Source organism: Tiliqua scincoides, chromosome 10 (genome assembly GCF_035046505.1).
Source record: "Tiliqua scincoides isolate rTilSci1 chromosome 10, rTilSci1.hap2, whole genome shotgun sequence".
In the NCBI taxonomy this organism is placed as follows: Eukaryota; Metazoa; Chordata; class Lepidosauria; order Squamata; family Scincidae; genus Tiliqua; species Tiliqua scincoides.
Window position 1 is genome coordinate 10110805 of NC_089830.1, and position 118034 is coordinate 10228838.

The 118034-nt window shown below is 46.6% G+C and overlaps 1 protein-coding gene across 2 annotated transcripts; it reads right to left on the minus strand.

The window, feature by feature from the left end:
* Window positions 1-17314: 17314 nt before the first annotated feature.
* On the minus strand, window positions 17315-101043 carry FGR (FGR proto-oncogene, Src family tyrosine kinase). Of its 2 annotated transcripts, none has more exons than XM_066639076.1 (13): window positions 100866-101043; window positions 52293-52353; window positions 43340-43605; window positions 42367-42469; window positions 39699-39797; window positions 38940-39043; window positions 37912-38061; window positions 32323-32478; window positions 31557-31736; window positions 30546-30622; window positions 25947-26100; window positions 24282-24413; window positions 17315-23980 (listed from the first exon to the last, which is right to left on the minus strand). In XM_066639076.1, exons 3-13 carry the CDS (start codon window positions 43590-43592, stop codon window positions 23772-23774), a joined length of 1617 nt encoding a protein of 538 aa, XP_066495173.1. In that variant the 5' UTR covers window positions 43593-43605; window positions 52293-52353; window positions 100866-101043; the 3' UTR covers window positions 17315-23771. The 2 variants fall into 2 exon arrangements, with proteins under 2 accessions (XP_066495173.1, XP_066495172.1); XM_066639075.1 differs by lacking the exon at window positions 32323-32478 and adding an exon at window positions 34656-34820.
* Between the last annotated feature and the right edge of the window lie 16991 nt (window positions 101044-118034).

The following is a 118034-nucleotide window of genomic DNA, read 5'->3' on the forward strand; positions in this document are numbered from 1 at the left end:
CACTGGTTAAAAATCTCTGGTCCAGAGGAAAATCTGGGGTAGTGAGTGAGCCTGGGAGGCTCACACCAGCAGCATTTACACCAGAACTGTTGTCCACAGTCCACAAACACTGTTCTGTTCTCTTATGTTCTGTTCTGTTCACTTGCCTCCCCCCCCCCCCCCACAAAAGGCCAACCCCAACTGGAGTTGACATCACTTGCCTAGGTAGAAGCATGGTCTGACTCACAAGGCAGATTCATACATTCAAATGTTGATCCAGGCCATCGATGCAACAGTCTTGGAAGGTAGACCAGTGTTATTTTCTAAATGAGTAGGAGGGAAACGGCAAGACCAGAACAGATAAGGTCATTGCAGCCATGGCATTTCAATCCAACTCAGACAGCAATGCTACACTGACTCTCTGGGTAGTTTTTCCCTATAAGCCCTTACAGCCGTGAGATCTGACTCATCTTAGCAGAGCAGCCAAACGCCGCCTGATGTGTTGTAGGAGGGCAAGCTGCTACCACTCTGACGCCAGCTCTCTGCATCCGTGCTGGTGGGGACAACAAAGCAAAACCAAGGTGGCTTGCGGGAAGAAGAATAAAATCTAGCCTAAGCCTCCAGCCACCTGCCGCTGCAAGCGCACAGATGCTCAATGCACACTGGGGGTGCAAGTGTAGGTGTGCTCTTGGTCCTTTGCATGCCACCTTCTCATTGCCTGGCTGGAGCTGAGGAGTCTCTGTGCAAGGCAAAATGTGCCTGGGAAGGGATACATCAGTACCAGGCAGATCTGGAGATGGGGAGTATTAATTAGAAGGCGGTCAGGAGGAGAGCGATTTCGAGGTAATGGTGGGAGGCAAGGGAAAGATGAGTTCCCAGTGTGATGCCTCCACTGCAAAGGGAGCACGAGGCATTCTAATTGGGGATGTGTCGAGCAAGCTGCTTGCAAACTGGAGCCTGCCTGTTCCAGAGCCTTTTTCTCTCTGCGTTGCCCAGGGCACGCCTGGGATTCTGTGCACAGCTTTGGCACGGAGCTTTTAAAGGAGGCAGAGAGAAAAGTTCAAAGGAGGGCAGACAGAGAGAGTCAAAGTGGGAGAACGTGACAGGAGAACATACCATGGGGTGGATTTACAGGGGGCAGGGAGGGAAGTTTGGATGTGCCTGGAAAAGGAAAAAAACAAAGGAGGACAGGATGTTGCAATGGGAAGGATGCTGTGCGGCCACATCACTCTCTCTCTCTCTCTCTCTCTCTCTCTCTCTCTCACACACACACACACACACACACACACACACAGTCACTCTCTCCCCGCCTCCTCTCCTGACTGCCCTAACCAGTTGTCCACAGCTTTAGAAGAAGACTGCAAATCACCCACACATCTTCTATTCCCTGTCTGCATGCTTGCTTCCAAGGAAATGTCGGGTGCCTTCTTCAAGGCCGCTCCCTCCCTCTTCCTTTTCCAGTTTCCTGTTCACTCTGTTCACACTTGCAGGCAGGATCTTATTCATAGGTGGGGCTTTTATTCCCAAGCAGACTGTACTACCATAACAAGAATACACTACTATGACTATGTTGTGCTGTCTTTGCAACATGGAGTTGTGGAGAGGACACAATCCGGAATGAGAACACAGTGCGTGCGCACACCTGAAATGTGTGTCATACCCACAGGGCACAGGGGGAAGTCCAGTTTTGTCTCAACCAGGAGTAAGTGGGCAAACAGAGGTGGAAGGCAGCTGTCTGAAAGGTGGGGTACCCGGGCCAGCCTGTGTACCCCCGCGAATCCTCTTCAACATGAAGTGGAGGGGTGGAGCCCCCTAACCATAAAGAAATCCCCCCTTTAGCAGCAAGCAAACTGAGGTTGCAACAACTGAGCCTTAGACAGAGTTTCGGGCACAAAATCAGCAGGGGACGTTTCAGGTGAGGACCAGACATATTCATGAGAATTAGAGCACAACATCTTTCCTGCCTTCCTCCTCTGCCCCTAGAGATCCCTCCCGAAGCATAAGCAGGGAGGCATACACACTTCTGAAAAAGGGCAGGGGCCGCCCCTGGGGATCAGAGGATGCTGGGATAGAAACAAAACAGCAGCCATATTCCCTGCAGTGTCCTTCTGGAAAGCAGATAAGTGCCTTTTGATTTCACAGTCACACCACCCCAGTCACCGGGCTGGTGATTAACATAAAATCAATCCCCCACCCTTCCGAAAGAGCCAGGCAGCCTCTTACTGGGGGGATGGGAAGCAGTGAGTCGGTGCCACGCGATTAAAGAAAGCATCCCCTTTAATCAGCTCCTGCCACCGTCAGGGCTTTTGAGTGGGCTAAAAGCAGGTCGGATGCCAGGAGGTGTCAGCAGCAGGTCAGAGAGTTAACGCTTCAGCTGTCAGGCAAGGAGGAGTGCAAAAGGCCTATCAAGAGGAGAAACAGGGATGGAAGAAGCAGGGCACAGCAGCCGAGCGTGAAGTGGCCCCACTACGGCAGGTGCACTTTTGCTCTGAACACAGGGACAGACAGATGAGTGGAGGACATGTGCACATGCATGTGTGCGTGCACAGACTGCATATCTCATCATGTATGACCTTTTTGGGGTGCAGCTAAGCTCCCCAGCGCTCTTGTAGCATCACACACCAGCATCTGTCCTATGCACTGTGACCTGGGAATAAGCACTGCCAGAGAGGATGGGAATGACTTTTGAATCAACATGCACAGGACAGTCAGCCTTGTTGGGGGCAGCCCTGTCCTCACACTCCCCAGCAGGGATGGACAACTCCACTCATAAGATTCGGATCTGAGTCACCAAACATGCATTTCCCCAGACTCCTGCGGTCTCGAGTCATATGTGTTTTGAAACCAGATGTGACTTGGGAGTTTTTCTTCAAGAACAAGTGGAGACTCAGAAACTCAACTGCCACTTCTGTCTGCTCGCTCAAGCTGCCCGTCCCCTCCCACCTTGCCAAGCTGGGACGCCTCCTCCCGCCCTGCAGCACTCCTTCTGAGGGTGGAATCGGGAGTTGTGATGTGGGCGGGTTCATTGATGGGGTTCGTAATTGATTGGCATTTGCTGTGCCTGACTGATTTATCAAAAAGACTCTTGACTTGAGTCAGAGTTCCGAAAAGGCTCTGGCCAAGTTGCAAAGTACGCCGATTAAGACTTGTGCCTATTAAGACTTGTGCACGAGTTGTATCAAAGGGGGTGGAGACTTGGAACTTGACTCGAGTCTCACCATGGTGGATTGGCACACCCCTGCTCCCTAGTGTCTGCTCTGATTGAACTGTGAATCAGGACTTCCTGGGTTTGAATCTCACTTCTGCTCCCGAATTCATTGGGTGGCTTTTCTTGAGCCTCTACAGCAGTGATTTTCAACCTTTTTCAACTCATGGCACTCTGACAAGGTACTAAAACTATTAAGGTACACCATCATTCTTTTGACAAGGCACACTGTATTGCCAGCAAAGTGCTCACATTCTCCAATGGCCCTGCTAATAAATGACCCTCCTCCCGTGGCACACCTGCAGACCATTCGCAGCACACCAGTATGCCATGGCACTGTGGTTGAAAATGGCTGCTCTACAGTCTCAGCAGTAAAACGGGAAAAATGGTACTTTTTTTATCTTACAGTCCCGTCATAGGGACTACATCAAACAATGCACACAAGGTGCTTTGCACACCCAGAGAATGATATAGAAATATAAAGAACTGTTGTGTGGGAAGGGCAGGCTTATAAGTGTGGTGCATGTGTGTAGCAAACAAATCTGCTGATGGGCAAAATCATTATATACTCATCTGAGAGCTGTGACGGGCTGCAGCTCTCTGTTGATTATCTACTCTGTGGTACATTTGGTTTCGCCTCTCCGCAACATGAAATGAAATGAGATCTACAGGGATATCAGTGAAGGTCTTTGGGAAGGAGGGCGTCATTCTGAGGAAGAGAGAAATGATCTTTTAGGAAGGACCCAGTCCATGAACCCATGTCCCCTAGTGCCAAAGGTAGTCCTCTTTGTAGTCAGGTGGTCCTAGATTTAGGTTGCTTGAAAACCAGGACCCCATTTTCAGAAATGCTGTTTCACACACAGGACCAGCAAGGCAGGTGGAGCTGAGGGGTGCTTTGGGGGTTTGGATTTGTTAGATGCTGAGAAACTGGGGGTGGGGGGGGGCAAATCAATCCTGTGCCAAAAGGATGGGCTCTGCTTGAACCAAAACTGCTTGATATTTCAAAAAGGTTGCAGAGAAGGTTAAATTGACCCCTTTCTTTTATGACTCCTTACTCTGTATCTAGAAAGTTTTTATATACTGTACAGTAAATGACTCTAAAACCGTTGGTCTTGGAACTGAGCAAACAGGAGGCGATTTTAGACCTAGCTTTACTTGCTACTGAGAAACTAGTGCCAGGTGTAAATACTGTTGAACCAAATGGGAACAGTGACCATAGTGCAGGGTCGCCAACCTGTGCACTAATGGCACATGGACACTTCCTAAGCGCCTGTCACAGCCCCAACAATCAGCACAGGCTCCACCTACTTTCACTGCTGCGGAGAGCCCTGCTGCAGATTGTGACGGGCTTCCCGCACCTCCGGGAGACTGCAAGGGCTTGGGTACGTGTACCCAAGCGCCTGCAGCCCCCCTGAGTGGCACGATCCTGGGGATCGAGCCACTGCCTCCTCCCTGCCTCCAGGCTGCCCCCGCCCCTTAAGGGGGGACGGGCCAGGGCCCACAGGCTGGGGCGTCATGATGCCCCAGTTTGAAAATCCCTGGCTTAATGGTTTACATTTCACTATGTAATGTTAAAGATAATGTTTCACCACCTTGTTTGATGTTTTTACCTGTTGTGATGCTTTGTACTTGATTATAAAGCTTTGTGATTGTAAATGTTGGGCGTTTGCTTGGGCATGGGAAAGGCGGGATATAAATTTCTTAAATAAAAATAAAATAAATAAATATGCAACTGGAAAGTTTCTAAGGAAGTCCAGCACAGATATGTTTGCTTTGAAAAGAGGGGGCATCTCAAAAATGAGGGGACTATTAAAAAGGAACCTGAAAGGGGAAACCTAGTGAGTCAAAGTTCTCCAGAGTGCATGGAGGTTCTTTAAAACCACAATAACAGGTGCTCTAATAGAATGTATACCACTATGTAGCAAAGGCACTGCCAGATCCAGTCTGAGTATGCCAGCATGCCCCATGAATAGAGTCGAGGACGCTTCCCTCTTTGCCTTATGTCATGTTTGTGACACTCCTGGGTTGGCATAAGGGACTTGCGCTGGCCCAACAAGTGCTCAGGTTTGCACTCTGAGTTCTCGGCATTGTAAGGCTTACAGTTGAACTGACCTTCTCATGAAGGGTGTCTGCAGAACCAAGCACAACAGAACTGACAAGTGAGGAAGATCTACAGCAGTGTTTCTCAATCTGTGGATCAGGACCCACTTGGTGGGTCGGGACCTGATTTCCAGTGGGGCTTGCAGAGCCTCCAGTGAAACGAGGGATCAAATAACTAATTGCCTCAAGCCCTGAAGTTATTCCAAAATCAGATAGTGGCCAGCTGCCCTGCTGAGCTCCTGCAGTGTGCAGGCTTGTGTAAAAATAGGGAGATGATTGTTTGAGCATCTTTTTTCTGATGAGCTCCCCCCACATCTGTCAATGACAGGTACTGCCAGCAGGTGAAGGCTGGATCACATGACTAAGGGCGCAGTCCTAACCAACTTTTCAGCACTGGCATAACTGTACCAATGGGATGTGTGCTGCATCCTGCAGTTGGGGGGCAGTCGTGGATGTCTCCTCAAGGTTAGGCAATGTTTATTCCAGTGCTGGAAAGTTGGTTAGGATTGTGGCCTAAGCCACACAAGCCTTGAGGCTATTAATTAGGGCTGCCTCATTATGAGAAATGGATTGAGGGGTTTTTTTCATTTGTTTGTTTTAGCAAATACAGTACATAAAAATACTACTTGTAAATAGATAAATAATAATATTATTTCTTTCTAGCTCACCTTTATTAAAGTCTCGTAAATTTAGGTGAGTCCTTACAGAGTGTCATTTTAAAAAAATGGGCCCCATGCTAAAATGTTTGAGAACAACTGGTTTGCATATAGACAATTAAAAAAATAATAATAACAAACCACTGAGTATAGAGGGCATCCACCCAAGAGTTCTTGAGCACCTCACAGGTACCTGTGCTGATCTTCTCCCCAAAACATGTAATGCGTCCTTCAGCTCAGTATCATTGATGAAAGGACAGGAAGATACAGATAGATTGGTCATAAGTTGAAGGCACTATTTCAGTCCCTCCAGCTCATTAAAGAGTACTGGTAGGACATTGTGGGACACTGTTCTAGAAAATTACACCATCCAGTGGTGTAGCTCATGAACGTGTAGGCTGGTGCAAAGCTCAAAATGATGCTCCGGAAATGATGTCACAACCAGAAGTGACATCATGCCTGGGTTCTTTAAAAAGTGCAAACTAGGGGGAAACCTGCCTCCTCCCCCCAGCAGCTCACAACCCACTTGATCTGCCATCTCCCCCCAGCCAGTGGCATAGCCAAGGCATCTATCTGCTACCTGAAATCAAAGAAGATTTTGTAGCCTCCTCTCCATGACAAAATCAAATTTAATTAATAAAAAGTGTGCACGTTATTGGTTAGAGACACTGTGCTTGTGTGAAGAGGGACTGTTATTCTCTCCCTGCTAAATATAAGAGGAGCACCACTTGAAAAAGTGCCTCTTTACAGGAGTAGCTGTATTATGATACATAGAAATGAGAGCTGAGTCATACTAACATCTTATTGGTTCTTTTCTGTATCATAACAACATCTCATTGGCTTTCAGTACAATCAGTCTCATAGATCAGTTTTGAGTTAAATAAACCCACTTTTTGATCCATAAGGCAGTTGTGTTTTCATTTTCTGGTTAATTGGCCATAATTTTTGATAGAAAACAGATATTCTAATGTGGCTTGTTTCATTGCATTCTGCATTAAATCATCTTTCCAATGATATATAATATGATGGTATTAATCGTATATACCAAGATTTTCACAATTTTGGCCACTAGTGTCAAGCTTAGCTTGTTGCCCTCCTGAAGCTTGTTGCCCGGTGTGACTGTTACCCCCTGCACCCCCTTAGCTATGCCACTATCCATCTTCACAATGGCCTCCCCACTGCCTTTAAAGCTCTGGCAAAGATATGTCGAGGAGATGCTGCTTTTGTTGACATGGAGAGAAGTGTGGGAGAAATTCAATAGGTGGCTTTTCCCCAGTCGGGTTGGACAAGACCACAGACAATGAAACCAACCCTGTGCTAGGCTGATCCACAGGTGCATAACAACCTACAACCTAACACTCAGTAGGGGGTGGAGTTAACACTCAGTGAAGTAGCAGGGAACCTTGGAGGGCTCTGGGGGGGAACTGCTAAATAGGTGTGCTTTCCAAGGATCTCAACAATGAGGTACTCTTCATTACCAAGAAGAAGGAATGAAGGCTGAGAGCTTGAACGGGGCAGTCTCTTGAGACGGCGGTTTCAGAGATATTTTCCCCGATTGCTCTGTGCTGAATCACATCGTATCCCGGACACCATCTTCGGAGATGATTCGGACAGCTAAGGACTCCCCCCCCCCACAGCCTAGATAAAACATGAAAGCTAACAAAGCCTTTAACTGTGAGTAACCAGTTCATTAAAAGGCTATGAAAAGAATTGCAATCAAGAGGTTGGAAGGAGGGAAAGAAATTAACAATTAATCTTTAAAGGATGGAACAACTTTCAATTTCGTTTTTGCTGCAAAAGTCTTGACTCAGACCTGAACAATTAAAGGTATACTAACTTAATTTGACAGTGTTATTAACTTGAATTGGATTACTGACCCACCCCTTTTGGATATGAAAAATTAAAGATTATCTTTGACAAGAAGGGATGCAAGACAATAAGAATTGGATGACTCTTTAACTGTGGGAATGTTTGGACACTGATATTAACTTGAAGTGGATTATTGACTTATTCCTTTTAGATAAAAAATTTGGGAATTAGCCTTACAAGAAGGTGAAGCAAGATAATGAGACTTGGTTGAGTCTTTAATTGTTGGACCATTTTGTTTTTCTTGTTTACAGCCAGAATTATATTGGCTTGATTTGATACTGATAAGAATGACATCAAAAAATTTAAAGGATGTTAGCGAAAGCCAGACCTCATTAATGGATATGTTGCGAGAATTCAGAAATGAACTGAAGCAAGAGGTTGGAAAACTATCTGAAGAAATGAGGCAAATAAACTCCTCCCTGACAAACAGACAAACAAAGAAAAGTATGGAGGGGATGGAAAAAAGAATGGACCAAATGTCAGATGAAACTAAAGAATTGGAGATTTTTGTAATGATGGAAAAAGCAGCATTTCTTATTAGAAGAATTTTCAGGAAGAAAAAAGAGGGATTCTCAGAGAAAGAGAGCGCATCCTTTCAAGAAGAAGAAGAAGAATCTTTGGATTAAATTCAAAAAGAATAAAATGGAGAAAACGGAAGAAAAAAGAGAGGGATCAAGAAATATAAGAGAGTTAAGAGGAAGAAGAAGGAGTGGAAGGAGCAGTGGGAGAAGCAAGAAGGAAAATATCAACAAGACAGAGACAAAGAAAATACTAAGACAGGAAGTGAAAATGGCTGAATAACAAGTGGAAATTTTTTTTGTAGATATTAATGGATTGAATTCTCCTCAGAAGTGAGGAGTATTCCATTAGTTATGTCAAATCAAAGCAGATGTAAATAAAAACAAAGTTGGAACACAAATATTAAGATAATTAAAGTGCTATCTTCTAAAGAGAATTTATATAAATTATTTTATGAATTATATTTAATTCCAGAGGAAGTAGCAAAAATGTACCCTGGGTCATCAAATAATTGTTAGATATGCAAGAGAATGAGGGAATTTTTTTTTATATGTGGTGGATATGTGGAAAGTAAAGAAATATTGGAAAATGATAAATATTGTTACAAGAGATATTGTGTAGTACCATTCAAAATGTACCACTCCTCTTAAATGTGATATCAGAAATTGAAGACCAATATAAGAAACATTTTAATGTACATATCAGTATAGCAGCAAGAATATTGTATGTGCAAAATTTGAAGCCTTTTTATGACTGGATAAATAATTTTAGTTAAACAATAGTGATTGTTTAGTTAAATCATTAATTAGTATAATGACAAATATGATAATTTTTGTATCAATTACTATATTTTCCCCCAGTCGTTGTTGATTTCTTTTTTGAATTAAGACATGTTGTAATCTATGGCCAATGTCCTCATGTGGAACTTATGTAGTCCCAGCCCTAAGTTGAACCCATTTTCCGTACCTGTATCTGTAATAAATAAACTACACAACAACCTACAAGCTAGTGAACAACTTGCTTGGGGAAAGGGGGAACCCCTTGCAAAGGAGACTCAGAATCCATCATTTGAATAATGTGGTTACCCATCTTTTGCTCTCTCCGGAATCTGCAAGGCCAGAACACCCCCACACTCAAGAGCTCCTTTCTCCTCTCTCCCAGCCACAGGGTCTGCATCGCCTGCATCTCCTTCGGGTTTGCCTCCTGGCTTTTGTGGTGGCCCTGCTCAGCTACTTGGTAGTAATGCTGACTTCTCTGGAAAGCAAACTTCACAGCAGTGGTGGAGAGCAGGACAGCTGTTGTGAGAACTCCCCTCCTGCACTCCCCCCTGCTCAAATCCTTGGCATGGCCAGCCCCCTCCCCCCCAGCCTGTTTCCTGCATTCATTCCTCTGCAGCACCAAAAACCACCAGCTGCAATTAAGCATGTGAGAGACTTCAAACAGCCATCCTGAGCTGCAGCTGGAGCTGTGCTTCTCCCACAAGGCTCCAGATAACAAAGCTGTTCAGGGCCTCTTTGTTTCTCCAGGGGCTGCTGCCTCCAGAAGAGGACAACAGCTGGGCAGCTGGGTTTGGGGTGTGACTGATAGAGGCAGAGGGGGCTGAGTTACAGGTGGAGCCTGCTGCCTGGAAACAAGGGGTTCTTCTTTGGGAAGTGCATCACAGAGCAACTGGGGAATGGCATGGGGGTTCAACTTTATCATAAGAAGATCAAATGGCCAACTTGGGGGAGTGGGGGAGGTGGAGAGGAGGTGTTCCAGGGCAGGGGGAGGCAAGCAGAGGGAGGGAGGAAGTGTTCTGGGGAGGAGCAGGACTGGTGGAGCTCAGCTGCACCAGATCCTGAGTTCTGTGTCAGGCTGTGCAGCCCGACATGGAAGCTCTTGATTCTCCAGCAGCTCAAGGGCTGCCAAAGCTGAATGCTTTCCACATCCTCCGACGCATCCTCGGTATCACCTGGCAGGACAAAGTTCCAAACAACACAGTCCTGGAACGTGCTGGAATCCCTAGCATGTATGCACTGCTGAAACAGAGATGCCTGCATTGGCTCGGTCATGTCGTGAGAATGGATGATGGCCGGATCCCAAAGGATCTCCTCTATGGAGAACTTGTGCAAGGAAAGCACCCTACAGGTAGACCACAGCTGCGATACAAGGACATCTGCAAGAGGGATCTGAAGGCCTTAGGAGTGGACCTCAACAGGTGGGAAACCCTGGCCTCTGAGCGGCCCGCTTGGAGGCAGGCTGTGCAGCATGGCCTCTTCCAGTTTGAAGAGACATTTGGCCAACAGTCTGAGGCAAAGAGGCAAAGAAGGAAGGCCCATAGCCCGGGAGACAGACCAGGGACACACTACACTTGCTCCCAGTGTGGAAGGGATTGTCACTCCTGAATCGGCCTTTTCAGCCACACTAGACGCTGTTCCAGAACCACCACTCAGAGCGCGATACCAGAGTCTTCCGAGACTGAAGGTTGCCAACAAGGGCTGCCACAGAATTGAGTAGTCCCATTGTGGGGCTACCTCCCTTGCCCAGGGGGATGAAAGTCCCCTTCCCCCAAGCAGCCACCAGCAGTTGCCCTGTTGTGCATAGGATGCCATGGCAGCCATTTCAGTGCCACAGCAGTCCCAGCAGAACAGACAGCTCAGGATTGGTCTGCCTGTTCTTCCATTCAGGCTGCCTGTCCAACTCTTTCTCTGTATATTGAATAAAGAATTGGAAACTGGGAACCAATCCAAGCATCGAACTGCAGATACTGTGACCAGATGCAGAGGGTTGCTGTACTAGTGGTTGCTGGGTTGCTGGAAGAATTGCTGGAAATGTCATTTGCCACATGGGGTGAGCAAACATAAGAAGAGCTATGCTGGGTCCGATTTGCACCTGCTGAAATTCCATCTTCTCCGCAGCAAAATCCAGCCCTTCCTTGCATCTGGCCTGTCCAGAAGAAGCTGCCATCTGAACCAACTCATCAAGAAAGCAAGAAATCCCTGTTTATCTCTCCAAAGCACTTGAGGGTACCGGTATTTTCAGGAGCTGCAAGGGCAGACAGAATCATGGCTCTTCTAGATCCTGCAGGGCAATCTGGTGCTGAACCACTGCCAAGTGTTGAGAAAAAGGGGTCTAAAGCAAGCGCAAGACCCCTTTTCCCACTACACCTCACCAACCAGAGGCATAGCAAGCAGGGGACAGAGGGGTGGGCCGCCCCAGGTGCCAGGTCATAGGGGGTGTCGCAAGAGGCTCCCACGAGGTAGTGGCACCACCTGAACCTGCAGCTGCGTGAGGGCTGCAGAGCTCCTTGTGGGTGCGATCTTGCTGCTCCCCCAAGCCTGGCTCCCCCATTAGAGGAGCCAGAGAATGCTCCTGAAGACACAGTTTTTATGTTTTTGCATTCTTACATTCTTGGACACACTCAGTGAGGAGCTGCTGTAGTTGAAGCTACTCACATGTCCAAATGTCCTGAGAATGTGCCCTGGGAGCTGACCCAGGTTCTGCCCTGGTTGACCCAGCTTATTACCTAAACTGGGTGCGTTATATCTGCAGCTTGACTTAGGAGTCAAGCAAGCCTCCTCCTGGACTCCTTTTCTGCAGCTTGCATTCTCACACCCTCTCTAGAATAGAACACCTGCTCCAGGTGCAAGGTGAAGGTTTCTTTAAAAAAAAAAAGTGTTAAAGTCAAAATGTAATATTTTATTTAAATGAGAATTGGAATCATTTTTTAAATATGAGATCCTGTCCAGTCCCTAATGACGCTAACCTCTATTGAGTCTGCTTAATTCCTGCTTTACTCCAGTTTACGACTGTCACAACCTGCAGTGTTGCAGGATCTTACACGCCGCCTTTTTTTGCTTTGTTAACATCCAGCCTGATAAAGTGTTTTGGAGAACTCAAGAACTCACTTAAAATTTTTGCATTTATTTGCTTTGTCCATCGTGTCTTTGTGATTTAAATGCATGAATGAAATACAAAGATATCAAAATCTGCACTCATAATCCCTTAAAAGAGAATCCAAGATTCTTTCATGAAGCTCGTTGACTTGAAACTTGCTTTGCTATGTAAAGGAATTGACAAGGAGTGAAAATGTCTGGACTTCAGAGGTCGAACATGAATACAATAAATGGATGATCATGAACTGTATTTGTTGTTGTTGTGCAAATGTTGGATGTGTAAACTATCAAGTAAACAGTAAATTGACATTTACTTTCCATATCCTTGAGGAACACGCACCTGACCATCAAGCACCAATCTTTCTCCCGTCTATCTTTTACCAGTCTACTTGTGTCTTTGATTATTTCTGTTCTTAGGCAAAAGGAACCAAAGATGCAGGTACAGAATGGGAGATACCTGACTTAGCAGCACATGTGAGAGCTGCATTCCCCTCTTTCCTCACCCAGCTGGTTTCTTCAACAGCTGGGCAGGCAAGGGAGAGGCAATAACTGCAGCAGCAGCACTGATAGTGGCATGCATGGATAGCAACAGCTGATCAGTCACAAAAAAGAGCATCTACCAGTGTTCAATTCACCCAATATGCTTGCAGCCATATATACAGTACCTATACATTTCACAGAGCGGTGAATGGGCTTTGTGTTTCATCTGGTTGCACTTTAAAATTATCCATCCTGAGAGAAGCTCAGTTCTCTGGTGTACCATTGGCATGAGTCACTAATTTTAGCCTGCTATTGTTAGGAAGGAGGTCACTTAGAGCAGGGACTCATTCGGAGACAGAATGGGCTCCCTCCTTCAGGGAAATCATGGTTTGTGCCCCAGAAATGACTGGATCACTCAGACCCCAAGCCCATGCATGTCTACTCAGAAGTAAGTCCCATTCTAGTCAATAGGGCTTACTCCTAGGTAAGTGTGGATAGGAATACAACTTCAGTCACACCAGACAGAAGCATTTGCCCCGTGATTGGAAGGAGGTGGACAGACTAGCGATTCGGGCAGCAGTGCATTTCTCTCCCCCCCCCCCAGCTGGTGCTTTTGGCTCACAAGAACTCCCAATTGCTTCATTTGTTTCCAGTGCTACTCTTTGCCTTTCTCTCGCAGCATGTAACAGGGCTGCAGCTCAGAGTTGGGAATTATTGGATTAGGGGAAACATCAATGCAACGGGGCTTTTGTGCTCACAAGACATGTCAGTTGGGAGAATTTGCCAGAGACTCTCCCTGCAAAGCTCCCTGCTCGGTGTGCCTGCCATAGCATCAGCCAAGTTCATCTGCCACACTGCATTGCACCAGTCTGACTGAAGGCTGATCTCCCCCCTCCGCCCCCGCCCCGAACCTGGTGTGCTTTTGCTCAGCTTTGGCCTGCCACTTCCCTTCCTCCCCTGCTGAAGCGCCCACCTCACTCCCCTGACCCTGTGACCCTCCTGTGCTTTCCGCACAGCCAGCTGGCTCAGCAGGAAGACAACAACTCCCCAGCAAGCTTGGCGGCGAGAGGAGGCTGCGCCACATGGCCTCTGCAGATGGCTTGACTGTCAGCGCACTGATAATGGCGGCGGCGGCAGCAGGGAAGGCCGGCTGTGTTTTGTAGCCTGGTCCTGCAAATCAGTGGCAGTGTGAACTTAGGTGTTGCCAGCTCTGGATCACAATGTGGGAGAGGAGGAGGCTTTGCCAGGAGCACCAGCTGGCCAGAGAAGGGACACGGGCTGGCGAGTTGGCCTTTTGCTTAGCTGCACTGTCCTCACAGCCATGCATGTTGACATCCTGGGTGCCAAGCCATTTTAACTGCACTGCCGTCCACAAGCAAGGGGACTATGCCCGGCTGTTAAGGAGCTGGGGGCTGGGTGAGAAGGGTGTAGAGAAGGGCAGCCCCGCATGGGTTGACATTTGGCAAGAATCCACCAGGCTGATGGGAAGGACTAGCTAATCTGGCGCCAGCTAGGCCCCACTGGATGGCATTTTCTGTTCTGCACAACTCTGACAAGGATGTAGTACGGGAGCTATTTCTGGGCCTGGATCTAGTAACCCTCAATCTGTTTGTGAGCCTGACCCATTTGAGTAGATGGAACCTGTGTTAGCAAAATGGATCTGTTCTGAATCTTGTTTGCCTTCATTTAAATCATAAGCCACGTATCACTCAGGACAAATGGACCATAGGGAGAGGGCAGAGCCTATTTCACTGCTCTGTCAATGCTCTCACTCACTCAGTTTTGCCAAATTCCCTTTCCAAACTTGTGCCCACTTTAAGCCAACTACTTCCCTTCTTCACTCAAAATGACCCTAATTCTGCAGAAATCACTGCTGGGTACTGCACCACCGTCAGGGTAGCTCGCCTGTTCAACCTGCAGCGGTCCTCTTTCCTCCCCTCTCCTGCCAGCACCTCCTCCAGCCATCACAGCAACACCTTGGTTCTCAGCAGGTCTTGGGCATGGCAGCCACATACCAGTCTCCAGCAGTCTCTGTGCCAGCAGTTTCCATTCATTAAGTCCATTCTCTTTCCTCCAAGTTCATTCCTTCCAGTCTCTCCAACTTCCTTCTTTCTACACCCACAGGTGCTACTTCCTCCAGGTGCTACTTTTATCCCTGTGGGCCTTTTTGCCTCCAAGTGGCTGCAGCTGCAGCATACTCACTGCAATCCAAGGCAGAGCAAGGGACCACTGTTGACACCACACCTGATCTCCTCAAAGGATCTTGCACATTTCCATTATGCACACACACACATACCCCTCAATTCTGATAGTCTCCTTAAAAGGGGAAGGTTTACCTAAGGCTTCTGCTGTGATGTTGCAAATGTCCACATGCCTCTCTTATCCCCTGAATGATGGTGTGGCATTAAATAAAAGAGAAAGGAAAGTTGATTTGATGTACACAGTGGTGTCACTAGGGCTTGTGTCACCTGATGCAGGTGACCAGCACGTCCCTTCTATGATGGACCTCCTCCCATGAGGACCTCCTCCCAACACCCCATACAGTAGCCATGGTGATGTACCACCCGCTGGTTTTTTTGCTATAACTTTTGATGGAACAGAGATATCCCAACACTGTTTTTTTCATTGCATTCCGCATGAAATTACGCATCAAATGATATATAACATGATGGTATCATTTGAAAATACCAAGATTGTAAAAAATTTTGGCGAGTAGTGATATCACCCCTCCCATGTGTGCATCACCCTGGGCAGCCTGCAGCCTCCGCGCCCTAGCAGTGCCCCTGATCTACACATGCATGGTGCTTTCAAATGTAGTCAAAGCTGGGCTCATACTGTTCCTAGAGAACCTGATGTGATTTCTGGATTGGTATGTTTTCGACATTCCTTCTGTCTCCAGTGTGACCAAGAGACAGAAATTACTATGGCCGATGTGCCTCTGCATGAAGTGCACAGAGATGCTTTGCCTACTGTGTCCCTCTAGCAATGCCCTGCTCATGGTTGCATGTGAGGTAAGCAAGGGACTTCCTCTCCTTTCTCTTCATGTGGCAGCAGCAGAGATACTGTAAGTCAGCAGTTCTCTAACTTTTCAGTCTCTGGAGCATTTTACATTCCTAAACAAAGTCTTGGGGAACACTACTGGTGCATGCAAAGAGAGCCCCAGAGCACTGGTGCATGCACAGAGTGGCTCAGCACTAAGCAGATGGCAGCCACTTATGGTGTGTTCATGGAGCCCCTGAAGGGGACTCAGGAAGCCCAAGGACTCCTAGGAGAAACACACTTGGAGAAGCGCTGCTCTAAGCCTCTGCCTGAGGCTGCAAACATGTATGGGGGGCAGGAAGACGAATATATGGCAGACCACAATTCATGGCCAGTGGACCTCAGCTTGCCAGGCCAAAATTTGCCTGCTTGAGCAGCCACTGCCAATCACTGGCATACCTAGTTTTTCAGTGACTCTGGGGTCATGCCTAAACATGCCACCCCCTTCTTCCCTTACGGGGGGAAGTAATTACTATGATGTCACAATAATTACTTCCAGGTTGATGGCTCATTTAGAGAGGTTGCAAGTGAGCCGTCTCTGTGAGCCTTTCCATTTTTTTTATTGTCCATTGACAAACTGTTGTGTGAGTGGCCATCAGAAGAGGGGTGGGGATCCCCCAAGAAGGTTCGGTGGTAGCAAGGAGGCTTCCTCGCCTCTGCAGTACCTTCTCCAGCTTCCCCCCCACAGACACTTGTCTGCAAGCCAAGGAGCGACTGGTTGCTTTTTTACTTTTTTTTGACAAAGAAAGGTAAAAAAGCAGTCAGTTACTCAGTGGCTTGCAGTCAAGCACTTGCAAGGGGGCAGAGAAGATACTGTGGTGGTAAGAAGGCCTCCTTGCTGCTGCAGTACCTTCTCCGCCCAGCACCTCCTCACCTCATGGGTGCTTGGGTGTGGAACACGGCAGCAGCACAGGATCACCGTGGGGGCAGGCGATGGTGGCGCCACTCCCCTAAGCATGCCACCTGGGGACACAGGACCCCCTTGACCCCACCTCTGGTATGCTACTGATGCCAACTGAGCATGGCAGTTTGTGTCATGGTGGGAGGGAGAACAAAGTGGAGGAATAGGAGAGTAAAAACAATAGTAGCAGCAGGAAAAAATACTGGGAGACAGCACAGAAGGGGTAAAGTGTATTCCTGGGGGGGGGGGAGAAGTTGAACTTGGTCCCACATTTTAGATTTATGAAAAGGAATAACAATATTTTTTTCACATTCATGCTTCTGTCCTAAATGTAAAGGAACGTGAGCCACGGGGAATTGCTCGCACAGTCCAGCAACGGGGGAGTGGCAAGCTACTTGTGTGTGTGTGTGTGTGTGTGTGTGTGGGGTGCTTCCTGCCCACCTCCTGTGGTGTTGCTGATGAGCAGAGTTAAGGGGAAAGGAGCAGGAGCGCAGGGGAGGCAGTTACACACGCATGAGTGCACAGCATGAAACTGACCAGCTTTTCGCTTGTCCAAAATACTGCACAAACCGAGTTCCCCTTTACAGAACAATTCAGCACATTTGCAACAGGTACTCCAATCTCCTTCCTGACTTTATGCAGAATACATTTTGCTCTCCTTTACGCCTGGCAAAGACTTGCACACTGCCTCTCTTGTTAGAAAGACTTTATTTCTCTTTATGTACATAATTTCCTTTTTTAAAAAAACCTAACAACATCGCATAGAAAGGGTAGCTCCAAGGGACATGAACACATGGGGGGGATTCTCTCTGGGTCCAGCATCTCACATGTGGCCACTCCCCTGAAGCTGTCCACATGTTACCAACATCCATGGTGTCTCATCCCAGAGAGCTTGTCTGAACTGCACTTTACTCAGATGTAGCAGAGACAGAGACAGGTGCCAGAGACAAAGGGGGACAGAATGCAGATACCTTTAACCATTGTATAGAGGAGGGCTTTAAAAACCCTTCCATGTTGAGCTGCATCTGTCAAAATTCCCTCTTCTATACAAGGGTTGAAAGGCACTCTGTCCCCCTTTGTATCTGGTAACCCTACTCAGAGGTGAGAACTTCACTTGGTTGACTCTCCTGTCATATCTGACAATTGCCCCTGTTTAAAAAAATTATAATAAATTATGTGTTGCTACTTTGGAGATGCTTATCCCAGCCTGAGAAGGCTACAGCCCACCTCTGCCTAGGCTTGTTCCCCCAACTCTGTTGGCCTCGGGTTTCTCCTGCCATTCCTACGAATGAATCCCTGTCTTAAAAATCTTAGAGAAATGTACAATTTTATAATCCAAAGCATCACAGAGACCTGAACTTCTCCAGAAAGTTACTGAACCAGCTGAAGACATTTTGTTGCCTTGAAGTACAGGATAATATGGCACCCCCCCCCCCCCACAATAATAAAAAATAATAATGTTAATAAAGAAGCCAATGATAAAGGTGACAACACAACACCTGGAAATTCCCTTGGGCTTCACACCTGCAAGCTGTCTCATGGGAGGGGGGGAGAGAAAGGTGTCACATCATGGCACCCATTTTCCATATTTATTTGTTTCATTCCTTTCATTGTTTTAAATTTTAAGGAAAAAAAAATAAAGGCACTGTGAGAAGGACACAGGCAACCTTAATGGATACCATACTCCTGGTTTCCAAAAGAAAAGGAAGCAGGGCTGGAGCACTTTTCCTGAGAGATCTGGTTTAGCAGGACTAAGGCTGTAATCCTAGGCACACATACCTGGGAGTAAGTCCCACTAAACTCAGTGACACCTACTGTGTAGACAGGCACAGGCTTGTGCTTCATGAAACTGAGCTGCAAATCAAAACCTCCCTATTTGATTCTCACCTGAACTTGCCTTAGGCAGGCCCCTCCCTCTCAGTCTTTCCATCTGCAATGTGGGGATAATAATAATACTACCTTGCAGGGTTGTTTTAAGGATTGCATTAAGATGAAGTGCTTTGCATGCTCAAAACATATTAATACTCATCATTATAGTGAGGAAAGACTGACATGTTTGTGGGATTTTGGTTTAGGGGGAAAAAAAAAAGAGAAGGCTTGTAAAGTTATGACCTGCAGGATGTGGGGATGACTTATATTTTCCATGAATCCTACAGGTGCCTTTCACTGATGGAATGAGCATTCTGTCAGCAGAAGGCCCACTCCTATCAGTGCTGCAGTGACAATGCATGCCACAGGGCCAACAGTGTGAAAGGCTGGTGACAGCGCATGCACGCCACTGAAGCACACAGCCAAAGAAGGTGAGCTGGTGAGGAGAAGGACTGAGCAGAGCAGATTGGGCTAGGAATCAGGGCTGCTGGGAGGCAGGTTGGGGAGGGCAGGGGCGGATACAAGCATCAATGGTGCCGCTGATATCCTATGCCCCCCCTCAACATGTCCCCCTGGGCACTCTCAGATTGGCTAGCACATCTTGGAGAGCTAGCAAAGAGCTAGCAAGCCATGACAGGTATGTGCAACGTCCTGATTTTAGAAGTAGGCTACCTCCGAATGCCAGATGCAAGGGAGGGCACCGGGACACAGGTGTCTTGTGTGCTCCCTGAGGCATCTAATGGGTCACTGTGAGATACAGGAAGCTGGACTAGATGGGCCTTTGGCCTGATGTTCTCCCTTTGCTAGACACTGACTAGAACCGAGACTCGACAGAGTTCCTTTGCCTGGGGTCTGTCTGTGGCCAGCTGGGCTCTGCTCACTCTGATAAAAATGATTGCAGTGATGAACATTAATCTCTCTCTATCTCAACTGATCTCACATCTTTATTTATCCCAAGTCAGGTGTGGTGGGAAGGTGGGGAATCAAACCTGCCTGTACCTAATGAGATGAGCTGGGTGTTTTGGACACTGGGCAGGGTGTTTTAGAAACCACGCTGGGAGTATGGGTCGAGAGGTGAGGTGGAGAGAGGTGAGGTGGAGAGAGGATGGGTGAGAGGATGGGTGGAGAGAGAGGCAGCAACACCAGGCGAGCAGGTGGCTTGGAGAGACCAGAGAGCTCCCACCTCCCACTTAGCTGGCTACTCCAAAGTTCAGCCTAGCAGCAGTGTGCATGCATGAAGGGGAGCTGAGTGAGGATGGAAGGAGCAGCCCTTTGGCAGCAGCAATATTTCTTAATTGGCCAGGAGACTCTAGAGGTGGTGGGCCAGGCACTGCTGACAGGTACCAGTGGCAGAATTTGCTCCCAGGTTACTCTACCACCCCAAGTGACTGCTGCACCAATTCTCATGGGAAGGCTGACCCTGAATGCTTGGCTCCAAAAAGTTTCACATTTTTTTCTCCACAAGGGGCTTTTCCCAGAGAGACAGGCCTCATGAGCCCCTATGGCATCTTCTGGGACAAAAGGAAGCTGAGGAAGGACTTACTCAGTTTAGGAAGGAAGTTTAGGAAGAACCTTCAGGAAGAAACTAGTGATGATGCTGGAAAGCCTCACATTGAGACACTGCACCTGTCCACCTGACTCACTCATCTTCAGAGTCCCTTTTTAACTTTCCTGCCTTCCAGAATCTTGGCTCTCAGCTTAGCTTATGGGAGAATAGAATCATAGAGTTGGAAGTGACCCCCAGGGTCATCTAGTCCAACCCCCTGCTTGTAGCAGGAATTAATCTAAGATTTAAGACTGTAGAAGCAAATTTAGGGATGGGCCTCCAGACAATTGCCTACCATCCTTTCTGTTTGGGATGAAGCTTTCCATATTCTACACAGAATAACTTTGGTCCTATTCACCAGTTAAGCATGGCTAAAGCAACTTACTTGGGAGTCAGCTCTGTCAAACTCAGTGGGCCTTGCATTGGATCAGCCTGCACTGAATTAGGTTGCAGGTCCAACTGAAATCAAACATAGAGCCCCATCTTATCCAACTTTCTAGCATTGATGCCGCTGCAATGCAGCCTCAAGGGAATAAATGTTCCCTTACCTTGTGGATGGCTCCGTAACTGCTCCCCCATCACAGGATACAGCACATGCCCCATTGGCATGGACGCATCAGTGTTGGAAAGTTGAATAGGATTGGGCCCATAATCTTGCACTGTTGCATCCACTTTTACTCACATATGCCTCGAGACATGTCTGTCAGCAAAAGACCAGCAAAAAAAAAAAATTCTAATGGCTTCACTCAGAGAATTCTGGTAATTTTAGCTGGGTGAAGGTGCTAAGAATTCTTTGTTAGATACTCCAAGCATGCCTCTGACAGAGCTTCCATTCCCAGCACCCCTTGTGCAGGAGGAATGGCTATTTAAAAAGTGGCCTAAGTCCATTGGGCTAATATTGCACAACTCATTAATTTCCTTGGATGTTGACCTTTCTCCATATATTTTAAGGGACATAATCTCATTTTCAGAAAGCACCAGTATAGAACAGACCCTTCACAGTTCCACTGGTCCTCCTCTCTGGTCTCTCACTCAGTGGAACTTGAAAGTAGACATGGCACCCATCGTACCCTTGTAACTTCTCTCTGCCACTGAAGTGGCATTTTGGGAGACTGTCCACTGCTATCATTCAGCCAGTGAATTATGGCTTTAATAAGATTGACTCTGGTTAAAATGAAAGGATAAGGAGAGAGAGAGAGAGAGAGAGAGAGAAGGGAGGACAACATGACACAATCAAATCATCTGTACTGACATTTGTGGACACCTTGTTGGGCCTATTGATTAAAGCCTAGAAAGCAGATTTTAATTATGGCATGCAACCTGCAACTAATTTCACCTTGGCAGAGTTCACCAAGTGAAAGGCCTACAATCCAAAGACAATTTGAGAAATTCATTTTCCATAGTAACCCAACATTTCATCCTAATCTATGTAGAGCATTATCAAGAGATTAAAAAGAAGAAATTACAGGTAAACTGACATCTGGAAATATAGATGTATAAAATATAGTAAGAATGTCACACTCTACTGCAGTTATTTTCAACCTTTTTCATCTCATGGTACACTGACAAGGTACTAAAGGCACACCTACAGTTTTTGACAATTGACAATGCTGTTGGTGGGGGACTCACATCGCCCAATGGCCCTACTAATAAATGACCCTCCCACAAACTCCCATGGCACACCTGCAGATGAAGCACACCAGTGTGCCACAGTACTGCAGTTGAAAATGACTGCTCTACTGCATGAAACCAAAAAACTTAGGCAAATAACTCTGCCAAAATTTCCAAAGACCCCCTAAACATAGATCAATTACAACCTGCCTGCAGCAAAGCTTACTCCCATCTAAATGCCAGAACAAGAGCAAGCGCATTTATAGTCAGGCTTAACTATCAACTAGCTGTTGATCTAATCCCACCCCCCCCCATTACCTCATTACTGCTATCCCACTTTGTTGTTCAGTTCCTTTTTTTCTTAAAGGCACCTGTTCTTTCAACCTGCTCTTTATTGAATCTTAAAACACTGATTTTTCTGAGCACCAGAGTCCACGCGTGGCTAAGACTAAGATTCTCCTCGTTCCTATTCATGTACTGGTGGTGCTTATGAATTTCAATGGCCTCTCTATAGATCCGTGCCCAATATAACTGTTCTCTTACAGCGTCTGGTCGATGCTGATCTGATGCTCAGTACCACTGGTGTGTTCAGCTACTGCTGACCTGTCCGCCTGCCCCAGTCTGCAAGGGGCTGTGGATTTCAGAATTGCCCTAGAGGGTTTCAGAATTTCCAGGTGTCAGCTTAGTTTTTTTTTTAATAATCCCTTGATAATGCTGTACATAGTTTAGGGCGAAATGTCAGGTTACTATCTAGATTTGATGAACGTGGCCTTGAAACGGGCAAAAGAAATTTCTCATTAGGTGACAACTCTGACTGCAGAAGCCTTAGTTTCTACAAAAGACAATTTGTTTCTCTGAGATGCTCCAAGTGCATACTGAGGGAGGAAAATATTATTTCAACAGGATCCGGCCATCAGTGAGACTGGCACAGCTGACTGACAGGGATGTTCCCCTCTGTACCTCTACTCACCTCCTAACAGTCACCACTGCTCCTCTCCCTCCTACCCCTTGGAGGAAAAGGAAGAAGGGGAATGGAATGGAAGAGGAAGTGGGAAGAAAGTGGTGGGCTAATCACTGATGCTCTAGTCCGCCATTCTCTTCTCCTCTGCACTTCCTGTTCCACTAATTTCCTTCTCCTTTCCCAATCCAGGGCATGGGAGCAGCAGAGGCTGGCACATCACAAGGAAGGGGTCAGCATCTGGCATGCCACCTCAGAATGTCTAATTATCACCTCTGCTGTCTAATTATCGTGAATACCTTCCAGTATGATGTACGCAGTTGCCTTTTACAGAATCACATCTTCGGTCCATTTATAATCTGTTCTGATGGGCATCAGCTTACTGAGGTCTCAGCAGGGTTCTTTTCTAATCCTCCTATCTCAGATTCTGCAAGGGAGATGGTCATGATTGAACCTGAGTTTGTCTGCATGCAAAACACATGTTCACCTCTGAGTTATGATATAGGAGGGGAAGCAAGGCCATCACATGACCTTTAGTTGCCTGAGCCAGTGTGCCAAATGCTCCTGCTTTCACCTTCCACATCACATGCCACTCCCCTCACCTGTTGATGCACAAGTCATCACCTTTGCTACTCCTTTTCCCCTCCCACCCCCTGAATTTGAAAAGGAAGCAGAGAATGGAGTGAAAGAGAAAGTGTGACTGGTGCGGATGAGAGAGGTGGGCTACAGGTTGGGAGGAGACAGGTGAGTGAAGGCTGGCTCTGGGTTTTCTCTGCCTGCTGAGGCAACCACTTCAGTTCACCTCATGGATGGGCCAGCCCCAAGAGAAGGGAAGGAAAAAAGAGATCACTTTGTTTCAGAGAGGCAAAGTCTACTCTCCCTCCCCGCATCCTAGATGTGGCTCATGATCCTCTTCATATCACGAACACAGGGTGCAGCAGTCACCCAGGAGGAGGCAGAGCTTAAAACACAAAGTCACAACCAAAAAACCCAAAGTGAAATTATTTTTTTTAAAAAAAGAGTCCAACCACAGTTGTACAAAAAGGGGCCCTTGGCCCCAGCTCTCTGTGTCCGGCCAGTCCCAGAGAGACACAACCCCACTGAAGCCCTAAGGGAGCCTAAGCTCTCCGTGCTCAAGAGTCCCAGCTGCCACCCCAGCCTCTGTTATGGGTTGTCCCCTGGCTGGTACTGAGGCTCTGTGGCAGTGAAGTAGTCTTCAAGGAAGGACTGGAGGTATTCAAATGTCGGGCGCTCCTCAGGCTCCTTTTTCCAGCACTGCACCATCAGCTCATGCAATGATGGAGGGCAGTTCCCAGGGCACTGCATGCGATATCCCCGCTCCACTTGCTCCAGCACTTCTCGATTGTTCATACCTGTGGAAAATAAAACAAGTAGGACCTCCACATAGTAGCCCTCTGTTCCTAGAAGCAGCCCTGCTGCAAGGCAATTTGTGAAGGTGACTACTGCTGATGCTTCAGATTGCAAACTGCTAAGGACAGCAGAGCAGGAAGCAGGGTTCCCAACCACAGGGTCCCAACCACTAGCACATTTCTGGCATGCATTCAGAAATCCATAATTTCAACCTCCCCAAGATACAGTCAGTTCTCAGTACTCTGGCATGGCCAACTGTGAGACATGTTTTGGGGAGACTGCTGCACCCCCAGATTGTTTTACCTGGGTAGGGTACCCTTCCTTTCGTCACAAGCTCCGTCAGGAGGATGCCAAAGGACCACACATCTGACTTGATGGTAAACTTGCCATAAAGAGCAGCTTCCGGAGCTGTCCACTTGATGGGGAATTTGGCACCTGTCGGAAAGGAGGTGGGTTAGAGAGAGGGAAAAGAAAGATATCTACAACTTACCAGACTCAGCTGCTTGCTCGTTTTGCTGGCCTGCTGACAAGCAATGCCAAAGCATGGGAACAAAGTGATCCCTGGGAAATCAGAGATGGCCATTTTCCATGGCAGAAAAAAGAAAAGGGGCAGCGTCAAAGAAACAAGAAGCTAAGGAAAGCAAAAGTGATGCTTTAGGGCCCAATCCTATCCAACTTTCCAGCACCAGTGCAGCCGCAATGCAGCCCCGAGGTAAGGGAACGAATGTTCCCATAACTTGAGTTGGCCTCTGTGACTGCCTCCCCACTACAGGATGCAGCACACACCCCACTGGTACGGCTGCACTGGCACTGGAAAATTGGATAGGATTGGGCCCCTAGTGCAGTGCATCAATATATTAAAAATAAAGTACGCGTTGAAATGAATGGGGACCCAAACTGAAATCGACTCACAACCCAACTGTGGGTCGGGACCCAGCAGGTGGGTCATGAGCCAATTTCAGGTGAGTTCTCATTCATTTCAATTTGTATTTTATTTTTAATATATCAGACTGGTGTGCGACTTCATTTGGGGAAATGTTACAGATCTGTTCTTTTAACAGGCTACTATGTGTTTGCTTTTAACTATCATAGTCAATGGCACTTACTCCTGGGTAAGTGTGGATAGGACTGCAGCCTCTGGGGAGTTTAGGGAATTATATATATATATATATATATACACACACTCACACACACACACAGATTAGCAACTGCTTTGGAAGGTTAGGAGGCTTTCATCTTTATTTTAAATACATCTTTAGACTTATTGTAAACTTTTTTCTTTTTGTTTTAGAAAAAAACAAAAACATAATGCAACGAACACCACAACACAATAAGCAAACACTAAACATACGCATACATTTGGGGGTGCAGAATATCATGTCACTTTAACTAACATATCACTGCATGTCTCCTAATCCAATTTCTTTTCTACTTTTATCTCTTAATATCATTTAACATTCATATCATATCATCTATATTATACCAGATTCAGCTAAATGCCCTGTACTTTACTTTCTTAATATTCATTTTCAACCAAGTATAAAATGGTTTCCATTGCTCAATCCATGTCAGTTTTCACTGTTGAACCAAAATCTCTGAAAGTCTGTCCATTTCTGCAACATTCAGACTTATTGTAAACTTTTAATGTAGTTTAAGGGCACAATCCTAACCCCTTATGTCAGTGCTTTCCAGCACTGGCTTCCGGTGGATCCCAACAGATTCTCATTCTACAAAGTGTCCCGGTGCTAAAAGGTTTGAGAACCCACTGCTTTAGTGGAAAAACAGACTGGAGAATAGGCCTATTTAATTTCTGGTTCATGACACGTTCCTGATTTGTTTGTTTGAAAAATTGCCTGATGTGTCTGGATCAGTGACCTGGTCTGCTATGGCAATGGGGATTGGCTATGGCTAGATTTCACTCCAGTCATGCCACTGTGCCCTCCATACAGAGCATGTACAACAGCTTACCTTGGCGCGCTGTATATTCATTGTCCTCAATGAGGCGGGCCAGGCCAAAATCTGCGATCTTACACACCAGGTTGTCACCAACAAGGATGTTCGCTGCCCGCAGGTCCCGATGGATGTAGTTCATTCGCTCGATGTAGGCCATTCCAGCTGCAATCTGAACAGGGGTGTTGAATCAGAGAATTGAGACGGGACGTGCTTAGCCCAATTTAAGTGAGATGCATGGCTCAAGTTAAGCTGCTCATCTGTTGTACAGGGATGAGCCCTCACATGGTTGACATCTAAAACCTTTTCCCGGTTCACCCAAAACTCCCTCAAGCAGCGCTGGCCCAATTCCGGCATAAGACCAACCTGCCCTATCTGGTGATGGACCTGCCTCTGGTCCTCCTCCCACTCCTTGGATTGGAAAGGGATGACTGGGATACAGCAGAAAATAAAGTGTGGAGGAGAGGTGACTCCAGTGCTCTAGCTCACTGCCCTCCTTCACATTTTCCCTTCTCTTCCATTCCTCTTTTCCAATCCAGTGAGTGGAGGAAAGCGGGCAGTTGGAGGTGGACACCCCCACCAATTTGCTGCCTGAGGCAACCATCTCAGTTGGTATCATGGGTGGGTCAACCATGTCCTCAAGGCAGATTGCCTCTATAAGAGAAGGAACCTCTGCTATGCTCAACATTTGACAAAGAACCTGGTCTTATTTTTGTGTAACATTAGATAAAGCAGGAGCTGATACAGGAAGTCAAGCCTTTAAAAATGGGTTTAGTTCTGGTTCGTCAGTATTTTTAAACTCTCCATTTAAGACAACAATGGTCCGTAACTATCAGGACCTTACGCTGACGGATCTTGTGGTCTGTCAGCATCAGTCTGGGCCCATCATTGCATGAACCACTCCAACAGCAGGTGGCTCTCTGAGGACAGAGCAGGAGCTAAGAAGCCCCTTGCCAACAGTGGCAGGCCACAGCATGGAGCAGGTAGGTTGGCAGCAGGAGTGATTCAGGGCAGTTCAGGATGGGGAGAGAGCCAGGCTGGGAGTAGGAGGGGGAAGATTGCAGTGGTGCATGCCGAGATCTTATTCCCCCCTTCCTGGCTCAGAACCGACCCCTGGAGTCTCCTAGAATTTACACCAGCAGAAGAGCCAGGTGGCCTACAGGGAAGTAAGTAAAAAAGATTGTTACTTCTCCTGGGCCATTTTGTCACACATACCCCAAGAACAGGCAGTGTTTGCTCTGACCTCAGCATTGTGTGGCCCAGGCTGGCGAGAGAGGGGATTGGGTTGTAACCTTAAGAAGTGGTTCAATCACCAATGCAGACGTGTGAGCTAGTTTAGAGATACTTCCTGGGCAATAATTTTGAACCCATCATTGATTTAAATCAATAAGAAAAAAATCTGAAATTAATGCTACTGATTCCAGTACCTGCACATGGTACCATCAGACAAATGCTGTTCATTCCTCTGCTAAAGTTTTGCTTATCATCATCATCCTATTCTGCGAGGAAAGCCTCCTCAGTCAGCAGCTAGAAGGAGAAAGCATTAGGCCCCCAGGGAGGCCTCAGGCAGTGGTATAGCTTGCAAGGGGTGGGGGGGGGTGATCCGCCCCAGGTACCAGCCGGGGGGGGGGTGACACCACAAATGACCCAACATCACTAACATCACGGAGGTTACAGATAACCCCATCATGCTATATACTGTTGGATGCGGAATTCTCAGCTGAATGCAATGGAAAAAACCAGAGTGAAATATCTCCTTTCCATCAAAAGTTATGGCCAAAAAAACAGAAACAAAAAAATGCATGGAGCCCTATGGAAAGTGAAACCGAGCCATATCATGTGTTTACTCGCAAATAGGCGAACTTGCCTTAGTCCCTTGAAAAGGGCAGGCTGAGAGGAATCCAACAACACCAGAATGGTTCCTATCCAATGAAAGCAGACCCCCAAAAACACCCAAGAAGCAAGTCCCTCCCTCCAAGCAGACAAATGTATTCAGCTCTATGGAAAGTTTAAGTAAGCCACACAGTCACGTTTACTTGCGAATAAGCAAACGTGCCTTGGCTCCTGGTCAGGTCAGGCAAAGGGGAATGCAAGGCTATCTGCATGGTCCCAATCTGATGAAAGTGGAGCTCAATAAATGCTCCAGAAGGCAGCCTCCCCCCCCCCCCTAAGAAGGATCAAAGGATCAAAACAGAGGCTTCAGTTGATAAGGTGAAGTTTTACTTATTTTTAGTCTGGTAAAGCCAGGTGGGTCTTGATAGTGATATGCTTGACCTAAGAACTTACACTGAACTGGGCACTGGGAGGGCTGAAAATCTCACTGATATTTTTTGGGGGGTGTTATTGCAGGCAGACTTCAGAGAAAATTCACTTGGTGAAACAGGGCTGGCTTCCCCTTATTTAATTTGTTTGATGATGTCACTTCCAGCCATGACATCACTTCTGGTGGGTCCCGGACAGATTGTCATTCTAAAAAGTGGGTCCCAGTGTTAAAAGTTTGAGAACCACTGCCTTAACTCAAAACAGGCCAATGAGACATCCTGGGGCTGGGGGTGGGAGTGACAACCTAGTGACCAAAATTCTGGAAATCATGGCTTTTAGGAATAATGGCATCATGCTATATACCAAGCAGACCCCACCATAGAGCAGGAACAACGCTAAGAAGAAGAGCCATCATATTATATACCATTTGATGCAGAATTTTATCCATTGCATTGCTTGCGGGGAAATATTCACTGCATTTATTTTCTGGCCATTATTATTATTCACTTCATGTCATGACTATTACTATCTCTCAGTCTCACCTACTTCACAGGGTTGTTGTGAGGACAAAATAAGGGGAAGAACCATGTACACCACCCTGAGCTGCATACAGAAAGGCTGGTATAAAAATGTGAATGAATTAATTAATAATTAGTATAATTAATTAATAATTAATAATAATTAGTTAATAAATTTTGTCATATGGGGTGACAAAAATTTATGGGCCCCGGGTGTCAAATGACAGCCCAGCCCTGGGCTCAGCACCGCGGCTTCATGCCACCACGCACTGTTGCAAATGTGCTGTAAGACATGTTTGTGAGCCTCACTGCCGGGTTCATTGCCCGTGCTAGCCCAACGCTGGCCAGTGCTGGGCTAATGCGGGACAGGCGCCCAGACCCCGCCGCTCGGCGGTCTCATGGACTGTTGAGCCGTGGCATGGTAAGTGGGGAAGGGGAATGGGGAGGGGAGGAGGTGTTCTGGGGAGGAGGGAGGCCAGTGGGGGGCGGAGAGAGGGTGGGGGAGGCATGATGGGGAGGCGGGGGGCAGAGAGAGGGCAGGCAGGAGGCATGCTGGGGGGGAAGGAGAGAGGCGGGTCCATGGAGCTCTGCTCCACCAGATCCAAGGCTCAGCACCCTACACAGACGCCTTTATTTTACCACTGACCTTTTGACCTTTAGCGCTTCTCCGGGGGCTACATTGGCTGCCCATTTGTTTCCGGGCCCAATTCAAGGTGCTGGTTTTGACCTTTAAAGCCCTATACTGCTCTGGGCCAGGGTATCTTAGAGATCGCCTACTTCCGCACAATCCGGCTCGTCCTCTTAGGTCATCAGAGAAGGCCTTTTTACAAGTGCTGCTGCCTAAGGAGGTACGTGGGGCAGCAAGAAATAGGGCCTTCTCAGTGGTGGCACCAACGTTATGGAACTCCCTTCCCCTTGACTTAAGAATGGCTCCCTCTCTTGAGACCTTTCGGCGAGGCCTGAAGACCCTTCTGTTTAAACAAGCCTTCTGAGTTCATGGCCTTTTTAACATCTTTCTATATCTTTTAGTATTTTTACAGGCCTGTTTCCTCTATGATCTGCTGCTTTATGCTCTTTTTATCTGCCTTTTTATCTGACTACTGTTTTTATGATATCTGTTAATGTGTTTTTAACATGTTGTAAGTCGCCCTGGGTCCCTTTTAGGGAGAAGGGCGGGGTATAAATAAAGTTGTTTATTATTATTATTATTATTATTATTATTATTATTATTATTATTATTATTATTATTATTATTATTAATAAAGTGAGTAGCCCCATTGCGGGCCTGCTTCCCTTACCCGGGGGAAGGGGACGAAAGTTCCCTTCTCGCGAGGTGCTGCCTGCGGTAGCCCAAGGCACGCAGGACCTGGTGGCAGCCGTTCTCAGTGCCACCGAGGCTGGGCACCCCGGGCAGCTCAGGATTGGGCTGTGACCTAGCTACGCCACTGGCCTCAGGCAAATCAGGTTAAAAAGGCCACCCAAACCCAGCCCACTTGCTTTCAGCCTGAGCTTCTTTCCCACTCCTGCTCCATCTCAAGAATGACAGGAATGGCTGGGAGCAGCTGTAGTGCTTCTTCTCCACGGAAGAACTGGTGGTCACAGACACACATCCTTTGCTCCTACTGCTGAGAGTGCCATTCCAGCAACGCATGCACACTGTCACGTATTGAAATGGTTGGATTACTTAAGGTTTTAGTGGTCTGTCAGGGCAAGATTTGATTGGTGGGGGGATGGGACCCTTAAACAGTCGAGCTGAAACTGAAGAGCAGCAGGCTTCCGTATTTTGAAAGTCTTCCATGGAATTCTAATGTTCACATTTAACTAACTCATTGCTTACCTGGGCCGACATGTCCACCAGCTGGGGTAGTTTGAGGAAGTGGCCATCCCCGTCTTTCAAAAAATCCAGCAAACTGCCTGTTGAGAGTCAAGGGATCAGTAAGCCAGTTCTTTGTCAGGACCCAATATCCGACCCCTGGCTACTATCCACCCTCCAGTTATCTCGGTTATTTTGTCCCACTCTGCTTGTAGTTCCCAGTTTCCTATGGTCATCTTCCCCAGCTGCTGAGAAATCCAAGGTGCAGCATATATTAGGGACCCAAGCCAAAAATCTGAGCTGGGCTAGTTCATTCCTATTTTGATACTGAGCTTTTAAAAAAAAACCTACTCAGAATCTTTTAGAGGGAACCTCAAGGTCATTTTTAAGACCTCAAGATAGTATTTTGCCACCCACTGATTGGAACTGAACCACCACTCAGCAAGGCATCCATGGGGCTGAGTGAGGTTATCTCAAGTGGTCGATAGGCAGGGGATGCAGCCTCTGCCCACCCACCTGCCTCCAACGCTTCTCCTCCTACTTCCTGGATTTGCAGAGAAAGAGGGGAATGGAAAGTAAAGACAAAGTATGATGGAGAGTGATGGGGTAGTGACACACTGATACTCTAGCCCAGTGGTTCCCAAACTTTTTTGACTGATGGCTCCCTTGACCCTACTGGATAATTGGCCATGGCTCCCCATTGGTGCTACAATCCCATACATTGTATGGGTTTTTTGCAAGGATACTGCAGCCCCCTTGGCTGGTTTCCAAGGCTCCCTGGGGAGCCACAGCTCATAGTTTGAGAACCACTGCTCTAGTTTATCACTCTTCTCTCCTCCACACTTCTGCTTCCACTCTGTTCCCTTCTGCTGCTTCAATTCCAAGGAGAGAAAGAAGGAGGTGAGCTGGCTAGTGTACAATCAGGTAAGGAACAGCAATATTTAGCACACAACACCAGGCTCCAGGTGGTCTTTGACTAGCCCTGTAGCCACTCACATGGCTGCCTTGAGATTGAGTAAGAGAGCCAGAACTGACCTTGGCTCATGAACTCGGTGACAATGTAGATGGGCTCTTCGGAGACAACGGCATACAACTGCACCAGCTTGTCATGCCGTAGGCGCTTCATGATCTGCGCCTCTTCTAGGAAAGCTTCTGGAGACATAGTCCCTGGTTTCAAGGTCTTCACCGCCACTTTCGTGGTGCCGTTCCACGTGCCTAGGGCCAGCACAGAGCAAAGTCAGCATCACTGAGGAAATGACAACACTCCCCGTGGCCCTCTCAACCCATGTGGAAATGGAAATGGATTGGGAAAGCCATGTTTGGATCAGAATGGGATTCACTAGACATGAAAAATGGTCAGGGAGTGTCTGAGGAAAGGACTGCCTCCAAAATGAAGAGCCCAACTCCAAAGGGTTTGTCCATCCCACCCATCAAACCATCATTTGCTTGGGTTCCCACATACATTGAACTCTCTTGCGGTTCTCATCTAGAGAAAAAGCCAGTCCCCTTGTTGTTGCAAAGGATCTCTTCTGTTTTTGTTGAAAAGCTGAAGGTCAATATTTCAACTACATATTGCAGTAGCTCTCCAAGGCTCAGGGAAAGTCATCTGCAGGGCCTGATGTGCTTCACCACAGAGCTAGAGGCACCAGGATTCTGCTCCTTCCTGCTCTAATGGGTGAAATTAGCAACAGTCCCGATGGGCTGTCTGATGCTCGAGTGCTCCCTCCAACCCATGGGGTTTACCCCACACCTCCTATTTATGTGCCCTCCAAACTCTGCAACAGGGCATGTCCTGCCTTACCCATCCACACATCTCCGAAACATCCCATGCCAAGCTTCTTGTCAAAGCGTATGGACTCCCGTGCGATTTCCCACGCATCTCTGGATAGTCCCATTGTCTGGGGCCTCAGATTGGGGCAGACCTTTGTTAGTAGGTGGCAAAGACCATCATTGAACTCTGTAAAGGGTGGGATGGGATGAATGAGGGAGAGAGAATGAGATGGAAAATGGAATGGCTGAATTCCACATGCACCCGTGTGAGCCCTGCAGGAGGAAGAGGAAGAGGCTGCAATATCAACTTTGGCCACCAGATGGACCCCTTGGCTCACATTTGAGTGTAAACACATTACATTGGAGAGAGGTGGAGAAGGGCAGAACCTTGAATAAATCAATAAATCCAAAATAATGATTGCTAATTTTTTCCATGTGCCTTGTATACTTGTTATATATTTATATTTGGGCAGTTTCAATTTCATCTGCAGAAATTCTTGTCACCCAACAACTATTTAAAAGCAAAGTATTGCAGTCCTCTAAGCTTTAGGATCCACCCGTGATTTTTGGATATTTTGAGGGGAGGGGGGGTATTCTGGCAACTAAGACTTAATGAATATAAAAGTGCAGCCCACCCATCGGTTTGGCATGCCAAGGCTCAGCTTGGAAGAAGGTGACATAGCCATTAAAGAAGAGCGATTAAGGGAGCAATCCAAACTCGCCCTTAGGCAGGTGGAGGGTGGTCCTGGGGGCAGGTGGGTGGGAGCAGGATTTGGGGCTAGGATCCAGCAGATATGCCAGACCCTAGCCCTGTTCCCAAGTGACATGGAGCGGCTGAAAGCCACTCCACTCTCCTTGGACTTATGCCACCTCTTGAGGTGGCACAAGATCAAGGAGACCAATTGGAGTTGCGGTGGCTTACCCGGGGGTAAGGGGAAGAGTTTCCCCTTACCTCCAACTGAGCACTGGGCCCTAACTTGCTCTGGATACAGTGCAGGCCTCCTAGCCTGTCTATTCCAGTACAAGATAGGATTGTGCTGTAAGTATAGAAGTTTACTCTGGCAAGGCTAGTGGATACCAGTCCTATTGGCTAAGCTGGCTACTGGTGCCACCAGTTTTTTTCCAATACTGCCTGCATCACAGGCTGAGCTTGGCAGTCACTAGCTGCAGTCTCCCCCAGCACTGGCTCTGCTTCCAAGGAAGGACCTCACATCTCATGAAGAGGCAAGCTGCAGTCCTTCTCCTGAATGAATCAATTGCAGGGAAGAGAGCAAAGCTTCCAGCAATGTCTGCCATGACATTAAGGGGGAACTTTTAATGTGGGACTCCATTTCCTGAGACAATGGATCCAGAAGGGAAGGGCATATCTCTCTACCTCCTACTAAGTCTGCTTATAGGAAGGACTCTAGCCGTCACATGGCAAGGTGAGTGCAGCACTGGTTTGCCAGAGGATCCACTTGTGATGAAAAGCTGTTGTGTCAAGCAACATTGAGTAGTTGTGCTTCATTGCCAAGGGGTCTACTAGGGAGAATGGCCTACTGCTCTTTGCACATGGAGAGAATCATCATAATGCATCCAGATGAAAGGGATGGCACCAGGATGGCAGGTCTCTTATTGTCTTGTATACTCCCTGAGACGTTTGGTGGACCACTGTGAGATACAGGAAGCTGGATTAGATGGGCCTTTGGCCTGATCCAGCGGGCTGTTCTTATAGAGTGCATACACAAAGAGCAATGCAGGTGTCTTGTTTTTCTTTGCCCCACAAAGAAAGGATGTGGGGCAAGCAATCTGCATTTTCAAGTGTACATTCTGAAGACGTCTAAATGTAATGGTGACTTTATATGTTGGGAAAAGGGGAAATTGAGCTGCCCTCCTCTCCAGAAGGGCATGATGACACTGATCCAGCTTGTGAATTCTTGCAGACTGGCTGGTCTATTTGTGAGGTCAACTAAGGTCCTCACCTCAGGCAATGGATTGGTGAGAGTGCACCACTCCACCTGCCTGGCCATCTCTGGCACTCCTCTTTCTCCCATTTTCTGGATCTGAAAAAAAGGAAGGAATGATAGAGGAAGAGGAAGTGTAGAGGTGGGCTAGGGCATCCTTTTCTACTCTGCCCCACTTTTTCTCAAGTTCAGGGAGTGGGAGAAGGAGGAACAGAGATGAATTGTGTGCTGTTGGGCAAGGAGGGGCATTTGGCATGTCATTTCAGATGCTAGGAGGACTTGGGCCAGCCCTGCACATGGACCCTTTTAGCAGGAAAAGCTGTTTTTTTTTTCTCTCTGCCTGCCCCCCTCCCCTGAGGCCGATGTCCTCTTCCTCCTTCCCTTCAGGCTCAGCTTCTCCAGTTCTTGTGACCAGTCCTACCCATCCAGACTTCCCCAAATTGCCCATTGCCCAGTTTCTTGATAAGCTGCAGCGATTCACGCGGGATCTCCCAAACATCTTTGGTTTTGACTGACAGGTCTGCCAGTTTGGGCATCCCCTTGTGACACGGCACAGCCAGGCGGCAGCAGAGCCCTGCGGCTCTCTCTTGCAGAAGGATCCCAGAAAAGTCAGGAAGGAGGAGGAATATATACATTGAGAAAAAGAGAGAAAGAGAATGAATGAATGAGAGAGCAGGCAAGTTACCCATTAGTGACCTCAAGTTCACAAAGAAAAAATATTAATGACCACAAGGGGGCAGTGCACACAGGCCTTTGTTCTCCAAATCAGCCTCTTTGGGAGCATCATGGTGAGGGTATCTTGGCAGGCATATGAAGATACAGGGCACCTGCTTTTTATTTTACATCAACAAACACTGCAGACAGAGGATAGTGATTATAGCAAGTCCAAGAGGCAATGATAATTGCCCACACATTGATGATTTTAAGGAACATGCATTTCAAATGTGAGGACACACACACAAGTTTTATAAAGTGACCAGTCTGGTACAAAGAAGGGACTGCTGCCTTATTCTGAAGGTACCATCTTATAGAACTGCTCGTGTCCCACGGAAATGGATTCCTAGGATGCTAAGAATCTGGCAGCTGGTATTACAATGCTAAATAGCAATTTAGATTCCTGCCTTTTTACCCCCCCCCCCCCAAATCTGAAGTATTCATGGAAACTCCATGAACCATCTCAAATATCCTTGTTACAGAAGCCATGAAGAAAAACTGAATGCACTTCCCGACTTGCCTCTAAACACAGATACTATCCTTCCTTTTAGATGGGATGCACATTGCATTTTGCACCCTCTTTCTTAGCCCTCCAGCTAGCCTGTGTAAGAGTTTGGCAGATCGAGCTATCCATTCTTTCCCTCCCACCACATGCACAGAAGGTAGATTCAGAAGAATTACCCGTAGCAGCATAACTTCAGTGTCAGCATTGGAAATTGAACTCTTAAAAGTTAAAAGACCTTCTAGAGTCTAGTACTGGAAAAGGCACTCTTAATGTCACGCATCAGAACAGACAATTCCAATATACCACCTTACACAACCTAGGATGAAACTGAAACAAATCAGGATGCTCTGACCTTACAAGGGCAATTCTTCGGCGAGACAGCTGGATACCACATGGGCCTCTAAGCCTTACAATCAGGGTGACCAGATCCAATGGAGGACAGAGTACCTGTACCTTTAACCATTGTATAGCAGAGGAAAATTGAGCATATGCAGCTCTTTAAACCCTTCCATGTTGAGCTGCACCTGCCCAAATTCCCTCCACTATACAATGGATCTGGTCACCCTGCTTATAAGAGGCAGATGCATCCCCAAAGCTTGTCTAAATACCTGGCCTGTCTGCACAGGCAAAGCATCCAGTCCTTTGGGAATTGCAGTGTTTTTAAGGATAATCCAAGAGGTGTTGCCCCAGAATGCTCAGTAATATTGCAAAGGAAGCATGGAAACCATCATTGCTGGACGGTGAGTAACAAAGCCAGTTTTTTCCTCTTGGGAGGAAAGGTTAAATGGAAAATCCTCTATAATCACAACTAGTTCTGGTCTGCTAGTGCTCTTAACCTGTGCGATGCTCATAGCTACATGACAGCTTTACATGTTCCTGCAGCCCCTATCCAGTGGCAACCAGCTCTGAGACAGGCAAATACTGTACCTGAGGCTCAATTTGAGACAAAGAGCCTCAGGAATTAGTCCCCAAAGCTGTTTCCAATGCAGAGTCAGCCCAAGATTTGTCAGCCCTTGAGGTGGAGGGCCAAATGCTGGACCCTCTTCCCTGGTGGCATGCCACAATCAGACCTTCCCTAAATTCAAAAAGGAACTGAGGAATAGAATGGAAGAGGAACATAAGAACATAAGAACAGCCCCACTGGATCAGGCCATAGGCCCATCTAGTCCAGCTTCCTGTATCTCACAGCGGCCCACCAAATGCCCCAGGGAGCACACCAGATAACAAGAGACCTCATCCTGGTGCTCTCCCCTACATCTGGCATTCTGACTTAACCCATTCCTAAAATCAGGAGGTTGCGCATACACATCATGGCTTGTACCCCATAATGAATTTTTCCTCCAGAAACTTGTCCTTCCCTTTTAGGAAGTGTGGAGGACAAGAGAGCAATGGGCTAAAAAGTCATAAGAACATAAGGACAGCCCCACTGGATCAGGCCATAGGCCCATCTAGTCCAGCTTCCTGTATCTCACAGCAGCCCCACCAAATGCCCCAGGGAGCACACCTGTTAACAAGAGACCTCATCCTGGTGCCCTCCCTTGCATTTGGCATTCTGACATAGCCCATTTCTAAAATCAGGAGGTTGCACATACACATCATGGCTTGTAACCCATAATGGATTTTTCCTCCAGAAACTTGTCCAATTCCCTATTAAAGGCATCCAGGCCGGATGCCGTCACCACATCCTGTGGCAAGGAGCTCCACAGACCAACCACACACTGAGTAAAGAAATATTTTCTTTCGTCTGTCCTAACTCTTCCAACACTCAATTTTGGTGGATGTCCCCTGGTTCTGGTGTTATGTGAGAGTGTAAAGAGCATCTCTCTAGCCACTTTTTCCTTCCCCTGCATAATTTTGTATGTCTCAATCATGTCCCCCCTCAGGCGTCTCTTTTCTAGGCTGAAGAAGCCCAAATGCCGTAGCGTTTCCTCACAAGGAAGGTGCCCCAGCCCAGCAATCATCTTAGTTGCCCTCTTTTGCACCTTTTCCATTTCCACTATATCCTTTTTGAGATGCACCAACCAGCATCTCCATTACTCTAGCCCACCACCCTCCTCCTCTCCTCAGTTCTGCTTCTTAACTATTCCTTGTTTTCTTTTTGAATCAAAAAAAAGTGGAAGGAGTTGATTGCCTTAGTGGACCTCAGGAATGTGCTGACTGCATTTCCATGCTTAATCTCATCCATGGAAGACAAGAATAAAGGAGACTAGAGTGCCTCTGAGCATGTATATAACCCTACTGATCCCCACTGAGCAATAACAAACAATCCTCCATTTCTGGAGCTAGGAATGAAAGGTTACCAGGACACAATCTTCTGGCAGACTTGAACCCTGGCACCTATATCACTTCCAAATATGAAAGTTGCCATTGCCAAATCCTCACATCCTGAAGGAGGAAGGCACAGGGCCAGAGTTCCCACACATTCATCTTTACTGCCAGCCCCATGCTGCACCCTTACCTATGTAATGCTGGACCAGCTGCTGCACAGTCTCAAACTGGGCCCGTGTTGTGATGTAATAGCCACCGTTGTCCAGTTTCCGGATTTTATAATGCTTGACGTGGTCGCCCTTCACCTCATCCCAGTCACGGATAGACAAGGAGTAGGCACCTGAGAGAAGGCAAGCAGAAGGCAAAGGTGGGAGATGCTGGAGCAAAGCTGAAATTCTTCTTGAACCCTTGATGGTGAAATCCTCTTTCAGAAGCAACATTCTAATGTCATGGCAGGCAGAGCCCAGACCAAGAGGAGAATGCCCAGGATTGATACTGAATTTTTGAGCTTCGTTCCCAGTCTTAGGCTACAATCCTATTCACACTTACCTGGGAGTAAGCCCCACTGACTCTAATGGGTCTTACTTATGAGTAGACATGCATAGGATTGGGCTCTAAGACAAGAGTAATGGCCTTTGTGTTCACATGCTCTCTCTCTCCCACCACAACACTCTGACTGGCAGAAGGGCTAGAAGTTTGAGCCAGACATTTCTCTCTTCAAATGTGCCCCCACACAGAATGGATTCAAACACGGGAGTTGCAATAAAAAGGACCAAAAATGTTGTCAACACCAGTGGTGTAGCAAAGGGAGTCAGGTGGGTTGATTGCCCTGGGGGCCACAGGTGGTACCTTTTGGAGGCATTCTGAGACCCTGGGAAGCCATGCATAGCCTCCCTAAGCCTCGGAAGATTTTAGAAGGCCTGCCATAGAAAGTCACTTCTGGGTTTGCTAAAACTGGAAATGTCTTTCTAAGACCTCCAGCAGGACTTCTGAGGCCCAGGGAGACCACCTCCTGGACACCGGGGAGGGGGTGTGTGTGTTTCTGGGCATCTGGTCCCAGGGGGTGTTAAATTTTTGTGCTCCTGAGTCCTAGATCTCTTAGCTACGCCAATGATCAACACATTGAAAATCTTTGCTTAGCTTGATGCACATAGAGCCTTTGAGAGCATAGCCCCCCCTTGTCTTGCTCTGGCGATATGGGATAGATGGAACTCGTACCTTTAGTGGTCTCACTCTCGCGAATGAGAAAAGTCCCCCGGGGATTGCCATGGCACAGAAGTTGCCTCTCAGCATCCTTGCGGCCAATTTTCCCAAAGTACCACCTAGGAAAGGAGGGCATGCAAAAATGAGGTTCTAAAAAATGACAAAGACTACTCCCACCCAAGCCCCTCCTACAGAGAAGTGGAGCCATTGTGGAAACTGCAAGTAAGTCCTGGGGAAATATTAAGGAGAGGGGGGGGGGGAGGAGATTTGGTTTGAGAAGGACAAAAAGGAAGAGGAGAACAGAATGGGAGAGGAAGCATGGAGAGGAGAGTACAGCATTTCTAACACACTAGCCCACCATATCCTCTCTATTGCTCCATTCCCGTCTTCCTTTTCAAACAGATCACTGAAGAGACTAGCATCAGAGATGCTTTAGCCCACCATTCTCCTTCCACTTCCCCTTCTACTCCTTTCTCCCTTTTCAAATCCAGGGAGCAGGAAGAAGGCAGTGGAGGCAGGCAAGCAGATGGAAGGATATGCTCCCCCTGCCAGACTGCAGCCTGATACTACCACCTCACTAATACTGATCTCATGGATGGGCTGGTCATGAATGAAGACAATATTAGTCATTAGCCATGATGCCTATTAGTCATGATGCTTCCCATTTGAGTGGTATGGTGTTTTGGGGAGAAACCCCACAAAAGGCATGTGTTTTTCCAAAGCAATCCTGTCCCTCAAGCAGCACGCACTCTCTCCAGCTCCTGTCATACTTACTCTTCCGCCTGGATGGAGTCCACAGGTGCCACATAGTTACTGGGGATGTAGCCTGTTGTGCCAGTGCTCAGGGACCGTGCCTCCCACCAGTCGCCCTCCCTGAAGAAAGAAGAGAACAAGAAGGTGAATCTGCCTGCCTTGGAAAGTCTTACCACCTCTGTATCAAAGCACCCAGTTGCAAAACCAGCAATGGTGACAGCGGAAGTCATCAGCTTGGCATCTCTAGCCTTCTGCTGCTGGGACAAAAGACGATTCATCTGAACTTCTGTTCTTTTCAGTTATTCCTCTCTGGGACATAAGAGGGAGGATGTTGATTCATGGGGTTCCTGGAGTGTGTGTGCACATGTGTGATCATGACCATTTATAATTTAGGCTAATGTACTGCTAAAGGCCAAACTAGGGAGGGGAGGTTTTTAGAGCAAAAGGACTGCAAGAGTGGAACAGGCGCTTAACCTCCTCCCTACCTGCAGCTTTTGTCCATACTGTCTTTCCACATTTTTCTTCCCCCCCCCCCATAGCATTTCTTCCCCAAGCATTTCTTCTTTCTTATGGTACCAGAGAAAAGTGCTTGGGGGAGGAGGCTGAGGGGAGGTACACGGAGGGGGCACAGTGCCCACATTGAATCCCACCTCCAGCTTTTTACGTACTTGGGGCAGACGTTGGTTTAGAAGTGTAGAACGTTACTGGTAGAAAGGGGCTTGGAGGTCATCTACTCCAACCTCCTGCTCAGTGCAGGCAACAGCTACAGCAGTCCTGATAGGCAGCTATCCAGCCTCTGCTTGAAAACCTCCCATGAAGGAGAGCTCACAACTGTGAGAGGCAGACCATTGCGGTGCCAGACAGCTCTTACAGTTAAAGAATTCTTCCTCATGTCCAGCCTAAATCTACCCCTTTGTAGTTTCAATCCATTGGTTCTAGTTCCACCTCCAACATAAGTTCCTTTACCCCAAGGAGACCTGGCAGTGCTTCCCTGGCCCCATTGGATGCAACAGCCGCCATTTTGGCGCTGCAGCAGCCCTGGGTGCTAGGAAAGCATAGGATTGGGCTGCCCGTCCCTTAAAGACACACAAAACCGCCTCCCACCCCAGTGGAGATGTGCTAACATTCAGCATTGGTAGACACTAGCCCTACTTGCCAGGATTTATTTATTTGCTGACTTAGGGGCCCAATCCTATCCAAATTTCCAGTACCAGTGCTGCTGTGCCAATGGGGCATGCACTGCATCTTGTGGTGGGGCAGCAGTCACAGAGGTTTCCTTAAAGCACCCATTTTCAACCACTGTGCCATGGCACACTGGTGTGCCGCAAATGGTCCACAGGTGCACCACAGGAATTTGGGGGAAGGTCATTTATTAATAGGGCCAATGGGAGATGTGAGCCCCCACTGGTAGCATGGTGTGCCTTGTCAATTGTCAAAAACCTGGTGGTGTGCCTTGACCATTTTAGTGCCTTGGCAGTGTGCCATGAGATGAAAAAGATTGAAAATCACTGCCTTAAAGTATGGGAACATTAGTTCCCTTACCATGGGGCTGCACTGTGGCTGCACTGGTGCTGGAAAATTGGATAGGATTGGGCCCTTAGGCTACAATCCTATCCATGCTTTCCTGGGAGTAAGCCCCATTGACTATAATGGAACTTACTTCTGAGTAGACGTGCATAGGAGTGGGCTCTTAGAGTCAAAGGGGCTTACTCCCAGGAAAGTATGCAAAGGATCACTGCTTCAATCCTGGCTGGATTTATACCCCGATTCTCCTAATTTGAGATTCTGAGAGCCAAAGTGACTAACTGTCAATATTCAATCATTGCCAAAACATTTCTCCCCTCAGACTCACAAGGTGAAATTTGGAATTCAATATTCAAATACCAAATACCAAACAGAAATTTTACCTCAGAAAGGCAAAATTTTCCTTCCAAAGCCATGGGCAACTTCCCCAGCCCTCAACAGGCAAGACTTGTTTAAAAAAAAAAAGTGGCACAGAGGGGAACACACTGCCGCCACCCCCAGGTAGCATCCTGGGGCATTTGCTCCCCCTAACTTCCCCTAGGTATGCCAGTGGATGATAGGAGTGACTCAACTACCAATTTCCTCCAGTTTGCTCAGGAAAAGAGAGGAAAAAGTGAAATGTAGGGGACTGCACGCTGAATGCTAAACACTAGATGCTACACCCTGGTCAGCCTTCGGGCTTCCCTTACACATGTTTTCCTGACATCTCTTGATGCTGGCAAGCAGCAACTATAACGTCTCATAAGTGGTGAGCTGAAAAGTGCTAAAATTGCACACCACCAGCATCCAATATTGAAACCAAAACTGCAACTGAATTTCAGGTATAAATACTGTGAACACTCGGTGACTATCTGAATGTTCAGAGAGTAACTGTGACTACAACAGAGGGGGATTTTGAAGAGAATCAAGGGAACAAATTTGTCTCTGCTCTAGACATTTTGGCTTGGTTTCTCTAGTCTGATTACACTCAGCAAACAAGTGGGGACAAGGAATGCTTCCACGTTCCACACTTTACGTGCCACATGCATTCAAGCATTCTTGCATGCAAACAGGTTCCACGCATGTCTTGCCAACCTGCCTTGTGATCCAGGCACTAAGCAGACCTGCTTAGCTTCAGCAAATGGTCTGCTGCACAGTCTGGCAAGACCACAGGCCCAGTACTCACGTGTTGTTGATAATGTGAAATTTCTCTCCCTTCGTGAACGTGAGGTCATCCTCTGTCCTGGCTTCGTAATCATACAAGGCAACGAAAAGGGTGATTCCTCCACCTGCGGGGCACGAGTGGGAGAGCACTTAGAACCCAGCAAAAATTGGGCAAACAGTGTCAACTTATGAGAAAACTTGTCCTGGGGGGTACATACCAATCCTGGATAACGTGGCCCACAGCACCCATGGTTCCATTCAACTTGTTGGACAGAAATAGTTTAAGTGCAAAAAACACCCATGGGAAGACGCAACGCACCAAAAATTTGTGAAAGAGCATGGAAATGGAGGTTTGCTCAATCTAATGGAGTCTGGGCTCTGTTTTGCAGCTGCCAGGGCTCCAGTAGGGTCCAACACTGATATCTGCTCTTGAGTCCCCTGGGGAGAATTGTGCCTCATTGCCATTTTGTTAGCAGCCACTATATACTAGCAGTCCTGGAATAGTATCATTCCAGGCAGAACTGGCCCATCCATGAGGCCAACTGAAATGGTTGCCTCAGGTAGCAGCTTGGTGGGGGTGCTCATCTCTGCTTGCCAACTTGCCTCTACTTCTTCTCCTCCTCTCCCTGGATTGGAAAAAGAAGGGGGCAGAGAGGAAGAGGAAATATGTAGGAGAGGAGACTGCTGAGCCAGAACTTTGGAGAGTGGGAGAAGCAGAGGTTGGCACATCATTGGGTAAGGAAGGCAGCATTTGGCATGTCTCAGGTGTCAAGAGGACTTCAGTAGGCCCTAATTCCGGGGTACCAGGGAGAAAATATGACAGCTACCAAATGGCAGCAATATACTCTGACCAGATAAGCTCGCCTGAACCTTAGAGGGGGTCACTCCCAGAGGAGGGAAACCACAAGAGGACAATCACCAGGGGCTCCTGGAAACCTGGAGCTAACCCTCCAACCTTCATCCATCTCAGCTGTAGATGTGCTCAGTTGACTGACCTGCAATCCCACCACCATGCATATGAATGGAAGGAGTGGGGTAGAGTCCAGAGCCCCCTGGAAAGGAAGGTGTGGAAGGTCCAGATGGCCCTTTGAAGTTGTTGAAGTTGGGGATGCATGTGAAGTTGTTGGAGGGGTTCTGTTGGGTGGGGTCAGGATTGTAGCAGGAGCCAGGAGGCGGGTTAGTTGTCCCATCACTGCTGTTGCTCTGGTTCTTATTGGCCCTCTTCTTCTTACATTGCACACAACCCATTGCCGGGCAGCACCTGCAGAACAAAGGGAGAGAAGCACAGGCAATGTGAGGATAGGAAGGGGCTCTGCACAAAAAGAGGAGCATTTTCCAGTTTCAGCAATAAAGGGATTGTGGTGGCTGGGTGTGCATGAGAAGACTCACAGCAAGGTTCAAATGCCTCAGTTTAAATTGGTTTATATACTGTGCTTGAATGGAAAGGATCAGGGCAGAGTAGTTCACTGATGATGATGATGATGATGATGAAACAAATCAAGGAGAAACAATTGGAAAGGATCCCAAAATAGAAAGATCTGGATATTGAAATAGAGTGCATGAGGAGAAGGAAAACAACCACCACCCCATTAGGGCACAATCCTAACCAACTTTCTAGCATTGACTTCGCTGTGCCAATGTGGCGTGCTTTGCTTCCTGCAGTGGGGAGGCAGTCAAGGAGGCTTCCTCAAGGTAAGGGCATATTTGTTCCCTTACCTTGGGGCTGTATTGTGGCTAGGTCAGTGCTATAAAGTTGGTTAGAATTGCGCCCTTAGTGTAGTAGTTTGGGAGTTATACCTGGAAGATCCAGGCTCAAATCCCTGCTCAGTCACGAAGCTTCCTGGGTGACCTTGGGCCAGTCACCAGCCTCACCTACATCACAGGGTTGTTGTGAGGATAAAAGGAGGGGCAGAATTATGGACACCATCCTGAACTTATTGGAAGAAGGGTGTATAAAAAAAGTGAAAAATAAATAAATATTGTCATTGGTGCACTTGGTAAAGTTACGGTTTGCTGGAATCTTGGCAAAGAATACCAACTACCTTCACACTGAAACTCATGAGTTCATGAACCCAGCACACAGCCCAATCCTATCCAAACCCCCTCACAGGGAAAAGAAGACCACAAATGGGCACTGAAACTGGCCTTTCTCCATCACACCACCTGCCTCACTCAGAGAAGAGCTTTGGATGATGGTTGCCTTGAATGGGCAGCGTGCAAAAGGGTGTTTCTTCAATGACCTGCTCTTAGACATATATGTGGATTCATGCAGGAGCAGTCTTTCAGTGGATGTTAGCCAGGACAGAACCTCCATGTTTAGGGGAGTGTACCTCTGAGTGCCAGATGCTGGGGGCAGCATAAAGGAAGGTTACTGCCTTCCAAGTCCCATTTGTTCGACTTCCCTGAGGCATCTTGTCGACCATGGCATGCCACTGGCTGCCCTAGAGAGAGACTGAATCTGAACTAGTGGGGCTCTCATTTGGGTTCGCGTTCAAGACCAAGCTGCAGAAACAAAACCAGTACATGTAAAGAGCATTTTATATGCTCCCGAAGAATACTTAATTGTGGTCTGAAGCAGCAGTGTGTGTGTGGGACGCGTGGCTCCCCACCTCCTGAAATGACAACACTGACTGTGAGCAATTTTGAGAGGTAGAGGCATGGTTTTAAAGTACCGCAGTGTTACTTCATTGCACACCAGGGTAGGCAGAACTCAGCATCCATGGGATGCTGTGCATTTGTGTGTGTGCAAAAAAAGAGAGGGAGACGGCACAATTCAATATGAAGCTTGAGGGAGCAGGCAGGGGAGGAAAAGAAAGGGCACTGGCTGGCTTTGTTCTTCTCAAGGACCATCAAATGCAGTTTTTCACTCTTCCTCCCTGCCACATGCTGGTTGCATGGCAACATACTGGGAATGTCAGCCAAAGGGAAGGCATATGTTGGGAGATGAGGTAGGAAATGGAGTCCAAAGGCCAGCAGATTACAGAGAAAGGGACCAGGCTATGCAACAGCTATCTCCTCTCCCCACTCCCCAAGATAACTTCCGACTGTCCATCTATGGAGCAAGGGTCAATAGGGTCACCAGAAGTTTTGTAGGGGCATCTCAGAGCCTGGATGAGGAGGTCAGCACATCCTGCAGAACAACAGGGCTGGGTGAAAATGCATGCTTTCCACAGGCTGCCACAAAAGACAGACAAGACTGAGGTGCGTGGCCCCTGTGTCGGGAAGCGGGGATGATTTGTTCCTCACCCAAGGCACGGTTCACTGCACGCCCCCTTTGTGGTGAGAGTGCCAGGACATGATCACGCTGCCATGGAAACTTCTGAGGAATGGAAGTGGCTGTTTCAGGCAAGGCACTGGAAGAAGAACCCACTGACAGCGGAAGGCGGGGAGATACTGTACAACAGGCTTTCCTAATTGGTCTCATACATTCAGTGAGGTGCAAATCTTTGTCGAGATGACTAAGGGGATGTTAACATGCATCATTTCTGGGGCCAGCATCAACCTGGGGTGCCTAAATTTGATTGATTCCTCTGTTGGCTGCATAAAGATCAAGGAGCATGAGAATGCCACTGGCCTACATTTTTTGGAGGTAGCACACAGGGGAAGTGGAGCGGTTTGTCAGCTAGATGACCTTGCCCGGCATCCAGGGGACATAACTGAAGGCCTTCTGATCTCTGACGGCCATCTGGAGGACAGACACAGTCAAGAACAGGGAGAAAGGAACGAAGCAGCAGACATTCAAAATGAACATTAGAAAATCATATCTTATTCCATTCTTGGTGCTCTTGGCGTGCTGATCTAAGACACACATGCATGCATGAGTAAGTTTGGGGGAGAAATTTTAATGTGTTCAGAACAGCAAAAAAAAAGCCACCCCCCCCCCAAAAAAAACCCCTATGTTTGGCCCTGATGTTGTCTCCTGTCTTTAGAAAGCAAACCCTTCTTCTTTTTGTGGAAGAAAGAAAGAGCAGGGCTGTATCCAGACACCGCCTTAGGCACAGTCTGGTGCCACAAGTAGTAGAGGCATGAAGATGGTAGGAGGGGAGAGCACACAGGCAAAGGGGGGTGATTCTATTAATTCAGAGTGACAGAGACGTCAGAGCCACCTGCCAGTGGCAGCCCAGGGTTAGTGGGACAGTTGAGAGCAAGAGATGAGTGGGTAGCGGGTGCCTGAACAAGCAGAGGCAATAACCTTGCCCCCCTCCATCTGCAATCCTATTAATACTTTGTCTCCAGAGATTCCCCACAATCGGCAAGCAGGAAGGCTTGTCTGAGATCTCTCCAACCGTATTTAAATAACTATAGCTACACACACAAGAAATAAACAGAAAAATAAAAATACCGTATGATCAAACAAGCATTTAATCAGCAAGTTAATCAGCAGCACAGTCCAGCTAAGAGTTGGGAAGTAGAAGGATCAACTGAAGGCCAGCTGACACAAAAAGGCTGGGCACTCCCATGTGGAAGTATGTTCCATAGGCCAGGTGCCACTACAGAAAAAGCTGTGTTGGAAATTGCCATCTATTGAATGTCAAGATCAGGGGTGTCCAAAGTTTTTGGCAGGAGGCCACATCATCTCTCTGACACTGTGTCAGGGGCCGGGAAAATAATTTACATTTCAAATTTGAATAAATTTACATAAATGAATATATTAGATGGAACTTATATGAACGAATGAAGGTCTTGCAATAGCTCAAGATACGTATATAAAAGGTGTTGCACAAAGCAAGGCCAGTCTTTCCTTTGCTGCCGCTGCTGCATCACAGTTGTGAAATAGCAAACAGTGGAGGGAGCACTCGTCCCACAGTTCATGTGAGAGGTTGAACAGTTCACCATCATGCTGAGAGCAGTTGCATCAGGCCAGCATGGGCTCTAGCAGGTCTCTGGAGGGCCAGAGGCTCATTGGAGACTGGGGGCTCCCTGACGGCCGGATTGGGAGTCCTCGAAGGCTGCAAGTGGCCCCAGGACTGGGGTTTGGGCACCCCTGGTCTAGATGATGGTACCTGCAACTGTGCAATCTGTGATGATCTCACAGGATAGTCAGACTCATAAGGGAAGAGCAAACAAGGTCCAGGATCCACACAGGGGAAAACCGGTCCTATATTTATGGTTGCTGAGTATGTGTGTGCAGGATGTAGCAGCTCTTTTCTAACTAGCCAAAGAGATGCCTTGTCCCTGTCTTATAACCTGTGACCTCACGATGGCCTCTGCACCCAGCAGCCGTTTTGTGGCTTTGACATGCACAAATGTGACAATCCCTCCAGCTGTGTTCCAATGAAGAAACTGCTGATTTTGAGGGCATTCAGCTCTGTGCCCAGAGTAGAGACGGCAAAAAATAAAGCATAAAAAATAAACAGGGATTTTGTGGTTTCTTGGTCAATCTATTGTTCCAAGTGCTCTGAAGTGTATTACAGATTGTTCCACATATTTTGGTGGTGGAGGGACAACAGATATTGAGAATCAGTGTGACACAGTAGTGAGGTCAGAGGTGTAACTAGAGTGGAGCCAGAGGGGCATCTACCCTGGGCACTACACCAAGGGGGGCACAATGTGCAAGACAGTCACTTCTGGGTTCTTCCTGGAGGAAGAGGCACTGGTAGCTTCATGCCAGTGCCTCCTCTTCTGGGGAGAACCCGGAAGTGACATCACAATATCATACCCAGGTGCCAGGGCTTCTTGTAACACCTTTGGGTGAGCTGTGCAATGAGGACTAGGTAAACCTGGGTTCAAATCCTTGTTTAGCCATGACATTCATTAGTCATCCTAGAGTTAATTGGTCTGTCTCTGAGCCCCACCTACCTCACAGGATGGGGGGGGATAAACAAAGAGGATGAGAGCCTTGTATGCCACCTTGGGTGTTTCAGAGGAATGGTGGAACATAAATGTAATAAAAAAGTAAAAAAATGGGGGGGGCGGATAAGAAAGAAGTCTGACAAACAACAGGGGGGAAACTTTTGCTGTATTTATTTTATGCTTGTTGCATCCTAAAGATTCAGAAGGGGGGAAATGCTTTTTAGAAACTAATAAAAATGACAAATACAGAAAGTTTCTTTAAACACAAGGCAGAACAGCCATAGACCTTCTTAGACCACTGAGAAGATGCAGGTGCTTAACGCATGCCAAAAGACAATTTCAACCATTTCCATTAGTCATCAGAGAGGTTCTTCAAAACCAAAATGGGCTGGTTTTGGGGGCCAGCCTATCTATGAAGTCAACTAAAGCAGTTGTCTCAGGTAGAAGATTGGCAGCCAACTCCACTGCTGAGTCTGACTCCTCTTTTAACCCTGGATTGGAAAGGAAGGGGAGAACAAAGCAGAAGAGGACTGCAACGCTATAGCCTGTCAACAATGGCATCGCTAGGGGAGTGTGGGGATGCAGACTGCACTGGGTGAAGCACTTTAAGGGGTGGTGGTGACACCACTACTGGCCAAAATTGTGAAATGTTGGTATTTTTGAATAATACCATCATGTTGTATATTGTCCGATGCAGAATGCAATGAAACAAATCACATTTAAATATCTCTATTCTATCATAAGAACATAAGAACATAAGAACAGCCCCACTGGATCAGGCCATAGGCCCATCTAGTCCAGCTTCCTGTATCTCACAGCGGCCCACCAAATGCCCCAGGGAGCACACCAGATAACAAGAGACCTCATCCTGGTGCCCTCCCCTACATCTGGCATTCTGACATAACCCATTTCTAAAATCAGGAGGTTGCGCATACACATCATGGCTTGTACCCCGTAATGGATTTTTGGACTCCAGAAACTTGTCCAATCCCCTTTTAAAGGCATCTAGGCTAGACGCCAGCACCACATTCTGTGGCAAGGAGTTCCACAGACTGACCACACGCTGAGTAAAGAAATATTTTCTTTTGTCTGTCCTAACCCGCCCAACACTCAATTTTAGTGGATGTCCCCTGGTTCTGGTGTTATGTGAGAGTGTTAAGAGCATCTCCCTATCCACTCTGTCCATCCCCTGCATAATTTTGTATGTCTCAATCATGTCCCCCCTCAAGCGCCTCTTTTCTAGGCTGAAGAGGCCCAAACGCCGTAGCCTTTCCTCATAAGGAAGGTGCCCCAGCCCCGTAATCATCTTAGTCACTCTCTTTTGCACCTTTTCCATTTTCACTACGTCTTTTTTGAGATGCGGCGACCAGAATTGGACACAATACTCCAGGTGTGGCCTTACCATAGATTTGTACAACGGCATTATAATACTAGCCGTTTTGTTCTCAATACCCTTCCTAATTATCCCAAGCATAGAATTGGCCTTCTTCACTGCCGCCGCACATTGGGTCGACACTTTCATCGACCACCCCAAGATCTCTCTCCTGATCTGTCACAGACAGCTCAGAACCCATCAGCCTATATGTGAAGTTTTGATTTTTTGCCCCAATGTGCATGACTTTACACTTACTGACATTGAAGCGCATCTGCCATTTTGCTGCCCATTCTGCCAGTCTGGAGAGATCCTTCTGGAGCTCCTCACAATCACTTCTGGTCTTTACCACTCGGAAAAGTTTGGTGTCATCTGCAAACTTAGCCACTTCACTGCTCAACCCTGTCTCCAGGTCATTTATGAAGAGGTTGAAAAGCACCGGTCCCAGGACAGATCCTTGGGGCACACCGCTTTTCACCTCTCTCCATTGTGAAAATTGCCCATTGACACCCACTCTCTGCTTCCTGGCCTCCAACCAGTTCTCAATCCACGAGAGGACCTGTCCTCTAATTCCCTGACTGTGGAGTTTTTTCAGTAGCCTTTGGTGAGGGACCGTGTCAAACGCCTTCTGAAAGTCCAGATATATAATGTCCACGGGTTCTCCCGCATCCACATGCCTGTTGACCTTTTCAAAGAATTCTATAAGGTTTGTGAGGCAAGACTTACCCTTACAGAAGCCATGCTGACTCTCCCTCAGCAAGGCCTGTTCGTCTATGTGTTTTGAGATCCTATCTTTGATGAGGCATTCCACCATCTTACCCGGTATGGATGTTAGGCTGACCGGCCTATAGTTTCCCGGGTCCCCCCTCTTTCCCTTTTTCCCTTTTCCCCCATTTGGTCATATCAAATGTTATGACCAAATAATCAGAAAAGGAAAACACAACTGCCTTATGTAACAAAAAGTGGATTTTCTTAACTCAAAACTAACCACTGGGATTGATTGTTCTAAGAAACAATGAGATGCTTTAATGATACACAAGGGGACCCACAAGGTGCTAGTATGAGTCAGCTCTCATTTCCATGGATCAGAGTGAACACCAGAACTCTTATTCAGTTGTGTGAGTGTCATCAAGTTGGCCACTTGTTTTTTGTTGGGTATTGATTTGTTGGGTGACCTGCATTGTTCTATGTTTAAAGTTTAAAGTTAATGGGGTTTATACCACCCCTAGTGATGCCACTGCATTTAGGTTCTGTGTATGATATTGTAATTTATTCTGTACAATCTGGTACAGAAGGAGGTCCATCATGGGGGTGACACAATGAGCTGTTGCACCAGGTGATGCCTCTGCTTGTCACTCTCCCCTCTGCCACACTTCCTCTTTGATTCCAACCCCCTCAATCCTTTTCAGAGTGGGAGGAATAGAGGCTGGAACATCTCCAAGGAAGGGGGGCAGCATTTGGCATGCTACTTCTCATGCCAGAAAGTCCTGAGTTGATTCTGACATCTTGTTTGGCAGGCTTCTTTCAGCCCATGCTCTTTTAACCCCACCCCACCCCCATTGATCTCACCAGCCCCCCTCCCCTACATTCACCTCCATCTAAGTCTAGTGAAAGCATATCAGGACTGCAGGTTTGCTTGAAGGACTCTGGCAAGAGGGTGGGAATATGTTAGGCATAACCATCAATCTAGGCTTGAAAGATGCAGCACTACGTGGGAGGCGTGAATGGAAGCTTTGGTGGGGAAATGGCTTGAAATAAAAAAGGGAAGTGTTTTATATTAAAACCCAGCAGCCTGCAAATGCCTCTTAGCTTGGAGAAGCACCATTGTTAGAAAAGTTCAGATCCAGCAAGCATGCTGGAGCTGCCCCCACAAATCCATTTTCCGAGGCCAGAAGGACATATCAAGGCGGTAGACCTCTGTAGACCAAGTTGCCGCATTTAGTGGAAACTTGAGTGTTCACCATATAGCTGCAATGAAGCCACATTTGCAACAGAGAAGTAGGTGGAAGTAGAAGTTGTGCTTTATCCTCCCCTCTGCTGAACTTTTGCCTCTGCTTCCCTTTAGCTGCTTCCCTACCTACCTGAGGTTCCGGTTACATTGTGGGGGGAAAGTGGCTATGAGAGATTGTTGGGGTAAGCAATGAGCACAGTCAGGCTGAGGCACTTGCTAGACACTTAGCAGCAAACTGCCAGCCTGGACACGATGCCTACTGTGTGATCGGGCTGTAAGGCTGATTTTTCAAAAGCAGTCATGTAGGGCTCAAATTATAACTAAGACTATGGGGGGGGGGAAGGGTTCAAGTCCCCCTTGCAATGGCCAGACACGATGGTTATTTACACTTGAAAAAGTCAAGGTTGCAGGCTCCAATCACACCATGGTGCTGGCTCTTCTGGAACAGGGGTGTTTTCAGTTTCCTGATGTGGCATGCCCTTTACCAGATGATGTGCCAGCCTCTGCTCCATCTACTCTCCAATGTTCCAGCTCAGCATTTCTCCCCTCCACACTTCCTTTTCTGCGTCCCATCCAGAAAGTGGAAGGAGGAAGAGGAGCAGTGGAGGCAAGTGGGCAAACAGGGATAGGTACCCCACACCATCAATCTGCTGCCTGATGCAACAGCTTCAGTTGGTCTCATGGATGGGCCAGCCCTATCCTGGAGTCTCAGTACTGGTTCTTTCCCCACCTAGTTTTGGAAAGAGATTCATTCCTGTTGTTTTGCTTTTGTTTTCAATGAGCAGTGATATGCAAGATGCTGTTCCTACCCATCCATTACTTTGGCACTCACCCAGGTGGCAAGTCAGGTCAGTGCAGTTGCTTCATGATTCTTTCTTGATAAGAACAAGTATCTAGCAGACAAAAACAGAAAGAGAAAGGCACAGTTGTGAGTCAGATACTAAACAGTAGAACACATCTGTTTCTGAACAGCACCTTCAGACAGAAGGAACATGTATTTCAAGAGACTCCAAAGAATCTCTCTGTCTCAAACACACACACACAAGTATGCATCTTAAGAGGATCTTACAAGCAAGGCTGTTCATGCAGTCTACAGTGTTCCACAGTTATGCATGAAGTGAACAAAAAAAGTTGGGGAAATAGGGGGGAAGGGGACACATGTTTCCCAGAAACCTGGTCCAGGTTGTTCTGCTGCAAATGCCACTTCCTTACCCAGTAGAATGCCAACCTCTGCTTTCCCCTCCTTCTCCACTCCTACTCCTGCCCCCTGGATTTGAAAAGGAAGAGGGCAATAGCATGAAAGAGGAAGCATGGCAGAGACAAATTGGAGACTCTCCTCCATACTTCCTGATCCATTTCATTCCCTTCTTTCTTTTTTGAATCCAGAGAGTAGAAGGAGGGCAGACTTCCACGGGGCACATGGGTCTTGGATTCACCCTGAAGTTGTGGCAAAACTGAGGTTACCAGAAAGAGCATCCATGCATCCTTATTTGATATGACAGTAAGATCACAATCCGGTGCTTGTCTACTCAGAAGTGCCATTGGCTTACTCTCAGGAAAGCATGCAAAGGATTGCAGACTAAGACATGTTGGATCTTGCCCAGTATTGGGCCTATGTTACCCAAGTTCACTGCTGAGCCACAAATTCCTTTGAGCAATGGTTAGTCCGGGATCACCTCTTCTTTTCTCCCTCTCTATTCTTGATGGAGGGATAGAAGAGATATTGTTTGCCATTATTTTTTCCCCTCATTGAGTAAATGCATTTGTCTGTACTGTGGGACCACCAGGGCTGAATTTCAACTTAAGAACATAAGAAGAGCTCCGCTGGATCAGGCCATAGGCCCATCTAGTCCAGCTTCCTGTATCTCACAGCAGCCCACCAAATGCCCCAGGGAGCACACAAGAAAGTAAGAGACCTGCATCCTGGTGCCCTCCCTTGCATTTGGCATTCTGATATAGCCCATTTCTAAAATCAGGAGGTTGCACATACACATCATGGTTTGTAACCCGTGATGGATTTTTCCTCCAGAACTTTGTCCAATCCCTTTTTAAAAGTGTCTAAGCCCGATGCCATCACCACAGCCTGTGGCAAGGAGTTCCACAGACCAACTACACGCCGAGTAAAGAAATATTTTCTTTTGTCTGTCCTAGCTCTCCCAACACTCAATTTTAGTGAAAGTCCCCTGGTTCTGGTGTTGTGTGAGAGGGAAAAGAGCATCTCTCTATCCACATTATCCAACCACTGCATAGTTTTGTATGTCTCAATCATGTCCCCCCTCAGGCACCTCTTTTCTAGACTGAAGGTGGCCAGCCAGTGGAGTCACTAGGGTTTGTGTCACGTAGTGCAGGAGGCCAGAACGTCACTTCAACGATGGACCTCCTCCCATGCAGTGGGCGTGGCAACACCCTGAGTGGTGGGCATGGTGATGCACCATCACTCCACTCCCACTGGTTTTTTTTGGCTACAATGTTTGAGAGAATACAGATATTTTAATGTGGTTTATTTCATTGCATTCTGCATGTAATTACGCATTGAATGATATATAAAATGAAGGTATTATTCAAAAATACCAAGATTGAAAAAATTTTGGCCACTAGTGGTGTCACCCCCCCCCTGTGGGTGCCACCCGGTGTGGCTCACACCCCCGCAATTCCCTAGCGACGCCGCTTTGGCCAGCCTCTCTTTTCACTGGCTCTCCTTCTAGTGTGAGAGCTGGCGTAATGACTCAATGGTGGAAGACCACACTCTGTACATGTTCAGTGGTGCTGTCTTATTCCTTCACATGTTTCAAAGACAACCTCCTTGGCAGGCACTGACAAGAGATTCAGTAGCTATATCCTCCTGCTGACTCAGTTTTTTTTTTTTTTTGTATTAGCTCTCCTTTTGCATCTTTATAAGGAGCTGGGCCCATAGATGCCAGAAGCCATATGACATGAACGGGCTTCAGTTGCTAAATTTCCATACATCAAGGTGCTGTCAAAGGCGCAGGAGGAGAGCCAATACATAAAAATTGAATCAGCAGGAGGACTTAGCACCAGAATCTGTTATCAGTGCCAAGGGGTAGCCTTTGAAGCATGTGTACTAGGAAATCAGATGGCACCACTGAACATGTGAAGAGTGCTGTTCCTCCACCACTGAGTCACTAAGTTCATTCTCACATGGCTTAGAGTGTGAATTTCTAGTAGCTCTTATTAAAAAAGTTAAGCACAGGAAACAGCAGCCTAGCATTCTACAGCATACGCACTCCACTCTGTGGGGCTTTGGGGACAAGACTAACCACTGCGGAGCTTTCCAGTCACTAGTTCTGTGGTTGGTGCTAGACTCAGCAGATGAGCAGCTCTGGAGTAGGAGAGTACCTGACTCTGGAAAGGTTGCCCATACCTCCTCACTTCTTGGGAAAGAAGAATTAAAACAATGCTTTTGGTCACCGTTTCTCATCACTTGATGTCAGTGGCTGTAAACAGGATCATCGGCTTAGGGCTTCTTTGTTCTATACACTTCTTATTCCATGTAACTAAAAAAGAGTCAGTGCACCCTCTCCCTACCATCAAATGGCATGACCCCCTGTTCAGGGCCCTTGGAGATTGTTTCCCTCTCTGTTTTACCATCAGGCTGAATGCCGGCCAGGCAGGCATCACCCCCTGTCTTTGTCTCATGCCAGTTGATCTGTGAAATGATTTTCAATGGTGGGTGCCATAACACAATGGGAGCAAAAAATGATGGGCTACATTGGACATGTCCTGGCTCAAGGGCATTGCGTGCCCTTCACAGTAGCCCAAAAGGCAATAACAGGGGGGAGAGACTTTCAGGCCAGGGAGTCAGCACCAGTTAAGGCCACGAAGGACCAGCAGCCATCACACTGAGCAGCAGCAGTAGCCAAGGAAACACAACCAAGGCTTGGTGCCCTGCCATCTGTGTCTGGTTGCAAAATCTACTGATTTCTTCAGTCGGATCAGAGCTTTGCAGCCCCTGTTCCTTGTCCCTGAGCTGTCCCCAAGTCCACAACCAGGTTCACACAAGCTGCTTTTATGCAAGTATTCACTTTAGGAAAACTGTGTACCTCAGGAGACAGAAATCATACAAAGAAATCTATACAGATACACATTTCTGAGCCATTTCTGCAACCACCATAGCATCTGAAAGTGCAGCCATCACTGGAAAGAAACTGCAGCAAAACTACACAGAAATGATGTCCATTTCTATGGTTCTTTCTTAGGCATTGGTGACATAGGAGGAAAAAAAAAACTCCAAGTCTCTCAAAACTTCTCATCTCTGGTTACCTAAAGGTAATTCTTGACATGCCACAGGTGAGCAGGTCAGTGACTGTTTACAATCATGCTTGAACTGTTTTTACCTGGAGCTCCAAAAGTTGCATCCATTAAATCAATCATTTTCATGCCAAATGGGGAATGAGACAACTACCTTTATCCAAAGCAAGGAGCCAAAATATTAAAAATCAAGTTGGCACTCTGGTTCTGATTGATTTTGTGTTCACTCCCTGGTTCATGTTCAGTTTGAACACTGACTTTTAAAAAATGGTTTGGTAACTGGTTGAGAACCTTTCAAACAGTTTTGATATACTTTGTGCAGAATACTTTTAAAGTTTTTTTGTCTGCAAGGTAATTCTATTAAATGAAACAAATTTATTATTGGTCCATATAAGCCATTTTTTAACAGTTTTCAGCAAAATAATAATTGAATGGGAGGAGTAAAGGTTCCTTTTTAAAACGTCATTTTATTTTTAAAAGATTTTAACAAAAGAATGTTCTTCAGATATAACAGAATTTTTTTTTTTTTTTTTATTTACTTACTTTAAGACATGGGTACAGGAAAAATCACAAACATATATGTACAGGGTAATACACAAGGGAAAAAACACCAGGAAATCGCAGAACTGTAGCCGATACTCTTATGTTTCCCTACCTATCATCCTTGAATAACTTATTGTTTATCTAACCACTCATACAATGGTTTCCACAATTTCTGTATTCTCTCTATTTCGCCATCTCCCAATCTTTCCGTCAATACATCTATTTCAACCATCTCATATAATTTCTCAATCCACATCTCTACAGTGGGAGTATCAGGGTTCTTCCACAATCTAGCATACACCAATCTCGCTGCAGTAATTGCATACAACAAAATATGTTTAAGATCATTGTTATAACTTTCAGGAAAAATACTCAAGAGAAACAGTTCTGGTTGGAAATGTATTTCACAATTAAAAATAATTTGAATAGTTCTATATATTTTTTGCCAAAAATTTTTGGCCTTAGGGCAAAGCCACCACATATGATAAAAAAAACCTTTCACCTCTTTGCATTTCCAACACTTATCGCATGTGCCGGGATACATTTTTGCTAATCTATCTGGAGACAGGTACCATCTATAAAACATTTTGTATATGTTTTCTTTCATTGTTACTGCCTTAATTATCTTCATATTTCTCTTCCAAAGCTGGTCCCAATTATTCATTGTTATATTATGTCCAATATTTTTTGCCCATATAATCATTACCTCTTTTACCGATTCGTCTACCATTTCCATACTCAACAAATATTGATACATCCTTCTGATATAATTTTGCTCATTTGATAAAAATATTTTATCAAATTCCGTCTCCTCTGGGTAGATTCCTTCTTTTTTATCTTTCAACCATCTTGTTTTAATCTGTAACTCCGTCAACCAATCCAGTTCAATCCCTTTCTCCCACAATACCTCTTTTGAGTACATAACTGCTTTCTCATCTAATAATTCATCATATCTCCTATTCTGTGAACCTCGCAACCACATTGGCCTAGTATCAATTTCTAACGGTTTCACCCATCTTGGAATCTTCTCGTAAACTTTATATCTGATTTGTTCCCAGACAAACAACAATGCTCTTCTTATCAGATGTTGTTTAAAGTAACTATGATATTTGGCTTTATCATAAATCAAAAAGGCATGTGGACCAACCTGCAAATCGTGTAGTTCTAATTTTAACTCTCTAGATTTTTCGGCTTCTGCCCAATCCTTTATCCAATTTAATGCCGCTGCATAGTAATAAATTTCCCAATTTGGCATTCCGAAACCAGCTCGTTCTTTCACATCTTGTAATAATTTCATCTTTATTCTAGCTTTATTTCTAGTTCCAAGAAAATCCATCTAGAGAGGAATTAGTTGCGAATATACAGAAACTTCAACATGAGATCAGAATCATACAAACGGAAGAAATGGAGAGAAAATTAAGATTAATTAAACAGAATTATTTTGAAAACGCTAATAAACCTGGAAGATGGCTGGCACACAGGCTGAAAAAAGAACGACAGAGGAACTTTATAAATAGTTTGATAGATGAAAATGGAATTGAGAAATACAAATCCTCAGAAGTTAAACTTATTATTGAAAATTTTTTTCAACAATTATACAAGAAATATAATGTAGATCCGGACCTGCAAATGGATTATTTATTAAAAAACAATATGCTAAAATTGACATCAGAACAGAAACTAATTTTAGATCAAAAAATTTCCATGCAAGAACTATCAGAAGCAATCAAAAGACAGAAAAATCAGAAATCTCCCGGACCAGATGCCATTCCAGCAGAATATTATAAATTATTTGAAGAGACGATACAATTACCATTTAAGAATCTGGTTAATGATATATGGGAAACAGGAAATATTCCAGATTCATGGACAGAAGCTTTAATTACGTTAATACATAAACAAGGAACAGAAAAGAAAGAAATTAGAAATTATAGGCCAATTTCTCTTTTGAATACAGACTACAAGGTTTTTGCATCAATATTGGCTGGAAGATTAAAGAGAGTTCTGCTGCAAATAATACACCAAGATCAAACGGGCTTCTTGCCAAAACGACACTTAAAAGATAATGTGAGAGTTATTATTAATATAATAGAATATTTTGAGGCACACTCAGAGAAAAAATTAGGATTAATTTTCGTAGATGCGCATAAAGCATTTGATAGAGTAAATTGGAACTTTATGATTCAACAAATGTACCAGATGAACTTTGGGCCAAAGTTTATAAGGGTTATAGAGAAGATATATACCAAACAAACGGCAAGAATAAAGATAAATGGTGACATAACAAGAATGATAGAAATCCAGCAGGGAACAAGACAAGGATGCCCTCTATCTCCATTACTGTTTATTATAACTCTGGAAATATTAAACAATATAGTAAGAAGAGATGAAAGAATTGTGGGAGTGAAGGTCCAAAATGAAGAATTTAAAATTCAAGCTTATGCAGACGATCTCACTTTTATCTTGGAGAATCCAACCCAGTCTTTAAAATATTTGATAGAGAATCTGACAGAATACGGTAAAATGGCAGGATTGAGGATAAATTATGATAAAACGAAAATATTAGTGAAAAATATGAGAAAACAAGAGAAACAGCAACTACAGGAATTTGGTATTAATATCACAAAGAAAGTTAAATATTTGGGAATTACTGTATCAGATAAATGTAGTGAGTTGATGGAAAATAATTATCTAAAGTTAATGATGGAGATTAAGAAAGACATAAAAAGATGGAATGGATTAAATTTATCATTGTTGGGTAGAATAGCAACAGTTAAGTCAAATGTGCTGCCAAGAATATTATTCTTATTTCAGACAATCCCAATTTTATTAAAAAAAGGTGTTTTTTCAAGATTTGAATAAAATGATGGCTAATTTCATTTGGCAAGGGATATAACAGAATTTTTAACAAAAAGAATAAAGGAGTAACACTAAACACTATCATTTCGTCGCAAACTAGATGCCTGATTACTGAACCAATGACCAAATTTTGTGTGAAAGGGTTCAATTACAATTTAGTATCAATGCAACTAAGATTTTGGGTTTGGATTCAGTTCCAACACACACACACCTCCAAAAATCACCACCTCTCTGAACTGGCTTCTGGATATAAGATCTGGTTCTATTCATCTCCTTGATTCAAACCACAATAGCCTGATTCAAAGCACAACATACAGACCTACTTTGCACTTCCCCTAGCATGGATTGTCATGAAATTTTGGTCAAGTAGAGCCAGACCAAAACAAAGTGGTTGAAAGGAAGGAGATAGCAGCTGTCTACCTCTGACTGAGTGGGTGCCTTTTGTTCCAACCCAAGGCCAAGGCTCCAACCCAAAATTCCTAAACTCAGAGTGCCTCTGCTGAAGACCTGCTATATTTCTCTTTTCACCTGCCCAGCGTCCAAGAGAAGTGCTCTTCTTAGGCTCTGGAACCCACCTGAATGAAAGCAACTTTCCATAGGCTCCAGTAAAGATCTTTCTCAGCCTTGCTATTGGAGATCCTTTTAACTGGAGATGCCAGGTTTAGGACCTTCTCTGTCACCAAGCGCTAGACCCAGCTGACATGAAATTTCTCCTCCTGGACCAGGCGGCATGTGTCTACAGAGTCACAGGGCAGTCCAGCCTTGCAGTATAGCAAGATTAGAACTGAGCTGACTATACAGATTACCGTTCCTTGAGTCATGATCTGCTGAGCAAACTTCTCCATTTTACAACTGTCACTAGGTTGTGCCTGTATAAGCATAGCTGGGAAACATGAAGTGAAAAAGCCAATCTCCTCCATTTAGCTGCCCCTGTTGCCACGTAAGAAAGCCGTGGATTTTGCAACATTGCAAACCCACAGGAAAAAAAAAAACAACACTATATGCTGAGTCCCCTTTGGTCTCAGACAGCGTGGCAAGTCTCCTTAAGCGCAACCCATCCATGCCAAAATCCACTATGACAACACAAAAATAACCCTGGTGGTTTCATCTGTTTGTGTTTCATCTTCACTTTCAGATCTCCATTTGTGCTTTCTGGTTAGTGAGCACAAGCATAGAAAGGAGTGGATGGAAAGTGCAACAAACAAACTTCCCATGTGCATTGCTAGTGGGGTGCAGGGGGGGTGCAGGCCACACTGTGTGACGTGCACAGGGGGGGTGACATCACTACTGGCCAAAATTTTTAATAACTTGGTATTTTTGAATAATACCATTTCATGCAGAATGCAATGAGAAAAAAACAACGCTGAAATATCTCTATTCTACCAAAAGTTATAGCCAAAAAACCAGCGGAGGTGGAGCAATGATGCATCACCACACCCACCATCCAGGGTGTTGCCCCCACCCACTGCATGGGAGGAGGTCCATCATGGGGGTGACACCCTGCCTTCCTCATCAGGTAATGCAAACTTCAGTGATGCCACTGCCCATATGACATGGATTCTGCTGTTGCTGCCGCTGCTGCCCAACCCTGCCATGGCTTCTCTTCCAATCCACCAGGTCCGCATACTGGACATGCATCTAGACTTCTAGCCTGCAGTGTCTCAGGCAGGTATCTTGGAAGCAGGTTCCAAGCAGGTGGCCCAAATGGTTTTATGAGTAGAGGGAGAGACAGACAGCTTCTCTCCATGAGGAGCTACCCAAATTGAGGAAACCAACAGGCCTGAGAACTTCTTTATTTGTCATTGGTGGCCACATTGACCATTCAGTATTACTCAACTTTGCATGTTCCTAGTGGGCAGCGGTGGAAACCTCCTACCTTATCTGCATTCACACTATACCACAGGGGTGATCACTCTTGGCATGCTATGTTTTATTCACACTTCCTCAGTGGGTGAGATTCACATCTATTATTATTTGAAAATAATCCATTTTTATTATTGGGCAGGAGGTCTGGCCTAGAGGGTTGAGCCTCTGTTTGCCTGAAAATAACATCCACAGGTCACCAGTTCGAGGCCACCGGCACCGTGAATGGGGAGACCTTGAAGCAGCTGACAAGCCCAGCCAAGTTATTCCACCTGCTCTTGGAGAGATGAAGGAGCTGCTTGTCAGCCTGCGTGGGAGGAATCTGGAAGCCAGAAAGTGACAACAGACCATAAAAGTTCCATCTGAAATGTTGTGCGGTTCTTGAAAGATAGAACCTTTCTTCAATTGTAAAAATCCCTATGGGGATTTAGAACAGCCTGCCTATGTCAACCGCCTTGGATTAAAGTCTGAGGAGAAATCTGACGACCAAGAAAGGCGGTATATAAATGCCTGTATTATTATTATTATTATTATTATTATTATTATTATTATTATTATTATTATTATTATTATTAGTGAAAAGTCACTTTTTTTTGCTTTCCCCCATGTAGAAGGCAGACCCCCCCCCCTTACCCAACCAAGCAGTACCCATGCTGTGATGCAGTGGTTCTTACTCCTTTAGCACCGGGATCCACTTTTTAGAATGAGAATCTTTCAGGACCCACCAGAAGTGACGTCATGACTGGAAGTGACATCACCAAGCAGGAAAAATTTCTAACAATTCTAGGCTGCAAACCTACCCACACTTACCCAGGAGTAAATCCCATTTACTATCAATGTTAAAAGCATCTTCATAGTAGCCTGTTAAAAGTCCAGATCTGTGACATTTCCCCAAATGCAGTTACATACCATGATACCATCAAGTCTACTATATTAAAAATAAAATATTGAAATGGGGACCCACCTGAAATTGGCTCACGACCCACCTAGTGGGTCCTGACCCACAGTTTGAGAAACACTGCCATGATGGATGCAGAAGGCAAATCTGATGAGAATCTATCAAGCATTTTAAAATGCCCTTCAATTCACATCAAATTTCCAAATGCATATTGAAAGAAACTTCAAACAATGAACAAGGACAAAATGGTGAATCCGACAACACACTAACCATGAATCCACAGTTGTTGTAGTACCACAGGTTTGGAGGGGACCACTTTTGGTGTGAAAAGGTGCATTTGCCATCCCCACTAAATATTCCCCCAAAGGCACACTTTTTCATCCACAGCTATTTGCTGCTCAGATGGGTTGTTACATTAATACAAACCATTGCAGGTCTCTAGTTTGGAAGTCAACTGCCAATGGCATAAACAGAGACCATGAACACTTTCACTAAGAGGGCTGGTATAGTGTAATAGTTATGACAGTGACAACAAATCAAAATATCTGTGGTTTGAATCTTGCCTCAGCCACTAGGTGGCCTGTGAATAAGCCACTTCCTCTCAGCCTCAGTCTTCCCCATCTGCATTATGGGGATAACAATACTTACCTGCCAAGGTTGTTGTAAAGATACCAGCAAGAAAATACTCATGAGATGCTTTGCACACCCAAAAGCATTATACTGACAGGGGCAGCCAAGCTTATCCACGTGTGTCCCCTCCCCCCAGATTCTACCACCCTCCATCACCACTTAGCACACACCTCACTATCTTCGCTGTTCAGCTCCTCCTCCCCCACTGATTTTGGTAAAGAGGCTTAACCGGGAGCATCTTGGAATCAGAACCTGTCCACTTCCAGCATCCTCCCTGCTGGAGAGAAAGCAAGAGCAGGAGGTGGCAAGCCCTCCTCTCTGAACATGCAAGAGGATGGGACACATAGGAATAAGTGGCAAAATGGGCACAGAGTGCAGGGCATCCTCCCACCAGCCCAGTATCTCCCCCAGATCATTTCTGAAGCAAGGAATGCAACTGGCCTCATGGCTGGGCCAGCCCCGTATACAAATGCTAAATATTATAACTCTTGGAATGTAGGTAGCTGGGAGGGGAGTCTTTCTTAGGACCAAAAGACCCTATAGATGGGCATAAACATATTTTTAGAACTTAGGGTCACTCAACTGTATTAAGGCAGTAGATTAAAGAAAGACAAATGGAGGTCTTTCTCCACATGAACTATAGTTAATTTATTGAATTCTCTGCCACAGCATGTGGTAATAGCCACTAGCTTGATGACTAGACCATCCTGATGACAAGATGAAGATGGAGGAGGCAAGCTTAAGCCATGGTCACGGGTCATGAAGTCTACATGTAAGCATCCTTCAGTCTCAGAAGACTATGGTATCACGCTCTGAATAGTGGTTCTGGAACAGAGTGTCCTCTCCAGTGTGCGAAGCCTGGGTAAAGTAGGTATGGAGGATAGACTGTAACCCATGCAGCAAATCCCCCCTCTCCACGTCACTGCAATGGTCCAATGGAAAGGTGGAAGCCAATACAGTTGGTTCCAGCGGTGTCGCAGGAGTTGCCAGAACGTGACTGTGTTCAGCCATGAACTGCCTCAGGGACTCCGGCTCCGGATTTTGCCTCGAGGTTGACTCCTGAAGCCTTTTCCACAACTGGATGTCGCCACAAGGCAGTGGAGGTTTGGGATCAGAGTTGTCTATATAGATCCTCCATATTCAAACGCCATATACCTCCAAATACCAGCTGTGTAGTGTATTGGTGAGCAGTGAAGGAAGGGTATTGCGTTCACACTCTGCAGGTGGGTTTTCCCAGAGGCATTTGTTCGGCCAAATCAGGAAATAGGAGCCTGGACCAGATGGCCCTTCCCTGTTCTGATCCAACAGGCCTTGTTCTTATACCTAAGAAAAGGCTGAAGCCACAGTAACTCTTGTTTACCTCTGTACACACTGACCACATTTTAAAAAGGTATTCCAAAACACCTTCTCCAAAGGCAAAAACCTGAACAGTGCTTTATCTCAGATGGTACCAAAAATCCAGGACAGTTCCTGATAAAGTGGGGGCATAGGTATGTGCAACGGTGGTCTTTGTCACCAGCAATATCAGATCTGTTGCCTTGCTGAACCAAAAGGAAAGTATCTCAGTGCCCTCTGTTTCTTCCTTTGACTCAGAGTCCAACTTTCACTTCTGCACGGTTGCTGGCTGCAAAAGGCCGAACGCTGTACTTCTCAGAAGAGAAGAGGAAAGTGGGATGTGGTGAGACTGTGCATCCAGAAGAGGTGGCATGGGGCTGTGAGGGGGCAGCTTCTCTACAGATTGGAAACTTCTGGGTGTTCCCAGGGGCTGGAAGGGAGCTGGAACGACGGTGGGGAGGAGGAAAGGCCCTGCCTGCTACCATCAGTGCCTCTTCTTCCAGAGAGAACCTGAAGCAGTGCACAGCAGTCATGCACCCCCTTCGTAGCACCCAGGGCAGGTGCACTCAGGCAGTGGTGTACCTAATGATCGTGTAGCCCGGTGCCAAGTTTGAAATGATGCCCTGGAAATGATGCCACGCCTGGGCTTTTAAAAAAGTGAAAATGGGGGAAAATCCATCTCCTTCCCATACGCTTGCCACCCACTTGCTCAGCCACCTCCCCCCAAACTCCCACCCCATATTATCACTTTATTGGTTCCCTGCTGTACCATAATAACACCTAACTGTCTCTCAGAACAATCAGTCTCATTGGTCAGTTTTGAGTTAAGAAATCCAGTTGCATAATGCAGTTGTGTTTTTATTTTCTGGTTATTCAGCTATAACTTTTGCTAGAATAGAGATATTTTGACCCGGTTTATTTCACTGCATTCTGCATTATATTCCACATCAAACGATATATAACACAATGGTATTACTCAAAAATACCAAAGTTTTCACAATGTTAGCCACTAGTGTCAAGCTCAGGTTGTTGCCCCCCTAAAGCTTGTTGCCCAGTGCAATTGCTACCCCCTGCACTCCCTTAGCTACACCACTGCCCTCCGTATCCACTCTTGTTACACCTCTGACTTCACATGGTATCATTTGTGGATGCCTGTCTGACAGTCAGTAACAAGCACAAGGGCCTTCTCTGTGGTTGGATCTGCCCTGTGGAAATCCCTGCTGAAGATGAGCCAGTTGAAGCTGTTGAAATGTACCATAAGAATGTATACCATAAGAATGTACAAATGTATAAGAAAAAGACACAGTTGTTTGATCACTTCCTACTATTTTTAACCCTGCCAGAAGGGCAGCGTGGCCCTCACTTTGGCTAGCTTTTGCAGAAATATTAAAAGACATTCCTGTGCGGCTTAACTGAGCCTGTTACTTTTTCTAACTGGTTGCTGGCTTTTTTTTTGGGTTGGTCATGTCATTGTTTTAATTTTGTTCTACTTTAAACTGTAAGCCACCTTGAATCTCTCCTAGCCAGAGGAGAGAGGGGACATTTAAATATTAGAATAAATTCAGCAATCTAGTTTCAGACAGGCCCTAAAGTACTCTCCCTTCCTTTGACACCGCCTTAGCTTATTCTTATCCACTTACATGTGCTTACTTTGACTGACAGCACAATTCTATACCTACCCACTCAAAAGTAAGTCCCATTGTATTAAATGGGATTTAATCCCATGTAAGTGCATATAGGATCACAGTGTTATACCCGATCTGTCTCAAATGCTGAGGGCAGATGAAAGCAATGTTACATGAGAAAACCCACATTACATGAAGTAGCAATAGTGTTTTTGTGTTTTTGACAACACAAGCCCACACTGTGAAAAAAGTACTACTCTTAACAATACATTTACAGTACACTAGAAGCTCCCTGCATATTGCTGGGGTTTTGGCTCTGATGTACTGAGCCAGGGAACAGCAATGCATTATGGGACAAAAAACTGGAGTAGACTTCATGATTGTGACAATCCTTTTTAGTCCTGATGATGAGAAACAGTTTGCTGTGGGTCTGTAAAGTGGCACAAAAGAGGTTCTTTTTCTGGATGGATGCAAATAATGAAGAACCTGCCTAGGGCCAGAGAGTTGAAAAGTTAGAGGAGGTAGAAAGCAGGAGGTTAATGAAGAGCTGCTCAATGAGAGTTGGTGAAAATCAAAAGTACATTTCTTGCATAGGGACTGACCAGGACTAACTTGTGCTGGTGTAGCGGAGCCACATGGCCTCCGCTGTATTCCGTGAGGCTTAGGGTAAGGGGATATTTTTCCCTTTATCCTGACTAATGCCCCAACCTGCCCAATAGGGCTATTTGGATCTGCACCAGCTATTTAGCTGGTGTAAGTCCAAGTAGCCCCGTGTAGACTGCTCAGAGTGGGAGGAAGGATAAGATACGGAGAGTGGAGAGAGTGGCCACACTTACTCAATAGAAAGGGAATGCCACACTTCATGTGCCCTAAGAGGCATTTTAGTATATATTTAACACTGTTTAGTATATTCCCACTGAGACAAATCATAACTGGATGTGTGTCCTTTGGTGTCAGTTCAGTTCAAGTGTGCCTTTTGTTTTGGAGCTTGTTTCTGTGTCTGTCTGTGTGCACATGTGTTTGTATGAGACTGAGGGCGCAATCCTAACCCCTTATGTCAGTGCTTTCCAGCACTGACCTAAGGGCAATGCAGCTCTGAGGTAAGGGAACAAACATTCCCTGACTTTGAGGAGGCCTCCGTGAGTGACACCCAACTGCAGGATGCAGCATACGTCCCATTGGCACTGCTATGCCAGTGCAGGAAAGCACTGACATAAGGGGTTAGGATTGCGCCCTGAGTGACTAGGATTGTGTTAGTGAGGCAGTCTGAAGACTGTGTGTGTGTGTGTGTGTGTGTGTGTGTGTGTGCACTTATTGTCTGCGTCTAAAATAGCCTAAGTCAGTGTTTCACAAACTGTGGGTCAGGACCCACTAGGTGGGTTGCGAGCCAGTTTCAGGTGGGTCCCCATTCATTTCAACATGTATTTTATTTTAGATATATTACAGTTCATGCTACCATGGGATACATTTGGGGAAATGTTACACATCCGTACTTTTCACAGGCTACTGTGCACATGCGTTTAACAAGGATAGTCAATGGGACTTACTCCTAGGTAAGTATGGGTAGGATTGCAGCCCTTCTGATCATGACATCACTTCTGGTGGGTCATAACAGATTCTCAATCGAAAAAGTGGGTCCCGCTACTAAAAGTTTGAGAACCACTGGCCATAGTACTCTTGATTAAATTGAATGTCTCAGTCTCCGTTTTGCTGTCAGAGTTCAAATGATATCAGTCTCTTCTTTGCTCTCTGCCTTGTTAGGCTCCTTCTTCTTCTCAAGCAAATCTTGGGGCAAAAGCTCTTCTCTGAGAGAGTCTAATAACTCCCGCACATCTTCTTACTCCACCTTATCAAGACCCGCTTTCTTAGCTAAACTCACAATGTTGTCTCTGGTTGCCAATAAGGTCTCCTTCAGCTCCAAAGCCTTGAGAGTCACATGGTAGATATGGACAGGGCTTTCTCCAAACCCCATTCATAGATGAACAGCCAACTGCCTCCCTTGCCTCACCGACAAGCATGACAAAGACCCCAGTGTTAAACAATTTCTGGAACTCTTTCACATTCACATCGTCAGCAGCCTTCAATACTACAGTATCAAAAGTCTTCTTGAGATAATAAGCTTTAAATGTGCTAATCACATTGGCGAGTTGAGGGAGGTGGCATTAGGGGGAAGATAGACAACTTGGATATCATCACAAAGATCTTGAATGGGGCTGGGATGCCCAAGGACATCATCCAGTAGGACTTTAAAAGACAGATTTTCCCCCTTTTCAATATCGCTGCAACTAATCTATAATGGAATTGTGGAAGATATGGTGAGGAGATAGGTTGTAGTGTCAGCAGTGTGGTCCTTCATCAGCTCTGATGAATCTGGGGAACACAGGGTTAAGATTTGCGATTTCAGCAGAGGATGTGCTGCACAGCTGCGGCCACTAGAGGCAACAAGGTCCCCAGGGATATAAGCAGCACCTGATGCAGGAGAGTTTGTGAGTTTTAGTAGGAGAGAGAGTGGAGAAGGGAGAGTAGATTTGCTGGCTAAACAGACTGACTTTTTGGCTAACTCACCTACTGGCCTGTTGACATACGGACTGCTCTACTTATTGGACTGACTCCCTGGTTAACTGACTTTCTGGCACACTAACTCATGGACTGGCAAATGAACAACCTCCTGGCATATCAACTCACAGACTGGAGGACAAATAATGAACTGGCACCCTGATTGGAGGACTGACAATGAACTGGTCCACTGACTAATGGACTAATCCAACAGAGACTACCGAGTGGTGGGGAGCTGAGGTGGTGCTACTGTACCTGAAAAGACTGCTGCTTGGAGAACTGAGAGGAGGGACCCTGCAGACCTACAGGTAAGCCATCTACTAGTCTCCTTCTTGCTGGCACTGGGGTGCGGTGGTAGTCATTGTAGTCTGTTAGATCTAGCTGTGATTAAGCCGGGGGAACTAATTAGTGTAAAGTGGGCATAAGTTCTTTAGGCAAAGCTCAGAACAGGAATTTGACAGAACATCATCTCATGGTATGGTAGGGACAGCTGGAGTGTATGGAGTTTGCCGAGCTTGTCTGAAAGCACTCTTACCTACTGGCTGTCACTCTCTTGTACTAAAGAATTCCATGTGATGTCAATTACGCATGGAGTGAGATGACATTTCCTTTCTTACTGAACCAAGCAATGACTGAAGTTTGTTAAAAGGCTCCTTGCATTTCTAGATGGAGGTGGTGCCCATCTTGCCCTCTTGATGCTCTATGACCCAATCCTAAGGGTCAAGTGTTCCACTGAAGTGTCAGCTTGCCTATGACAAGGCAGTGCCCTGGTGTGTGAACCCCCCAAGCTTGCCATGAATATGAGAACAGGGTCCCAATGAATGAACACACAACAGCTGCTATTAAGCTAGCGAATGCACCATGAAGTCGTTCTCTGTCTTCCTATGGCCTCCTCCAGTCAGCCACATGAGGGGTTGGCATAGGTCAGCATTACCAGAGGCTGCGCACAGGGATAGCCATTGTTATGGAAAGAAAAATCAGTCACCCCTCCCACACACGTGCATGCACACACAGTCAGTTTCAGCACTGACCCTGGGAGGAGGCCTGAAGCTAAGAGCGAGAACCAAAAGAGAAGGGAGAGCCTGATTTATTTTTCTATCAGTCATATCAGCAAGTATTTGAACAGGAAAAAGAGGAGAGATTTACAGTCCAATCCTAAGCATGTCTACTCAGAAGTAATTCCTGCTACATTCAATGGGGCTTACTGCAAAGAAAGTGTGTATATAAGATTGCAGCTCAGCAGCCTCACCAGGCTACAGTGGTACACTGGTACAGTGGTACACTGGTACAGTGGCGCAGAAACGGCCGCCACTGTGTCCAACAGAGATAGGGAGGCAGCCAGATGTCTCCTCGAGATAAGAGAAGATTAGTTCCTTTACCTTGTGTTGAGCCCCAGTCTGCCAAATGGGTCTACTCAGATCTGGACCAGCTCAAATGCAGAAATGAGTAGCCCCATGTAGGGCTTTCAGACTTGGGACGGGGCTCAGAATACAGCGGAGGCTTCCTGTGCCGTTCCTGCTCCCTCCTAGGCCTGAACCGCCCTCCCTCCTGCCTTTTCCTGCCCCCAAATGCCCCTCCCTTCCCTGTTATGCTCTCCCCCAACTCCTTGCCACCTGGGTTGTACTTTTCCCTCTTGGTGGGTGCAGCTCCAGTGCCGGTGGAGGCCAATGCTGACAGAGGCCAATGCTGACAGAGGCCTCTCCGCCGAAGACACTGGCCTCTGTGCAGCCACAACAAGCTTTACAGCACATTTGTAAAGACACATGTGCCCATCCCACTGGTGAGCCAGTGTAGGATTGGGCTGCTAGCTCCTTTCCTAAGCTCAGCTAAAACTAGGATATGCAGTGGAGTCAAGTATACCTTTCTTTCTGATAAAACTGGTAAAGAAACTCCATTAAAACAAAGTCATGAATACATTATTGCAACCTTTTGAAAAGCAATTCATTTTTTAAATGTGATGCTGTCTTAGCATCAATCTTGCTAGCCATGCCTCTTAAATATAATGAAGTGAGGCGGTGGTGCAATCCTAACTTGCACTGGAACAGGCAAGCCAAGAGGCTTGCGCTGTATCCAGCGCAGGATGGTGGCCAGCAGCGGCTTAGCCAGAGGTAAGGGGAAACTTTCCCCCTTACCCCTGGGTAAGGGCTGCTGGCGTCTATGGCTCCTGAGGTGGCACAAGTCCGAGGAGAGCGGAGCGGCTTGAAGCCACTCCATTCTCCCTGGGGAAGGGGCTTGGGATCTGGCATAACTGCCAGGTGCCAGCCCCACCTCCCACTCTCCACCCACCCACCCCCAGGGACACTCATCGCCCTCCCTGACCCCACCCAGGAACGCCTCCCTCCTCCCCGCCCCCCCACACCTACCTTTCATCCTTGCGTCGGCTCATCCAAACCGACCAAGGAGCTGGGGGGAAGCTGGTGCGGAGGCTTCCATCAGCCTCCGCAGGCCGGCACTTCTCAGAGCAGCAGCTCATCTTTTGCAAAGGGTATCTTGGCAGGGCCCGACAGTGACTCCTTCACTATGGAGCATCCGCCGTAAAACCGCTCACCTTGTAATCTCTTGACTTTCCTTCGGGCACCAGATAAAAAGCTGCCTTGCTTGCTAAAACTTTTAATAGATTGTAATTGTGTAGCTTATTATATGGCTGTTATTCTGCATCTGATTACTGTCCTCTGGGTTAATTTGGATTTAAATTCTTGCCTTGTTTTAATCTGCTGACTACCATCATGGAGATCGTTTGACAAACGATGGGGTACAAATCTTGAAACAAACAAAACATCTCTCATTTATCTAAGTTTATTCAAGGGTCAAACTAGAGAGAATGAGGGAGATCCGAGTTTGGATTGCACAATGTGTTAATTTTTTTTGTAGGAGTTAATTTAAAAGCAACCCCCACACACACACACTTTGTATCAGGTCTGTGGTACGTGGCCTATTACCTCCGCTTGGCAGCTAAGAGCAGCTATGAGAGTGATCTAAGTTGGGAAACAGTGCAAGGCTGAGTTGATTCCCCCAGCATCACAGTCTCTAATCCAAATTACTCCTTTACATTTCCCATCTCGATGCAAAGGGGCTGCAACTCAGTGGCAGAGAGCATAGTTTGCACACAGAAGATCCCGGCAGTGGTGTCACCAGGGTCTGCATCACCCAGTGCAGGAGGCCAGTGCGTCACCTTTTTGATGAACCTCCTCTTACGCAGTGGGTAGGGCAACCCCCTGGCAGTAGGTGTAATGATGTACCGTTGCCCAGCCCCTGCTGGTTTTTTGGCTATAACTTTTGATAAGCTAGAGATACTTCAACACGGTTTGTTTCATTGCAGTCTGCAGAAATTGCAATGATTGAGATATAACATGATTTAAAAAATTTTGGCGAATAGTAGTGTCACCCCCCACCTTTGTTGGTCTCCCAATGCAGCCTGCACCGCCCAAACCCCTCTAGAGATGCCACTGGATCCTGGGTTCAATTCCTGGCATTTCCAAATAGGAGTAGGGGAGACACAGCCTTCCTCCCCACTCTGTAACCCTGGAGAATCATCCCCAGTCAGTGCAGACAACACTGCTCTCCTTACAAAAAGGAAGTTTAGAAGAGGGGCTGGTTGAACTCAGACAGATTCAGTAAGGTGCAACCTCATACAGTTTGGTCCTGAAGCATTTAATTCTTCAATGAGAGTCCATGTTGCTGGAAATCTATTCGGTGAGAGATGACATCCCATCCAGGTCAAGCTTCATAGTTGCTTTGCATTTTCCCCCCCAACACATTGCTTGTTATTAGTATCCCTTGTTTTTCTTGTAAAGTCAGCAGCTGAGGCTGGATCTCAAAGGGCGTCTTCCTTTCATTCAGATGTAATCAAGACTACAGCCCTACCCAAGTGCTTGCTGTTTGTGGATGATGAATATGTGAGGACAAGGGTGAACATGGTGTTCTTTGCTCAGACGGCCAGGGTTTTGCATTGCTGGCAAAAATTCTTCCCATGTCCAACATTTGTTTCTGCAAACAAGTCAGCACACAGAGGACTGGGTGGGCATGGGCTAGCCAGTGCACTTGTTCTCCCTAATGGTGATGCACTGGCTGGAACTGCAAAGCTATGATGAAGCCTTGGACGCAAGGACAGAACCGATCAGAATCAAAAACTGTTTGGGTCACTTTGGGTCACTTGATTGGGACAGATCCACAATCAATGGGAAGGCCTGGATCCACCTTCCCATGCCAGGTGTACTCTACTGCTCTGCTTCCCCTGTTCCAAGGTCCCTTCCTTCCCCCCCCAAATCAGCTGCTCTTCTCTCACACAACGGATGTTTAGAGGGGGGATGGCGGTACTAAGTCATAATACAGCTGCATAGACCATCCATTCCATTTGTCAGATTTAGGGCGCAATCCTAACCAACTTTCCAATGTTGCGAGGAAACAACAATGTTTCCAATGGAGCGAGGGCCCGATTTCTCAAGATATTTGCTATTTTGGTTCGGACATGCAAGTGCAAATTAATCAGCAGCACAGTTCAGCTAAAAGCTAGACAGCAAAAGGATCAACTGAAAGCCAGCTGAAACAAAAAGGCTGTAGAAAAGGAGAGAGAAGGGTTCAGCTGTCAAGTGGAAGTGTGTTCCCTAGGCCAGGTGCCACTACAGAAAAGGCTCTGCTGTGGATTGCCATCCACTGCCATCCACTGAATGTCTAAAGATGATGGCACTTGCACTGCACAAACTCTGATGATCTCACAGGATGGTCAGACTCATATAGGAACAGCAAATAAGCTCTAAAAGGGCTTTTCTGGCCCTGTGGTTCCTCTGGTTGCTGCTAATCCTTCAGTCTGCAGCTGGGTTTGTCCCAGAAAATAAATAAGAGCCATAATCCCATTGAAAGCTTAAAATAGCTGAACCCAAAGACCTATTGTTGGGGCTGGAGCCCTGAATAGAGGAGGGCCTGACTTCCCACACCCCCTGGTGTGCTCGCCCTTTGACATTCCAGCAGGCGAACTGTCCCCAGAGAAATCTGGCAAGTAGCCACAAAAGAGAACCACAATCTTTCACAGGCTCAGCCTTCACACAATGCCAAGACAAAGGGAAGTTCAGGCTGGGTGTGGAGAAGCCACAGGGAGGCAGGTTGGATGTAGACATAAATGCAACATTATGTGCACAGCAGGGCTCCAAGATGGAGTTGTGAAATCCTCTTCCTCTCATCACAACCCACAGACTGAACTGACAGTTACAAAGAGAAATATTTGGGAAACCCGAGTAGTGGACGTGGAACTCATTCCCAAACCAGTATTTGAGAAAACTCAATAGGAAAACACTTTGCAACTTTGGTGCTGGGAGGGTCCCTTCCAACAAAGTAAGCCCAGGCCATGGCCAATAATTGAATGCAAAGGTATCTTCACTGTAAGAATTAATGCCCGAGAACACACAGCATTTCAAGTTTCATTTCAAGTGATTATAAGGAAATGTGGCTCTAAAGCAGGGGTTTCCAGGGCTGGCCCATTCGTGAGGCCAACTGAAGGCAGCAGATCGATGGGGGAGAGCATCCATCTCTGTTCACCTACTTGCCTTCACTGCCTCTCCTTCCACTTCCTGGATTGGAGCAGGAAGAGGGGGACAGAGAGGAAATGTAAAGGGGAGGTGGGTGCTGAGCTAGAACAGTGGGGAGTGGGAGGTGCAAAGGAGAGTACACCACTGGGTCTGAGGGATAGCATTTGGCATGCTGCCTCTGCCTCAGTAGGTCTTGGTTGGTCCTGGGTATCCCATTGGTAATGACCTTTGCTGTTGTTGTTGCTTTGCTAGAAGTCCATGGGGGGCACAATTTGGGGTATTGCTTGCAGATTTAATCAACAGCCCCCTCCTTTCCTCTCCCAGTATTTCAAGCACTGATGTAAAGTCATAACACCAACATACATTCAATAGGTTGAGCTATATAAACAGCTGCATGTCTCTTACACCACAGATTTCCATTCACCTTCCATCCAGCACCAAAATCAAGGTAGCATGCAGGGAACTCCCCTGAACTGCCGCCATCCCTGGTGGTCTTTCATTCAGACATCAAGATCCAGATCGGCTTTGGTTCAGCAAATCAGTGGCATTGCCTGCCTTCAGAGACCTGGAACCTCCATAGTTCATCAATCTGCTATTCTTTTAATTTAAACAGAGTAAGAACTGTGGACCAAGGGTACAATCCTATTTACACTTTCCCAGGAGTAAGCCCCATTAACTCTAATGAGACTTGCTTCTGAGTAGACATGCATAGGATTGGGCTCCCAGTCATCCCACATACCATTGAAAAAGGCATTGACCAAATAACAAGCTCACGGTGCAACTTTTAGAATCCATTTTCTACCAAAATATGTTACCTCTAGTCTCCATTGTGCTAGTTCTTGTGGTGGCACTGGCAGTTTGGGGGATCTTCCAAGATGGTGGCAGGTATGGAGATGACACCTGGAAAAGTTACTCGGGCAGTGTTTTCTTGGAGTGACCAAGCTGCGTGCCATCCTGGAGCAATCCACTCTCCCGTGTCCAGTGCTGGACACCATCTTGGAACTAGGTCCCAAATACCACCAGAAGAGGTCAACAAAGTTGTAACTGCAGCTTAGCTTTTCCTCTTCAGCTGTTGAAAAGGGTTACCTCTGATTCTCCCATGGATGGTTGCCCTTTGGGTGTCACCACCCTGGGAAGAGGATCATGGGAGGGCACCGCCTTTTGCATTCACTCCTGGAAGATTTCTTATTGACCCCTGAGAAAGAAGGAGGTTGCCCATCTAAAGGAGAGCTAGGGGGATTGTCCAGGGAGACCTGGAGCCCCAATGTGGTTTTAAGGACTAGAGCCACATTTAAGGGTGATTTGAGAACTACTAATGTAACTATACTGAATCAATTGTTTTATCTCTTGCTGTTTTATCACTTATTATTAGTGAAACTTTTTATGGATTCTTGAGAACTTTTCCTGAATTGTTATTTATGAGCGGAATCCTTAGCACTTCTGTTAGCTATGATATATTGGAATCATTACTTAAGCAATACATTTTAAACATTTTTTTTTATAAAATACATTTTATAATTTTTGGAACAGGGACTGCTGCATCCCTTTTCATCTTGTTAAGATTGCACTTTCAGGGTAAGAACATAAAAACAGCTAGAATTGGCCAAAGGCCTTTCTAGTTCAGCTTCTTGTAACCCTCAATGGCCCACCAGATGCCTCAGGAGCACAAAAGACAACAAAAGACCTGCATCCTGGTGCCACTCCCTTGTATCTGGCCTTCTAAGGTAGCCTATTTCTAAAACCACAAAGTTGCATACCTTGTGATGGAGTTTTCCTCCAGAAATTTTTCCAATCCCCTTTTAAAGGCATCTAGAACTGATGCCATCACTACATCTTGGGGCAAGGAGTTCCACAGATGCTGATTACAGAAATATTTTCTTTGTTTTTATTATATTTTTTAGAAATATTTTCTACCTCTCCCGCCTCTCAATTTTAGTGGATGTCCTCTGGTTCTGGAACATTCCTCTATTCACTCTATCTACCCCTTGCATAATTTTGTATGTTTCAATCATGTCCCCGCAGGCACCTTGTCAACAATATTGTTAAGAATTTTGACAAGGGTCTTGTCAATATTGTTTGAAATGAATTTGCTTCATTTATGGAATTATTGATAGATATCTCATTATAGGCTGTTCGGAAAGTATCAGTGGTTTGTTGTGTTATTGTTAGCTATTTTTGGTTAGCCTTCAGAAAAGTGAAGCAGGTTTTAAATGTTACAATTAAATTGAGGCTTACTGCTCCCAGTAAAAATGTGGTGTTCAGTTTTCTCATGTTATTTGTTTGCCTGTGTGAATGCTTTAATCTGAAGGAGAAGACAGCCATTTTCAAACCATATCGGCTAATGTAGATTTTGCATTTGGATTCTAGAACAGAGAAACGAAAGGAAAAAAAAAGTTGGCTTGTTTGAATTGTCACATGAAAATAGCCTCAATCGGGCGGGCAGGCGGAAGTGTGTTTGGGAAGGCATGGCCTTCAGAGATTAGTGAGGTTGCAGCTTTTCATGGACTGGTCCTTGGTTTCTATCCAGCTTCCCAAGCTCCTGGCAACCAAAGACCAAAGCCTGCACAGGGAGGCAGATGGCTGCAGAGATGATTGGGTAGGGAGGAGATGCTGTGATCCAGCAGGTTGTGCTAAATCTGAATCAGAGGGTCAAATACTGGAGGACAGAGAAGCAGGTATGTGCCAGTCCTTATCCACCTGGGATGTTATATGTTTGAGGTGGATGGTCGGATGCAGGCCTGTCCTCAGTCCAAGCACCACTTGAAGGTAGCTCAAATTCCACTGCTGTCACACATAACATCCTGAAAAAGAAACTAGTGGCCAATGGCAACCCAACCTTATCCTTCCTTGCAGGACTGTGACCAGCCCATCCTGCACTTCCTGTTTTGTTCAAAGGAAAAAGCGAGCTGAGTCGGTAGGGAAGCAGACCAGAGTAGCTGGATGCAGACAGCAGCACACTTGGGGTGAATGATGGCCTGAGTCTGTTTGCTGCTCCCCACAACCTGCCACTGCAGCATCTCTCACTTGATGCATGGGCTGGCCAAGGGTTGATGAGCTGGTGGCCTCTTGGGCAACCATACGATGTAATGGTCAGAGTGACATGTGAACCTTGGACCTAAAACCTTACCCAGGCATTTCTGAATCTCTGGGGTCCACACTAGAACAGATAGTAAGGGCCCAATCCTATCCCCAGTGCCTATGCAGTTACATTGCAGCCCTGAGGTAAGGGAACAAATATTCCCTTTCCTTGAGGAGGTCTCCATGACTGCCCCCCCTTTCAGGAGGCAGCGCATGCCATGTTGGCATAGTGGCATCAGTGCTGGAAAGTTGGATAGGATTGGGCCCTTAAAGCTGTAGCAGCAGCTGAAATTGACATCTGGTCAGCTGGTGCCCCCCCCACTACCTTAGTATTAACTGGTGTTCTGCCTCTTCCTGCTCCCTTTCCCTAGTTCTGCATCCTGGGTTGCTATTGGCAGGGGACACTGAAACACATAATGTTGTGATCTCAGCACATAGGTCTGTCCTGCTGAGTGTCACAGAGCAGGAGATGGGGGCCAAATGTATTTCCAGGAACACCAAAGCTGGCCCGGAGCCTAATCGACACAGGAAGCCATCTTTTACTAAGCCAGACCATTGTCAACGCTGACACTGAAAAAAAAAATTAACAGCAGTCACAGGCCCTACTACCAGTTCACATTAGGGCCACAGCACTGGATAAAAGGAGTGCGCTGTGTTTTTTTTCCAACCCTTTCCCCTCACCATTTTCTTTTGAAATTCATTCATCCCAAATTCCAACTTGTTTCGCTTGCAGAAGGGATTATCTTTTCCCAAATGTGTTCTGGATTAAGGACCATCCCTTCATGGCTCCTGAACATCCTTTAAGGTTTTAGATGTTTTGTCTGCCTGACCCAGCTTTAGGGCATACTGTTTGGGGCTGGGAGTTAAAATAAAATAAAATAAAGGAGCCTGCAGGTAAATTCTCTGGTATTTGATCATAAAGACCATAATGTGACCAAAATATATCTTTGCACTGTGAGTGTCATTTCTCCCCCCCCTTCCTCTTTGCTTCTGAAAACGCAGGGCCATCTAGCACTGCAGCCCTTAAACCAAAACCGGGCCCAGGGACAAGCAAGGGAGGAAGTGGTAGAGGGTGTTTGCTGGAGGCGAACAGGACGGAGACAGGAAGCCACTAGATTCCGGTCCAGCGCTTTGCAGCTGCAAGAAGGAAGCTCGGTAGGGCTGCTGAAGGGGTGGGGGTGGAAGGGCTGCAGAGCCCTGAGAAAAAAAAAAATACTTGATGTCTGACAGTAAGAGGACTGCTTGAGAACAAGAGAAATTAGGAAAACAGAGAAGAAAACTTCATTGGAGATTTAATCTCTGTGGCCATCTTTCCGCTTACTTGCTTAATCTAGGATCAGAGCAAAGATAGAAGATGTCCCTTGCAGGGGGGTTGTGGGAGGTTTGGGTTGCAGGTAAGATGACGGGGAACTTCTAAGCGTGCATTCAGGGCTGGCAATACTCTGGGCAAAAGCAAATGAGGGGGGAAGCCACCTCAAACCCCCAAAAGCCACAACACTGTGCTGGAACTTCTACAGATGCACTGCAGGCATTTGAGGTAGGCTGAAGTTCAAAAACTTGCCCCGAAATGAACGAGTTTTTAAAGGGTGCTACCAGATGATGTGGGGGTTTACAGTCAGTTCTCTTTATCTGTGAATTCACCTATCTCTGAGAAGCAGAATTGCCACCTACCTCTCGTTATCTGCTACCCAATTCTCATTATCCTCTAATACTGAGCCGGTGCGGCATCAAACGGGCACTGTTATTGGCCCATGAAGAATTGTCAGACACACTTGTGTCCACTTCCAGACTTGCCCCACCATCTTGAGCACCATCTCAGGGACTCCAGCTGAGCTTTCACAACCTTGGTGATGATGATGATGATGAGAGGTCTCTGGGAGGGCTGCTCTGGGGCTGGGACAAACCCAGGAAAGGAGCTGAGACAGAGGTGGAGGAGGACAGGTGAAGCAACCCCCTCCCCACTACTGATCTCTGAGGCCTCTTTGTTGGGCCAGCAACCTTCAACAAGTCAAGGGATAGCCAGCAAAGAGAAATGACCATCACCATCGCCACAACCTTCAATGCAACAAGGGATACCCAGCACTGAGGAGAAAGCATCAGATGTTGGAGATGTTGATGAGCCCTCGCTATCATCCAGCCCCATAGATTTCAGGTTAAAGATTCAGGTTCATAAAATTCATAGACTGTATGGTGAAGAGGATCCCCTACCTAAACACATTTCTCCCATAGGCTCAATGATTCAGTATCTGCTAATTCGGTGGTTTTACAGGAATCTAACCCTAGTGGATAATGAGAACTGATGTAATTATATAGCTTTCAGACACATTTGTTGGTATGATTTCAAACCTTCCTCCATTACAGCAAGGGGCTGGAAACCTGCTTTGTAAAACTTGCCCTTTAAAACGACCTCATGTGTAAGAGCCTCACATTTCATTGACTAGCTCCACAACGTTCTATGCAACAGAGGCATACAGATGTATGGAGTATGAACAAAAGCTTTGTATCATTGGTTGGGGGAGCTGTCCTCCCTGCCAATGGCATCACTAGAGGGTGTGGGCCGCACCACATGATGCACACACGGGGAGAGGGGGTGACACCACTACAGGCCAAAATTTTTAAAATCTTGGTATTTTGGAATAATACCATTATACATCACTCAGTATGTAATTTCATGCAGAATGCAATGAAACAAACCAAGTTGAAATACTTCTATTCTATCAAAGGTTATAGCCAAAAAATCAGCTGGGGCAGGGCAATGTTGCATCGACACTGCCTGGGGCATTGTCCCACCCACTGCATGGGAGGAGGTTCATCATGGGGGTGACATGCTGGCCTCCTGCACTGGGTGACATGAACCCTAGTATCACCACTGCTCCTCACTTCCTAATTGTGGATCTTGTCCCCTCTCCTTTGAAACAACAAGAAATAGCATAGGGAGAGATAGAAAAAAGTCAGTTATATAGCAGGCTTCTGATCCAAAAACATTTCAGAGTTCAAAAACACTGACTTCCAGAGGGGAAGCGGCGTTCGTCATTAAGGCACCACAAGGCTCAACACTATTTTTGAACTGTTTCTGTTTCATATTTGGAGCCCAATGACCATTTTTAGGAGAGTCACGAAGAAATGGTCTTCCCCATCAGACTGACTAGTGCTGTGACCTCAGTGACCCTGGGTTTTGGTTTGGTTGCCTTAGCCTGCAAATTCAGCAATACAAAACAGAGAAACAGCAAGAATCAAATCAATCCTTCATTTCAGATGCTGAAAAAAGCTAGTAAAGTACAAACCAGCCAAGTGTGTCTGGGAAAACGTAGAGCCTTTCAGGGGTGGCTCCCTGTTGTAAAATAATATGGATCCACCACTAAAAAGGCTATATGTCTGTTTGTTACAGCCTCAGGACAGCAACACCCAGAGCAGCATCCTGTATGATTTACATGTTTGGAACACTTGGAAATACATGCCCTTTTGTTGCCACCAAAATGGGACCATCTTATTTCTTTTCTTTTTTATTTATGTAGCACCATCAATATGGCTGGCACTATGTGAAGAATAAGGGAACACAGCCTTGCTCCAAGGAAACTACAGTGTACAGTTGTGGGAGACAATAAACGAAGGGAAATGGAGACAGGGTAGAAATGCATTAATTTTACACTTTAAGCATCCTACAGAGCCCACTTTCAACCATTTTGGCCATCAGGCAATTTTTTTCTACACTACCATATGTGGCCAACTTGTCTCTCCCCTGTAATGACACCAGAGCTGGCCCTACTAGTATCTGAGGAAGCACACCTCTGCCCCTCCCGCACCCTGAATTGGAAAAGGAGGATGGAGTGGATGTGTGGAGGAGAGTAGAGTGGTGAACTAGAGTTCCTCTGATACCCTAGTCCACCACTCTCCTCTCTTCCTTCCCTCTTCCATTCAGTTCCCCTGTTCCTTTTCCAACCCAGGGAACAGGAGGAGGAGAAGGGGCAATGAAGGTGGATGAAGGGCAATGAAGGTAGATGGAGTTGGGCACCCACACCAGTCTACTGCCTGAGGCAACGGCCTTGATCTGCCTTGTGGATGTGCTGACACTGGAAGGCACAGTGAGAAATCACCTGAGAAGCTGCTGCCCCTGAATAGCTCACCACACTGACAAAGCTGTCAGCAGATATTAAAGTAGCTTGTATAGGACAATGGTAACATCTGAACCAGCCTCCACACTGGTTGGCTGATGAGAACAAGCACAGCTGTTCTTTCTCCAATCAGAGTTAGCGAGAAGGGCTTATGGAACAGATGGCAAAGGGCAGGCTGCACAGGCTCAGTAGAAAAGATTGGCACTCTTCATGTGCACAGAGGCATTTTCAGAATACTGCTATTGAGATGAATCAAATGCTGGTGGAGCAGCAAAACCAGGTGGATGGGTGGAGGTGCATGGCTACCCACCCCACACCGCCAACCTATTGCCTGAGGAGACTGTCTCAGCTGCCTTCATGGATAGGCAGCCCAACCCACACTGCAGTCCAGTCTGTGTTTAATGCTATACACCAGTGCTTCTCAAACATTTTATTATCGGCACCCACTTTTTTGAAAGACAATCTGTTGGGACAGATCAGCTTGTTAACAATGATCTGGAGTTTTTCTCCTTTGACAAATTGCACAGTAAATACAAATTGCCACCCTCAGCAGAATGGCAACTTTTACAATTGCAGCATTTGTTAGTGTGTAAATTTGGCTCACCTGCAATATCAGCATCTCAAGTACCTTCAATTTTATCAACATTAAGAAATAAGAAAATTAAGATAATAAGAAAATGAAGCCTACAATAGTGTTATATAAGCATTTAATGTCATTGAACAAATACGATCTTAATAGTCTTCAGGATATGTGGAATGAAGAGTTGGACAACCCCATTTTAGATGATCAATGGATGATTGCAATAGCAAATATAACTAAATATCTATGGATCTTAAACTATGCTTGATCCAACAAAAAATTCTTTTTATTATTATTATTTTTATTAACGGTATTTATATACCGCTTTGCAACTAAAAGTTCACAAAGCAGTTTACAGAGAAAAATCAAATAACTAATGGCTCCCTGTCCCAAAAGGGCTCACAATCTAAAAAGATGCAAAAGAACACCAGCAGACAGCCACTAGAAAAGACACTGCTGGGGTGAGGTGGGCTAGTTACTCTCCCCCTGCTAAAAAAAAAGAGCACCCACTTGAAAAAATAACATAAATAACATCAGCGTGTGGTTGGTCTGTTGAACTCCTTGCCACAGGATGTGGTGATGGCGTCTGGTCTGGACGCCTTTAAAAGGGGATTGGACAAGTTTCTGGAGGAAAAATCCATTACGGGTTACAAGCCATGATGTGTATGTGCAACCTCCTGATTTTAGAAATGGGCTATGTTAGAATGCCAGCTGCAAGGGAGGGCACCAGAATGAGGACTCTTGTTATCTGGTGTGCTCCCTGGGGCATTTGGTGGGCCGCTGTGAGATACAGGAAGCTGGACTAGATGGGCCTATAGCCTGATCCAGTGGGGCTGTTCTTATGTTCTTAAGTGCCTCTTACCAAATTAGCAGGAATTTTTAGACTTTTTAGAGTTTAAACTTTTTAGAGTTTTTTAGATTCCTAAACATTTGTTTAATAAGGGATTTATCAAGGAATCAAATTGTTGGTGATGTAGTGAGCATAATGCATCGTTTCAACATGTTTTGGTCTTGTGTTATTATACAAGGTTTTTTTTTATAGAGGTCATTAATAATATTAATCAGGTTTTGGATAAATCAATTTTTTTTAAGATATGTATATTCTTTTGAATTATATTCCAACCTTATTGAAACTTTCTGAAGGACAACAAAGATGGACTCTCTTCACCCTGTCTATTGCAAAAAGACTTATACTTAAATCCTAGAAGGACAAATGCCCACACCCTATCATCCAATGGAAGGAAGATCTCCTGGTGCTATCTATATTTGAATCTGTTGCATATAGAAAACAATTTTGTGTTGATAAATTTTTTGATATTTGGAAACCTTTTAAAGATATTGTTGTATAAGAATATATACAAGGCGCAGTATAAGTGAGTAAGGGTGATGGATTGGTTTGATTTATGGGGGCTGTTTTAGGTATGGTTTAAATGTATTGTTCTATGTTTTTATGTTATTTTATGCCAATAAAAGGTTCCTGAATCTATTTTTGTATAGTTTTTTTATTCTGTCACTTTTATTTTTCTTACTTTCTTTTTTCCTTTCCTTATAGACATTATTATGCTCTAAAATTGTATTTCTTGCATTATGTTATTTATGAATCAAAGGTTAAAAAAAACCCACCTGAATTTGGTTCACGACCCACTTAGTGGGTCCTGACTCACAGTTTGAGAAATGCTACTATACACAGAATTGGCACAACCAACTTCCATTTACCCAAGAAAATTAAAAAAAAAACCTGCTCTCTCCTTCCCCCTCCAGAATACACATCTTGGCCCAGGATCCCAAGGACACACAGTGTGACATCAGAGTAGGTGTGCACAGAAGAAAGAGACTGCCATTATTCATGCACATGTTAGCTTACATTTACTGAATTACATGCATTTTTTAAAACTGCGCACTGCCTACTGCTAAGACCGAAACAACGTTACAAAGAATTCAAGTCAGCACAAAAAAAAAAAAAAGAGTGCAGTATTCTGAATGGCAAATGGAGGTTTGCCACAGGAGCATTTGTGGGCGCAACACCAGTTGTTGGCATCCTTCAGTCTCGGAAGACTATGGTATCACGCTCTGAATGGTGGTTCTGGAACAGAGTGTCTTCTCCAGTGCACGAAGCCTGGGTAAATTAGATATGGAGGATAGACTGTTACCCATGCAGCAAATCCCCCCTCTCCACGTCGCTGAAATAGTCCAATGGAAAGGCAGAAGCCAATTCGGTTGGTTCCAGCGGCGTTGCAGGAGTTGCCAGAACGTGACTGTGTTCAGCCATGAACTGCCTCAGGGACTCCGGCTCCGGATTTTGCCTCGAGGTTGACTCCTGAAGCCTTTTCCATAACTGGATGTAGCCACAAGGCAGTGGAGGTTTGGGATCAGAGCTTTCCTTCTCTCAGATGAGCTGCCTTCCCAGGCTGACGAGTCGCATCTACCCGGTGGCTGTTTAGTTGCCTCTTACAGCAAGTACAGCCAAACTGAGGGCCTATTCTTATCCCCCAGCCCCCGGGGGAGTGCAACACCAGGAACCATAGTTATTCCAGTTTCAATAATCCTGAGCAAAAGGATCACTATCCATTTCTGTTTCAAAGTTTCCAGCCCTACCTTTTAGCCCAAGCCTGCAAGGCAGTAATCAGCAACTCAAAAATTAGATTTAAACTAAAAATAAAAAAATACTGATATTCACAAAGCAACACTAAGAAGAGCAGTAAATCCAGCAGTAGAAAACAGAGAAACAGCAAGAATCAAATCAATCCTTCATGAAAAGCATGGAAAGTAAAATGACTTTCACCTGGTGCTGAAAAAGCTAGCAAAGGACAAACCAGCCAAGTGTCTCTGGGAAGATATCAAGCCTTCTCAGTGGCATCGACCTGTTGTAAAATAACAAGGAGCCACCACTAAAAAAGACTCTATGTCTGCTTGTCACAGCCTCAGGACATCAGCACCCAGAGCAGGCCCTCTGTACTCCCTTAAGGGCAGCGGGGGCAGGAAAAACTGATATCATGTAATCAACTCCAAAAAAAGCTGTAGGTTCACAGGGTAAGCCACAATCCTTGCTTACAATACAGAGGCAACAGTTTCAAACCAAACAAATCTTACTGTAGCACTGTCAATATCAGATGAAGTACACTGATATGCACACTGAAAACTTGAGGTATATTTATTTTTATCCTTGGTACTTTCCCCCATTCTTTTTTTTGCCAAGGTTGCAATGTCAGCAGTCACCAGGATATCTAATGGAGACGTTACCCAACAAGTACCAGCATTTCACAGGGTTGTATGCATTGGTGAGAGCTAGGAAGATGCCCACCCCATTGACAGAAAAAATATCGCCCATGGGCCTGTCTGCCTGACCCCTGCCCTTCACCCATCCCAGAAAGCCTTCGTTTCGCTCACCCCCCAATCTCCGTGCCGGCCCAAGATGGGCCAGTCTGTGTCAGCACAGGCTGGATCTGGCCTCCGTGGACTGGCACAAGTCCACGAACCAGTCCAGCTGACTTGCAAAGAGGCACAAACGGGCCTTAGAGCATGTTTGCAACATTCCCAGATCAGCGTAAGGGACTTACACCAGCCCAGCGCAATTGTTAGATTGCCCTCTGAAGTACCTAAATTAAGTGATGTAATAAGAACTGATTACACTCAGTGATTACACTCTTCTCTCTTTCTCTCTATACCGAGCTAAACAAACGCATCGATAAAGCAGCTACCACGTTTTCCAGACTCACAAAGAGAGTCTGGTCCAACAAGAAGCTGACGGAACATACCAAGATCCAGGTCTACAGAGCTTGTGTCCTGAGTACACTTCTGTACTGCAGCGAGTCATGGACTCTTCGCTCACAACAGGAGAGGAAACTGAACGCAGTCCACATGCGCTGCCTCCGACGCATTCTCAGCATCAGCTGGCAGGACAAAGTTCCAAACAACACAGTCCTGGAACGAGCTGGAATCCCTAGCATGTATGCACTGCTGAAACAGAGACGCCTGCGTTGGCTTGGTCATGTCATGAGAATGGATGATGGCCGGATCCCAAAGGATCTCCTCTATGGAGAACTCGTGCAAGGAAAGCACCCTACAGGTAGACCACAGCTGCAATACAAGGACATCTGCAAGAGGGATCTGAAGGCCTTAGGAGTGGACCTCAACAGGTGGGAAACCCTGGCCTCTGAGCGGCCCGCTTGGAGGCAGGCTGTGCAGCACGGCCTTTCCCAGTTTGAAGAGACACTTGGCCAACAGTCTGAGACAAAGAGGCAAAGAAGGAAGGCCCATAGCCAGGGAGACAGACCAGGGACAGACTGCACTTGCTCCCAGTGTGGAAGGGATTGTCACTCCCGGATTGGCCTTTTCAGCCACACTAGACGCTGTGCCAGAATCACCATCCAGAGTGCGATACCATAGTCTTCCAAGACTGAAGATTGCCAGGAGGAATAAGAACTGAAAACAATTTCACACTAAGGCTGCAATCCAATGCATGCTTTTCTGGAACAAAGTTCCACTGAAACCAATGGGATTCATTTCTGAGTAGATGTGCATAGGATTGTACTGTAAGAATGCAATCCTATGTATGCTTCCTCAGGAGGAAGTCCCATTGTGTCCGACAGACAGTACTCTCTGGAATGTGTGCACAGGACTGCAGGCTCAAAGTGCTATGGAAAAATGCTTCAAAAATATATTATGCAAATCCATCCATAAATCATCCCTGCGCAAGACTGCCATTTATTACATTACAGAGCGGATGAACATTTCCTGCAAATCCATTCAAACTCAGTGCCCCCCCCCCCACTTCCCAGCTACCATCGAACAGAATAGAGGGATGTCTTGGAAAGGAATTGCGGGGGTTGCTTCATCTGCTACATTTTGTACTCTGGAACTCATTTCCTGAGTACAAACTGCATGTGCCCAGTGGCATTCCTGAATGGCTCACAGATGTTTAAATTGAGGCTCTTGCCTGCACAATGAGAGCAAGCAGGGGATTCCAGTCGTGCGCATTTTGCAGGGCAAAACCTTTGCTGAAACATGGGCACATCATTAATAAATGCCACCGTGTGAGCCGGTGTAGTTTGTGTGTGGGATTTGATTCCAGAGAAGCATAAAATGTAATTATAGTCACCTGGGTGCTTTCCTGCCCACCCACTCACCCACCCCCCAGCAAATAGCAGCTGCAGGAGACCTTGATCTGTGGCAAACCCACAGATCGTGGGGGGGGGGGGGCTTGGCTGCTATTGACTGAATAAAAACCAAGCATGAGAGCTCCCATCACATGCTTAAAATAATGTCTAGTTTGACCCTAATCCACTATTGACTGTTGCTGCTCCCAGATGCTGCCAGATCTGAGGAATCTCGTCTTCACTGCACACCCCTAATATACGACAGCACAGATGCTCCTATTTCCTGTCTCAATGTGGCTCTTACGCAGTATTATTTTTAAGTGTATCAATGTATCTGCGCTCTGACATTTGATCCACAGATCCATAAGGCAGTTAACAAGAAATGTTAAAAATATTTCAAAATAAAAACACAGGTCCCACGGCAGGGTGCAGAAATGTGGATACACAATAAAAATAAAACACAGTGAAAAAAGACTGCAAAACATTAAGGGCGCAATCCTAAGTGCACCTGGGCCAGCGCAAGTCTCTTGTGCTGACCAGGAGGGTTGCAAATGTGCCATAAAACATATATGAGCCTCCCTTGGAGTAAGCCGCCCCAGTGCACACAGATGCGCTGGCCCACAGAGTCCAGATCCAGTCTCCATGGCAGCAGGTGAGTTTGCACTGGCCGAGCTCAGCTGGTATGGAGGTCTGGAGGTGTGTGGGAAGGGCAGGGAGCAGGTGGGGAGGGGGTGTTCTGGGGTGGGCATGTGGGCGTGCAGGGGGTGAGCAGGAGGCAGGGTCAGCACCCAGCAGCTGGATTCTAGCCTCATTCTCAGGTGGCGCAGAGCAGCTTCGGGCTGCTCTGTTCTGCTTGGATCTGCACCACCTCTTTAGGTGGCGCAGATCCAAGTACACCCACTAGGGCTGCTGCAACTCTCCATGGGTTAAAGGTAATTTTTTCCCCTTGCCCCAGCACCAAACGTGCGCTGGATACAGCGCAGGCCCACCAACCTGCCTATCCCAGCGCAAGTCAGGATTGAGCTGTAAATACAGCTGCAGTTATTAGCTAGATAGAAAAATAAAAACCAGGAGTCAACAAATTCCAAAAGTTTTGTGGACGAGAACGGTCTTTGCTCGGTACTGAAAGACCAACAAAGATGAAGCCAGACAGACTTCTCTGGGAAGGGAACTTCAATCTGGGTGCCATTGTGGAAAAGGCCCTGACTTGTGTTGCCAGCCATTGTGCAGAGATGCTGAAGGCAGTGCCCAAGAATCACTTATCCGAGTCTAGTATAAAAGTGCAGCTTGGTTTCCCTCTTCTCCCTCCTGAACTGCCTTGTCCATCTTAAAACACTGTATCTAAAATCTCCACATTTCTGACCGATTTGCTTTTCTAGCCAGGTATAGCAATTAGGGTTGCCAGTTCTCGTAGATCGGCTGGGAATCTTCAGGAATCGGCATCGATCTCCAGATGACCACTGAAAGCAATCCTAGAGATTTTATCAGAACCTCTAGAAATTTCCAGCATTGCATCATTTCCAGATAAAAAAAATAAATCTCCAGGAATAGGTTTAATCATTGCTGGCAACTCAACAGAGTAGACCCTCTAAGGAAGATTTTAATACACACACAGTTTCATATGGGAGCAACTGACTTTTGAGATATCCTGTACTCAGACAGTTAGAAGCTTTAAAGGTTAAAAACAGCATTTTGAACGGGGCCCAGAAATTGACTAGAAGCCATTACATTGTACACCAAGTATTAGTTGCTGCAAGGGCCCGGGTTAATAAGCTGATGACTGCAATCTGAACCAGCAGGAATTTCTGAACCCTCTTCAAAGGCAACCCCATGTCGCGTGACTACAGAAGTTCAATCCAGATGTCACTAAAGCATGAGTTTCCATTGTCTAACACAGTGTCTAACACAGAACACATTGTCTCACATAGTTAGCACTGGGACTCACTTTTTAGAATGAGAATCTGTCAGGACCCATCGGAAGTGATGTCATGACAGGAACTGACGTCATTAAGCAGAAAAATTTTAAACAGTCCTAGGCTGCAATCCTACCCACACTTACCTAGGAGTAAGTCCCATTTACTGTCATTGGTAAAATATACATAGTAGCATGTTGAAAGTACAGGTCGGTAACATTTCCCCAAATGCAGTCACATACCATGGTAGCATCAAGGAATACACTAAAAATAAAATATTGAAATCAATGGGGGCCCACTTGAAAGTGGCTCGCAACCTGCCTAGTGGGACCTGACCCACAGTTTGAGAAACACTGGTCTAAGAACTTTGCCACTGCAAACAGCTTCCAGATTCAGGACTATGATGCCACTAATTCTGGACCGCACCCTGGTGAAAACTGGCCCAGATGAAATTCCATCTAAGTAGCTGTTGAACTGGTCCTTGTAGGAGCGCCTCTGCCTGCAACTGAATACAAAGGCAATTGTGTTTCCCTACGAACCATCTCAACTGCCTCTGAGAGTAGACTAGACTAGGAGTGCCCAAACCCCGGCCAGGGGGCCACTTGTGGCCTTCAGGGGCTCCCAATCTGGCCTGTGGGGAGCCCCCACTCTCCAATGAGCCTCTGGCCCTCCAAAAACTTGCTGGAGCCTGTGCTGGCCTGACACAACTGCTCTCAGTGTGAGGACGACTGTTCGACCTCTCACCTGAGCTGTGGGACAAGGGCTCCCTCCACCGCTTGCTGTTTCACATTTGTGATGCAGCAAGGGAAAGATCGGCCTTGCTTTGCGCAAGGCCTTTTATAGGCCTTGAGCTACTGCAAGATCTTCATTCATTCATATAAGTTCCATCTCTAATATGTTCATTTATGTAAATTTATTCAAATTTTAAATGTAAATTAATTCTTTTTTTTTTCCCCGGCCCCCGACAATGTCAGAGAGATAATGTGGCTCTCCTGACAAAATGTTTGGACACCCCTGGATTGGACCAAATGGGAACAAACTGCAAGAGAGGAGATTCTGGTTGAACATCAGGAAGAAATTCTTGCCGGTAAGGGCAGTGGCATCTCCAGAGGCCCTAGAGCCCAGGGTGGTGATGGCATGATGTCACATGATGCTATGATGTCACTTCTGGGTTCTCCCGCAAGAGAAGGCAATGGTGGCTTTGCAATCTCGCTGCTGCCCTGTTCCTTCTCCTTTGGAGGCTGAACCGCCAAAGGAGAAGGAATAGGGCAGCTGCAAGATTGCAAAGCTGCCGAAACAGGAGGAGGTGGCCTCTACATAAGTGTGACCAAGCTAGTGCTGCTGCTGATTCTGCTGCTGCTGCTACTTGTCCTCTCACCACTGCCATCTTGGGTGGGCCTCACATGGTACCCCCTTCTAACCAGGGTGGCCCACCCCTGCCCCCTGCTTGCTATGCCACTGGATAAGGGCAGTTCAGCAGCGGATCAGATTGTCGAGGGAGGTGGTGGGTTCCCCCTCACTGAAGATCTTCAAGCAAAGATTTGAGAGGTACCTGTTAGAGATGCTCTAGGAGGATTTCCTGCTTACAGGCAGACAATTGGACTAGATCAGGGGTGTCCAAACATTTTGGCAGGAGGGCCACATCATCTCTCTGACACTGTGTCCGAGGGCCGAATTAATTTACATTTCAAATTTGAATAAATTTACATAAATGAATATATTAGAGATGGAACTTATATGAATGAATGAAGGTCTTGCAGTAGCTCAAGGCCTATAAAAGGCCTTGCACAAAGCAAGGCCAGCCTTTCCTTCACTGCCACTGCTTAATCACAGACGTGAAACAGCAAGTAGTAGAGGGAGCCCTTGTCCCACAGCTCAGGTGAGAAGTCGAACAGTCATCCTCTTGCTGACAGCAGTTGTGTTGGGCCAGCACAGGCTCCAAAAAGTCTCTGGAGGGCTAGAGACTCATTGGAGACTGGGGGCTCCCTGAAAGCCCCTGAGGGCCGCAAGTGGCCCCCGGGCCACGGTTTGGGCACCCCTGGACTAGATGACCAACTTCTGGGTCCCTATGAGTCTATGATCTCCACAGCACCATTTCTGGTCTTAAAGCTCCAACAGTAGGTCAGTCTCTCTCTTATTCTGATCAGTTAGCAACCCTATACCACAGCACAGGTTGCTCCAAGGGTTGGCCAGGTAGACTACAGGCTGAGACTCCATGCCCATCAGCAGGTCCACCTAGCCAATCTCACCCTTGAACACTCAGCACTAGTGGCAGGGATAACGCCCAATATGCCCAGTGCTGGACCTTTTCTCAGATCCCCCTATAACTCAATGCTGGCACACAGAGCGCATAACACTTTCAGAATTTATATAGCTACTGCCTTCCTGTTCCAATTAACAAGATGTCAAGGCAGCTTACAGTTTCATTAAAAACAAGCAGTGGCATTGCTACGGCGTGTGGGGGGGTTGCAAGTCGCACTGGGTGACAAGCACAGGGGCGGGGTGACACCACTACTGTTCAACATTTTTTAAAACTTGATATTTTTGAATAATACCATCATATTATATATCACTTGATGTATAAGTTCATGCAGAACGCAGTGAAACAAATTGCATTGAACTATCTATATTTCATCAAAAGTTATCGCCAAAAAACCAGCAGGGTGGGGTGATGGTGTATCACCACATCCACCACCCAGGGCATCGCCCCATTCACGGCATGGGAAGAGGTCCATCATAGGGGTGATGCACTGGCCTCCTGCACTGGGTGGCGCAAACCCTCATGACGCCACTGAAAGCAAGCATGTAAGTTTTTAAAAAACTAAGCACCAAAGAACAAAAAAAACCTAACTCTTAACAAAAGCCAAAGTGGAACAGAACGTTTATCAGCGTAGTTGGAGGGGGTGACCACCAAAAAGTCCCTTTTCTGCATTCCTACCGGCGAGACCTCCATAGGAAGTAGAGGGATGTGGAGCAGAGTCTCCGATAACAAACCCAGGATGCAGACAGGTTTATTCAGGGTGAGGCAGTCCTCCCGGTACCTGGCTCTGAAGCCATGTAGGGCTTTATAGATAATAACCAGTACCGTGAATTTTGCCTGGAATGAAAACATACTCTGGTCAATGGGCACTAAAAACACTCTGGCTGTCCCATACCAAATAGGATACAATGGCAAGCAAAGTCCTGGCCATTTTCCCTCCCTCTTGAAGGAGAATAAAAACTATTTTCTCCTGTTTGCAAGATACATTCTCATCTCTTGTCTTATGCAGAGGAAACTCTTGTTTCAATCCTACGAAACTGTCTCCAACTTCATACAGGGAGCAAAACTCAAGGCTGCATAAAAGCAGGTGTGCACTATTCAGTGATGGAGGAAATGCACTTGACGTATGCTCAGAAGCATGCTTGTCTTTCTCTTTACAACACATATTCCCAAGTCGGGCCTTGACACTGAAGTTGGACATGACACCGAAATTTTAGAAACAGAAAGATAGCAAGTTCTAAATCAAGCCCTGATGAGCTCAAATGAAACTCTGCTTTGACTAGGAATTTCAAAATGTGTCAGAGGAAGGCTGAATAACTTTTTAACTGGATAAAACAGTGGTTCTTAAACTTTTTAGCACCGGGACCCACTTTCTGTCAGCACCCACTGGGAGTGATGTCATGGCTGGAAGTGACATCATCAAGCAGGAAATTTTTTAACATCAAATCAAATCAATTCCTGTAATTAAGTAAATTTAAAACTTATAAGAAGTATAAGTTTTAAAAATTATTTAAAATAAAAAAGAGCCCTCCTAAGCCCTCCCAAGCAGTTGCTGATGTGTTTTTAAAAAATTCCCCAAATATCCCAAAGGCTGCAATCCTATCCACACTTACTAAAGAGTAAGGGTGCAAACCTAACTTGCGCTGGAACAGGCAAGCCAGGAGGCTTGCGCTGTACCCAGTGCAGGATTATGGCCAGCAGCAGCTTAGCCAGAGACAAGGGGAAAATTTTCCCCTTACTCCTGGGTAAGGGCTGCTGGCGCCTATGGTGTCCTCAGACTTGTGCTACCTCCTGAGGTGGCACAAGTCCGAGGAGAGCGGGGCGGCTTGAAGTTGCTCCGTTCTCCCCAGGGAAGGGGGTTGGGATCCGGCATAACTACCAGATCCCAGCCCTGCCTCCCGCTCCCTGCCAGCCCACCCCCGGGGTCACCCATCGCCCTCCCTCCCCCCACCCAGGAACGTCTCCCTCTCTCCCCATGCCTACCTTTCGTCTGGGGGGAAGCTGGGGGCAAGTTGGCGCGGAGGCTTCCGTCAGCCTCCCCAGGCTGGTGCTTCTCGGAGTTCCGGCCTGGCTTCCTCCCAGGAAGGCGCAAATGTGCTTTATGCGCGGTTGCGACCCTCCCAGTACGGCCCAAGGGACTTGGGCTGGCATAGGGCGCAGTTAGGATTGCACCCTCAGTTGCATAGACTGTCATTGTTAAAGGCATACATAGTAGCCTGTTAAAAGTACAGATCTGTATCATTTCCCCAGTCATATATACCATGTTAGCACAAAATCTATTAAAAATAAAATACACATTGAACTGAAATTGGCTCGCAATCCACCAAGTGGTTCCCAACTCACATTTTGGAATAAAGTATTAATAAAGTATTACCACCAAACCAATTGTTCAGGTGCTCTTAGGGGCTACTGTAGGAAGTATGAGAAAACGTACAACTTAATAAAACAAAAACTTTGGCCACAATCCTAACCCATTTTTGAGCACTGACATAAGGGCAATGCAATTCTGAGGTAAGGGAACAAGCATTACCTTACCTTGAGGAGGCCTCTATGACTGCCCCCCAACTGCAGGATGCAGCACATGCCCCACTGGCACAGCTATGCCAGTGCTGGAAAGTTGGTTAGGATTGTGTTGGTTAGGATTTGTCTGATAATGTCAATGTCAAGATATCTATAATATTTTCCTTATCATTCCCTTAAAATAGTAACATGTCAGGATCAACATATCCTCTGAAATAAACAGGTGTGCTTCACACCCCACAGATAAAACTGCTGTTGATTAAACTGCCAGTTTAACCTGTTATCGCTGTACTAAGCTGGCACTTCAGCTCCTGCAGCCCAAGGGCTGGCAGCAAAGAGCAACTCAAAAATCAAAACCAGTGGGTTCAGTCTTGCCAATATAACTCCTACATTGCATTAGAGGGGTGTCCAAACTTTTTGGCAGGAGGGCCACACCGTCTCTCTGACACTGTGTTGGGGGCCAGGAAAATAAGGAATTAATTTACATTTCAAATTTGAATAAATTTACATAAATTTACATAAATGAACATATTAGAGACGGAACTTATATGAACGAATGAATGCTGAGAGCAGTTGCTTTGGGCCAGCATGGGCTCCAGCAAGTCTCTGGAGGGCCAGAGGCTCATTGGAGATGGGGCTGCCCATGGGCCGGATTCAGCGTCCCCAAGGGCCGCAAGTGGCCCCAGGGCTGGGGTTTGGGCACCCCTGCTTAGAGGCTTGCAGCCCAATCTTAACAGGGTCTTACACCAAGGGATCTCATGATCCATCAGCGTAAGGCCAGGCCCACTCTCACATGAGCCACTCCAGCAGCAGGTGGCATTAGCAACAGTGCGGGAGCTGCAAAGTCCCATCCCAGCAGCGGTGGGCTGCCAAACCACCACCGGAGTAGGTAGGTCAGCAGGGGGTATAGTCTGGGGGAAGATTGTGGGCAGCTTGAAATGGGGATCTGGCCACATTGGGGGTGGGAGGGGAAGAATCTGGTGGCAGCAGTGTGCACCAAGACCCTATCCTCCCTTCCTGGCCTGGACCCATCCCCAGAAGTCTCCTTGGACATATGCTAGCAAAGAGCTTGCATAGGTTCAAGGTGCTCCAGTGGAAGTCAGGTGGCCTATGTGGAGGTTATTATTATTATTATTGTTGTTGGCAACCTTCAGTCTTGAAAGACTATGGTATTGCGCCCTGAAAGGTGGTTCTGGAACAGCGTCTAGTGTGGCTGAAAAGGCCGATTCGGGAGTGACAATCCCTTCCACACCGGGAGCAAGTGCAGTCTGTCCCTGGTCTGTCTCCCTGGCTGTGGGCCTTCCTTCTTTGCCTCTTAGCCTCAGACTGTTGGCCAAGTGTCTTTTCAAACTGGGAAAGGCCGTGCTGCACAGCCTGCCTCCAAGCGGGCCGCTCAGAAGCCAGGGTTTCCCACTTGTTGAGGTCCACTCCTAAGGCCTTCAGATCCCTCTTGCAGATGTCCTTGTATCACATCTGTGGTCTACCTGTAGGGCACTTTCCTTGCACGAGTTCTCCATTATTAACAGTATTTATATACCACTTTTCAACAAAAAATTCACAAAGCCGTTTACCGAAGAAATCAAATAACTGCTGGCTCCCTGTCCCAGGAGGGTTCACAATCTAAAAAAAAAAAAGGAACAAAGATTTTTCCTTACTTCTCCTGGGCCATCTGGTCAGATCGTGTGTAGTGCATGCTCTATCAGTGGTGCTACATGGTCTGGACTGGCCGGGGCTAGGATTGGCTGCATTCCTATACACACTTTCCTGGGAGTAAGTACTACTGAAGTCAACAGAGCTTACTCCTGAATAGGCATGCATTGACTTTGCACTGCAATTTTAGCATAACTGCTGAAAACACATCGTTTTGTGCCAATGTGCTCATACTCTGTGAGACTGTGGGCCCAGACCAGTGTGCTTACACCTTTGCTCGGTCATTGCAGCCTGATTTGGGAAGAGCTGCTGCTTTGCCCTGATGCTGTTTTCCTGCGCGCAGTTTTAGGAGGACTCAGAGACGTCTTGTTCCATTTGACTGGAAGTGTTGGATTCATGTTCCAATTCACAAATCTTTGCACGTAACAGCAGGCGCTCTGCACGTAACGGACTGCAAGTATTTCTGCACATGTCTGTGGAACAGATGGTTTGGCACAGGGTGGGGATAATAGGTAGAATGAATTTAGAAGGCAAAAAAGCAAGCTTTAGGTAATTCTGGTCTGGGCTCAAGGCAATGGAATTAATTCAGGTGGTCTAAACACAAGGTGCTCTCCCCTACACCATATATCGTCATATATCGCCCAGGGTCATATCAATGGCACAAGCTGACTATGTGGGGTCTGTTTATTATGACAAATAAATAAATGGCCATGAGTGCAAAATGGAACTTGGGTGTACAAAGCCAATATACTTCCAAATATGGTATAAGGGACCAGATGGGCTGAAATGAGAACACAGTTCTTCTAAGATGCATCACGCTGTTGGGGATCCTAAGAAATTCCCTGTACGAGGTCTCCCATGGCACCCCTGATCACCCTTGTTGGTGGTTTGTGCGCAACCACTGCCATTGGTATAAAAGTTTCCGCAGTTGGCTTGGCCAAGTGGGCCTTCTGATGGATATGGGCCTTTAGTCAGTGCCCAACCTAACCAATCCCTGACACCACCTTGGATAAGATGCACCCCAGAGGAACTGTGGGGTGCTGCACTTTTTAAAATCATTGTGAAGCTGCTTTGTAGCCCAATGTGCTAGGACAGGAGTGCCCAAACCCCGGCCTGGGGGCCACTTGTGGCCGTCGGGGGCTCACAATCTGGCCCTCGGGGAGCTCTCAGTCTCCAATGAACTTCTGGCCCTCCGGAGACATGCTGGAGCCCACGCTGGCCCGATTCAACTGCTCTTAGCACGACTGTTTGACTTCTCACCTGAGCTGTGGAACGAGGGCTCCCTCACCTACTTGCTGTTACATGTCTGTGATGCAGCAGTGGCAGCGAAGGAAAGGCTGGCCTTGCTTTGTGCAAGGCCTTTTATAGGCCTTGACCTACTACAAGACCTTCATTCATTCATATGTTCCATCTCTAATAAATTCATTTATGTAAATTTATTCAGATTTTAAATGTAAATTAATTTTTTTCCCCAGCCCCTGACACAGTGAGAGAGATGAGGTGACCCTTCTGCCAAAATGTTTGGGCACCCCTGTGCCAGAAAGATCCCTGCTGGATCAGGCCATGGGCCCATCTAGTCCAGTTGCCTGAATCTTACAGTGGTCCACCAGATGCCTCTGGGAGCAGGCAGGTTCACAAGGTACCTGAATCCTGTTGCCACTCTCTTGCACCGGACATTCAGAGATAGGCTACCTCTAAAAATCTGGAGGATGCATTCAGTCATTATGACTTGTAATCTGAGATGGACTTCTGCCCAATTCTCTGATGGTCTAACAGCCAGGAGCCATCACAACATACTGTGGCAAGGAATTCTACAGCTTAATTACACACTGGGTAAAGACATAAAAGCCAGGTTGGTGTAGTGGTTCTGGTATTAGATTTAGACCTGGAAGATCCAGGCTCAAACCTTTGCTCAGCCATAAAGCTTCCTGAGTGATCTTGGGTCAGTCACTATGTCTCAGCCTCAAAGGGTTGTTATGAGAACAAACGAGGGAAGGAACCATGTACACTACCCAGAGCTCCTTGGAGGAAGGGTGCCATAAAAATGTGGGAAAAAATATAATACTTCCTTTTGTCTGTTCTGACTCTCCCGCCTGATAGAGTAATACTAATGGCTGTCCCCTGGTTCTGGTGCTTTGTGAGAGAGAAAAGAACATTCCTCTGCATCCATCCCATGCATAATTTTATAGGTCTCTATAAGCTCCCCTCAGGTGCTTTCTTTCTAGACTGAAGAGTCCCAAATATTGTAGCCTTTCCTCGTAAGGGAGGTGCCAAGCCCATGACAGGGTTGCATGCATAACTTGTGATCTTCCCAGTAGGATATGGCAGAACACCGTGCAAAGTGGATGCTGGGCTCCATGGCCCATGGGGGGGAGGGGGTAATCTGTACCCAGGGGAACAAAAGGGTTCAAAAAGGGGACCCAGGAGCCAAAGGAGGAGACCCAGAAATTTCCTGGGATCTTGCATCTTCTGATCTCACCGAAACTCATTGACTGCATGGGATTCTGGGTTCACAGCGGCAGCTGCTGCCACAAGCCATATGTGCTGGGTCGAGGAATGTATACATGACACTCCTTCACACTGTGTCAAATCAGGTTGGAAACCGGCCTGCTACAGTAGCTGTTAGGCTTGTGGATCCGCTTGCCATGAGAGAGTGTATTGGAGCTCAGGGACACAGCTTCGGGGCTACATCTGCTGCAGAAGCACATCGTGGGATGCACAGGACACTGTCCATTCTAGTGTGAGCCCAAATACGATGATGCTAATTTTCTGCAATGATTTTCTATATTTCAGAGATTTTAGAGAGACTTAGGAGTGTGTTTGGTTTTCTTTTGTTACTGTATCTAGCTGCTGATGCTGTGTGGGCAGGAAGACCTGGGGTCCACACTGGGAATCTCAGTAGACCTGGGCTCCAAAGACTTTTCTGGCTATCACCATCCTTCCCCTGCCCTGTTTTGCTTCCTCCCCACCCTTGTTCTGCCCACCCTCTTATCACCCTCCCCTGCTCTGTTTCACCCCCTCCCCTTTTGGGAAGGGCTCAAAAGAACATTTGTACCCCCTGATAAAATTCCTCTTGGAAGGAATTTTGCCCCTTCCCCAGCCTGGCAAGGGGCAGCCCTTCTGAGGCCTATGTAGGGAATGCTCTCTGCAATTCAAAAACACCAAGATAGCTAATGGAAAAAAAAAGTTCTCTTCTACTTAACCCAACAGAGAAGGAGCATCCTGGACAGGAATAGCCATCACAACCACCACTTCCCCCCTCCCACTCTATCACCAGCAGCACCTATCATCTCCTTGCAGCTCAACCCCTGGACAAGAAAAACAGGATTTCCGTTGGAAGGAGAGGAGAATTCCCGGATCTGTGAGTGTTGGAAAGGAGACGGAAATTGTGGGACCAGGCTGGGGAGAAACCCAGAAGGATCATAAAAAAATAAAAGACAATGCACATAAGAGGAACCAAGGACACATGTGGGTGGGCATTCAGAGGTGCAGGAAGGAAGCCATTCTCCGTAGAAGGAACCTCACTCAAACCCTGGCCGTCCTGAGTTTCTGCAGCTATCTAGACACAAAGGGGAACAGCGACTCCTTTCCAGGAGTGAGAATGGTGGGCTAGTGCGTTGGAGGGAGATCGAAAGAGGCAACAGCCCCCTCCAATAAGAAGCTTCCCCCATCATATACCTGCCAACTGAAATTGTCTCTTCATGCATCTTATGAAAGGGGCTGTAATCCAGGAAGGTTTATGCTGAAATCAGTCTATAAGCTGCTACTAAGGCTGACCCATTCATGAGGCTGACTGAAATGGTCACCTCAGGCCTGGAGGGGATCCCACTTCTGTCCACCCACTTGCTTCTAATGCTCTTCCTCCCACTCTTCTTCACACCTCCTCTTCTGCTCCATCCCCAGAAAGTGGAGCGGGAGAAGGCACAGTGGAGGTGAGTGGTGGGTGGAGGTGGGTGCCTCCAACTGCCTCATGGACAGGCCTGCCCTGGTAGCACCTCAAACTTTGTTTGAGTACAAAATCAACAGAGACTGACTTCAATAGAAGCTTTCTTGAACAATAGCCAGAACCCATCAGAATATGAGAGGTGAGGCCAAGAGGCCATTTGAGTTGGGACCTCAATCTGTAAGCACATGTTCTTTTTTGGCATTTGATTTTAATTTATTGCAGTTAGGTGCCTCAAAAGATGGACGTGACCTCAGGGCCTCTCTGGACTTCTGAGAGGAACTACGTCATCCAAAACACTAAGTGGCAGTCATATAATCTGACTGATAGTGAGTGACATGTGCCTTTCCTTCCAGTTATCACAGAAGCCCCACTGGATCAGGCCTAAGGTCCATCTAACCCAACTTTTTATGTCTCACAGTAGTCCAGAGCACACAAGACAACAAGAGGCCTGCATCCTGTTGCCATTCCTTTGCACCTGGCATTCTGAGGTAGCCTACTTCTAAAACCAGGAGGTTGAATATACTCATCACAGCCTGTAGCCTGTGACTTTTCCTCCAGAAATCTGCCCAATCCCCTTTTAAAGGTATCCAGGTGAGGTGCCATCACAACATCATGTGGCAAGGAATTTCACAGACCAGTTGCATGCTGGGTAAAGAAGTATTTTCTTTTGTCTAAGTCTCCCAACACTCAATTTTTGTGGTGGTCCCCTGGTCCATGAATGATGATGGTGGGGAGCTAATTAAGGGGGGGGGAAGGATGTGTCTCTCTTAATTCCCCACTTTTCTGGTGCCACCTACAAAAAGAAAGGGAAGAAAGGTGTGCTGAGGATGCCCTCCTCTTGGCAGGGCTTGTATCCCTCCAGGATTCAACTCTCTGAAAGGTGACATTTGCTCACTACAGCAAAGTGTGGTGAGGGCCTGGACTTCGGCAGGACTGTATCAACGGCTAGGAGGGGAGCAAGGGGTGCACAGGCAAGGGGGGTCACCTGTGAAGACAGGAAGGACTGAAAAGTTTGCTCACACTGGGGTGCAGAAGAGGATGCAGGGCCCCGTGGTGGGGAAGGGTGCGACGGTCACAGGTTTCCAGCTCACAGGCAAGGCTCAGCTCCTGTATGCATGAGGAAACTGGCCTTAGGGCCCAATCCTATCCAACTTTTCAGCACCAATGTAGCTGTGCCAACAGGGTGTGTGCTGCATCTTTGGGGGTGGGGCAATCATGGAGGCCTCTTCCAGAAAACGGAATGCTTGTTCCCTTACCTTGAGGCTGCATGGAAGCTGCATTGGCACTGGAAAGTTGGACAGGATCAGGCCCTTAGAATAACAGCGGGGAAGGCGTGACTCCCAGCACACCCACCCAACCCTCTCCCTCCAGGTCCCCATCAAACAGGAAACCACCCCCTTCGCAATATCCTTTTGTTGTTGCTGCTGCTGGGGGGGGGGGGTCTGGCAATGGAGGGCTGCACTGCCCCAGGATGTCCACCGAGGAGCAAGGTGGGGGTGACTCCCCATTGAAGGTTGGGGGGGCCCATAAGGCATTGCAGCCTGCTCCCCAATGGAGCGATGAAGGATGCACCATTGTCGTCTGGAGCTGGGATGCCAGAAAGGGAGCACTGATGCCTCCCTGGGGGGGTGGGTGCCTGAAGTTCGGGTTGGCTGCCTGAGGATGGGGGGGGGGGGCGACGGGTTGCTTTGGGCTGCAGCACCCCCTTGCTTGAAAGAAGGGGGAAGATGAGACCAAAAGGTGCAGAAACCGGTTCCGATTCAAGCCGCCTCTCTCTCTTCCCTCCCCAGTCTTGACTTGCGCAGTGTGGTTGACTTGGGGAGGTTGCCAGCGCTCCTGATGCCTCCAAACCCCCCCCCCCCCAATCCATCTTCCCCTCCTCCTCCTCCAGACACAGGCACACTGCAGTTCCAGGAGGAGCCCTGCTGGACCTGATCCCCCCCACCCCACCCCAGTACCTTGAATAGAGGCACCCGCCACCCTTTCCCCAAAGCCACTGTGCATCCACACCCAGCACACTTCTCCGGCATCCAGACGAGAAAATCCTCTCCACCCTGCATAGGGTCATGCAGAAGCTGCCAGACCACGCACCCACCCACGCCAGGCAGCCTTGATTAGCCAGCACCAAGGGGGAAAAAAACTCCTCCTACCTTTGGACTGCTTCAGCTCCCGCTGGCCCTTTGGGCAGGATCGGGGGTCGTTTGTTGCCCCCCCTCCTCTTCTGCAATTGCTCCTCTCCTCCAGCCCTGAGATCCTTCTTGAAAGCCCAGAGGAAGGACCCTCACAAGTGCAGCTTGTACCTCTCCCCTGCCTGTGCCTGTGTGTATTTCCCCCGAACTAACCCTTCAGCTGGTGTAATACCACTTAAAAAAAAAAAAAAATCAAGCCACCTCTACTTCCCCTCCTTCTCTCCTCCCCTTTCTCTCTGAGCTGGAGCTCATTGTATGAGCTGGGAGGGGGGGCAGAGTCTATGGCTCAGAGAGCATCAGCTCCTGCACTGCCTCCCCCCAATCAGCCGTCAGAGAGGGACCCCCTACTCCCAGGTCCCACCCATTCATTGATTGCAGGCTTGCTGCCTTCTAGAGTCAGAAGGGAGCAGCCAATGGGCTTTTTAAAGGCTTCTAATGTTGGCTTGGAAGAGGAACTCTCTCTCTCTCTCTCTCATTTTCCTTTGCAGAGCGGGTGAGTGTAGAGTCAGGGTGACCATTCGTCCTCCTTTTCCAGGACATGTCCTCTTTTTAGCCTTGTGTCCTGGAAAAGAACTTAAATGCCCTCCCTTCCCCTATGATCTGGCCCCTGCAGGCAGCTCAGAGCTTGCATAGCCTTCTTTTAATTAATAAATTATACGTAATGTAGTTTTAAATTAAATTAAATAATAGAGTGTTTAAATTAACCACATGAAATCAATATACAAGTGTGTTTAACTTCTATTTTGTCATGTCCTACATTTTTCTTGGACGTCCTACATTTTGGGATGCAGTCTTCTTTTGCGGTTACGTCTGGCTGCCTTGTATAGATTTCACTCTCTGACAGGTCTCTTCCAAAATCACTCTGCTTTATAATGTCGCTTCCTACTCCAGAAAAACCTCAAGTTTTTCTTCAATAGCCACTGTCTGTGAGTTTGGAAAATGACAGAAACTACCAGCTACAAATGATGGTAGGGCCTACGGAGACCTGTAGATCAGATCTTTTACCAAAACTAAAAGATCTGCGCTGTCTACCAAGATGAGTTACAGGCACAGATCCAAAGTGCTTGTATGAATCTTTTGTGTGTGTGTGTGAACCTTTAAAGCTGCAGATAAAGCACTGGAAAATTGGATAGGATTGGACCCATAATCCACTACAGCAGCCTGCTACTGTTTGTTTATTTAATTCTGTTTCACCTTTCCTGTCTCCATGGCTCATGATTCCAAAATGAAAAACATTATGAAATCAAATGAAGAATACAAGAAAATGCCATCAAGCGGCAACACCAGAACTGAAATAATCCCCTGATCAGCCAAAATGAATGTAATTACCTAAACAAAATATAAAACGCATAACAGAGCAGATCAGCAGTGAATCAATGGCAGGTTGGTTGAAACAGAATAGTTTTCAGTCCCTTGCAAAACATCATTTGGGAAGGGACCAGCTCATATCGGAGGGAGTTCCATAGCCTGGATGCCACAACAGTAAAACCCCTGTTGCAAGTCACTTCTAACCATACTTCTCAAGATGATGGCCAGGGGCATCGCTAAGGGGGTGAGGTAGGTGCGGACTGCACCAGATGATGAACTGGAGGGGGTTGACACCACTACTGGCAAAAATTGTGAAAAACTTGTGAATTTCAAATAATACCTTCATGTTATATATCATTCAGTGTGTACTTTAATTTAGAATGCAATGAAACAAATCACACTGAAATATCTTCAATCTGTCAAATGTTATAGCTAAATAACCAGAAAAGGATATCACAGCTGCTTTATGTAATAAAAAGTGGATATTCTTAGCTCAAAACTGATCAATTGGACTGATGGTTCTGTGTACCAATGAGTGAGGTGTTCTTATGATGCAGCAGGGAACCAGTCAGGTACTAGTATGAGTCAGCTTTTATTTCCATGTCTCAGAGCTAATGCTAGAACTCCTTATTTGGTTTTGTGAGTGTCATCAAGTTGGCCACTGGTTTTTTGTTGGTGACTGATTGGTTGGGTGACCCTTACTGTTATATATTAAAATAAATAAATCAATTGGCAGTGCAGTCCTAACCCGCACTGGAACAGGGAGGCTGGCAGGCTTGCCCCATATCCAGCGTGAGTTTGGGGATGAAAGAGGCTCAGCCTTGGACAAGGGGAACTCTTCCCCTTACCCCAGGGAGAGCCAGTGCAGACCAAATGCAGCCGCTGCAACAACCTAAAGAGGTGGCACAGATCCAAGCAGCCTGGAGCTGCTCCGGGCTGCCCAGGAATGGGGTCAGGATTTGGCACAACTGCTGGGAGTCCCACCTTCCTCTCTTTTGCCACCCACCCATGAGCTTGGCCGGCGTGGACCTACCTTCCTCTGTTGGCATGGATGCAGCCTCTGCGGGCCAGAGCACATCCTTGCAACAGCACAGCTGTCACTCAAGGAGGCGCAAACATGCTTTATGGTGCATTTGCGACCCTCCCAAGCTGGCGCTGGTGCAGTGCAATCTTAGGAGTTGAGGGGGGTTACACCAAACCTAATGATGCCACTGCATGGATATTGTAATTTATTCTGGATGGTGTGGTGTGGGAGGAGGTCCATCAAGGGGATAATGCAGTGAGTTCTCGTACCTGGTGGCGCTGTCCCTAGTGATGCCTCTGGTGATGGCATCTAGTGCCCCAGTGCCTCTGGTGACGGCACCTGCAGCAGCAGCTCAGTAGATATTCTCAAGAGTCAGCAGTTTTGTATAGTAGGAGTTGATCCTCCAAGTCATGTAGCGTTAATTACCAGCACTTTGAGTTGAAGGTGAAGGTAGACATCATATTCAGTGAAGACTTCTGGTTGTGTTTTTGTTGGTTTGGCTGCAATGCTTCCATATTTGTGGCAATTTGCAGGGTTTAAGCAAAACCTTAGAACATTGCAAGCCTGTTCTTAGTTCCCAGTCCAAGTTTTGTTTGCTATTTCTACTTTTGGCTTCATACTGTTCCTCCTTCCTTTGTGCCAAATTCGAAAACATCCATTTCCTTTCCATCCTCATCTTTCACACCTTCCCCTGTAGATGAGGTTCTGCATCTTCCTTCATCTGTTTGAGCTATCTCTTCCTGTTGCTATCTTGAAATCACGGTCCTGGCACTTGTCTGCGCAGGCCAGGCGAACTCCTATGGTTGATCTGTGACTCCATTGAGCGGCCGCTCACAGTTGTACACCTGGAACAGAAACTGCCACAATCACAGCTTGTGACAGTGCCTCACAGAGGCTGTATTATTTAGTGTGCTTATTGGAAAGCAAATACTATGGAATTCCATAAGACCTGCTTCCCAAGAATCACAGCTGGAATGGGGAGGGGGGCATTGCACATGTTGATAAGTGGTAGGGAAATTTAATAAAACTGAAATTACACTGTTTGTACCATATCATCCATACAGTTGCAGACCTGGCACCTGTGCCACCCCAGGTCACAGGAACACAACATGCTGCCCCCCCACAACACACTGCCCCCCCAAGGGGCTACGTTATCAGCCTACGGAACCTTGCATGATGTTCCTGGATGCTCTGAAAGCCTTCTGAGGCCTCAGGAGCACCATTAAATAACATTTCCAGTTTTCCAACAAAAACCTGAAGTACTATTTAAGGGCACTCTGGAGGCCTCAGAAGGCTTTTGGAGTGCCTGCAGATGCAGCACAGGGCTTCACCTGCCTCCAGAACAGCTCTGGAGGGTGGTAGCACAGCAGGGGGATTGCCACCACGATGGGTGCAGTATTGCCACCCCCACAGGGCCCACAGGTGTGGTGCCTTGGGCTTATGCCCCCCTGCCCACCCCAGGACCGCCATTGCATCCATGTGACCTCAGGTAGGAGATATTTTTAAATTTATATTATCTCATTTATTTGAGATCTTCCCTGTAGGAAAAAAAATGTGCTCTTCATTGGCTCCTTTTTTAAAAAAATAGGTTTTTACACACGCATGCACGCACGCACATACACACATTCACAATTATAGTTTTATCTTTTTCACTCATTGCTGTGTAAGCAGCTGTAAGCAGATGTTAGAAAAGCAGCAATTAAATCTTCAAACAAATGCTCAAAACACTGTGACGTGGGCCATTATCATTTCATGTACGGAGGATATGCAGTAATGCTCCTGTCCCCACGCCAAGAACCACAGCCTGAGTCACATCTCTCCCACTCACCCACTCCCTATGACATGCTGGTGGTACCTTCCCACTTGCTGAACTTGGTGTTAATTTACTGGTACCATTTCTCTTGTACTGTGTTGCAGCGAAGATATAAGAAAGCCAGCCAGCCGCATTGTGAAATATCCTGCAGGGAGTGTTTTGTAAAACTGACCCAGAGCAGTTGCTTTGCAGGGTGCTTAATTTCACAACGGAACCTGGTTATACTTTGTTCGCAACTGTCGCAACTCAAGCGCATTCCGTGACATTTACTGTCAGGTGGTGTCTGAAGGATGGAAAGGAAGCAATTCAGTGGATCTTTGGCAGTACCTCACAGTACTACGTGCATTTCTGTAACTACTTGCTTTTCTGTTCATGTGTGCTAGGTGGTGACATGAGGAGAGGTCCATGCCCAAGGGAGGACTGCCACATGACTGCTCACTCACTTCCCCCCCCCCCTTAAGCTCAGTCTTCCTTAGTGGATCTTACCTTCCCTGAAACATAGACACACTTCGCCGCCCCCCCCCAATAAAATAACTAATCCCTTCTCCCACTCAGAACTAGGGAGAGCTCCGCACAGGCCCCCTGAGGCAGCTCAATAATGGCCTCCCCTGGTGCTTTAGAAAGCCTGTTCCTTTCACACAGGCTCCCTGCTTTTTTCATGGTTTCTTTGAACAGAGCTGAGGCAGCTCTCCCTTTTGTCTCCCCAGAGCCTGCTGATGCAAGGCCTCCTGCCATTTTTCAGTGGGAGTCAGCCATGATTGCAGCTTAATCTGCTGAGGCAGTTCTGCCTGCTGCCTCCTCAGCAATTATTGATGAAGGCACCCTGCCTCTTTTTCATTGGAAGTGAGCCATGATTGCAGCGAATCGCCAGCTAACTGCTTCCCTATGTATTGGCTGTGTGCGCGCACTGCTTTGCTCACTGACTATGCTGGAGAAAACAGCATGGAAAGGCAAGACTTTCTCTCTTTACTTCTTTGGTCCTATGAGGCACTGCCTCCCCTGACTGCACATTACTGGTGCTAGGGTCCCTAGGATTGTCAGTTCACTCCAAACAACCTTGTTTCTCCATCTTTTTGCTTCCCCCTCCCCCCAGGTGCACAGGCAACCAAGGATAATCACAGGGCATTTTCAGGATATCGATGGAAACCACCTCAGAACCATCAAACAAACAACTGTCTCCCTGTCTCCCTGTCCCAAAAGGTCCCTGTCCCAAAATTGGCTCCCTGTCCCAAAAGGTCTCACAATCTAAAAGGATGCAAAAGAACACCAGCAAACAGCCACTAGAAAAGGCAGTGCTGGGGTGAGGAGGGCCAGTTACTCTCCCCCCCCCCCACTAAATAAAAGAAGAGCGACCCACTTAAAAAGTGCCTCTTACCCAATTAGCAGGGGTAGTTATTGGGCTTCCCCCCAGCCAGAAATCTTAGGCTTTGAGATGTATCTAAGCTAGTAACCCCATCTCTCTCTCTCTCTCTCTCTCTCTCTCTCTCTCCATGATTTACCTTTTAAAGACCTGAAGGAAAGAATTGAAACTGAAAGCATCTAGGATGCATCTTTATAGAGACATCCTTGACAACTCCCAAAAGTTACATTAGGTCCCAAGAAGGGACGATAGTTTACAAGGGATGAGAAAATAAACTGATTTCAGAAATAGGGACAAATTGAAGACACAGTTCAGTGACACCCTGTAAGTCAGAGATGGAGTCCATCATAATCAGCCTATGAGCCTAACCAACTTTCCATCGCTGGCATAGCAATGCCAATGGGACATGTGCTGCATCCTGCGGTTGGGTGGCACTCATGGAGGCCTCCTCAGAGTAAGGGAATGTTTGTTCCCTTTCCTCAGAGCTGCATTGCCCTTATGTTGGTGCTGGACAGTGGGTTAGGATTGTGCCCTAACAGCCCAAACCTTTCCTGGGTTGGCCCAAAGTGAACAGTGGTACAGGGGACCAGGTAACGATGAACAGGTAAGTAAAAAATCTTTTTAATTTACCAACTCCACTGTTACCATGGGCTACTTAGATCTGTGCCAGCACTTTGGCTGGCATATATCTGAGTGAACCAAGGGGGTGTGTCAAGCCTGGGCCAGGGGCACAGGATATCAGCACCACCACTGCCACTGATATCTGGGCAATTCCACTCTTTGCCCCGATCTTCCCCTGGAATGCCCCCTCGGACAACTTTCTGCTCCAGTTAGGGCTCTGGAGGCCAGTGGCGCACACCCAGGGCCACTGGTGGGCCCAGCTGGTGCACCATCACAGCAGCAGCTGCCATGTCAGCAGCCTGGACCTTGCACCAAACAGAACGGAAGTTCTGTCAGCAGAAGGCCCAGATAGAATTGAACCGATAGCGTATTGCAAGTCTTTGGTGCAGGGTGCTGCTTTGCTGAGAGCTTCTTGGGGATGAGGAGGTTGCCATTCATGAAGTTATGTTTCTCACATCCGAGGACAGAAGAAAGGGAAGTTGTGACAATTTGCAACATGGGAGGGAAGTGGGTAAGGTCTGAATAACAATAACACAACCATGCCTTTTCTTCTCCACTTAAGTCATTACAGTCTTATTGTCTTGCTTTCTCTTGATTCTGGCATGGCATAGTGCAGTGATTCTCAATCTTTTAGCACCAGGACCCACTTTTTAGAATGACAATCTGTCACAACCCACCAGAAGTGATGTCATGGTCGGAAGTGACATCATCATGCAGGAAATTTTTTAGCTGCAAGTTTCTATATGCATAAGATACAAAAAAAACTCATATAGCTTTCATATTATAAATTATATCATTCATACTATTTTTATAGTCACATCAGTATACATCAGGGGTGCCCAAACCCTGGCCCTGGGCCACTTGTGGCCCTCGAGGCCTCTCAATGCGGCCCTCAGGGAGCCCCCAGTCTTCAATGAGCCTCTGGCCCTCTGGCGATTTGTTGGAGCCTGCACTGGCTCGACACAACTGCTCTCAGTGTGAGGGCAACTGTTTGACCTCTCGCATGAGCTGTGGGATGAGGGCTTCCTCCACTGCTTGCTGTTTCACATCTGTGATGCAGTAGCGGCAGCAAAGGAAAGGCCAGCCTTGCTTTGTGCAAGGCCTTTTATAGGCCTTGAGCTATTGCAAGACCTTCATTCATTCATATAAGTTCATCTTTAATCTATTCATTTATGTAAACTTATGTAAATTTATTCAAATTTTAAATGTAAATTAATTCTTTTTTTCCATGGCCCCCAACACAGTGTCAGAGAGATGATGTGGCCCTCCTGCCAAAAACTTTGGACACCCCTGGTGTACATGAAGCTTTAAGTCTCACTTCCAAAGGGATCATGTAAAGTCTAGAAACTGACACAAGGAATACAAGGAAGAGAGAGAAGAGTGGGGGAGACAGGGGAAAGTGACATAGGCAATCACCTATGTGATTCTTGCGCTTTCATGTACAGTACTTACACTTGGTAGCAACAGGGAATTCGGACTAAGGCTGGGGCCAAAGAATGGCTGGCAGTGGGGTCACCGAGGTTTGCATCACCTGGTGCAGGAGGCCAGCACATCACCCGTGATGGACCTCCTTCCATGCAGTGAGCAAGGCCTAGCACACCCCGAGAAGTGGACATAGTGATGCACCATTGCCCAACCCCAATGTTTTTCTGGCTGTAACCTTTGATAGAATAGAGATATTTCAATGTGGTTTATTTCATTGCATTCTGCATGAAATTATGCATTGAATGATATCTAACATGATGGTATTATTCAAAAATACCAAGATCTTAAAAATGTTGACCATTTTATTTTTCACATTTTTATACTACCCCTCCTCCAAAGAGCTCAGGGCAGTGTACACAGCTGCTCCCCTCCTTTTATCTTCACAACAACCCTGTGAGGCTGAGAGAAGTGACTGGCCCAAGGTCACCCAGGAAGCTTCATGGCCGAGGGGGGATTAGAACCTGGATCTTCCAGGTCTAAGTCCTTCTCTGAAACCACTACACCACTCTGGCTTAGTAGTGGTGTCATCCCTCGTGTGCCACACCCAGTGGCACCCCCCTAGCAATGCCACTGATCCCTGGAAAAGGTGGGCTTTCCAGCGGCATTTGAAGGTTGTGAGTGAGGGAGTATCCTGCACGTGTTGTGGGAAGCAAGGGGCAAAGGACAAACAAAGTCACCAGAAGGAGCAGGAGATCTTCTGATACTTGAGGGTGGTGGGCTGGAAGAGTGCAGTCCATAGGCATGAGTGGAGAGATAGAGAAGGGCACAGCTGTGTTGGGCTTTGAATGTAAGGACAAGGAGCTTGTGCTGGATCCAGGGAGCTGGCACAAAGCCATTGAGATGATTTAAGAATGGGTGTGAAATGTCACTTAGGGTGCAGTCCTAACCAACTTTCCAGCACTGACGTAGCTGTGCCAATGTGGCGTGCACTGCATCCTGCAGTGGGGGGGGGGCAGTCAAGGAGGCCTCCTCAAGGTAAGGGCATGTTTGTTACCTTACCTTGGGGCTGCATTTCAGCTAGATCAGTGCTGGAAAGTTGGTTAGGATTGTGCCCAAAATCTGCATGTAATAAATGGAGGGGTGAAATTAATTTCAAGGATTGTCTTTGTTGGATGCTCTGAATCAGCTTGCCTGGTGATTGCATTACCACGTGAAGAACCCTGGTCGACAACATCAAGCTTGACTTGCAATGCCCTCTGCTGCTCCCTATAGGGTAGTTCAGCTTTATGATTTTGTCATCCTTATTTCCCTGTTTCCATCAGGATTTGTTGAAGTGACTCCCTTGGGAGACTGAAAAGAAGGATGGGAAACAAGCAAGGGGAAATAGCTAGTGACTGGTCCTGAACCAGTTAAGCTGCCTAGTACTGACTCAAACCTTTGGGCCACATAGTTCCTTATTGTCAACTGGCAGTGACTCTCCAGGGTGTCACACAAGTTCTTCTGAACCCTGCCTGGAGATGCTGCCAGGACTTGAACCTGGGACTGCCTCTGTGCAAAAAAGATGCTCTGCCAGTCAGCTATGGACCCTCCCTTCTCACGAAACCTCATGTTCTTTTGTAAATATATGTGTGACAGGTCACAGGCAACGCCCAAGAAATAGCTGAGGACAAACAAGTTAGTCAGAGGAACAGAAAGACAAGACAGCAAGACTGACTTGTAATTTTCTGGTCAGTTGGCAACCTTCTCTGTAAACAGAATCTTGTAAACAAGATCAAACAAGCTTGGCTTCAAAGATTCAAGCCTGCTTCCAGGATTTACTATTCAGAGCATGGAAACTACATTCCTCAATGGTTTCCATGCTCTGAAAAGCAGAACCCTTGAAGCAGGCCTGAATCTTTGAAGCCAAGCTTGCATGATCTTGTTTACAGGATTCTGTTTACAGAAAAGATTGCCAACTAACCAGAAAAAAAGTCAGTCCTGCTCTCATGCTTTTGGCAGCAGCAGAATTTGCAGACATTAGCAACTGAGCATTTTGCCACAGCAAGAGAAACTGTTTATAAGAGACTGTCCTATTGCTATAAAAAGCATAGCTACAAGAGCTGGCTGAAACATTGGCCACCTTCTTTATGCAAATATCCCATGTCAGCTGGATAGCCTCTTGCCTTGAAGAGAGAGAAAAAAGAAAGACAGCATTTCCTAACTGAGCTTGAGTGATTATAGGGAAGTGAGAAAAAAAGCATAGGTGTTCCAGGCACAAGCTTTCGTTCAAGATAGTTTTTGGGCTCAGTCAATCTCTATCTTAAATCAGTGAAACTTTGTGTGGGTTTCTCTTGGCGTTGTCCTTGCGCAGTTCCTTATTGCATCCATGAGGCCAATGCAGGAGAACTTCCTCTTGGCGTGTGTCCCAAGACTAATCGATATGAGGGAAGTGCCTTTTGGATTTCCCTGAATGCTTTGGGTGGGACCTGAAAGCTTCGTTCAAGGGATGGGCCATTTTCTTGTTGCTGTGCTTTCTCTTCTGTTTATCTGGTTCTCTCAGGGCTGGCCCATCCATGAGATCAATTGAAACAGTTGCATCAGGCAGCAGAATGCTGGAGAGGTGCTCACCAGTGTCCGCCTTCTTGCATCCACTGCTGCTCCTTCTCCTTCCACTCCCTGGACATTCACTGCGATTCCCCATGGTGTTACCTTTTTCTTTGGAGGTGGGGTAAACCCAGACTCATTTGTACTTCCATTTTTCTCCCTGAAGATAATTGGGATGAATGTGTTACATAATTGTATCCTATAATTACGTAGGATGTCACAGGAGTGTTCCTCCTGGCTCAAATCTCACAGCCCTTGTTTTGCATGTTCTGCAATTCTGACATGCCTCCTGATCCAAGTGTTGTAATCATCAGTCACGGGTTTGGTACATGCATGTTCTAAACTAGAAAAACATCCTGGAGAAATTAAAGGGAGATGGAGTACTAGGAGACCCACTGGCTTTGGTGGGCCGCTGTGAGATACAGGAAGCTGGACTAGATGGGCCTATGGCCTGATCCAGTGGGGCTGTTCTTATGTTCTTAGAGATTCATGCCACCCCCAACATCGCAGACTCCTGAGCGGCCCCAGCCAGAACACTCAGAGACCAACCAGCGAGAGACCCCCCCCCCATGACCCTCCCTAGATGTTCACTTTAGGTATCCATGAGGGAAATCATGATGGCAGTGACAGCAGCATGGATCATGTGATGAGAGCGCTGCACAAGGAGAACTTGCTGGAGTGCCTGAGAGAGGAAGATAGAAGCAGCCGCCATGTCTTCCAGAAACACGTAGCCCCCTCATGCTAAGGCTCCAGCCACCACTGCTGCTTCCATGAACCAAGACAGCCACCCTTTGAGCGTTTCTTGGAGACCCAGCCTGTGTCTCGTTGACTGGTTCGTTCCTCCTTCTCCCTCCAAGAGTATGAGGTGGTGTGACAGAAGGAAGGAGCCAATCTGGGGAGATAGTGCACGGTTGGGTTGTGATTAGACTGGAGGTATGCACTAACCAAGCGTTTCTCAGACTGTGGGTCAGTGGACACCATATTAGTAGAAAATTAGCTTTAAAGACCCATTTTTTACTCCTCCATTGTCACCCAAGAATGCTTTGGTATATAGAGTAGTTGCTATATCACATTCAGCCACTAGATGGGGTGAATAGTGGAATCTAGTTGATATTTAACAGCACACAGGCTGGAAATGGGATTTTGGTGCTTTTTACCTTGTTACAAGGCATTTAAAAGTGGACCTTGTTATAAGTGGTGAGTCAAATCAGTGGATACAAATCACTGAATATCGAGGTCCCACCTGCACAGTACACAATTAGATAATCGCTTTCATTTCCCAAATTAACTGAGTCCTGTCTCAGGCTTCTGGACTGTACTCAGCATGCCCTTAAATTCAGGGCTGCTGAGAGCTGGCATTGGGCCCAGGGCAAGATGCCTGATTGCCCCCCTCCTACATTTTCCTACAAATCAGATGCTGCTACAGGTCTTAAGCAAATTTTTAATTGACAGTTTTAGCTTAGCATGAATAAGATTGAATCTAAAGAAAACGTTGATCAGAATGTGATAATTTCCTTACTCTGAGTAGTCCTACTGCATTTCTTTTCTTCTACCTTAGCAAAATTCTTCTCCTTTGCTTTTTCTTCTTCCAATCATGCATTGGCATCAAAGGACTGGCTTTCACCATCTCCATCATTATTATGTGATGATTTTTGAAACAAAGGCTAGGTGAAATAAACTGGGCTCTTTTTATTTTTCATTTCCCCCCCTTTTTTTCTTTTCCTCGTCTATGCTCCAGACTTATATTTGTACTCCATACTGCTAATTTCACTTTCAAACAATACCAAAGCACACATAGACTTGATACGATGCCATGTGTTCTGGGCACACGCAAAACTAAAAGAAGGGGAGGAGTTGATTATTGTGGCGTGGGAATTCTGTGGACTGAACTGGGTGACCAACTACTCGACCAACTGGGGTGGAGAGATTCTGGTCTGAAGGTGCAAGTTTCACTTTCCCATGGTTGAATTGTACTAAAACATGTTGGTGCTCATGGAGAAGGCCTAGGCTGCATTTCCACTACAGCCTTAATCCACTTTCAATGCACTTCTATTCCTCCTAAGCATTCTGGGGGGTGGGGAACACGGCTGTGGTTTGTTAAGGACTCTTCGAGTTGTTAGAGCTACTCTTAACAAACTCCAGAATAAATTGGGGGAATAGAAGTGCACTGAAAGTGAATTGAAGTTATAATGCAAATGCAGCCCTGGATAGGCTGAGATTAAGGCACCCCAAATTGTTTTGTAATAAATTTATTTTGTACTACAGGCATGGCCCCTTATCTGTGGGGGTTCCGTTCCAGAAATCCCCACTGATAACTTAAACTGCGGATATCGGTGAAGGCCCGACCCCGTGGTCCAGAGAGCCACCCCTCCCAGAGGCAAGGTGAAGTCCACTCCCCTCACCTCTGGAGGGGCTTCTGAGGACTTCCTGAAGGGCTTCCCTGGGCCTCCTATTGCCTTATAAGACATTAAAAACGTCACATCCTATTTCTCCGTGAACCCGGAAGTCACATATTTTGAGCTCTAAAGCTCAGTGTGAGCCTGGCAGAGGCTCTGCTCCTCTCACCTCCAAAAAGGGCGCACATGGGGGCACCCCAGACCTGATCCGTGGACAACTGAATCCACGGTTATGAGATCTGCATATATGCACCCCCCTTGTATATAGTTTGCTTTGTCATGGCCCGGGCCCCCTGGAGGCCTGGGCCCTGGAGATTTGGCCCCCACCCCTCCTCTCCTCAGGCCTGCTTAGATTCACCCAAACAAATTAGAACCTCATTTTTAAAGGGTTTATTGAGATTAAATAATAGAATTTCATAAGGAGAGCAAATGCTCTCAAAAGATACAGTATACACGGTATAAAACACAGCAATAAGAAATATCAAAGGCTCTAACTTAATCTATTTATCCTAATTTAATTAGGGCATAATCCTATCCAAATTTCCAGTGCTGGTACAGCTGTGCCAATAGGGTATGCACTGCATCCTGTGGTAGGGCGGCAATCTCAGAGGCCTCCTGGAGATAAGAGAACCTTTGTTCCCTTATCTCAGGGCTCAATTGTGACTGCAACAGTACTGGAAAGTGGGATAGGATTGGCCCCTGCCCCTTAACTGCTAATTGGAATTCCGCAGAGTGAGTTTTATAGGCTAAAGTGATTCAGAGTTCAGGAAATTCATGCTCCTCCTTCTTGGTTTGCCATCTTGGTACAAAGCCTGAAGGTCTGCATACCAGGCGGCAAATGGCAGGAAAGAGAGAGTGGCCACCAAAAGCTCCCCTGACCTTTTCTCAGTATTAGAGAAAGAAAAAAAAAAAAAGGAATGGATGACATGGGGATATGGGGTCATTTTTAACCTGGCCCAGTTTCAAAAAGGGGGCTCAGGGGCCAAAGAACGAAACCCAGAAATTTTCTGGGATCCTACAGTTTATGATCTCACCTGGACTTGCCGCCTATGTGGGATGTTGGGCTTGCGACCGCAGGTGTGCAGCAGCTCCCGCTGCACCAGACCGAGGAATGAATGCATAGCATTCCTTAACACAGTGGCAGGTCTGGGAGGGAACTGGCCTGCTACAGTAGCTCTTTGGCTTGTGGATCCGCTTACCATGAAGGAATGTATGGGAGCTGAGGGACACAGCTGCTGCAGGGGTCCATTTTGGTGCGCTTTCCATTCTAGTGTGAGCTTAAAGACGATGATGCTGATTTTCTGCAACCATTTTCTATATTTAAAAGTTTCTAGAGAGGAGTGTGTTTGGTTTTCCATATAACAGTATCTAGTTGCAGACACCGGTTGGAAGGTAGACCTGGACTCCAGTGACTATTTCGGCTGTTGCCACCCTCCCCCTGCTCTATTTTTTCCCCTCCTGCTTTGGGAAGTGGCCCAAAAGAAACTTTGTGCCTCCTGATAAAATTTCTCTAGCAGGCCCTGGTGGATGATAAGACACTGTGCCTGAGCTATCTGGCTCTTATGCCTCAGGTGACTTGATAGAAAAAAAATAGAGCTTGACTGCCACCTGGAACCTCCCCCCCCCCCCCAAAAAAAAAAAAAAAAAGAATCACAGGATCTTGTGACTGATGATTCACAGTTACATTTAGCTGCATCCCTTATCTTGCCTTATCCTGGCACCTTAAGATAAACAAGAAGGGAAGGAATCACTCTAGCACTTAATCACAGCCATTTAGTTTCCAAAACCATTCAAGGTCATAAATCTAACTTCAGCAGCTTTAGGGCAGAATGGCCCAGAATATCCCCTGAACTCCAAATAAAGTTTCAGGCCATCCATACAGATCCATGTAGCGTATGGGAATGGCTGTCTCCCAACCCTTGACCCAAGCCTATTTCTCTCTCTACAGTTACCCTAGAAAACAGAGCCGCAGAACCCAGAAGCGTTTTCCAGCGATTTTCAACCACTGTGCTCCAGACTCCTGTGGCACACCTGCAGACCTTTTGCAGCTCACCGATGTGCCATGGCCCAGTGGTTGAAAATTGCTGCCTATGCTTTTGACTGACCTGGCTCTTGTACTCAGCGCCACGTAACTGGCATCCTGGAGCATAGCCCTGCTCTGGGTCCCATGGCATCCCTGCTCACTCCCTAATAGAGCGTTGGGTTCTGCCACTGGTACCGAGGGTTCTGGGGTCAGCCTGGGCTGGCCTGGTGTGGGCCTTGGGCAGTGCCTGGCGCTGACGGCATCCTTCCCCATGCTTTTTAACAGCAATTCACTTCACAGGAATGTAGGAGGCCAAAGTCTTATTGGCGCAGGAAGGTCAGGGGAGGAACATTCTCCTTGCTTAGATTCGGTGTCACTCTTCTGTTAACAGCCGCGCTCCAAAAACAGGCCTCTTGCCCGCAGTACTGTAATGGGGGAGACCTTAAATGTATGTGAGAAAGAAGATAATTCAAAAGAGACGTGATATTATCATGGCAGTGGCGTCACTAGGGGGGCGTGAGAGGTGTGGGCCACACCAAATGATGCGCGCACAGGGGGGTGACACCACTACCGGCCCAAATTTTTTAAATCTTGGTATTTTCAAATAATATCATCATGTTATACATCATTCAATGTGTAATTTCATGTAGAATGTAATGAAAAAATTGCATTGAAATATCTCTAGTCTATCAAAAGCTATAGCCAAAAAACCAGTGGGGGTGGGGTGTTGGTACATCACCATGCCAACCACCCAGGGTGTTGCCCTGCCACTGCTTGGGAAGAGGTCCTTCATGGGGGTGATGTGCTGGCCTCCTGAAGTGGGTGATGCAAACCCTCGTGACACCACTGCATCCTGACCCTTTGCTTTGGAGTCTTCGTTTTGGAGCCATTAGACCCCTTATAGGATTGTGACCACATTATGCCACTACTGATTGACCTGCACTATACATTTAGGAGCATAACTGGTTCTGTTATGCTGGTCATGACCTAGAGAACCCTTACTGGTTTGCAGCCTAAATGCTTGAAGGATCATCTCTCCCTTTGTGAATTTGCCTGTCCCATTATGGGTGGTCCTGTTGTGGCTGTTTTCATATTTGGTTGATGGCAACCTGTGCCAGGGCCTTCTCTATGGTGGCACCTGGCCTTGTAATTCTCTCTCTTTGAAGCTTAGAACTGTCCCCTCTCTTCTGGCCTTTGCTTAGGGCAGTGGTTTTCAGACTGGGACGTTGAGACACCCCAGCCTGAAGGCCCTGGCCCCTTTCCCCTTAAGGGGCGGGGGCGGGGGAGAGGCGGCAGCGATGCAATCCCCAGGATTGCACCTGGAGGTGCGATCAGGAGGGCTGCAGGGACTGGGATGCACTCACTAATCCCTGCAGCAGCTGTCCTGGGGTGCGGGGAGCTCTGTGTGAGCATCTGCAGGGCTCCGCAGCAATCGCACTCCACCTCCGCAAAACTGCAGGGCTCCCCGCACTCTCGACAGGCTGCTGCAGGGACTGGTGAGTGCATCCCAGTCCCCACAGCCCTCCTGAGTGGCACAATCCTGGGGATCTTTGGCAGCACTACTTGCGAGCGGGTTCTTAGCATTGCAGTGGATCACAGAATGAACATGAGTCAGCAGTGTGATCAAACTGCATAGAAGGCGAATGCAATTTTAGCCTGCATTAACAGAACCGTAGCTTCCAAGTCACGAGGAGTTGTGGTTCTGCTTTACTCTGCACTGGTTAGACCTCACCTGGAGTATTGTGTCCAATTCTGGGCACCCCACTTGAAGAAAGACGCAGCCAAACTGGAGCAGGTTCAGCAGAGAGCGACGAGGATGATCAGGGGGCTGGAGGACAAGCCCTGGGAGGAAAGGTTGAGGGAACTGGGCATGTTCAGCCTGGAGAAGAAAAGCCTGAGGAGGGATATGAGTGCTCTCTTCAAATACCTAAAGGGCTGTTGTATGGAAGAAAGGAATAATTTATTCTCAGCTGTCTCTGAAAGTAGAACAAATGGCTACAAACTGCAAGAGAGGAGATTTCGATTAGACATCAGGAAAAAAATTCCTGACAGTCAGGGCGGTTCGGCAGCGGAACAGATTGCAGAGAGAGGTGGTGGACTCTCCCTCACTAGAGATATTCAAGCAGAGGCTCTACAAGCACCTGTTGGAGATGCTCTAAGACAGGGGTGCTCAAACTTTCAACTTTAGGGATGCTGGACCTTTAACAAGTGTATAGAAGAGAGAATTGCAGCAGGTGCAACTTGTCATCCCACAGATGACAAGCTGCACCTGCTGAAATTCTCTCTTCTCTACACTTGTTAAAGGTCCAGCATCCCTAAAGTTGAAAGTTTGAGCACCCCTGCTCTAAGAGGTTTTCCTGCCTAAGGCAGGGGGTTGGACTAGATGACCTATTAGGCCCCTTCCAACTCTATGATTCTATGGTGTTAATTACTTTGTGCTCCTGCAAAGGAGAAAAAGCAAGAGGGAAGCATTTGCAATAAATTAATACAGTGAATGGACAGAAGCCAGAAGTTCTTTTTAAGTGTCAGGAACCTTAAATGTTAATTTTAGCCAATGGAAAAATAGGCAATCTGTGA

What these genes read in the sequence shown, in the direction of transcription:
- FGR (XM_066639075.1), bottom strand. Translation starts at nt 43,592, where the DNA reads ATGGGTTGTGTGCAATGTAAGAAGAAGAGGGCCAATAAGAACCAGAGC. An exon ending in GCATGGTGGTGGGATTGCAG is followed by an intron (nt 42,470 to 43,339) that starts GTCAGTCAACTG and finishes CGTGCCCCGCAG; the next exon opens with GTGGAGGAATCACCCTTTTC. An exon ending in ATTTGGGGAAGTCTGGATGG is followed by an intron (nt 31,737 to 34,655) that starts GTAGGACTGGTC and finishes TGCTGGCCCTAG; the next exon opens with GCACGTGGAACGGCACCACG.